The sequence below is a fragment of the Crocodylus siamensis genome, chromosome 8 (assembly GCF_052110815.1).
Source record: "Crocodylus siamensis isolate JL-2025a chromosome 8, ASM5211081v1, whole genome shotgun sequence".
Classification (NCBI taxonomy): Eukaryota; Metazoa; Chordata; order Crocodylia; family Crocodylidae; genus Crocodylus; species Crocodylus siamensis.
This window is the reverse complement of record NC_143402.1, coordinates 18,444,484-18,588,662: the sequence shown is the minus strand read 5'-3', so window position 1 is coordinate 18,588,662 and position 144,179 is coordinate 18,444,484. Positions and strand designations below refer to the sequence as shown.

The 144,179-nt window shown below is 46.5% G+C and overlaps 2 protein-coding genes across 2 annotated transcripts; one reads left to right on the top strand and one right to left on the bottom strand.

The window, feature by feature from the left end:
* Positions 1-52,016: 52,016 nt before the first annotated feature.
* Positions 52,017-53,253, top strand: LOC149858149 (G protein-coupled receptor 12-like). The gene is made up of 2 exons (XM_090059911.1): positions 52,017-52,138; positions 52,231-53,253. The coding sequence occupies exon 2, from the start codon at positions 52,233-52,235 to the stop codon at positions 53,190-53,192; it is 960 nt and encodes a 319-aa protein (XP_089916037.1). The 5' UTR covers positions 52,017-52,138; positions 52,231-52,232; the 3' UTR covers positions 53,193-53,253.
* A 28,081-nt stretch (positions 53,254-81,334) lies between these two features.
* On the bottom strand, positions 81,335-134,510 carry LOC149858148 (actin-binding protein WASF3-like). Its single transcript, XM_090059967.1, has 9 exons — positions 134,339-134,510; positions 103,236-103,395; positions 97,815-97,949; positions 92,580-92,733; positions 90,806-90,923; positions 89,208-89,383; positions 88,090-88,353; positions 84,747-85,138; positions 81,335-83,953 (listed from the first exon to the last, which is right to left on the bottom strand). Exons 2-9 carry the CDS (start codon positions 103,366-103,368, stop codon positions 83,796-83,798), a joined length of 1,530 nt encoding a protein of 509 aa, XP_089916093.1. The 5' UTR covers positions 103,369-103,395; positions 134,339-134,510; the 3' UTR covers positions 81,335-83,795.
* Between the last annotated feature and the right edge of the window lie 9,669 nt (positions 134,511-144,179).

Genomic DNA, 144,179 nt, shown 5'->3' with positions numbered 1-144,179 from the left:
TCAGGAACCAGTTGTGTCGTAAGTCTGAGGACTGCCTGTACATGCATTGCTTTAAATAATTCCTTTTCCCCCAGTGACATGAATCAAGGTAGAAGTGACAGCTTCAGCTCTGAATTTCAAGTAAGTTGTAGCTTTTAAAATGCAATTTTGTTGTCTTTTAATTTCTTACCATTTATTGGTCTTGCTTTGGGATTTAGTTTAGGCACACACCAACTTACATAAGGTATCAATTATTCCCAGAACTAGGCCTGAGACACCATCCCCAACTGAGACTCTGTGGTACAACTCAGAGCATTTATTTCACTATTTATAGTAAGCAGTGACCAATAAAATAGAATCCAATATTAAGAAAAACATTTGGGTGAAATCCTGGCTCCTTTGAAGTCAATGGCAAAACCATCAGTGACTTCAGGAGGACTGGGATTTCTTCTTTGGTGAACTCTGTTATAGCCAAAGATCCAGTAAGGTGATCCCCTACGAATCTGAACATAGAAACATAGAATCATAGAAAATTAGGGTTGGAAGGGACTTCAGGCAGTCATATAGTCCAACCCCCTGCTCAAGGCAGGACCAGCCCCTGCTAGATCATCTCAGCCAAAGCTTTGGCTGGGTTTTAAAACCTCCAAGGAAGGAGCTTCCACCACCTCTCTGGTATCCTGTTCCAGTGTTTTACTACCCTCCTAGTGAGAAAATTCTTCCTAATATCTAACCTAAACTTCCACTGCTGCAACTTGAGACCATTACTCCTGGTTCTCCCATTTGCCACCACTGAGGACAGCCCAGCTCCATCCTCTTTCGAACCTCCCTTCAGGTACTTGAAGGCTGCTATTAAATTCCCTCTCAATCTCCTCTTCTCTAGACTAAATAAGCCCACTTCCCTCAGTCTTTCCTCATAAGTCATGTCCCCCACCCCGCTCACCATTTTTGTTGACCTCTGCTGGACTCTCTGTAGTTTGTCCACATCCTTTCTGTAGTGGGGGCCCAAAACTGAGGTGGCCCCCACTACAAATGTGGCCTCACCAGTGCTGAATAGAGGGGAATAGTCACTTCCTTTGACTATTAGTAGTAGTAGTAGGCAACACTGCTACCAATGCAGCCCAGGATGCTGTTAGCCTTCTTGGCAACAAGAGCACAGTGCTGACTCACATCCAGCTTATTGTCCACTGTAACCCCCAGGTCCTTTCCTGCAGAGCTGCTGCCCAGCCAATCAGGCCCCAGCCTGTACAACTGCATGAACCTCATGAGATTTCTCTTGGCCCAATCCTCCAATTTATCAAAGTCACTCTGAATCCTAGCCCTACCCTCCAATGTATCTACTACTCCCCCCAGCTTGGTGTCATCTGCAAACCTGCAGAGGGTGTGCTGTATGCCATCTTCCAGGTTCTTGATGAAGACAATGAACAAAACCAGCCCCAAGACCAACCCATGGGGCCTTCCACTTCACATTGGCTGCCAACTAGACATCGAGCCATTAATTACTACTTCCTGAGCCCAATGCTCCAGGCAGTTTTCTATCCACCTTACAGTCCATTCATCCAGCCCATACTTCCTTAGCTTGCCTGTGAGAATGTGGTGGGAGACTCTGTCAAAAACCTTGTTTTGTGACTGTACTATGAGAAATACCCTGACACTCATCTTGGAAAGGGACATACTATGATGCACTGGCTGCCACAGTAAGCACCGCTACCGGGCTTCACCCCAGGCGAAGGGAGCCCATAATATCCTGTTTGCATTGCCCATTTATAGCATCTAATAAGCTGTCACTTATGAAAGCTTATGCCTTTCTGAACAAGTTAGCCTCTGCCTGCCTTGCCTTCTGCCTAACTTCAGACTAACATGGCTAAGTACATATCTCTGTTTGTCCTGAGCAAGCTGCTATACAATTATACCTCCACTGGTGTAACTTACACCAATATCTTTCTACCCCTGAGTCTTCCCAGGGCAACTCTACACCAGATGTCTGTGCCATGTGTCTGCTCCCTGTTTAGACCAAGGTAAGGGGCAGTTATGTCACGGCAAATGTGTCATGTGTCCAGGCCTTTAGAAAGGATCAGATTGAATGGGAGGCTGTCTAGTTTTCCACTCTTGAAGAAAGATAAATACTGCAGTGGATACAGACAGATCACACAGGATAGAGCTCTGTACCCTGCTCTTATGATCCAGATCTGTCCCAGCCCTTGAGTGCTGGTATCATCAAGCCAGGGCTGCAAACCTCAGCCAGTCCTGTGTGTATCTGCTGCAGTAGCTGTAATGACAATAATGGCATGTGGTGCAGAGAACACAAATGAAATGTACCTTTCCCTGTAAAGGGTGACGAGCTGTAATAAATGCACTGAAACCCTTCCACATTGCCCTGGGGTTGGGAGTTACATACAGTGGGGCTGTTTTCCTGCCAGCCAGGCTCAAGCTGGCTCTGCATCAAGGGGAATTACGCTGTGCGTTTCTTCCTGGCATGTCTCCCTGCTGTTCTCATGGTGAATCAGGGAGATTTTAAGCTGAGCTGTTTTTATTTGATGATGCTACAGGTTCAACATTGTGGGTTTGCAACAAAAGAGCGGGTTGTATGCAATTAATTTGCATCTGGTCCTCAGACAGCACCATTATAAATAAACCAGCTTAGCTATTAATCAGAGCATCATGGAAACACTCACATCCACCTCCTGCTAGTTCAGGACTGAACCTGAGAATAGGGAAGATACTAATGGGTGGTTGTCAGGAATATTGTGAGTGCTCCCAGGAAGGAGGAGTGGATATAACTACATCTGGGGAAGTTGAACATGCTCAAGGAATGCGGTTCATCACATGGCTCTGCAGTTTATTCTATGGACATAATTACTACATTATTAGCATCATCATTATAATTTATTGAACCTTGTCACTAAACATGACAAGGTTGGAGATACAATCTTTGTGCTGAGGGCCATGCCATAGCAATATGGGTCAGTACAGGTTTCCCTCACTTTATGCGGGTTCTGTATGTGCAAATTTATTCTTTTGCAATGATCCTTTTTATACCAAAATTTCATTATATGTGAGGTAAATTCACTCTTAATGCGATCAGTGTGGTGAAAGCCCACAGCCAGCTGCTTTGCGTGGTGCATTGCACGAGTGACGCGCATCAAAACATAGTCTCCTATGTGGATCTGTGCTCCTCGCTCGTTGTCTGCAACTTGTGTTTCTGTAGTTGCTGTCCCAAATATGACAGTGCCCTGTGCTTGTGTGTACTGTCTACTGTTGGTGAATACCAAAATTGTCTTGTAAAAGTGGTAGAAATGGGTTTGGGGGTCAGTATAGTCGAGGTCTTGGAACGTATCCTTATTTGTTACATTGTAAAGCAGGTTCCCTTTATGCAAATCCAAGTTATGTGCCATTTTTCAGAAACGTGTACAGCATAAAGCGAGGGACCCCTGTACAGAAATGCGCTAGTTGATCTCATAAGGGTATCACATATATGTTGTTGTGGTATTTGACCAAGCTGAGAACCTCCCACTCATCTCGCACATGATTAAGGATTAGCCATCACTCCACAGTTTCCAAATGCTCTGGTTTGTTTGGGCTGAGGCTGTTGGTCTGGGCTTCTTTTCCTTGCTGTCTGCCAGCTTTTGCACTGCTTTCCTGTCTTTGGCCCAGCAGCTGCAGTGTAACCAATACATCCTGCTGTGCTTTGTTGCATCCTGTAGGACTAAATTCAGAAAGTTCCCTTGATACTGCTGGGGAAACAGGTTTGGAGAGGAGGGTCTTGGTCCCTGTGGACTCATTTCATTTGGTGACACAGCAGAGTAGGAAGAGATGTTTTTCTTTTTTTTTTTCTTTTATACAAAATATCTGAAGGGTTGGTCTTTTTTAAAGGGCTTGGCGACTAAAAATAGATGTTTGCTTGTCTGGAATATTAGTGTGAATCTCCAGCAGGCTACTAATTCAGCGCTGACCTTCAATGCCGAAAAGCCAGCTGTGTTGTTTGTTGCTTCCTGCTTTCACCTTTGTGAATTGACTGGTGACTGCCTCCTGCACAGGGCTATTTAAAGGGGATATTTGCCTCTTGTACACTGCAGAAAGAGCCAGCTGATAGAAACTGTGCTTGCTCCTTCAAGTGGCCAGCATTTTTACACAGAAGAACCCAAACTGACAGATCTGGGGCTCAATCCAAATCAGTCCAGGCAGCATTTTCTGAGACAAACTCCTCCATTGAGAAATTATTGCAGCTGCAAAACAGTCTTTAAGGACAAGAACACGTACTGTTTTTTCCCCACTGGGGCCCTGCTTCATTCAACGCATGGGATGACCCTGCTCTGGTCCACAGATCAGAGTTGTGTAGGAAAAGAGACTAGTGTCTGTAAGACCCCTGCTTCATCGGTTCCAGAAGCTGCAAGGTGTGGCATGGCTGGGGTGGGGGGCTGCGGGAAGAGGGGTGCTGGCTTTACGGCTCAGGTAGTGGAAGCCTGCCCTCGAGAAGAAGATTCTTGTCCAGGGTCACACGGGGACGGCGTGGTGGAGGCAAGTCACCTGAACCAAACTTTCCTTGGATGGTCATTTGCTGCATGTTCCCCACGCCTGACCTGAAGGCTCTGATTTGCCATAGTGTTGAGCATCCATAGCTGTGCCTGAAGTCAGTGACAGCTGTGTTAAACAAATAACATCCTAAACTTATAATGCTCAATACTCTCAAAAATCACATCCTGTGTGTCTAGGTTTGGGAAGCCAAATTGACCTCCCTTTCTGTCTGGCTCAGGGTGAGATGTGTAAAAGGACCTGAGCTGTGAGGCTCTCCCACACCCCTACTTACGTTCAAAAGTGCCATCCTCGGAGCCCTCCTCAGCTGCTACCTAACCCTTGTGGCAACTCCAATTCGTCTTACTCAATGGGGCAGGGACTGGAAGCCTAGTTTTCCTCCGCCCTGGGGAGTGTCACCCATCTAATGTGGCTAGGGTAGAGAGCCATCCTCTTCCTTTGGCCAGCGACTCTCTACAGGCAGTGTTTAAAGAGGAACAGCTTCAACAAGACACGCTGAGAAGGAACCACCCCAGACACTCTGCTGAGAGGTACATTTGAATCCCTTCCCTTCCTTTCACCAGGATAGATCTGGTTTCAACTGATGCTGGGATCACTTGTCTTTTGCTTATCCAGATATGTCCTGGGCAGGGGCAACACATCTGCCTTTGGTGCTGTCAATATGGCAGCTCTGGCCAGCGTGGCATTCACTTGGATGGGTCCAGGAAGCTGTGCACTAATTACTTGAGCAGATTTTGTTATCGCCTCCTTAATACCTGCCACACTGTCACTGCAGAAAGTCTTTATGATTCAAATGTTATTAGTGCACTCATGAATCTGCCCCCAGAGACCGATTACATTGAAGCGCTGGCATAGACACCTCATAAATCAGCACGAGGACACCTACAGCTGATCATGCTATTAATGCATTCACTGGTTTTATTTTCATTTTTAAGAACAATAAATCAGGGAAATGAGGCCCCAGGTTTCATTCCTTGTCAGCGGGGAAATCACATGGAGTGTCAGAGATGACAAGGGAATGAGTGAAATGATGACAAGAGAGGGGCAGAGGAGCATGGCTCTTCCTTCCCCCCTACTCCTCCCTCATTCCTGGAATCAACTAAAGAGCAAGCTCCTATCTGCTCCTTCTCCAGCATGCTCAAGCATTCCTCACGCTTCCCTTTGGGATTGAATTTTCCCTTTTCTACGAAGGGGTGAAAGGCAACTCTCATGAGGCTAATAGGACAGAGGCTACAAAACAGGAAAAAGCTAAATTCCTAGATCCAGCGCTCACATAGCCAAACTCGTTTATGACGCATGCATTTCTCTTGGAGAGTCCAAATTCTGCTGGATCCTGCCAAGAGATGGCCATTTTCTCCCCCAGAAGACTCCAATCTGAATTTGACATGACACAACAATTGGGGGCTGTCTATCCACTCTGGTTAGTACTGCTGTCATCCTAATATTGTAGGGTCAGGTTTCTAAAATGTTTGGTGGTACCGAGTAAGATCTTCAGCAGATTCCAGGAGTTTACATCCCGTTACAATTAGTAGAAATTAGGCACCTAGACCCTTGTGAAAATCCCACTTGGCCCCACTCTGCTTGTTTTAGAAATACCTGCAAAACCCAGGCTGTTAGCAAGGTCCATTGCAGTCTTCATGGAGCCTCTGGTTCTTTTCCTTATCCATCAAAAAAAAAAAAAGAGTGGAGTGCAAAGTAAGGATAAGAAGTAAGTAAGGACAATAATTACCATAGTGAGACCATGACTATCAGGAACATGGGAACCCATGAGAGAGACCCAACACATGGCTTACCTAGTGATCCTCAGATACAGGAGCCCATCTCAGGGCTTCCTGGTTCTGGGTGTTACCTCACAACGGGGAGCCAAGAAGCTCTGACCAAAACAGGCTCCCAGCCCTGGGGCAATTTGCAAGAATTCAGGCTGGATCACACCAGAACCAGGCCTTGGGTTGGGCAAGAGTTCATCAGACCAGAAAAGTTTTGAAGTAAACCTTTCAGGTTCAAAGAATGGGCATTTTCTGGTAGAACTTCATCGAAGAATTTCCACCAAGTTCTACTGAAAACAGGCACAGAGGAAATGTGTTGAGGAAATGATTTCCTGTGAAATACCGTATTTTCTTGCATACAACATGCCACCAAATAAAACATGCACCTTGTATTCGGAAGACAGAACATAGGAAAAACACATTTTTTTCCCAGAGTCACACCTGTCTGTGTGCCATTAAGTAAGTCTTCCTGGGAATATAAAGTGTCCAGGAAGGATGACATGCCAGGAGACAGTCTGCATGAGGAAGTTCCTGGTGCCAGCTGCCTCACCCAGACAGTCTCCTGAGAGGCCACATTTGCTGGACACTGTTTCCAGAAAAACTTACTTGATGCCTCACAAGGTTAGGTCCCAGACCCTTGCAATGGCAGTAGCAATAGTGTTGGTTCATATAACTGAAGCGCTGTTTCCACATCACAAGCTTCATCAAGATAACTGCCAGAAGTTCACTTGTTAGTTCAAGCCAAAGCTACCATGCTCAGCCAATAGCTATAACTGTAACAGGGTTAACACAGGACTTCACCCTTTCAGCTTCCCAAGCCAGACAAGTGTCAGACATCTTTGAAGCTGCATGGCATGCACAGTGTCTCTAGGCTTGCTTCCTTTCCAGTGAGGAAAACAGCTTCCCTGCTTAAAACATGCACCCCAGCTTTGGTGGGCTTGATTGGAGGGAAATGGTATATGCTGTATGTGAGAAAATACAGTATTTGGTCAGCTCAGTGTATAACCAATAGGGGTGTGCAAAGTGGGCCCTATTTAATTCAGATTTGGTCTAAATCAGGGACCGTGATTCGATTTGTTGATTCGGATCGCTGTCCCTGATTCAATTTGGCTGAATCTGAATGTGAAGATATGATGCTGATTTGGAGAATCAGCGATTCGGACACAGACACAGCTTTAAAAGTTTTTTCTGCATACCTCGAGGTACCAGCATGGCTCATGATCACTGCAATGCTGGGGCACATGGAGCATCCCACAAGAGTGCGGGGGGCCCTCCACGTGCTTGGCAGTGAACCTGGAAGTGGACCAGAAGTACTTCCAGTCCACTGCTGGGTCTGCTGGGGAGCATGCTGGGTCCCTCCCCCCGTACCCCTTCATGTCAGTGATCAGCTGCAGGGGGACCCCAGGCACCCCCCCCCCAACCCTGGAGGCACCAGTCACCAAGCCAGGAAGGGCGCAAGGCGGGGTGTCCCCTGTGTGCTGCCCAGTGGACCCAGAAGTGGACCGGAAGTGCTTCTGGTCCACTTCCAGGTCTGCTGCTGAGCGCACTGGGGAGCCCCCCATGCTCCCGTGGGATGCTGCATCTGCCCCAGCACCACAGTGTTCAGAGCCCCTGCTACCTAAAGGTACGTAGAAAAAAACATTTAAAGCTGTCTCTATGTCCAAACCTTTTTGAATCTCTCCAAATAGATTTGGAGGGTTCCAACATGATTTGGAGAGATTAGGGTCCTCCGATTTGATTCAGATTCAGAGATTCAGCGACCAAACTGGGCCAAATCTCTGCTGAATCAAATTGGGGTCCGAAGCTTTGCACAGCCCTAATAACCAACAATTACTGTCTGCACAATTACACGTTGCTGAGGGCAGCCCTACTGCTTTGTTACTTGGGTTGGTGCCGGTGGAGCAGGACGGGATAGGTGGGGCTTATTCACTTGGTGGCACAACTGAGCTCTGTTTCTGCAGTACAAACACACCAGGAGGGACCCTCGCTGTGCTGGGAAAGGTTTGAAGCTCTTTGTTTTACTCATTTTTGCAATCTAACCTCAAAGCTATTCTGTTATAAACAGAGAACAAATGATTCAGGCTGTTGGCCATGCAGCGCATCTGGCTATACACCTCAGAGAAAAAGGATCAATGTTTCGTTGTAGCTACATGCATCAATGACCTTTACTCTAAGCATCAGCAACTGAGCACTGACACTGTCATATCTAACCACTGAAATACAACCGCTCATTCCGTTCTTCAACACATTGAAATTAGGCCTGTGCAAAGCAGCTAGTATTCACTTTGGATTTGGCTGATTCAGAGGACAGTGATTCAATTTGGTGATTCGAATTACTGTCCCAAATCGATTCGGCCAAATCTGATTCAGAGGTTCCTGTGCTTCTCTTGGTGTCTATTTGACAGGTGCCAGTTGTCCTCTAGGCTTGCAAAGACAAATGACTTGGTCTCACTGACTTGCCTTATCAACTGTTATTTCAGCTAGATGATATTTTAAAGGTTTTCCCCCTCATGAGTTTTGTGTGTGATTCTAGGATATGGTTTTTGTTTGGTTGTGTTTGGTTTTTTGATTGGGTGGGAGGGAGAATAGAGGGGAGTCTACTTTTACAATACAACCAGACCAGATGTGCTTATTCACAACTGTATATGAACTAGTTTATTTCATTATTCTTATCAGTTTATGTTACTGTGTTGGACTGTAGCTCCCAGCTACAATATTTTTTGTCTAAAAAATTGTCCATGAGAGTAAATGTGAATAGAAAATCAAAATCCATCATCATAAACTCTGAAAAACTAAAGTCCAAGTGACTGTAGGTTAAGGTACCCATCCAGGATTTTGATATAAACATAAACTATTACGTAAATATTACTTTTATTTTTTACAGAGCAGAAATGCTAGTGATGTTGAAAACAGCACAGTAAAGCCCAATGTCCAGAACTGGTATAAGTTTTGACTCGGAAGAAAGTATGCATACTGAATTGTTAAGGTCATTTTTGTGAAAGTTAGACTGTCCTTGAAGGACCTCTGTCTTTGCTCAGTCAACCTGGCTGCTTTCCAGAAGCCCTTCTGGAGGCTAGGCTGGGTCGTGGGAGGTGATAAAAGGTGGGACCTTTCTCTCTGTGTATGCTGGTCTCTGCAGTGGTGAGGCCACCAGACCCCCAGTCGCTCTTAGAGGGCAGGCCTACAGTCAGTGCAACCCCCACGAGCCCTGAAAAGCCACTCGGACCCACTCAGTGCTTACCAAAGCAATGAAGATGCTGTGAAGTGGCCCTGAGCATGTTTGAGGACATACACTTGAGAGAGAGACACAAAGAGCAGTTCAGGGCACTGCCTCAAACCTCCCTTTATCTTTGGGGGCTGGCACACACTGAGCAGGAGCAGGAACAGGTGGGTGGGGAGGTCCAACTGGCATTGCACAGAGAGGGGGTAGACCCTCCTGGAGTGGTTCAAACTCCCTGCAGAAGGAGATGTAATTTTGCAAGAACTTTGTGAACTGTCGTGTTACCCCTTTTTCTCTTCCTACTTCCAATAGAAAAAAGTTTCCATCTTTTTTTTTCTTTTTTTTTAATAGGCTGCTCCTTCTCCAGTTAGTGTTCCTGGGGCTGTCTAGTCCTGTGTTGTCCCAAGCAGAAGCCTCCCTGGTTGGCCTCTTGGGGTTTCTACATTCTTCTGTCTCTGAGCATTCGAGAAACGAGGGCTGAGGGCTCTGCTAGTCATCAGTTGTAGCCCTTTGGTAGAGATCCCTAGATGCTCGGACAAGAAGTGGGGGTTACACCTCTTGGTAGAGATGGAAGGATGACAGAATGAAAAAGGCAGTTCATCCAGGTGACAGCAGTTATCTAAGAAGAAGGAGCAGGAGAATGGGATCTGAGGAACTACAGATGGGTTTAAGGTTAAATAACTGGTTCCCCCTTCTAACTCCTATGAATTCTCTGACATACACTCTGATGTGATCAGAGAGCTTTTACTGTCAAGGAGAGGTGGTATGAAGAAAATGTGTACTGTGTCTGCCTGAGCTGTTCCTGTCTGTAGTTAAAAAGAGGGCTTCATAATCCTGGGTTGTCTATCTGCTATCTTTTGGCAACACCAGGTAAAACAATTTACATGACAGTAAAAGCACTCTGATTGCATCTTAATATACACCAGGGAATCATAAAACAGAGAATTCCCTGGCTTAAGAAGAATGACGTGGGTTCAATAACCACATGACTGAAAGAGCTGAAGGAACTGTCTGGTATGTGGTTTATCCTAGCTCCTTGAGTGAATTTTTATATGTACTGGTTAAGAGCTGACGCAGGAGAGTGTGTAGTGAAATGGTGAATGTAGGTTTGGTAGCGTTGTCAGTAAGATGCACCTTGTTATCTTGCCTCTGGTCAACGGTGTGGAAATCTCACATGGGCTTATTCCTTGATGGAAAGGACTTTATCTGGCTGAACTTGCTCCTGCCTCCTAGATTTCACCTCCTCAGAAGTTAGTAATAAACTTCCCTTAGACTCAGGATCAAGTTACATGTACACAAAGGGTTAGGTTTTATTCTACCAAATAGGCATCTAAATTCATAGTTTCATAGTTGGCAGGGTTGGAAGGGATCATCGAGTCCGACCCCTCTGTTCTGCTGCAGAAACAGAGCTCAGTTGTGCCACCAAGTGAATAAGCCCCACCTATCCAGTCCTGCTCCACCGACACCAACCCAAGTAACAAGGCAGTAGGGCTGCCCTCAGCAGATCATTGAGTCCGACCCCCTGCCATGGGCAGGAAAAATTACTGGGGGTCAAACAAGGAGGGTAGATGTACACCTTGCTCGGGTCATTTGACCCCAGTACTCTTTCCTGCCATGGCAGGGGGTCGGACTTCATGATCTGCTCAGGTCCCTTCCGACCCTAGAAACTATGAAACTATGACCCCAGCAAGGTGTACATCTAACCTCCTCTTAAAGACCCCCAGGGCAGGAGCCAGCACCACTTCGCTTGGAAGTTGGTTCCAGACCCTAGCCGCCCTGACCGTGAAGTAGCGCCTCCTGATATCTAACCTAAATCTACCCTCTGCCAGCTTGTGACCATTATTCCTGGTCACTCCTGGTCATGCTTGGGGGAACAGTGACTCCCCCAATGCCTGCTGATCCCCCCTGACTAGTTTGTAACAGGCCACAAGATCCCCCCTCAGCCTTCTCTTGTGGAGGCTGAACAGGTTCAGGTCCCGTAGCCTTTCCTCGTAGGGTCTGCCCTGCTGCCCCCGATTATGCGAGTGCCCCTCCTCTGGACCCTCTCCATGCTGTCCACATCCCTCCTGAAGTGCGGCGCCCAGAACTGGACACAGTACTCCAGCTGCAGCCTGACCAGTGCCGCATAGAGGGGGAGGATCACCTCCTTGGAGCTGCCTGAGATGCATCTGTGGATGCATGACAAGGTGCAGTTGGCCTTCCTGACTGCATCCCCACACTGCCGGCCCATGTTCATCTTGGCATCAGTGATGACTCCAAGATCCTTTTCCGCCTCTGTACTGACACGAAGGGAGTTCCCCAGCCTGTAGGTATGGTGCCGGTTGTTCCTCCCCAGGTGCATCACCTTGCACTTGTCAGTGTTAAAACCCATCCTGTTCTCATCTGCCCACCCCTGTAACCTGTCTTGGTCCAATTTCAGCCTATTCCTCCCTTCTAGCATGCCCACATCCCCCCACATCTTAGTGTCATCAGCAAATTTGAACAGGATGCTTTTTACCCCGTCGTCCAAGTCGCTGATGAAGATGTTGAACAGTGCGGGCCCGAGGACCGAGCCCTGCAGAACCCCACTGCCCACATCCCTCCAGGTTGAAAATGACCCATCCACCACCACTCTCTGGATGCGGCCCTCCAGCCAGTCGGCGACCCATTTGACTGTGTAGGTGTCAACACCACAGTCCCCCAGTTTCTTAATGAGAATGGGGTGAAAGACAGTGTTGAAGGCCTTCCAAAAGTCCAGAAAGATTACGTCCACCGCAACACCTGCATCCAAGGATTTGGTGACCTGGTCGTAGAAGGCCACCAGGTTGGTCTGACAGGACCTGCCTCTAATGAACCCATGTTGGTTGCCCCTAAGTATAATCTCCCCTGCTGGCCCCTCATGAACATGCACCAGGATAATTCTCTCAAAAAGCTTACCCAGGATCGAGGTAAAACTAACAGGCCTATAGTTTCCTGGGTCCTCCTTCCTCCCTTTTTTGAAAATGGGAACCACATTGGCCCTTAGGTAAGTGTGATTGACTTAGGTAAGTGTGATCCTATTCTATTCCACCTTGTTCAAGTCTTGAAAATCCAGTAGTGCATCTACTTTAAGTAACATGGCATTATCTTACTCTTAGACTGAGTCACAAAAAAACAATGAGGAGGAGGAGGGTCCACCCACCTTTTGCATTAATGGATTTTTAGGGACTTGAGCGAAATGGAATAGAAACACTTAGTTTACTTACACCCCTAATAGGGTGGAATAGGATCTGGTCTATAGTCTCCATTAATGCTTTGAACAAGCATGGACACAGCAACAAAACTTAGACACATGCAGTTACCCTGATGACACTCCAGCAAGCTGCAGCTCTGTTTACTAGCTCCACTCAAGTGCTCCTAATACAGAAACCAGCTTCTAGGTACTGCGGCAAATCTGTGCCACAGTTCCATATCAAACGTACCGCAGCGCCTTGCTATGAACAGGTGCCTGCCTACTTGCTAGTAGGTTTAGTGTTACCTTGTCCTTGCCCCACATTCCCCATAAGCCCCTTAGTGCACTGAGGGTATTTGTTATTCATTAGTACGGTTCAGATCCTTGAGTGATGGCTCTGGGCACTGTTCAGTGCAAACAGTAAATCATTATTTTCACTGAGTCCAAATCACCTTGGTAGACCTCACTGGCGAGCAAGTTTTAACAGCAATGCCCAAAATGGTGCAGAGGACAGCTTGTCTTTCTCTACACTAGCATCTCATGCTTTGCTCTTTCATACCAGTTCAACTGCTCCCATCCCTGATACCCACTCTCAGAGACAGGTAATGTTTGTCGTGTAGATAAGACTGAAGCGTCTTAAGCACTGAGTCATTCAGCAGAGCTTGTGCAGAGATGAAGTCACCTCAAATACATGTTCAGTTAATGAATGTGTTATTTCCATATCTTCCCCACTCTTGTCACAATCATTTCCCTCTCTCTCGTATTCTAGAGACTCTTGAAGGTGTCAGCTGAAAAGTTATCAGGTAAATAAAGTATCTTTCCTCTACTGCAAGTAAGCATGATGCTTCGGGGAGCTTAGCTGTGCTGCCCCCACACCTTTCACAGTACACACTAGTCACTTGGCCATAGCTAAAGGGACTACACAAAGCTAGAGCGCCCTCAGAGGTAGCATTAAAAGAATGGGCCAGTGCAGCAGTGGCTGTAACTACCAGGGTCCGTGCTTTCAGTGGCAGAAAAACAGCAGTGGCAATGGTGGAGGCTGAACTGGCTGCAACAGCAGTGGTGGCTGGGTTGTCAGAAGCAGTGGCTGCCATTCTTGTTCCCCAACTAAGTGGATGCCCAAGTTGCCCCTGCTCCCCACTTCATTATGCTACTAGACTGTGGAAATGGGAGGTTCCAGTATACCGGGATGCCACTGCTACACCTGAACTTACTTAGGAGGACAGGCCGAGTCGGGTGGATTTCACGTGAGATCCTTTCCCTGACATCAGTGAGAGTTGGCTGAGACTGTTACTTGGTGAGAAATGGCTTATGAGTTTAGAGGAACGTACAACACAGGCAAGGCAAAATCATTTCCATGCCATCCACAGACTCTAACTCCCTGTGACTTGTAGGGATCCCTGATCAATCCTCCACAAGGAAAAGCATTCCTTTGGGGCCCTCGGCGGGTTTTGAACAGTTGGTTTAGCCTGTAAATTTATGAAATCAGGGGGGTATTTTCTGTGTTTTTGCGAGAATGGACCCCATAGGTCTCTAGCCAGGTAGAGACATGGAAATATATTGAAAGGTTCTTTCAATTCATTCCATTTACTATGTTGTTGAGATGATTGTTGTGTGAAAGCACTGAAACTGGTGATTCCCTGGCTCAACAACCATGTGACAAGTAGTAAATAAAAACAATGACTAATGTTGTCTTGAAATCAATGCCTGTTTCTTTCTTGTATTCCTTTCGCTGGTTTTATTTTTAGCATTTTAGGGTTTATGAACTAAAAGGATGCTACTTTCAGGCGCACACACCATATGGCACTGTTTAGAGTCAATTAGAGTAGTTATTAAAACCGAGCTAGTACAAGATGAGACCAAACACAAATATTCCCAAATATCAAGACTAAAGATTATAGGCCAGGCTCACTGTAAACATAAAATGAACGTGAGCTGGTAGGACAGCCTCAGTAATGTCCATCCAGAATTATGGAAGGGTGAGCAACATAGCAATGTAAAAGGGTTCAGAAAAGTTAGCCCCCCAGTGACAGACGATGCACTGAATTCTGATCGTAGTAGAAAGAATAATCATTCGAAGCATTTAACTGAATGGAATTAGCTGAAATGAGTGTGTTTATACAAAACAAGGCACTGTGGCTAAAAGGCGTCAATGAGCAATACTATTTCTCTAATGAGGAACTCTAAAGCCAGGGTTTCCCAGAAGGAGGGAGAAGAACTAGAGTCAAAATCACACGCTGATGCTCTGTTCTTCTGGGGTCACCGTGCAGCCACGTGGCGCCATGGAGCCATGACTGAACTGCGCGCAAACTGAAATCCGATTACCAAATAATTCCACAGAGCTCTGGGAAAACAGGAGAGGGCAAAATTAAGTCAATACGATTTTAAAAAAGCAACAAAACAAAAAAAAATGCTGGAAAGCATATTGGTAAAACTGTGGGATTATAACAGATAGTATAAAACAATGGAAAACCCATGGCAGAAAGTAGTCTGGTCTGGTACTAGCAAGGGAGTAGCTACTTCAGGTGTTTTCCAATCCTAACTTCCCTGACACAGTGGGCTAATTTGCAAAGGCGATGAATAACCACAGGACTTTCAGCTCCGGAAGCTTATTGTCTTGACAAGCTAGGCCAGTCAAATACTTTCTCATGAACTAAATTTTTGTCTCATCTGAAAGCAAATCTGATGCTGCAATGCTGAACAAAGACCTGTTCTCCAGCTACTTTACCCCACATGGAATTGGGCCCCGAGCTAAGAGGATACAAAAGACAAACCCACATGCAGTGCTAGTCAGAGCACCTGCACAGGTTACAAGCACCCTGAGCACCCCCATCTGCTGCTGGTAATGGGGGCTGCGTGCCTTGTGGGGGGGAGCGTGTCGGGGGTCCCCCCACCCTCCCTTACACCCGCACCCTGCCCAACCAAGCTCTGTGCTCCTGCCACCCCCCTGGGCATAGGCTCCACACTGCTGCTAGCCCCAGCCCCATGCTCCCTGCCCCCACCCAGCTGCAGTTCCCCCCCACCCCACTCCAGTCCTGCCCCTTCCCTAGCTGCTGCCCTGAGCAAGCAGGACTCCAGGGAAGCCTGCCTGGAAGCTGTGTGCTGGCGCGGCTGTGTCCTTCCACCCATGAGGGCGTGAGGTGCAACAGGGTATGTTGAGGGGGGTGAATATGTGGGTGCCTTGCTCCCACCCTTGTGGGAGTACAATTTGTTGGTGGGTGCCCATGGGCTGGATGAAAGAGCCTGGTGGGCCGTATTTTGCCCGCCCCTCTGCTAATTGTACATCTGCAATCAATTCCCCAAGAATCTCTCCCTCCATATCTCTTCAGCCTCCTGCAGACCCCCTTTGAAAGGCCTAATGTGTAGGTAGAACAGCCCATATTTTTCACCCTTCCCGTCCAAAGAGTTTCCACTGAAGTCAAACAGTGCTGTGAAGAGGGGATTTGCAAGTTTCTGCTTTTTAGTTGGTAGCCACGAAATAAAGCCACATCTGGTAAAGCTGGTTGGGTGTGAAGCGTCTCTTAAAAGTTGTGGTTAACTAGAGTTTAGCTGACAGCTCCTTGGGATTGTAATTGTTTGTGGTTGTGTTTTCTCCATCATAGAAAGCCATTAGTATAATTAAGGTATTTCTCTCTCACTCTCCAAGGAGAACTCACTGAAGAATCGCTATAGCAACGAGCAGTCTGTTCCTGTTAAACAAGTGAGTCATCAAACACAATTACACTGATATCGGTGAGATGATCATGACATGCATCTCTGACGAGAGCAGATCTTCTGGGCAAACAAGCAGCACAAAAATAATGACCAAAAATGTGACTGGAACAGCAGCAGTTGACAGAGGTCTTTTTCATCTGCCCTGGCAGAGTCGCAGCATTTTTTTGGTCGGTGACTCCCAGAAGAGGGCCCTATTTACCAGCAGATTATTTTGGTTCAAGCACAGCTACTCAACAGGTTCTGATATAATCATGTGCCCTCTGTCTCTGCTGCTATCGCTTAAGGCCTGATACACAGACATAAACTTCAACAGTTGCGGGGCTCCAGCCCTGTTTGCAGGTGTCTGAGATCCCATGGTGTTCATGCAGGGTGAAGCCAAGAGGCAGTGACGCAGCTTGTTCCAAATATGAGCCAACATCCTCCTTCTGCCGCTCCACTGAATCATGCCTTTTGTACACGGCGCCACAGGTACGATACTCCCCGCTCACCAATGGTCCCTACTTTAGAGGTGAGCAAGAAAAGAGATTTAAAGATACCCTAAAGGCCAATTTGAAGAAATGCAATATTAATGTAATTACATGGGCAATTCAAGCACTGAATTGTCCCCAAAGGCACCATGAGGTATGATAAGCATTGATTATTTTTCATAAGTCTGCCTCACTGTGGAGGGGGGTAGATAAGAGAGACCAAGAGAAAGAGCCACGGCCTGACATCACCAGGATCCACTCCTGGAACTACAGTATTTGCCACATCTGCAATTCAACATGCAGATCTTGGATCAGCCTCCTCAAATCATTGTTGGATGCACTAACGAATCCCCTATTCACTGGAGGACTGTTCTCTTTGTATCGAGGGACTGCCATTGACTGTGATGACAGTGACAATGCTGAACGTGTATTTTAAAGCAAGATCTCTCGTTATTCTCCAGAAAACACTATGGGCCTCATGTACTGCTATAGACCATATAGCCATATGTTAATATAAGGATTTTGCCTGGTGCTGTATTTCCTTTCTCCTCTCTCAGACTGTCTTTGTTCCACAAATCTTAACTATCCAGACCTAAGAAGGACTAATAAACTTCCCAGGAGACCTGTACTGTTTTTATCCACTGGAAGATCAAGATGCTAAGGTCAGTGATCCCAGACCCCACCAAGGTGAGAAGCAAACGCCTTGCCCCTATTAATAAAGCCCTAAGAAGTCACAGGATGTTGGATTTTATACATGTCACTGGATGAGGCCTGAGTTTGCCCTGGGCCATAGGCCAGGGTAATTTGGAGGACAAATTGCATAGGTGGCAAAGAAGGAAATATTTCCTTGGCAGATTGAGTTTTAAAATGGCAGCTGTTAGGAGCCAGTTAGGGGTGGAGAATATGGACGGTGTTCCTGCTGAGAAGGACCAGTGCCTTGAATGCAGCACAGGTGCACAATATACTCCATGTGTCATGTGGATAAGGTAATATTAAGCAAACAGTTGCAAGCCAGGTTTGTGAGGGCTGGGGGAGGCAGAGACCACTCTGCTGGGAAGCGTTCGGCTCAGACTCAACACTCAGGCTTCCAGAAATGTCTCCTTTTTCACAGAGGGGTGTTGTGTCAGGATTGACAGTAGTCTTATACAGAGTTTAAATTATGGTTTGGATGGGATGGTTTAGATAGGGATGATCCTGCCTCAGGCAGAGGGTTGGAGTAGGTGACCTCTGGAGATCCCTTCCAGCCCTACTTCTCTGTGACTGTATGAGAAAAAGCTACTCCCCGCGGGGAGAGAGCACAGCGCTCGCCGCAGCCTGGCCCTGCCTGTGTGCATGTGTGTGTACATGTATTCTGTTCCACGGGACTCCCTGGCTGAAAGAGAAACTTCCACCCATAGATGTACACTATATGCATGCTTCAGGTTCAAGGCTTTACAGTGTCACCCGGCTGCACTGCCCCCGAAGGGCTCCTACAGTAAATATGGACTGGTATCAGGCACAGCAGTGGGGCTAATGCTCAGAAGAGGTGGGGGATCTCTGCAGTGAAAGATGAGTTTGCTTGTTTGAAAGTCAGGAAGCCTTTGCCATTGCTCTTCAAATATTCATGGCTAGAAAGAGTGCTTCCTGCATAATTGATCAGGACATGAATTCACATATATACACTGAGCTACCAGATGGAATTGTACATTTTTCAGTGTTAAATATGCAGGCCTCACTATCTAAGCTGAATTACTTCTGCCCCTTTTTCCTGCGGTAGCAAACACGTGGTCCTTACTGTGTGGAATTGTTCTGTGGATTTTCATAGGGATTAAATCAAGTGTTTCCCATGGACAGCAATCAGATCTGGTTCTCACCATTTTTCAGATGCAAGGCACCCCTCATTATACTCAAGGCAGACCTCAGAAAATTCCAGCTCTCAGCTTTCACTCATTTTTTGACTATAGAAAAATAACAGAGCAATTATTCTATTGCAAAGGACTCAGAAAGGCTACAACAGGTCACTATGGGTTTATATCTAAGTTGTGAATCATGAGACGCCTCCTACAACACCCTTAAAAGGATCTCACCATGTCCCTGGGTGCCATGGCATCCTGGTTGGGAACCACTGATCTAAACAATTATCTTTGTGCATGATGTCTTGGACATCTGCAGCTCTCACAAGGCTCTTATGGTGTATTTACACATGCTTCAGGGTGGGGGTGGGGGCATTTTAATTAGAGCATCTTTCAGGAACCTTTCTAATTGAAGCTCCTGCAGCATCTCATATTTATCATCCCACACTTCAAAATGGCAGTGGGGGCACTTTAATTAAACCTCATTTGATAGGCTTTAGTTAAAGTGCCCCCGCACCATTCTGAAATGTGGGGATGCTGAATACACATGATGCTGAGGCTGCTGGAGCGCACGAATTAGATTAATTGAGTCTGCTCTGATTAAGAAGTCATCGGAGCAAGTGTCAGGCATGTTTATAGGTGCTGGTCAATGCAGCCTCATGGCGAGCAGTAAAAATTAAACTTATAAAAGCCCTGATCTCCCCAGTCACAGATCAAGTGTCTAAGGGTGTTGTTACATGTTACAAATCGCACACGCTAATTCTAAGTTGGCATGTGTGGTGAACAGTTGCACATTGAGGGTTAATATCTTGTATAATGTGCATAGCTCTGACATGCCACTAGATGGCTGGCGAGCAGGGGCATGCCTAGGAGCTGCCAAGTCTGCTCCACGCTCCCCAGCTGCTCACCTGTCCCCCTGCCCCATGGCTCCTGGAAGCTCCCCATTCGTCCCCACAACTACTCCCTATTCATCCATCCCTGTGTGTCTCTCTCTGGGTCTCTTGTGCGTGTGGGGGTAGGAGGCTGGGACCAGTGTATCTTCAGATACTAGAGGACCACAAATTGGCGGTCTGTCCTGTGGAGCAAACTGACATTATTGCAACATGAGCTGCCTAACACCAGCTGGAGAGACTCCCCACCCAAAGAGGTGCAGCTCTGAGATGCTTCAAACCCGCTTAGCTCATCTTTTTCTGCCATAACATGCAGACACTCCTGTCTTAAGAGCATTTAAGGCATAGGAAAGGTAATGTCTAACAACATCCTCACAAGATCTCAGGCCAGCTCTGGTGTTAAGACATTTATTGCTTTCACGTCTATCCTCCAACCCCAATGCCTCTCCCAGCAGAAAAAGAGCACATTAAACATACCCTTTCAAATTGTGTCCTGTAGGTTTGGCAATCAAGCAAACAGTGGAGCTGTTAAAAATTCATAGAAAAATGTCTATGTCATTTTCAGGACATTCCAAATTTATTAATAATAAATTATAATATATTGCACATGCATGGATCCTTTTCTATACAGACTGCAAAGCAATTTGCAGACTTTAATTACTCAGGCCTCATAACACATCAGTGTGGGAAGTGTTGTTTTTCCTATTCTACTGTATGGAAGATGAAAAGGAGGCAGGGCAAAGTGACAGCAAATCCTTAGAAGACCTGGGAGGTCTCTCATGCCACTAGATTTTGAGAGAGACAAAGGTCCTTGTGGGTATCATCTTGAATTTGCGAAGTTCTTCAAAATAATTATGCTTAGAACCTCAGATTTCAATGAGATCAAGTTGGCCGCACAGCCTAACTGTATAGAAAGGGGAAATTCTGTCATTTTAAATGTCCTATAATGGTTGGTGAAGTGGAAGTAGCCCACAGTGACTAGAGAGTCTTTACCAGCAATTGGTTTCACAGGTGCCTAAAACCAATTTATATCTGTGCTTCTACTGTATTAGTGTTGTCTAATTGTTCACTGCGTGCAGCTCCATTACCACTAGTGGGAACTGGGCATGTGCATTAATTAATTCTTCCTGGCCTAACTGTAGGATCCTTAGATAGAATAGCTAATAAACATGCAATATATTTCTAATAGTGATTTGGTGCAGGCATTGCCCTACTAGGAAATGCACTGAGATGTTCCGAGTTTCACATAGGGCAGCTCTAAAAATAGTCATGCTGAGTGCATTGTACATGGACCTGTGGCCTAGAGTTAAAAGCCTTCAAGACTTCTTACAATGCCCTCAGATATTTATTTCCTGTATCTTTCACTTTTGGGTAGTTGTTTAAACTTTCCCTTATGTTTTTGTCAGATCCCATTTTAGATGATGGAAGCAGAAGGCTTGAATTGGTAGTCCTTATTCTTGGGATAAGTCCATTTGACTTTAGTTGAAATACTTAAATGAGTAAGGTCTACAAAACCCACTCCAAAATCTTGTTAATTCTCTTCCCCTTATTTGTTCAAACATTGGAGGGCCTAAATAAAGAACATCTACAGTTTGGCTTGATTAGGTTTTTTTAATCATCCAGAGATAAAGTAGTGTTGAAATGTCATTACGGCATCAATCCCAATCACATCCTTCCCCCATGGTGTTGTACCTCAAAGTTACAGTCCCGTCCCATGAATTTTCAAGCCAATTCTCACCAAAGGCAGACTAGACACATGGTGATTTCAGTGACCAGGCAGCAGGAGACAAGTGCTGCAGTCTTCACAACCCTAAAAAGACTCGGCTGAAAGGGCAACCTGGGGTATGTTAATTTATGTGCTTGCTGCTATGGAGTGTATTCTTCTCGCTGGGATGACAGCTGTACCATCTTAGCTTCCAGTCCTACTGTGAGCTCTCTGTATGTGAAACCTTTAGGTATGCACGAAGTCCCACTGATTTCAATTCAGGCACTGCCCCACAGGAAGCTCCTTGTAGATCAAGGCCTCAGTACCCAACGATTGCACTGCTTATTATGAAAGTCATCCGACACTTCTCATTGTGATGTCCTGTTTATACCTGCTTCTAAGCTTTGACTGTTAGGGATGACATTTTCATGCTAGGTGTCCATTCCAGACTGGTTTGGGTTTAGGTTGAATACCAGCCAAGATGTTTCTGCCATTTCAGAGGAAGTGATTAAGAAAAAAATCCAGTGTTTTTGCCCCGGTAAATAAAAAATGTTGATGATATCTGCTTCAAAGGCTTTGCAACAGGGAATGAGTGGTGTTACCTGTCAGCTCTGTGTTCCTGAGGAAGCCCTGGCACCCAGCTTGCTGGACTTCAAATGGACTTTTTCTATTCCCCTCCCCGCCCCCCCAACACACACACACATACCTCATCTACCCAGAACTAAGCAGAAGATAAATGTAATAGGCATCTCAGGCCATACACTCCCCAATCCCAGAATGGAAGGCCTATTTAAACTTGATTGACTAAAACTCAGTTGCCAGGTCAGGGAATGCTGAGGCAAGAGATCAAGTCAGAGGGGGTATGGGCAACATTTGAACAATGGTTAAGGGTTCGTCACAGCGTCCAGCCCGTTGGAGCCCTGACCGCAAATGCTGTCATACTTTTCCTGGGATGACTGGTGGAAGTCCTCCTCACAAAGTTTATGAACATTTCAAGTAATCCCCTTAAGTCTGTTAAAAGACTACAGTAAAATCTGAAAGTCATGCTAAGCTTAGGCCTATTCACAACAGGTAAAATACAAAACACTGATGCTGACTTCACAGTGCAAGCATATCTAGGCCATCTGAGAAGAAACAATGTGGTTTCCCTTCCCGTATATCTTCTATATTCATAATAATTTCAAGCTGGCTCCTAGGTGTTTGGTTACTCCTTAAAACTTGATGTTTTTCCTGGTCATTAATCAGTTTCTTGAGATGTTCCAAACCAGATAACCCCTTGTCACTGAAAAAGGTAATTCATTTAAATGTAAACTGTTTATATAACAGGATTTTCCCTGTCAATTATGGCTTGGGACCCTCTTGATTTACACAGTTAAAAGAATGCTTTAAACAGGCTGGACTAAGGGTATAAGAAAGCTGTAAAGCAGCAAACAGTGTGCTTCAAGAGGGAGAAATCTCTCCGACACCATCCGCTGTTGTTCTTGAGAAGCTCAGAGAAACACATCGACTCCCTTCAAGGATCATGCTGGGAACTTTGCTTGTCAACAAATCACCCAAGTGCTTTGAAACGGGGAGATCCCAACTCTCGCTCACTCTCTCTTTCTCTTTCTCTCTCTATTTTTCTTTTTCTCTCTAGGCATAGCTTTCTGAACGTGAATTTTCTTAGTTAAGCTTGAGGTAGGGTTCCCCAAATACTCAATTAAACTAGGGTAATATTGTAATTGTTTCTGTTTGTTTTCCCTTGCATGGCTATTACTACTAGTACCATTATAAATTTCATATACTTAATAAATAACTTTTATAGTCAAACTGGTGGTAACCGGGTGTATTTTTCCTTCTCTACTTCCCCTTTCCCACCTGCTATGCAGCAACGCTTCTTTTACCTAAGCCAAAGATCCCTGTGAAGCCCAGAACTACTGTGGGGTCTGCTCGTCAAGTGGCTACCACTACTAGGACATTTAGGGCAAAAGATTGGGACAAGCTGAATTTGAGACACATAAGGGGATCAGCTTGTATAGGCTGATTGACCCAGTTTGGCTCAGATGTGTCCTAATGAACTGAATGCTGGCCCATGGGGGTGTCTGATGGATACCCAGCCGGGTTCAGAGGTCTTCTGTTCATCTGTGTGCCTGTCTGACTGCATTTTATTGTTACCTTAATGAACTGATTCCTGGCATATGAGGGTGTCAGCCTGTACATGCTGATGAACCCAGCCAGGTCAGGCATGTCCCATTAATCTGTGTGTGTGTATTTGACTGGTTTGGTGGCTGCAGGAACCCAGCCCCACTAAAACTGAGTCCTGCAATATAGCTCCATGGCGGGTGAGGACTTGCAGAAGGGAGATATACAGCTCCGTATAGAAACACAAGTAACACAAGCAGCACTTCGATAGAATTACCAAGTCCTTAGAAACATATCCCTAATAAATGAGCACACCCCAAAGTGATGGGCAAATCTGATAACAGTGGGAATGTCTCAACAAGGGAGCTAGGGCTAGAAACTAGTGTGGGGAGATATACTTGATAAGGATGCAGGGATGTTAGGGAAGAGCTGAGATGGTCTGGGCTAGCAAACTGAGACAAAATGCCAGGGAGGGTAGGAGTGAGGGAGGCTAAGACTACATGAGAAATCAAAGTTGGGGGAAAAGTACATTGCTGAAAAACCTCTCAAAGGCTTATAACTGAGTCAGTTCTGCACAGATTGTCACAGAAAAGGAAAAGGCACATTCCTTACACTTACCTGCCAAATTTCATGTCCCTGCTCCAGACCCTCAGAGCAAAGACCCTTTCCATGAAAAAGTCCTAGAACGTTTTAACATTGACAACAACTTCCCCCTCCCCTGCTGCCACCTTGGCAGAGGGGGGAAATGTAAAAGGGGGATGAATTAAGGTTGCAAAGGAAAACTTAATTCTGGTGCTTCCTAACTTCTGATTCCTGGCTCTACAATTTCAATACTGTTCTTAATGTTTGAATTAGAACAACAAGCTGTTGTAAGAGAAGAGGGGAATGAACTACATTCTTGTAAAAGAAGTGAGAAGCGGAGCTTAGTAACCCCTTCTATGCCAGTCCGTGCACCTGTGTGAATGCAATCAGTCCGTAGTGATGTGTGACATTCTCTGTCCTTATACTCTGCTTTCTGCATGTCCTTTCACAGCATGTTGAAATGACCTCGGGTTCATGAAAGCTTGTGCTCCATATAGACATACCTCTTAGTCTCTAAAGGTGCATATCCATCCTGCCTTCTGGAGAACTGTTTGCCATAGAAGAGCAGAAGAGCAATGCTGTGTCTGGAAAAGGAACCTTGAAACTCAGCTGCATTTCCCAACCAAATAGCTGTTAGGGCTGTGCAAAACAGCACCATTCCCTTTCGACTTGCATTTCGATGGAACAGCATTTTGTTTCGAATTTTGTTTCGATTAGAAACCACTGGTCTGTTTTGTTTCGTCGAAACAGTTTCACTGTTTCCCCCATAAGCTCAGAACAGCCTATACCTTTGTCATTTCTAGCCTACTTTGGATGAAACTCGCAGGAATGGTAGCCCCTTCTGAGGGCATGAAGTCTGCCAAGTTTCAAGGTGATAGGTGCAGGGGTTTCAGAGAAACTGCACCTCAATGTCTTGAAAGCAAAAAGCTCATGTTAAGCCACAGTGGGGTGAAAACTGCAGGCCTGCTAGCCCCTGCTGCAGCCCCGAAGCCTGCCAGCTGTCAAGGAAATAGGTGCCGGGGCTTCTGGGTTCTGGGGCCCTGCACCTCTGGCGACTGACAGGCAAAACTCGTGACATGAGTGGGTGACACTGGGTGTGTGTTAAGGTGTGCCCTCACTCAGCTGACACCAAGGCAGAAAGCAGGGCAGTTCAAACAATGCTGCCTTTTCTGCAGCTTTTCCATCCCTCCCGCAGAGCACTGGGATTGGAAGGGACCTCAGGGAAGGGTGACAGTCAATAATGAGAGCAGCACCCCCCATTCCTACCTCTCCTTACTTTAGTTTCTGTTTCCCTGCAGGCAAGCCCAGCTTCAGCTTCAAAACTCAAAAGGTTTTGAAATTTTTGAAATGTTTCGACTTGCCTCGTTTCGTTTTGAGGCTGTTTCAAAGCTCTCTGTTTCATTTCGATTTTGCTCTTTCGAGCTCAGAATGGATCGAAACAAAACTCCCGGTGAAATTTCTATTAAGCTGTGTCTCGCTGCTGTGCCATTGACTGAACAGCTGATCTGAAAACAAACAGCTCTCCTGCTCCCCAGACAACAGCGTGTCCCTCTCGGCTAGAGTGAAAGCACTAGCTTTGCTCCATAACCTGGCTGTCTTTGATGTACGACCCAAGATGACGACATGGCACTAACACCTCCATCAGCACAGTTTCTGGGTGAATACATGACTTAAGGGGACAAGCAGTGTGAAGATCTGTATTGCCCACTCTGTCCTTGCCTTTCTCTGGGCAGTATGATCCTTGGGGAGCTGCATGTTTGGGGTTACTTCTAATTAGTGTTCCACATTTTCAGTTTTTACTGATTTTCACCAATAAATTCCCTGATTTTTTTATTGATGTTATTTGGGTTTTACTGATTTACACCTATTTTTCAGTTCACTCAATTGTACTGGGTACAGTAAAATCCCTGTTAACTGGCATGAGTGGGGAATGGCTAGGGGTGCCGGTAAGCTAAAAGTGCCGGTTACCTGAGGCACAGGTTTCCAGCCAGACGCGGGGGGCAGGGGGAAGCAACCACACACAGAGAAGGGGGCAGTGGCCGCATGGGGCCCAGGGGAAGATGGCTGGAGCTGCTACCTGGGGGTGTGGGCTCCCGGCCCTGACCCCAGGTGGGGCGGGAGGGGCCACAGGAATTGCTCCCAGGGCAGGTGGGTCCCAGCTGCACCCCGGCAGCTTCAGATCACACCCTGTCCTTAGCACTGGGAGCAATTCCTATGGGGGCAGGCAGGAGAGCCTGCCACTGTGGGGGCAGGCAGGAGAGCCTGGCCCCTTCCTTGCAGCAGGCGCTGCACCCAGCTGCTCTGCATGGGCCCACAGGGCTCCCAGCTCTGACTCTGGGTGAGGTGGGAGGTGCTGGTGCTGGTGTTGGGGTCAGGATCACCCCCTCCCACTGCGTCCGGCCACGTACCACTCCCCCCAGCCCCGGGGCTGTGCCATGCCATGGTGCAGGCGGGTGGTGTCGGCTGCTCGTGGGACCGCTGCAGCAGGGGCTGGGGCGAGTCCAGGGGGCATGGGGTGTGGGAGCTGCCTGCACCACAGCATGGCGCAGCCCAGGGGCTGGGGGGAGTAGGGACAAGTGGAGCCTCGGGGGGGTTCGGGGCACGGTGCAGTCCAGCAGCTGCAGGCAGCTGGCATTGGCAGCTCCTGGAGCCACTGCAGCAGGGGCTGGGGTGAGTGAGGACAAGCTGTGTCATGCCCTGTGCCCCCCAGGGCTCCGCTTGTTCCCACTCACCCCAGGCCCTGCTGCAGCAGCCCCGGGAACAGCTGATGCCAGCTGTGGAGGGAAGTGTAAGTCAGTAGGTGTGGGGCACGGGGTGGGGGCCATGGCTCTTGCTGCTACATGCACCCCAGGAGGGCCACAGGCTGGGGGACTGCACTGGGCTCTTCCTGGGGGGTGCAAGACCCCAGATCTGCAAGACAGATGAGAGCAGGCTACCACCCACCCTGAGTACTGGGAAGACCCCGGTGCTGCTGCCGGCCCCAGCATGTAGCAGCAGCTTGCTCTCGTCCTGAGCACAGATCCCGGGGCATGCACCCCCCAGGAATAGCCTGGCACAGTCCCCAGCCTGAAGCCCTCCCGGGATGCACATAGCAGCAAGAGCCGTGTCCCCCTGCCCCACACCCACTAACAGTTCCCTCTGCTTTGCTCCCAGCTGCAGCCCTGGGAGCCCCTGGTGGGCTGCACTGCCCCCTCCCCCTGCCCCTTCCCTAGTCCCAGCCCCTTCACTGCCATGGGAATGTATTATTATTTTCCCAGATTTAAACCGATTTCTTTTCTTTTCTTCCTCTTATCCCAATTTTAGCTTGGTTTTATGTTTGGAAAATAAACCCTGAAAAATTCCTGGATTTTTTTTTTTTTAATAAAAACTGAAAATGCAGAAAAGTACTTCTAATTCAGGGGTAAGTCCCATTCTCTGACCAGCTAAAAGCATGATTAGGTATTCTAGCAATTGTTCTGCAAACATGTGTTTGCCATGGAAAGACCCATCCCAATTCCCATTGCACTTGCTTTCCTCTAGGAAGATGTATATGGGTTGCTGACACTCCAGTGCTGTGACACAACTTGTGATTAATGGATGAAAGGCCCTGCAGGGTACCTCAGAGTATGTGCTTTCAGTCAAAAGCACACACTCCATTACCAACAGCAGCTCACACTTCCAAGGCTTGAAAAAGATACTGGGATATTTAATTTACAGGCTTTCAAGAGATGCTTAGGAAACCAGCTACCGCTGCCTGGGCATATTTAAAATGCTGACCTGGATTCCAGCCACTTGAGTGTGAAACTACTGAAGAGAAGGTAGGTAGGTGTGAATACCTTCCCTCTAGCCTGTCTGGCTGAGGAAAAACAGCTGAGTTTCATTAAGGGCAGGTGGCCTCTTTACCATTAAGCAACCCAATAAAGGCAGCCTGATAAAGTCACCTAGTCTCCATAGCTGAAAGGGTGTGGAGTGGGAAGGTGTGAGTTCTGGGTCAAAATAGTGAGGACTAGAAGTCTGATCTAAGGGGGGGGGGGGTAAATATATGAGGACAAATAGAGCTAGGTAGTCTGCACTGAACGCTTAATCTCTGTTTTATCTTACCATCCTGTCAAAATTCACTCAGGATAGTGCTCTTATGATAGCATGCTAAATAGCTGCCTTCCTAGGACACTTATGTGAAATACTTGCGCACCAGACAGAGGGCAAGGAGAGCTTGCCTAGGATACATGCACACCAGACAGAAGAGAGGGTGAGGAGGCTTCCTAGGACACTTACTTGAAATACATGTAGACCAGACAGAGGGCAGGAAGAGAACCTAGACCAAGGAAAGAGAGCTTGTGACCAGGTGCAGTTCCTGTTTTAAGGTCAAAGGCCATGATTTGAAATGCACAGAAAGCCCAAGTATTTTTGGGTGAGGTGAGCTCCTGCTGCTCTGTTTTGCTTGACTTCAAAAGCAGGGCGTTTGCTCCTCTGTACGTCTCCCAAATCACCTAGCAGGAAATGAATTGGGAGACTTGAGGTCCTCTTGCTACTGCTTCACACTAACTCTACATGCTCTTGGAGGTGCAGCCTGCAGCTTTCCCCTGTCACAATGCAAAGCTACCCCATGCTGTCTTTCCAACTGAACGTTTTGGAAGGTGACAGTCCTACTCCTGGCTGCTTTCTCTGCATTCCTCTTTTACTTTGGGAAAATGACTGTGCCTGCAAATATTGCTTCTGTTCTTTGCACTGAGCTGTGCACTAAAGATGGCCTTGAAATCTCTGCCCGGCCGGGAATCTAAATTCAGAGTTAGAGCTTGGGAACAGCCCTTCCCGAGATCACCTTATTCCTCTGAATAATAGAGCCCTAGAAAACATTCTCCAAATAATGCAGCTTTCTGTTTGTATATGACCAAATGTGCACTGTTGTGGTCTTCTGCTTCTGAGATCTTGCAGGCTAAGCTAGAGGTAGCCCAGCTCCACCTTGTTGATAAGCACGCAGTATTACTAGCCTCAGTTTTACTGATAGGGATTGCCTCTATCTGTTAAAGGCCAGGCAGATGAGCCCTTTGATCCCATTCCACAGGCTCAGACGTTGCCCAGACCATGTAATCCCACTGCACCGACCAGCTTCTGCCACAGTTCGGAATTCACTGATCGTTCTTTAAGGGATGTTTCTCATTCACTATTAGTACAGAAGATGGAAGTGTCTTTGGCCCATGGGAACTCCCTGGGGGAGTGGAGGCAGCAGTCTATGTTGTTGCTGAAACAGCATGGGCTAATGGCAATGCACGTCCTATCATATTCCAGAGATCATAGTTAATAGTATATGTTAGGATGCCCTATTACAGGCTGGGGAGAAGAAGACAGGCAGGGGGTGCAGTAATCTGAAGGCAAGCGTGGGAGCTGGTTATCAAGATTCGAGTCAAGCTTTCCCCATCTGTAAAATGAAGACTGATTCTTCACTGCTTCACAGCAGGTAGTGAGCTAGCTAATATCTGTCAGTATCCTGATACCTTGGTCACAAGAGCAGGGAGAAACAAATGCAAAGGGGCTTTCTCCTTGCCTGTGAGGTGCAATTTTTGCTTTCAAAGAGATTGAGACAGATCACTTCTCCAGCAGTCACATTCTGGACCCGCACACCCCCTTGCAGTGCCCAAAGCCCTGGGTGGGAAGAGACCTTTTACAGAAAAGTGCTTGAAGAAGAAAGGAAAGGCCATGTAGCTCCTGACTTTGACTCATCTGCTGATATGTGGTGCCCTGCCTTTGAATGGACTAAATACTCCATAGTGTCCACGCAATGTACTTGCATGCAAGTGCTGCCAGGTGTCACTACCCCTTCCTAGCTCTAAATAACACTGTCTATTCCCAGATGAGAGTTGATTGAGAATCTGTGTAGTTGTAAGGCAAAGCTTATCCAGTAATCTTATTCAGACCTACATTCCCTCCTTTTCTTTTTGTTCCTTTTTTTAACCTTTGCTTTATTCTTCATTGTTTCTGCCTTTTCCCAGCCCTACATGTCACCTGTTGATGCCTAACAAAAGTCTGACTTGCCCATCGGTTCAGGTCCACAATCGGTCGTATCTTTTTTTTTAATCTCTAACACCACATGGCTGATTTATTCAACGGTCCCTGGGATTTGGGTACCCAAATTTAGACTTCTTGAAGGAAACTAATTTTTAGAAACACTCAGCGCATAGCCTGTAATCATGAACCCCTTTCATGCCCCAGTGCACAACCCTCCTAGTCACTTTTGACACCATTGGAGGTGCCATGCATTTAGAAATGTGTACTCCATTTGTGCTGTTAGGGGGTGGAAATGTGTTATTATTACCGTATTCTATTTTCAAACATAAAATTGCACAAATTACCATCGATTACTGTTATTATGTCTTTTGCTTACTCTAATGTGTATTTGCATGCAGTGCTTACTGAAAAGTAGTTAAGGCAAAAGCAGCTCATTGCTAGAGAAGAACTGTGCTGAATGGGCTGAATGAGTAGCATGAATAGCTGCTCTCAAGAACACCACCTTTTTTTTCTTTCCTTTTATAACTGTGCTGCCATTGAACCACAGCCATTCAGCTCATGCAGAAGCAGACCTATTTTTTTTTTTAAAGGAAGGTAGTGAACAAAGGGAGATTTTCACTCCCAAGGATGGGCTATTGTTCTGAGAGCCCAGAGAGACTGTGGCATCTGAAGCAGTGACTCAAATGCCTGCTTTGCAGTTGTAGCAGGTTCAGTGAAAGCCTGGCTCTGGAGAGTCCTTCCCCGCAGAGTCTGTAGGTCAGCTTTCTGAGTTTTATGAATCACCCATCTGTAGTACGGCTTGCAGGCAGATTGGATGGCTCTCCAAGAATAAATTCCTTAAAGGCCTCATTCTCTCTGAGATGTCTGACATTATGCCTGACCCTTTATTAGGAAGCAGGATTCCTCTGACAGATTGTTTGTTTTCATGGTATACCTCAAGTCTGTCATCTTACAAGTTAATTGGTAGTGAATTTAGCACTTGTGAAAAAAGGACTGTTAATGTTGATTGACACAGGCACAGCATGGACACATTCCTCCCCACATACTGTAACACTGCCAGATACCTTTCACTCTTGACCTGCAGCATCTCATGCTAATCTGGCTCTGGATTTTGCTGTAGCTTGGCTAATAATGTGTTCATTCCTGACATAGCCCCACACTATTCTTGGGTTCAAATACCATGTTGTTAATATACCCGAGTTCCAACCAGCACTATCCTCTGCTATTCTATAATCTCTGATTCTGGTACAGATTTGCTACTACACTTCGTGCTTCTGTCCCAGCATATGGGAACCCGCTCACAATCACCACCACCGCAAACACAACAAGCCAATACACAGCTCTGCCGTACTGACCTACAGCCTGCCCAGCTATTCTAGTCCTGATCCATCTTTACAAGGCAGCCAGTTATGTCAGGCTGTGCCAAACTGTGCCAGAGCTGAATGACAGGGAAAAACTCCCTACCAAGACCAGACTGTTTCCAAAATAATTGCTCAGTCTGAGTACACACAGAAATCTCTGTATCTGCACCCAGTCACTGGAAAACAAAACCACCTACTATTGTTTGGAGAAGCGTCTGTCAACCATTTATTTCACAATTAGTTTTTATTTTTCAGTTGAGGTTTCAAGAATCTGTATTGCCTAACCACAGAGGGTGTGAACGGGGTGGCGAGGCTCCTCTAGAATCCTAAGTATTCCTAACTAATGTAGCATATGCAGCAACCTCCTCCAGGACTACCCAGGCCAAGTCTGAAACCAGCAATGACCCTGTCTGCTAACAGCAAACATCTCTAGACTGTGCTCACTTAGTTCAGAGCAGTGATTCTCAGCCAGGGTGCCAGAGCACCCTGAGCTGGCACAAGATCTGTCAAAGAGTGCCCAAGGTGTGAAGAGATAAGTGCAGACTCAGGCCCTTCCCTGCCTGGCCGCTGCCCTGTCTCCACTGCCTGCTCCCTCTGCAAGGAAGTAAGCCCTATAACAAATGTGTTAGCTTTTGAAATGGGGTGCTGCTCAATTCAGAAAAGTTATGGAGGGGAAAGCCTCAATTTAAAGAAGTGGCGCATTGAGTTTGAAAAGGTTGGGAACCACTGGGCTAGGAGATAAAAGAACACTGAGTAAACAATATCCTGTATTGATTGTCAAAGACATTTAGGCTCCTAAAGAGGATTCTTTTCTGAGGCTCATTTTCTCCCAGTCTTTCCCATTAGTCCATTATGTTAAAGAACTAATTGTTGGAAATTTGCTTTAAATACCACCCAGCCCCATGAAGGATCCCAAAGCACTTTATACCGATGCATATTAGGGCTGTGCGAGGCTCTGGACAGAGCTTCAGATCCGGAGGAGCTTCAGACGCTTCGGAGTCCGAAGCAGCACTTCCGGGTTGAAGCACTGCCTTGTTCGGCTTCCCGAAGCGGTTCGGAGCTTCCAAAGAGCTTCAGAGCCACCTTGGAGATCTGGCCATAGGGTATAATGGGGACACAATAAAATATCCATAACTTTGTTGTTTTTTTGTCCACTTTGGATGAGATTTTCAGGGGTGGTAGACTCTCCAGAGAGCATGAAGGCTGCCAAGTTTCAAGAAGATCAGTGCAGGGCTTTGGGGGGAACTTCACCCCAAATTCTTGAAAGAAAAACTCTTGTCATGTCTATGTGTTACACCACAGGGGGGTCAAACCTGCAGGGGTGGTAGCTCTTGCTGAGGCCATGAAGCCTGCGAAGTTTCAAGAAGATCAGTGCAGGGGTTTGGGGGGAACTGCCCCTCAAGCTGTGGACAAGCAAAACTCATGACATGGGTGACACTGCATGTGTTAAGGCACAGTGTGGTGACAGCTGCAGGGATGGTGGCCCCTGCTGCAGCCGCGATGCCCGCCAGCTGTCGAGGAGATCGGTGCAGGGGATTCTGGGGCCCTGTGCCCCTAGCAGCTGACAGGCAAAACTCATGCCATGGGTGCTTGTGGGACTGACGGTGTCTGTCTTGGGGCCTGGGAGACACTGCTGCAGGCTTGACTGCTAAGCTGCTGTGTTACCAGTTGCCAGTCAGTCATGATTCACTCAGGGACCAGCTAATGTAATACACAGGACCTAGCTAATGTAGCCAGGTAATTGCCATCAATTACCACCTACAAAACCAGGCTAAGGAGAGGAAAGAATCAATACAGACAATCAACTGCCCCAAGACAGTCAGTCCCACAAGCACCCATGGCACGAGTTTTCCCTGTCAGCTGCAAGGGGTGCAGGGCCCCAGAACCCCCTGCACCGATCTCCTCGACAGCTGGCACGTGTCGTGGCCTCAGCAGGGGCTACCATCCCTGCAGTTTTCACCCTGCTGCACCTTAACACACACAGGGTCACCCATGGCACTTGTTTTGCTTGTCCACAGCTTGAGGGGCAGTTCCCCCCAAACCCCTGCACCGATCTTCTTGAAACTTGGCAGACTTTGTGGCCTCAGTAAGAGCTACCACCCTGCTGTTTTGACCCACCTGTGGTGTAACACATAGATGTGACAGGAGTTTGGCTTTCAAGAATTTGGGGCACAGTTTCCCCAAAATCCCTGCACTGATCTTCTTGAAACTTGGCAAATTTCCTGCTCTCAGCAGAGGTTATCATCTCTGCAAGTTTCATCTGAATCAGACAAAAAACAATGAAGTTATAGATATTTAATTGATTTCCCCCATTATTCCCTATGGGAAGCTTCAGAGCCGCTTCGCCTGGATTGAGGTGGAAACCTGGTTCGGAGGTCTGGATGAGATCCCTGCCATCTGAAGCGGCCGGATCTGAAGCTGGATCAGATCACTACCGACTTGCACAGGCCTAATGCACACCACAACATGACCAACACACAGCTACCTCTGAGTTGGAGTGCTGCAGCCAGCCAGTGCATAGGATACTGTACAGTGACAGGAGAGGGCAAATTTCAGGCCAGGAAAGCAAGCCCCATCTTTTCCAAAACCTCCCCAAAAAAACTCTACATTGGGATCTTTACTATCTGTGCAGAGCAGACAGGACCTCAGCCCTTCAATCTTACACACCAATGGTGCTATCCAAGCTTAAGTTAATGAACCCTAGGGAATAATTGCTCAAAAATAACCAACTCCCTTTAGTTAAAAGGAACCGTGGACCATAATAAATCTCAACCATTTGGAAGGCATCATCCAAATGGTGGAAGGATAAGAATATCAACCTGGAGTTCCTTTGGAAGTGGAGTAAGTGGGTCTCTCCAAGTGCAATCCTAGGAATACAGGGCTAATTCTCACCTTACAAGTGTTGTTTTGCCCCCCTTGGGACTCCATGGACGAAAGGGATCCACCCCACTCTAAAGGAAGTACCAGGTCTGCTTTACTGATTGCTGATCTGTATATAAGCATAGGCATGGGCATTTCAACAGGCAGTGCCAAAGCTGGACTTCACTAAGTGGTATGAACATCCATGTGCCATGCAGGGGAAGTCTTAGAGATGTTGCTCACTGCTAAGCACAGTTGTAACAGGCACCACTGGGACGTTTGGTTGATCAGGAAGCCACTGCCACTCCTCACCTCCTATTACTGTGTCAGTTGCTCAAAAACCACTGGTGTCTTTAGGCAGCTCAGCTGCACATACCAAAGTCCAGATTTTGCTGGTGCCTGGATGTGCAAATACCATGTAATGAGGAACTGGTGTGAATCATTCTGCCCCTTTTCCTGATCACTAATTGTTGTCAGGCAGGTCACAATATGATCTATTATTTACAATGATTTGCCAAACAATGTTCTTGCTCAGTAGATGAAGTGCAAGCTACTTGCTTTGACATGGTGCCTGTAAATAACTGCACGTACAATTAAATGCAAGAGCACTTTACACAAGCTGGCTGTCTAACTGCAACTGTTTGGTGTTATACTGTGCTTCCTCCATCTGCATCTACCTGTAATGTCTCATTTATACTCTTACCCATGGTAAGAAGGGAATATCTTTTATAAGTGCGTCTGTGGTGCCTGGCACTCAGGGGACTTTTATTGCTCTGCTGCAATTCAGGAAAAATAGCAATCAAGTACCTGTTTGTCTGAAGCTATGAAAATGCTCCTCTAGTTATTACTATGATGTTTTGGGTGAAACAGCAAAGGCCAGTCCTGCAAACTGTCACTAATTTTGTCCATAACAAGAAGATTTGCTTTTACTCTAAAGCAGTTGGTGCTGGCTGCTGCCAGGCAGGATGCTCGAGTCACTGAATTTCCACTAGGATCTGGTTTACCGAATTCTCCATTCCTCTGTTACTAGCAGGGCTTTTAGCCTAAGCTCAGCAACATAGATTTTAACAAATGAAGAAAACCCTGTTTCTTCATTATGTCATTAGAGGGGGCTGAAGCATTCAACTTAAACAGATTTGCTAGTGAAAAGGACAGAGCCGGGACAGCCTTCTGCTCCCCAGAGGCAGCTGTGACAGGAACGTGGCCTCATTTTTTTCAGTGCTGTTTCTGTGTAGATTATGCAAAGCTCTTTAATGCAGAACTTCACACAGTTTCCAGCTGAAAACAAACAGACCTGAGAGCTCCCATTTGGGAAGGCTTGCAGGCCCAGCGCTGTTTTTTGCCACCTGATTATTCAGCACTGCTAATTATAGCCATGCTCAACTTATAATTTCAAGCACCAGTGGAGTAATAGAGAATAACAGAGGCAGCCAAAATGAGGCCGCATCCATGTGCCTCATAAAAGGCTCAATCTCTGATATAAGATGTAGGGTAGATATTTGGAATATTTCCCTGACGTTTATTCACTTATATAAGATATTTTAGGGTCCTTTCTACACTGGCTGAAGCAAAATTGGCATCAGGTATTGAGACCACATCATACAAACATTAACCCCCACCCTTCCCTGCCCAGTGGAAAAGCCCATGGAAAAGAGCCAGGGAAGAGGAACACTTTGTGTGATTCCTGTTTAAGGCTAACTACAGACAGACAAAAATCTTGAGGCTGAATCCATTCAATTTTTGCAGGTTAGTCTAAACTGCAGAGATTAAATTGCAACAGAAATGAACAGACATTCAGGAAATATAGCCGCATGCCTACAGTGGATCAGGCCAGAAGCCAGGGAGCATTAGAACATGGCTCTCTGGCATGTCTAGTATGGACTGTGTATTTGCTACTTCTTCCTGCTGCCTCCGAGATCTCTGGGATTTGCAGTCCAAAATCACAGCAGCAAGACTCTGCAGGGTTGCTTATTACTTCCTCTTCCTGCTTCCAGGTACTTCTGGGATTTGTAGTCCACAGTTGCAGCCAGCACTAAGTTTGAGCTGGTGAAGGGGTGTTTAACTCTCTCCCCCCAGCCCAACTGGTCCCAGAGCCAGCCAGGGTTTGCCTGGGGGGCCAATCTATTTCTCTACTTGCAGACTGGTCTGCATCTCCAGCCAGGCTTGCCCCCCTACACCTTGTCAGCCCTCTCTCACTGCTCCAGCTAGGGAGCTGAAGGGCAGAGCCAGCCCTGTTCTCTGGAGCAGACAGCATAGCCCAACCCAGGGGTGCAAAGCATGCTGGGATACTGGGGGACTGTGTTTTAACTTGAACCAGGAAGGGGTCTGGGACAGAAGTTTCATAAACCAGTTTGACCCAAATCAGTTAAGTCTGATATTGCATTCAACCAGATTTATTTTAAACCAATTTCAGCCATTTTGAAACTGGTTTGTGTGCACTGAGCTTCTGTTCTGTTAGAGGTTTAAACCAGTTTCTGATCACTTAAACTGGTTTATATGTAACTTCTGTCCCTAGCCTACGAGTTCCTGGCTCGTTGATCCATATGGGGGAAGTCAGAGGCAAGGCAGGTTTGTGAAGCTGAAAATTTGTGATTTGGCCTTGTTCTAGATGTTATTTTCAGTCCTATTTTTAATGGCAAGAACCACTGAACTTCAGCTGATAGAGGCTGTAAATGTGGTGACACCAAACATGGAAAGAAGGGTTCTGCGGATGTCAGTCTGGAGTCAGAAAAGCTTATATCAAGATGCGTATGTGCCAATTCTGTTCTTTGGCATCCTTTTAATTACCATAAAACATACTATGACCTGTCTACACAGGGTGTGTTCTAGATTCCTCAGTGCTGGTATTCAGTCACATTTACAAATGGGGGGGGAAGCGGGGCTGTAGGTGAGTTGGTTACCCATATTTGTGTTCTCAACCTGCCATGTCTTCATGCTCAAGGCAAACAAATTAGCTTTCAGGTGAGTTGATGCCTGCACAAAAAACCTACTTGTGGGTGTGTATGTACCCAAGTTCCATGCAGTCATAGAAACAGGATGTACATGATGTGTACAATTGTGCCCACAGCTTTGCATGTTTGACCTCTGGGCAATTGTCTCTAGTAATTTGCCCCTATTATCTTCCAGCTGCCACACTGGCAAGTGGTAATGCTAAGGTCTTACTGCATTTCTAGACAATTATGTTTTCAAGCACAAAGGGCAAACAGGGACTCTCTATCTGAAATGACTTTCATATTTAAATCAAGAATCCTCCACCAAGAAAAAAAATGAAATATTCTTTCCATGAGAAAGCCCAGAGTGTTATTTTTTCACAAGCTGCTTTCACTCTGGCACAAGATCTGACTGAAAAACACATTTTGAACTTTACAGGTGCTGCACCTAGCAGACCAAAGGCACCCCGGTTTCATTGCTACATAAACCACATGATGCCCACTCTGTCCAAAGAAGTTTTTACAAACTGCTTTCCAAAAGAATAACCAAATTAGGCAATCCTCACATGAGCAGAAGCTTTATTTCTCTTAGGGTTCAACTCCCACTTCAAAGTTTTTGAGGACCATCAGAGTCTGATATATGAAGAGAAAGTTACATTCCCTAGGTGGGGCATATAAGTTTTTATTAGTCTTTTCACTTTTTCAGTGCCTGTTTCAGTATATGATGAAAAAGCATGGAAGAAACAATTGCATGCTTGGCTGACAGCCAACTTTAATTCAATAACTACTATGGGGAAATGCACAATAGCCCATGTGACCCAGAGAAAGATTATGATGCCTTGCCTTAAAATAATAAATGAAGTCAATGCTTATGCTTTATAGTAAAAAAAATTAATAGAGGATTAAATAAGCTTTTATATTTATTGGAGCAAATGTGTCTGGCCTATGTTTTTATAACCGCACATGGCAAATAGCAATGGTTATATGGGAAAAACTGCAGTACTGTAGGTTTATAGAAGAACCTGTCAAAGGCTTAAAAATAATCATAGTAATTAATAATAATACATAGTACTGAGCTGCCTGAGTCACAGAAACAGCCACTTACAAAATATTTTTCAAGTTTGGTTTGCTTTGATTCACAGGGTCTTAATATTTGGTATTTGTCAGCTGCTGTCCAAATATTGCAGCTCCCCATAGTTTTTCAGTTTATTATTTAGTATTTGTATGTGCAGTATTAGTATTTAGTACTTGTACCATAATGTTGCCAGGCACTCCAAGCAGATGAGGCCTCACTGTGGAGGGTACTAAGCAAACGCAGACTAAAAGATAATGGAATCAAGAAAAACCTGCATGTAACATGACCATTTGTTACAGATAGGAGATGAATACACTATGATTGCTTAGGTCTGAAGGCTGGCCCAAGTCCTCCTTTATTCACAGGGTTCTGTTTTGCTTATTCAGTCAGAGGACAGAAATGATATCAGGAGTGACTTAGGTAACCAGTTACACGCACTGAAATGAACTGTTCATGAACAATCTAGCCGATGAAATTCCTCTGAAACATGGAAACAATGTGGAAGGGACCAGGCGAACCTGTCTATCCCAGCCCTCTGCTCGGGGCAGGATCATCCCTGTCTCAGTTATCCCAATCAAATGGTTATCTTACCTGCACCTAAAAGCTTCCAACAGTGGAGTTACCACTGCCTCGCTAGGTCACCCATTCCAGTGCCTGAATACCCCCACAGGTCTTCCTAATCCCCAGCATCTTACATTTCCCTTTGTTGCAGTCCAAATTCATTATTTCTTGTCCTGCCCTCTGTGGATACAGAAAACAATTGTTTGCCATGGCCTTTTTCACAGCCAGGTTTGTAATGGCAGGCTGATATTAAATCCCACCTTAGTTTTTTCTTATAATCCCAATATTTCCAACCTTCCTACAGCTCTCGTGTTTTCTCAGCCCCTAGTCATTTATGCTGCTCTCCTCTTCACTTTTTCTGATTTATCCATATTTGTGCACCTTGATGCCTATAACATATTTGCTGAATACTCACAAATACTCACTTATGATTAACAAACTGTTGCTGAATGGGGAGACTCATCATGACTTGGTGCTTCCATAGCATGTTTCAGCTGAGGATCTCAAAATGTTATATAAACTGGAATTGTGGTAAGAATCAAAACATATGTATTAGGCAGGCACAATAAATATTCAATAATGAGCAAATGTAGGTACAAAAAGGTTTAGTGACTTGTTCAAGGTTATATAGTAAGTCAAGGTTATATAGAGATGGGATTAGAAAATATTTTTCTTGACTTGCATTCTAACTACCAGACCACCATGCATGCCAAACACTTCTGTGTCTCAGCCAATTTCTGAGCCACACTAAGAAAGACAGATCATTATTGTGTTGTAGACAAGCCCTTAATCATGATCAAATAGCACTGGGCCAACATTTCACTTACATTTTCTAGTGATGTACCCTATTCTGGTCAGTCCCAGAGAGAGGATAATAGACTAGATTAACCCTTTGATCTATGCTTTTGTGGCAAATTTTAAGACCCTATGAAAACGTTAAATTAAATGAAAGGCATAGGAGTTTTAAAAACCTATTCTTGTTCACGAATGATACTGATGGTCTGTCAACACACACTTGTATAGTTAGGCATGCTCTAGTGACACTTACTAGCTTTTACGCTTTGGTATAAATGCTGTAGTTTGATTACACAGGAAGATTCTTCTAATATAATAAAGGGCTTAGTCCATCTGTCTGTCTGTCCATAACACTCCTGGAGCACTCTGATTGGTTACTGAAGTAACCAATCGGAGTGTTCTAAGAGTGCTGCAGACAGGAGGCGGTGGTGGCAGCATGGAGGAGCGCCGCCATGATGGCAGGGATGGAGGGGGCTGGTCTCATCCCCTCACCACCTGCCCTGCTCCCTGGAGGCAGCAGCAATGGAGGGGACAGAGCAGGGGGGCCAAGCCAGCAACACTGGTCTCATCCCCCTCTCTCCTTGGCCCTGCTCTCTGGAGGCAGCGGCGATGCAGGGGATGGAGTGGGGGCAAGGCCAGTGCCACTGGTCTTACCCCCCTTGGCCCTGCTCCCTGGGGGTGGTAGCGGCACGGGGTGCTGGCCGAGGGGGATGGAGGATGGCGGGACAAGCTTCCCTCCCCTGTGCCCCCTGGTCCTGGGAGGCGGCGCAGGGTGGTGGGTGCGGTGCACCATCCCTGCCTCCCCCCACTATCATTCCTGATGGGCGATTGGCTAGTTCAATATATAATATAAAACATTCTTATTAATTTAATTGAAGTGCAGTTCTTAAAAAAGCATCCCTAAGAAACCTGTAGTCACTCCCCCAGAGTACATGGGGGCCCGAGGGCTCTGGCCCCACTCAGGAAGAGGACAGTCATCTGCAATGCATAAAACTTTCCACGTGTCCATCATTTAAGCTCCCCACCCCCGGCAAAAACAAAAGTCAGTGCCTATACCCCAAGAGTGTAGTGTAAATCGCAGTCTGCCCTGAAAGGTGCAGCAACGTTTGAATTATTGGTGGTTATTCCTGTTTTGTTCATGTGCTCTGCTGAAATTGGTTAGAGTCTGATTGTTGCCATCACAGCATTAATTAACCAACCTATCTGATGCTAGATGATCAGCTGCTCCAAGCAAGCTTACAGCTGACTTCTCTTGCTACATTGGAATTCCAGCTGCGCAAGAGGATACGTCACCTGGGCTGGGGCCAGAAGAGCCAGGGCCTGGAGGACTGTCACAGGGAGAGGATGTTTGGAGTGGTCCTCCTTATGTTGTTTGTCCAGTGCCTAGCACTCGCAGGGGCCTCTAGACTCTTCCTGTCACCCCAACATTTAAGAATTGCCTGGGCCACTGATTTAGCTAAGTGCCTGTCCCAAGACGTTAGTTGATCTCGAACTTCCACCTGGGCTTTTAAGCACAGATAAGCAGAATAGACTTTCATTTAGGGTCTCCTCTGGAAGTATGTGAGAGCAATGAAATAATGAACCCTCTGGCATCTATGGGCAACCACATTAGTAAAAACAAGGGTGGGCGATATTTAATAAATCAGTCTGCAGTGTACAGAACCAAAGCAAAGGCATCTTTAACACAGCAACCAGGTCAATGAGACATACGGCAGATGTATCCTGTATGACAAGATCGGAGTCTTTGCTTCCCAGAGATGAGGTGCTCTGACAGAATTGATCACAGAAGAGCTAATAAGATGTGGCCTTTGCGTTCTCAAAAACATCACCTTGGATACACTGGAGCTGCACGGCCAATTTGTGGTCTCTGCCATCACAATAAGAAACATTCTTGAACCAAACAGGTGCTGATGTGATTGACAGCAGGGAGGACGAAGCAAAGGAAGGTTGATTTATTCTCCCAGGAGCCACAGGTGTGTTTGGCATCTTAATGAATCATAAATCTTCTTGATACAATGCAATCTTCCTAGAAGGGAAAAGAGCTGTGACTGCCCAGCAGCTTAATGTAATCACACAGGATATTCCTTAGAAATCGCCAGAGGAACCGTCATAGGGGAAATTGTTATTCTTGCAGAGCTTTTGGCAACAAGAGATGCTGTGCAACAGCAGTTCAGTGATGCCATGTGAACATGTGTGGATGTAAGCGTGTGTGGGGATGGAAGATGAGCCAGGAGCTGCATCAGAACATGGAATGGGCATTTCTTTCTGCAATGGGCCTGGATTTTGGCACGTCCAGATCCAGACTCTGAATCTTGAGTTTATCTTTAGGGGGTGAGGTGACATGTTGGGGCTTGTCTACCCATGCAGTGTAGTGCTGGTAGGCAGAAGAAAAGTGGCACAGCCCATGCACACATAGCAGCAGGGGGAAAAGATGCAGCCTAGGGGCACATAGGTCACACCAGTGTGGTCCATGGGGCTCACAGTTCCTGCTGGTGCAGCCTGTACAGCATCTGGCCCCCTGCCACTTAGAAGCTGGGCATCCCTAAACTAAATCCTACCAATCCCCCACTGACAAATGCTCTTGTCTACGAAGAGTTAAAAAGTAGCATTGATTCTGAAATGTCAGACATGATGATCTAGGGACGGACTCGATGATCTGCTTAGGTCCCTTCTAACTCTAATATCTATGAATCAATGAATCTACAAAAGCAGACAAAACACTACCACATTTGTGGAGAAATATTTTCATAATTCATTCATCTCTGATTTCTGTACAGCTCGAGAAATGGCCAATTAACCTGCTGCAGCTACTACTCAGGATGGTATTTGCCATTAGGCGTCTTGTGAGAAGTGCCACTGCACACACAAAATTACTGTTTCATCATTATCATCAATGGTGTTGATTGACCAGCTTGATTGACCTGTGTTGAGCTACACCACAGCCTGGGCTTTCCAGTTCTTCACCCATTCAACATAAAATGAAAGGAAAAGTCCTGAGGTAGAGACTAGGCTGTAGTCATAATAGTATATCCAGGTCTTCTTTTCCAGCTACCTCCAGTTCATTAGTTCAAATTGAATTAAAGCCTCATGCCAGCCTGTACTCACTAGAGCACAGGCTGTACAGCACACTGAGAGCTCATCTCATAAATCAGTGTGATGCCAGTCTAGATGCCAAGCTGACCACAGCAGTCAAAACACAGAGCGTCCCCCTTCCTCTCACACCACTAGTCAAGCTGGAAAATGGCCAAACCTGGTGGTCAGTATTAGAAGAATGACGGGCTTGCAACTACCAGAATGGGAGGCATTGATTCCAGTGTGAAGACAATCAAAATAATCTCCCATTTATTCACAGGCCCAAGGCAGCGATGAGCAAACTTCATAGCCGTACTGAAAAATTTGCTTCCTTGGGTCTAGCAGGAAAGGGAGTGACAGAAGTAAACACTGGGTGCATCTACACGAGATGCTATGTCACTGTAGCGACAAGCTATGGTGACATAGCTCATTGCTACGGCGATGTAGCATCAGCAGGCATGAACCATGACACCAATGCTACTGTGCAAGTAGCTTGTTGCTACTGTGCAGTAGTGTTGGAAATAACCCGTGCGCTGCCAGGACTGCACAGTAACACCGGTTACTGCATAGTCATTTAGTACTTACTAAAGCAAGTACTAAATGACTGCAGTAACAACTGCGCAGTCGGACACACGTGTAGACGTGCCCACTGGGAAGTGTGATTCTCAGACTGCTTTTCTACATGACGTCAGGACAGTTCTATGTGGGCAGGGTTCGGTAGCCTCAACTAAGGCTGGTAGGGAGGTTCCCTTGGCTGGAAATACTGTCTTAGCACAGGTTTGGAAAAATGTGATAAGCCTCTATTAGGTTTCTTTCTTGTGATAAGCCTCTATTAGCCTCTTTGCTTTCTGCTATTGCTGCTTGAGTCCCCCCCACCTTCTCTCTTCACTGGGCACAGAATGTCAGAAAACCAAGGGGTTTTGTCTTTGCAGCAGGGACGATGGGGCTACTTGGAAACCAGAATCCCAGTGGCTGAGGATGAGGTACCATGAGAAGGACCCACTGGGCTGTTGACTCCTCATCCTTTTTGTAGAAAACAGTTGTCTTTTAGCAAGCTTTGCAATTGGGTGCAGCCATGAGTCTGTAGTTAATTCAGATCATTTGTCTTTCTAGCAGCCTGGGAGCTGAACAGCTCCTGCTCACTGTCTGAATGAGGAGATGGTGCCAGTGACCTCTAAGTCAATTTACTTGAAATGCCTCTGTTGCTGTTAATTGTTGGATCCTGGTAATTTAAAAATAAGGGCTCAATCTGATGCACTTTCCTCCATCACTACTGGTTGAGGAAGCAGACACTGAGACAAGGGACAGTGGCTTGCTGTCCATACTTGCTGAGCTGAGGAATGAGTAAATCAACCTCTTGGCTCCCAGACTGAAAACATGTTTAGTCTTGCCTTTGGGAGAGAATGCAGGAGATGCTGTCTCCTCCAAAGCCAGTCTCACCTCACATGGTTCCTAGTTGGCAAAGATCATTCCCACAACTTCTTGGAAGCCAGAAGTTCCAGCTGTCCCTTATGCAGCTGTCTAACCCTGACAATCTCGATAGCTCAGCTATGGGTTTTCAACACAGAAATCTACAGTGCTTTGAAGACTTTGTGGGTAGCCTGAAATGAATTGATTTGCATAAAAAAATGAACCTGGGATGTGGAATTGACTGTACTCTGTCAAACAGAAAGAGAGGAGCACTTGGACACTGCTGTATTCACATAATTCTGGGGTAACATTTAGCTTGCCCGTAGCCCATAGCATAGAAGATCTTAGCAGTGGGTGTAATATCAGATGCATTAATAAACTATGTGCTATACCTACCCAGCATTTGTGACACTGTTCACTGTCCACTGTATAGAAACTCTCATTGATCACAGTAACATTTTTCCCCACTTATATTCTAATAGTGTCATTAAATGTTTTCATCATGATTATAATTAACCTGGGCAGTATTAACCAGTTTTTGAGGGACTGTGAATTTTAACAAGCCTGATTTGGACATTGGATCTAACTAACAGGGGCATAGGGTTACTGATTAGTTATTTTTCTCAACAGCCAGGGGCAGGGGAAATGGAAAATAAAAATGTATGCTTGTATGCATTTCCCCTGGATGGATTGGCTGCATCTTTTCTCAGCAAAGTCTATGTTTATATATGTGTGTGCATATAATATAAGTCAGGCAGATTTATGGATCTGATAGATAATTTCAAATAAGGGCCAGAAAGTCGCTGTTGTTTCAGGGGATGTTCTAAGCAAATACACAAGTCTTACCAATGACTCAGGGATTGAACGGTATTCACCAATGACCAGCCAAAGCGTCCATCAGTATGTTGCATACACCCCTTACTGATAGTAGTAATAGTACTAGTAACGTACATGGGCAGACCTATGATTTTGAAAAGTGGGGTGCAGATGTTGTGATGCATCTTCATATATAACACAACACTTTTTTTTTCCTCTAGTTAAAAAGCTAAGGGATTTATTCATATGCTAGGAGCCTAGGGCTGTAGTATTCAGCTTAAGATCAAAGCAAACACAAATATAAAGTTGTAGGAATGTGCACTAATTTGTTATGTCATATATTGTGTATAAAACACAACCAACTAGGCAAAAATATAATCAAAAAGATGTTTCATTAGTTCAGTAGTCATTAGAATAAAATGTATATCTGTTATAGATACATAAAACAAAAGCTAGCCTTCTTGACCATATTAGCAGTGTATCCAGTGCCTCATTAAAAGTTATTTGTGCACCTGGGTTATTGTTTTTAGCTAGAGTTAAAAACAGTCCACAGGGCTGTGAATTAGCTGGATTACCAGGAACAGCTAACAGACATCAGAATTGTAGAAGAAAGAATAAATTAATTAGTGGAACATTAAGACCATTAGAAAGGAGAGTGTCATTAACACTTCTGGAATGAAGAGTCTAGAAGGAATCTGGTAGACTGTAATGAGCCGTGAAGTCAGTAGACACCCTCCCCTCCCTACACTGGTGCCTGAATAGAGATGCTGCTGCTGCTGCCAGGCAGTTGGTTTTAAATTTTATGCAGGGTAGGAATCAAAGGTGGGGAGGGGTGTAACTGCACCCCCTGGAATCCACGCTGATAATAGTCAACATTCATTGTGCAGGCCCTCAGGGATAACTCATTTCCCTGCAGCGTATCAGTCATTACTACAAAATGTTGTAGTGAGTCTTATTAAAGGCAGGCAGTAGCCATGCCTTTACCCTGCCTTCATTATGGTGGTATCAAAGTTCCTGGGTGCTCCTGGGTATTATAGAGAATACAGTGGCCTCTGTGTAACCCATTAACATGGGTGCCCCAGATACCACTCTCCCTCCTGTTCTTTGCAGGTACCCTTGCCGGCCACTGCGCCCATTGATATCATGTGACAAAGTGCAATAGCTGGATCTTCAGCCTGACATCTGGGTGAAGTGATTCCTCTTTGTGATCTGCCCCGGCCCTAAGCCAGATTGGTTTGCAAGTTTGCATAGGGAGACCTTCCCCTACCCCCCCAATCTGATCAGCACAGTGACATCTTAATAGGGCAACAGGGATACACTATAAGGGCAAGTTGTACAGGCTGGGGAAATGTCGCATCCATTCCTAACCCCCAAGATGATTGATATACATGCCACAATCTACATCTAGTAGTATCCAGGGCATACCTTGCTGCTGCTTAAAGGAGCAGCTCATGCACTCTCACTGCGCACATGATCCCTATCTGCTGTGGGGACAGGTTCCCTTTTCTGCACAGTATAGAGTCTCCACTCCTCCATGCTTCAAAAGCCAAGGCAGCAGCAGCTTTAGCTGTGTGTCAGCACATAGGACCAGAAGGGGCCTACTGTGCACAATCAAGTCTAATTGCCTGCATTTTCAGTCAAGCTTTAGCTAAAGGATCCCCTGGGCCCTCAAAGCACAGGAAGTTTGCAGAAGACCTAGTCTCAAATGATCCCAAAGAGGAAATTCAGTGTGGGTGCATCTACATGAGATGCTACATGGCCGTAGCAATGAGCTATGGTGACATAGCTCAACACTATGGTGATGTAGTACTGGTGGGCACAAATCATGACGCTGACACTACTGCGCAGTAACAATGAGCTAGTGCACAGTAGCTCGTTGCTACTGTGCAGTAGGGTTGAAAACGACCCATGCACTGCCGAGACTGAGCAATAACGGTTGTTACGGCACAGTCATTTAGTATTTGCCAAAACAAGTACTAAATGACTGTGCTGTAACAACTACACAGTTGGGCACATGTGTAGACATGCCTACAGTGCATAACCAAGAGAGGGAATAATTGCTCAGGTCCCCTGAATAGGGGGAGGCAGAACCAGCAAAGCAAAGATAACTGGTATATATAGAATATGGCCCTGAAATACAGCGAGGTTAGGAATGAGGGGCTCTGGAGAACTCAGGCCTGAATGGCTGATAGTCTTATTTGCCTTGCCGTGATTCCATGGTTGCTGGGAACACAGGGTTTTTGTATCACTTCAGTCAGTTGTATGAGTTGACACTACTTTGGTGCAACTGCTGTATGCATCTAGGTCCATGTGGGTTTTTTTTGTTTTGTCTTTTTTTGGTTTTTTTTACTGCTTCTTTTTTCACTTTTACAGAATTTACAATCAGCCACTTAAAATATGAAAACAAAGCCTCCATTCCCAGGAGAGGAAATGCAGGGAGTTCAGGGTCCTGTACATGAACACCTTAAAGTTATCCAGGAATGCAACCCCCCCACACACACACCCACACACATGCCCACACACACAATCTACAAAAGGGGAACACAACACCGTTGAACAACAGTTTGGTTCCTCTGGCCTCTCTAGGATCTACTTAGTGACACCAGGGAGCAGATTCTAAGGTCCAGTCTTGGTTTCTCCTGACATGGGAAACCCACAGGGGAGTCAAGAGAGGGAAAGTGCCCCTCCTGGAGGTTATCTCTGTGTTTTACCTCTGGGAGGGGGAGAAGGCAGTTTTCTCAGTAGCTCCCTGACAAAAAGAATTGGCCAATAACATAGCAGAACCACTGGCACAACTGTTTGAGCACTCGTGGCACTTGGGACAGGTCCCAGAGGACTGGAAAGGGGCCAACATGGTCCCTATTTTCAAGAAGGGGAAGAAGGACCCAGGTAATTATAGGCCAGTTAGCCTCAACTCTATTCTCAGCAAGACCTTAGAAAAAATCATAAAGGATCACATTTGCAGGGGAGCCAGTGGGTAGCATAATATTAAGGGGCAACCAGCATGGGTTTATAGCAGACAGATCCTGCCTGACCAACCTGGTCTCTTTTTATGACCGGGTCACAAAAAGCTTAGATGCAGGAGCAGAAGTAGATACTGTGTAACTGGATTTTAAAAAGGCTTTTGACACAGTGTCGCACCCAATCCCTATGAGCAAACTGAATAGCTGTGATGTGGATTTTCTCGCAGTAGGGTGGGTGAAAAACTGGCTTATGGGACGCACCCAGAGAGTGGTGTTGGATGGGTCTGTTTCTTCCTGGGAGATGTAGGCAGTGGTGTCCCACAAAGCTCTGTCCTTGGACCAGTACTGTTTGATATCTTAATCAGTGATTTGGATGAAGGTGTTGAAAGCACCTGGTCCAAATTCGCAGATGATACTAAACTATGGGGTATAGTAAACACATTAGAGGGCAGGGAGCGAATTCAGGCAGAATTGGATAGACTGTGGGAGTTGGCAGATCAGAATAGGATGCAGTTTAACAAGGATAAGTGCAAGGTGCTGCACCTGGGGAGAGAGAATCTCCAACGCATCTATAGACTGGGGGTCCCGTTCTGAGCACCACAGCAGTGGAAAGAGATCTTGGAGTCCTGGCTGATGCAAAAATTAACATGTGCTGCCAGTGTGACAAGGCAATAAGCAGGGCTAACCGCACTCTTTCTTGCATCAGCAGGTGCATCATGAGCAGGTCTAGGGAAGTGATAATTCCCCTCTATGCAGCACTGGGGAGGCCAGAAATGGAGTACTGTGTCCAATTTTGAATGCTTCACTTCAAGAGGGATGTGGATAACCTTGAGAGGGTCCAGAGAAGGGCTACTCGTATGGCCTGCAGGTAAGACCCTATGAAGACAGACTGAGGGACCTGAATCTCTTCATCCTCTGCAAAAGAAGGCTGAGAGGCGATCTGGTGGCTGTCTACAGACTCACTGGGGGGGGTCAGCAGGGAATAGGGGACACTCTGTTTACCAGGGCACCCCTCGGGTTACCAGAAATAAAGGCCACAAACTGAAGGAGAATAGATTTAGATTGGACATAAGGAAGAAATTCTTTACGGTAAGGGTTGCCAAAATACGGAATGGGCTTCCAAGAGAGGTGGGGTTTTTTGTTTTTTTTTTCTGTTTTTTTTTGCACCGGTCCTGGAAGCACTGCAATACCAGGTCAATGCATGGAGTGGATGGAGCACGCTCCGGTTCCACCACTCAATACCAAAAAGAATCTGCTCAATATAGACCTCCTATGGAGGACATATCAGAGACAATTACCCTGGGGAGCTCGCCTACGTGGTCACGCTGCTTCGCTTTCCCCTACCTTGGAGGCATTCAAGAGGAGATGAGCTGGGCGTCTGGCTGGGGTTACTTAGCCCCAGCGCTCTTTCCTGCCTGGAGCAGGGGGTCGGACCCGATGATCTACCAGGTCCCTTCCGGCCCTAGAAATCTATGAAATCTATGAAAAATCTCCAAGAGGGAAGACAAGGACTTCATGTCCAGCCCTGTGGGGCCTGCTCAAAAGCTTTGGGGTCTCCTATTTCCCTCTGCTTCCCTGGATAGCCTCTTCACTGCCCCTGATCACCCATTCCCTTCCCGGGTGGAAACATCTGCATACACTCCTCCCTCATTCAAATCCTCCCCTATTTCTTCTTTCCTAAATGTATAGGGTGGGATGAGAATGAAATCATAGAAACTCCTGAGCAGACATTGTCTTTTTGTTATATATTTGTACAGCATCTGACACACAATTTCTGATGGATCAAAGCCTCTAGATGTAGTAGTAGTAGTAATAATTTGGACCTTAATCTTCTATTAAATTGCTGAGGCAAATTCTGTCCAAAATTCTTTTACATCTTATCCTTCTGGAGCTCCAATTACTGTTAGCTTGCATGTGCTCATTCAGCTTGCTCCTTACGACTTCCTCTTTTCTATGCTCCGTGTCATTCCGTCTCTTTTTCACACACCAACTGTGTAACCACATGTCCAAAAACTCCAGGCAAGAGACTATTAAATCCATCTCAGCTACTACAGAGACAGGCCTGACATGAGAACTTAGATATGTAGATGGCTTCTTGTATGTGAAGACAAATTTTACCTACATTTAACTCGCATCTAAATCCTGACATAAACTGAATTATATTTGCAAGCAACTTTCTGTAAATCCAATTTAGCATCATTTTATTGCATTATGTAGCTGTAATCTGTATTTTTGAAAAGGAAGGCACATTAATTAATAGTCATTTAAATTACTAGTTTATTTGGCACATGTGATGTGGTTAGATCCTGTAAAAAGGACTATCAGTGGGATCGCAAGGTTTTTTGTGATACACAAGATAATTAAGAACCTGCATATTTTACCTCACATATTGTTGATTTAGCGTCCTCTTATTCTAAAAATGCTACCTAACGAATGATTAACCCACTGTATCAACTCAAGAAATTACGCCTTTTGGGGGTTTTCTCTCTCAGATCAGTCCCATCCACCTCCACAGAATCCCAAGGCGAGAAATGCATTCATCTGGAGTAGCAAGCAAGCAAAATGGTGTTGGGGGACACTGCAGATGTAGTATGTCACTGTGCACAGTCGCCCACCGCTGGAATACAAAGGAATAAGAGAACTAGAAGAAGCAAATGAAGCGCAAGTGATTCCTCCAGTGTTCCCTTATTACAGCGTGTGCCAATCTGTCTCTGCAATCTACCAACATCATTCACAGCTCACGCCAAGGGGGGCAGGCTGAGACAGGTCAGATTTGAGAGCCTCCTCCTTTTTTTTTTTCAAGCAGGAAAAAGATATTAGACCCCAAATCCTGCTGGTCTTAAAGGGGAGGAGGCTGCAGCTTGCTGAGGTCCAGACCGCAGCTTTGGCTCCCTATGGAACAAAGCAAATGGCATGTTGATCAGGTGTGTCCCGGCACAGAGAAGCATGGCTGGGTGAGCCCTGATTTTCCTGCTTCTTCTAGGCAAGACCCTCCCCACACGCAAGCACACCCCCCAAACACGCATCCCTATGCTTTCTCAGCTGCTCTCAGAGGCTGATTTCAGAAAAAGCACATTTCTAACTGAGCTCCCAGCTCCATTGTTCACATTGCCCTTGAACTGATCTCTGGGGGAAAAGGGTCTGAACTGCACCGCCCCCGGGGTCTTACGGTGCAGCAGACAGGGGTGCTGACAGCCACAGCCCAGCAGCAAGCCCGAGCGTGTGCTGGCTTAGGTGGGGAGAAAGAAATCTTCCGCTTTTATTTCTGTGGCTTGATCTCTGCGCTGCCACCCCGCCGCAAGGTGGAGGTGGCAAAGCTGTCACCTCGTGGGAGGGGTGTCCCTGCGCCTCAGAAATCTTATGAATGAAATTCCTGGGGGGGAGCTTCACGCGTATGTCCGTGCGTGTGTGTGTGTTGGGGGAGTATGTGCCCATGGGAGGGGTTATGTGTGTGCGTGGAGGGAGAGTACATGTATGCAGGAGGGGTTGTGTGTGTGGGCAGGGGGAGCATGTGTGCATAGGAGGGGTTGTGTGTGTGCAGGGGGAGTATGTGTGTGCAGCAGGGGTTGTGTGTGTGCAGGGGGAGTATGTGTGCGTAGGAGGGGTTGTGTGTGTGTGCAGGGGGAGTATGTGTGCGCAGGAGGGGTTGTGTGTGTGCGTAGGAGGGGTTGTGTGTGTGTGCAGGGGGAGTATGTGTGCGTAGGAGGGGTTGTGTGTGTGTGTGCATAGGAGGGGTTGTGTGTGTGTGCAGGGGGAGTATGTGTGCATAGGAGGGGTTGTGTGTGTGTGCAGGGGGAGTATGTGTGTGTAGGAGGGGTTGTGTGTATGTGTGCATAGGAGGGGTTGTGTGTATGTGTGCATAGGAGGGGTTGTGTGTGTGTGTGCAGGGGGAGTATGTGTGCATAGGAGGGGTTGTGTGTGTGTGCAGGGGGAGTATGTGTGTGTAGGAGGGGTTGTGTGTATGTGTGCATAGGAGGGGTTGTGTGTATGTGTGCATAGGAGGGGTTGTGTGTGTAGGAGGGGCCGCGTGTCGTGTCCCCCCCGCGCGTGCGCGTGCCCGCGTGCGGGGCCGGGCGGCCGCCGGAGCTCGTTGCTATTCCGCTCACACGCGTGTGATGCAGCCCGGAGCCCATCATGAGCAGGAGCGAGGACTTTGACGTCAGAGCGGAGATTTATCAGCAGACCCAATGGGGCAGGAATATTAAGCGCGAGCCGCTGCCCGCGAGCCGCCGCCTGCCGAGCGCCGCCGGCCGCGCCATGCAGCTCGGGGGCCGGGGCCGGGGCCGGGGCCGGGGCCGGGACTGAGCGAGGCCAGGTACCTGCTCGCCTGCGGGGGGGCGCGTGCGTGCCGGGGGCGGCGGGGGCGCGGGGCAGGGGCCGAGTCCAACCGCGCCTGTCTCCCTCCAGCCATGCTGCAGCCGGCCGCCGCGGAGCAGCTGAACGGCTCGGCCGGGCCGCCGCTGCCCACGGGCCCGGGCTCGGCCAACGCGTCGTCGCCGTCGCCGTCGCCGTCGCCGGGGGGCGGCGTGAGCCCGTGGGACATCGCGCTGTGCGCCACGGGCGCGGCGGCCGCCGGCGAGAACGGGCTGGTGCTGGGCGTGCTGCTGTCGGCGCCGGGGCCGCGGGCGCCCGCGCTGCTGCTCATCGGCTCGCTGGCGCTGGCCGACCTGCTGGCCGGGCTGGGGCTGGTGCTCAACTTCGCCGTGCGCTACGCGCTGCGGCCGCCCAGCGAGGCGTGGGCGCTGGGCGCCGCGGGGCTGCTGCTCGGCGCCTTCTCGGCCTCGGCCGGCAGCCTGCTGGCCATCACGCTGGACCGCTACCTGTCGCTGCGCCACGCGCTGACCTACCACGCGGAGCGCACGCGGCCGTCCACCTGCGCGCTGCTGCTGCTGCTGTGGCTGGCGTGCGCGGCCGCGGCGCTGCCGCCGGCGCTGGGCTGGCACTGCCTGCGGCGGCCGGCCGGCTGCAGCGTGCTGCGGCCCGTCACGCGGCCCCACGCGGCGGCGCTGGCGGGCGCCGTGCTGCTGCTCTACGCGCTCATGCTGCAGCTGTACGCGCGCATGGTGCGCGTGGCGCGGCGGCACGCGCAGCAGATCGCGGTGCAGCGCCGCTGCCTGCCGCCCGCCCGGCCCCGCGGGCTCTGCGCCGCCGCGCTGGTGCTGGGCGCGCTGGCGCTGTGCTGGCTGCCCTTCGCCGTCTACGCGCTGGTGGCCGACGCCCGCGCGCCCGCCCTCTACACCTACTGCCTGGCGCTGCCCGCCGCCGCGCACTCGCTGCTCAACCCGCTGCTCTACGCCTTCCGCCACCCCGAGGTGCAGCGCGCCCTGGGCCCGGCCTGCTGCGCGCCCGCCGCCGCCAGCGACGTGTGAGCCCGCGGCCGGGGCCCTCCCCTATGCAATACCAGCGCCGCGGAGGCAGGGCGGGATGCGAAGCCAGAAGCACAAGGGGGGTGGGAAGGGGGGCCCAGCAGGCCTGGGGCTCGGTCCCGCCTGCTTGTGAGGCCTGAGGGGGGGGGGGCGGGGGGCGGGGGGGTGCCTGTAGATTTCTACAGGGGTCCGAAGCACTTTGAGAGCCTGCAGGCTGAGGCACTTTAGGGCATCGTCCCCCACCGCGCTGTGATTGAGGGCAGGGACCTCCTTTCCCAGAGCCGGGCTCAGAAGGGAAAGCTCCTTTAGGTGGTTTCATAGCCCCCACCCCACCCCCCTTGCCGGGCCAAGGCAATCCAGGGAAGAGAGGCGCAGCTGGGCTGTGCTCTGCACCCCCCGGAGCCGGGGACCTGCTTTGCTCACTCCGTGGCAGCACTGACACTGCCATCCTGGCAGGGGTGACGTCAGCTTTAACAGTGTTACGTTTCTAGGGCACGCGGATGTGTTACGGGGGGTGGGGGGCTAACCCAAAGACTGGTACCCGGGGCTGGGTTGGGTGCCCCAAGGGGACCTCATGTGATCATGCGGTTGCTGTTCCTACCGCTAGAGCGACTTGCTTCAGCAGAGAAGCTGCAGCAGCTGCCCCCCCGCCCCGCTTTGTGGCGGCAGTGAGAAGGCGATGAAGTGCCCTTTCCCTAGTGCGTTGTTTGGGCCAAGCAGACCAGTCAGTGCATCCTTTTGAAAGCACGCTGCCCTTCAGAGCCGGATCCAGGCCGTGCTGGGGGTTCAGCCCACTGCTTCATCAAGGCACTGCATGGGAATTGCTTTTTGGACCCAAGAGCAAGCAGCTCTCCATGGGAGACGGGTGTTGCAAGGGTGTTGCTCTCCTCTAGAAAAGAAGAGAGCCGGCACACTTGCAAGCAGTAGCTCACCCCTGCAGGACGAGTGGCAAACCTGACCTGGGTTTCTATCAAAAAAAGCAGGGGAAGCCCTAACAAAAACGAAACACAGAAAGAACGTAGCTTGTATATACCATAGTGACATGAAGGACAACATGTTCCTGCTTTATTATACAGTAGTCGATATGAGGTCACTTTGTCCGAATACAGGTGCCACCATAGTCCATCTCTGGAACGTGCAATGAATTTCTCTTTCTAGCTCATCAGAAGCTCAGCGCACAAGGCAAAACTGTGAATCTCAAATGTGTGCGTTGGGCTTGGACTTGTTTTCTAACTCCTGAAGGCGTCCTCTCCTTTTTTTTTTTTTTTTTATGAGCAATCTCCAGCATGCACAGATGTCACTCGATAGTTTTTTTTAAAATTCTTTTGTTTCACATTTTGTCCCTTCATTTATTTATTCTTCTGTTTCTGTGACTACAGACAATCTCTGGCAGTTCATAAATGTGAAGACTCAAGGCAGAGTTAATGGAAAAACATTTTGAATTTGTGTTTTTATACAACCTGACCTAGAGGGGCAGGTATTTATGTTTCTCTGGGCAGCTTATTTTGTATTTTTCAGTAAAATGTAGCATTTCAAAATCAGCTCTGGGCACACATCTAAATTGAACATTCTGCATTTCTCCTTGATTTCCAGTTGATCCCTGTTATCAAAGACTTTTCCTCCTACAAAGTTAAATTGTGCAAATGAAATGTATTCACATGCAGGCAGTCTGTAGATTAGAGCTGACACAGGTGTGTTATGATCAAAGCCAAATAATTTTCCTTTGTGGCCCTCAGTGTTTGGCAACAGAAGGGGGAGTATTATTAGATCTGATTAGCTAAAATTAGCAAGTCGCTGATTATAAACCAGCCAAATCCAAGATGATAGAAGCATCTCAAATGTTCACTACCTGGCCAAATCCGTTCCTTGTGTAGCGTCACTGAAGCCTAGGTTCAGATGCTCATATGAAATAGTAACTTACTGTACTCTATTGATACCAGTCATAGGGGAAAAGGCTATTGGAGTCTGGCCTGGAGAGGTTACACCAGAACTGTATGTGGCCTGTGCTGCAGTGAATACAAACTGTGATCATCTTGTTCTTTCCTTGTGATTGTCAGTGAGGCTTAAAGGGAGCGCTTCATTTGGCAGAGCTTGTGCTGTTTAGAAATGCTTACCAGGCTTGAGGAAGACTTTCTAAAGCTCTTTCTTTAAGAAAACCAGCAGAATACCAATCGTTTTCCTTAAACAATTTTCTTTAAAAAAAGAAAATACAGTTTATTACTTATCATTTTCATTAGCTTGCACCTACCACCTCCTCAGCCTCTTTATTGGTAGAAAATGGACAAGGGACAACAATGAGCAGAAGGAAGGGCCTAGAAATGGGAAGACCATAAAAACGGGGGAACCATGGGGTTTCTTATGCTGTGGAAATATTTCAAAATGTTTTGACTTGAAAAAAACCTTTATTTTTCATGGGATAAATTAAATGAAATTTCAAATGGGATATGTTGACCACATTCCAATACTATACATCAATGTCAGTTTGGAAGAGTTAGGTTAATTATTGGAGATAACTACCGAGTTACTGATGTTCTTTGCCAGATGACCGTTGGCGGCTGTCCTGCTGCCTTTTCAGTCGGAGGGCACTGAATGTCTCACTGGGGCTGGTTCTCTTCACACTCACTCCAGTGTAAATCAGAAGTATCTTCACTGAAGTCAATAGAGTGGAACATGAAGCAAGAGGAGGGTGAGGACCATGGATATTGGCTTACCAGTACAGGGGGCACTTTGCATCATTCGGATTATGCAAAACACCTGCAGACACAGTTTAAGTAGCCAGCACGCCAGGTTTATGGCTGCTTTGCGTCAGAGGAATGACACAAAGCAATTGGAGCACAGCTGTGAATTTGGCCAATGGTTTTCTATTTTCTGTTATAGAATTTATTGGCAAGCATCCTCCTGTCGGGAAGCTTGTGACAGGCTGGTTGGAATCCTGGGCTATAAAGAAGTCATCTTCGATTCAATTGCTGCTGTCTCAAGAAGCAGAGACCGGTGGCTGTAGAGAGCACGTGAGGACAGGTTCTCGGCTGATGCGCATTAGCGCAGACCCTTTGACTTTGACAGAGCTCTGCTGATTCACACCGGCTGCCGATCTGGCTTCCATGGGAAGGCTGGCTCAGTGTTTAGTTGTAAAGGTTATGTATCCATAAAGGCATAGAAGCAGCGATCTTCAGACACTTTGCATATCAGAAGGAATAGAAAACAGAGCTGCAAGTATTACAGTCGAATGATTAAGCTCAGGCTAGGTTTGATCTCTTTACGGACCAAATCTTAAGTTTCCATTCACACCATGTCCAGCAACCCACAGATTCTTGTTTTGCTCTTACTTAAATTGCCACCTTTTCTAGACCAAATGAGTTGAGCCTGGCTCACTGAAAACTACAGATGACAACATCCCTGATATTTCTCCTGTGGGATGGGCAGACAGATCTACCACAGCTCAGTGATGTGTAGGAGCCCACCAAATCAACCACCTGCCTGGTGGACAGAGCAATGCCAGCAAACTTTGCATACAGCTGTGGCTCCCCTATAGTCAAGTGCATCATGGTGCTATTCTCCTTCTCCACCACTCCCAGGGCCACACACTGCCCCCTTCCCTGCATGAGGCTAATATTGCTGTGAGGGGAGCAGAGCTGCTCAGATCAGCATGCACTCCTGTACCACTTTGTCACAGAGGTTTGCTCCCTGCCTGTGGGCAGTGTGGCACGTGGAGCCGCAGCTCTCTGCTTCCTGAGCACATCTCTCACAAGCTGTGGAGTGCCAAACTCTCACTATCTTGGTGTGCTTTTGCCTCTTCCTTCAGTGCCTCAAGATACCGGTTCCACCTACTTCTCCCCTTTGCCAGCAGAGGCAGGAAGGATCTGGGGTTAAAACTTGATCTTTGGTTCTTTCTCCCTCATTGAAAAGCAAGATGCTTACAGGAAGCAAAAGGCTTTCCGCTGACACTGTCAGGCCAGATCCTCATCTTAGTTACTCCAAGGTAATTCCAGCAACTTAGGTGGACTTAGGTTAAGCTTATGGAAGTTTAGTTGCATGGGGAATTGGTCTGAAGCAATGGCACAAAGTATTGAGCCCCACGTAAAGCAAAGCCAGAATTCTTCCAGCACAACCAGAGAAACATGAATCTGCTTTTTACTATTTTTCCACTTCCAGGTGTTTTTGTTTTGGGGTGGTTTTTTTGCCCCTTTCTTGCCCAATGCCCATTGCATGTGTTAGGCAGCAGTGGATTGGTAGGAAATGCTAATTGAGTAGGTATTTCCTGTTTTTGCTGAGGAAAGAGGAAATGAAGGAGAAGAGAAGAGAAGACGTTCCTCAGAAAGCACAGTCTCTGAAAACTTGGGAAGTGGCTCTACTTGAGGAACTGTCAAAAGCCAAATTGAGTTACTCCAAGGCTGGACCTCATTCCATGTATTTAACACTTCATTCTTATCTGTGTCTTTTTGACTATTGAAACAGGAGGTTTTTTAAAAATTGAATTTATTTGCTACCATTAAAGTTCCTTGTTTACAGTTCAGCTCAATGTGGTCAGCATAATGATAACTGTCGGTTTCACTTTCTGTTTCTAGACCGTTTCATTTGACTAGCAGGAAGTTATCCCCTGTGGGTCTGTCAAAATGTCACGTCAGTTTTTCCATCACCAACTGAAAGTTTTCATTGAGTTGCATTTTTATATTAAGTTATAAGCTGGCCCCCCCCTTTTTTTTTTTAACAAAAACCTTATTTTAGGAGAGCTAAATCTGATTGAGAGTGAGTCTTTCATTTCCATAGTTATTTAAATTGTAGCAATACATGTTATTAACAGTATCCACAATATACTGTTAATTGCCAAGAAAAATGGTATGCTACCTATATAGTACTTTTCCTGCAGTTCTTCTCATGAGAGCCAGGCCTTTTCTCTTGGTGAGGTAGCAGTATTTGAGATTTGCTTATATTCATCTATGGCCTCTGGGATATGTAGGTAACAGAACTTGGCTATAAAACCACCACTGGGTTTTGCAAAACAAAATCCTACTGGCAAAACTGTCTGAAAGTGCCCATCTCTGTTCGCAACTATTATAATGCAGAAGAGGGAGGAAATCCAGACAGCAGTCTTGAGATCAAGGGAAGCATACTAGCGTGAAACCACATAGGAAAAATCAGACAGGCAATCAGCTATTTTGCCAACAGGAAAGGTTAAGGAGAGTAACAGTTGTCTTCAGAAATTCTGCTTGATGTCAAGTATAATTGAGTTTGAACAACGGCGCCCCCCTTGCAAGCTATGTGTCCTGCGGCGGTCAGGAAGCTGGGTGTCTGACAGGGCTTTACCACATCGATAGTTTCTGTAGTCCTAGAGCTTTATGATTCTATTGTAGGATCAGGTGATGGAAACACCTGGGTTCCCAGCTCTAATCTCAATGCACAATGTTTCAGGAGTGATCAGCTCTGTACGCAAATGCAGGTAATTCCTGGCAAAATAAACATTATTAGGTTGAAGCTTCTTGTCCAGCGCATAGGGCCTGCTTCTCCTCTCCTTCAGGACAGTTTTACAGTGGCGTCAATCAGTTTGTTTCGATAAGAGTCCCTCCTGATTTATGTTGACATGAGGTCATAATCAGGCTGACAGACTAGAGTGCACTGTGGGTAGAAATCGAGTCTTAAAACTCTGATGGTTGGTTTCTGGCTTTAGCAACAGCCCTGCTATAAGCGGGGGTAGGAGGGAGGGGAGTGGAACAAATACCAATTAAATTTGCTGAAGAACAGAAGGTGCAGCTGGATTTTACAAATGAATTGGGAGAGATGGCCAAATTTCAGATCTCCGGGGCCAGATTCTGCTGGGTTTGTCTGGTGAACGTCTAGAGTAACTCCTCTGAAGCCAATGAATCAACCATGTTGCATAGGTGAAATCAGAATCTGGCCTGTGGTATTTAAAGATGTAGGACAGTTTCTGCCCTCCAGGCCAAGTTTTCTTTTGGAAGCACATGCACAACCCCAACTAAAGGTCAGTGGCTGACAGAGTCTGTTTTCAGATACGCGCAGGCAGGGTCCACTGGAGTTGATGGGAAATGCAGCTATCTGAAGGGAGAATATAGCTGCCAACATCTGGTTGATAGCAAATGTGTTCTCTTTGTTTGTAAGATGATCCTGAACCCATCATGTCTTTTGGATTGTCTTTGCACTCATTGACTAGTCTTCTGCCTGGGTTTGGGTCTTATCCTGCCAAATTCTAAGTGACCTCAGACCCCAGCGGCTTCAGGAGGGTGTTGGAGGCACTCAGCTTCTTACAAGAGCTGACGTGAGGTCATGTGAGCTTGGAACCTCATCTGACTGGGTTCTCTAGTCTTGGTCCTGCACCCACTGGGGTCAACAGGAGTGCTGTGAGCGTGTGCAGGCTCAGGCTCCAGGGGTGGAAATCTCCCCGGGGTGCAGGGCAGACACAAGGCCTATACACCCCTGGAGAGAGGCCCTCAGCCCTCATAAGGGTGAATGCCTGAGTTGGCAGTCTATCCCTGTTCAATAAACCTTCACACACCTGCTTAAAGCTAAGCACAGGTTCAGAGAGCCTGGCTGGGCAGGGATGGACGCAAGTATGTGCCTAAATGCTTGGCTGGGACATAAGTGGTATTGAACCCTTGTGCTGAATCTCTGCTCAGGGCAATGCTTGACTCTCCACAGTGGTGAAAGCAGTGTAAAAGAAGGCAGCCTTGTAAAGAAACCATCCTTTCTTACAGCTCTAAAGCACCGTAAAGCCAGCAGAGGTCTCTCTGCAGTCAAGGGACTTGGAGGAACTTGTGAGCTTGGAGGCATCATAGTTTTTTCTGCCATAAATGCCTCAATTACTCTTCTGGGAAATAATATGAACAATCAGGACAGCAAATTATTTTCACATAACTGTTTTCATTAATCTTTTAACTTGAATGGGTGAGTCAGTCTCAAAGGAAAAATGTATAGTTGTCCTTCAGTTGTGATTAAATCCAGCCCCTGCAACGCACTTTATGAACAAGTGAAAACAAATCAATGCTGTTATTGCACTGTATCTCTATTGTGTATAATACTATACATTCATCTGGTAAGAGTAATTTATTTTTATTACTGTAAATAAAAATGTTAAAGTGATTTGTCAAGAGAATATCAAAACTGAGGAGAAAAAAAATCAAAATTAAAATGTTTTAAATCTGGGCTCTTGTCCCAGGTATGTGCCATATTATTTGTGTCTGTGTTTTTATTCCAGATAAATGAGTCTAGCAAATAGTATATAAAGCCAGGTATTCAAAAGAGCTGTTCACTGACCTCTGTTAATTAAGCAAGTGGCTGTCAGACATACTGGCCTGATTCTACACCCTTTTATTTATGACAATCCCAATGAGGTCTGTTGGGCTACTTGATGAATAAAGATGGCTTGCATAGGTGCTGAACATTCCCAACTCATGTTGACATCATCTGGATCAGACCCTATCTGCTCACTATGACAACTTATTTTTTGTCAGTCTGTCCGTCTCCCTTCTTACCTCCCACCTCCTTTGGCATGATCGCTAAACAGGCAGTGACATACAGCAAACACAACAATATTCCATAATAACAATCCAAGATAATGGCAGTGTATTTGATCTGAACTTGAGGGGCTGGGATCATTAATGAAGTATATTCTTTCCCTTTCTTTTAAATAACTAAAGGGGATGTGGTGATAAAACTATACTTCCCTCTTAGAAGTGATCCAGCTAAGTGAATGATCAGGTAGTAGGAAAGGCTGGGGTCTTGATAGTGGGTCTAATGAAACTGTACTGTTACTGTATGTACTGGATCTATTATGGGATAATAGAGCTTTTCAGCCTCCAGGGCTGTCGAACCACTATTTCATCAGCAGTGAATTCTCATAGGAAAGACAAGACTAAGAGCATGTTAGAGGCCTCTGACAAGGGCTGATGGGTTTAGTGCTGTATGTCAATCCCAACAACCCAAATCTTGGGGGGAAATCCAGGCCCATCTTTGTGGATGGCTCAGGCCTACAAGCATTGTTCAGTACAAAGGATATAAGACTTCTGTAGCTGAGGAGCCTATATTCAGCTCACCACCCTCTCTAGCAGGGAGAGAGATGATATATAACCCATCTACAGATATATATAACAAATCTGGAGATCTGTTGCCCAGGTGTGGTCCCCTCCCTTAGCCTCTAGTCTTTAAGCTAACAAGGACACACAGCTTGGCTTATGCAGGGAGGCTGCCTGTGATAGAATTTTCTCTGCAGCTCCGTGCACAAGCTAACTGCATGTGCCTGAGTTTTATTTGGTATCAAGGTACTCTGTTTCCATTATACTTCTATGGAAATAGGCACTGGCTTTGAATTGTTTCACCCCTTTTCTTGTTAGTAATCTCAACCAGTCACATAAACAAGAGTCACTTTCTCTGAGGATGCATTTGCTTCCCATGGTACTATTAAGGTAGCACATGGACAGAGTGGTTCAGGTGTCTTCTGACAGCCTGCTGTGGGCTTATACCAAAGCCTGTCCCCAGTTGACTCAGCTGTAAATGAGTACTTGGTCATTCAGCTTGGGAAATCAAAGGTGGGTAGACATGAGGCTAGGCACATTGCTCTTGTGTGCCACTAGCTAAGAAACTGGTGTGCCTTACCCACAGTAGCCTTATGGGCTGTTAGGCTCAGGTGAACTACCTACTAGGGCTGTGTGGAATGGCACCATTCTGTTTCGCCTTGTATTTCAGAGTTTCAATGGAACAGCGCTTCATATCACATTTCATGTTGATTTGAAACAGCTGTTCCATTTTGTTTCATTGAAACAGGGAGGCTTTTTTGACTGTTTTGGCATTTCACTAGATTGGCCAGGGACAGGGAGTCAGCCCAGCTGACTGAGGACTCCCTGGCCTTGCCCAATCCAGCACCGGGGATGGGAAGTCAGCCCAGCTGGGCTGACTACCTGGCCTGATCTCATGCTGGGGATGGGAACTCAGCCCAGCTGGACCGACTTCCCATCCCCAGCACTATGGTCAAAACATTTAGACTTTCAAAATGTTTCACCTAGCCTTGTTTTGTTTCAAGGCTATTTCAAAACAGTGTCAAAACAAAATGGCTGGTGAAATTTCACACAGCCCTACTATCTACCATCTAACATGGTTTCATGAGCATGATGGTAAAATGCATGATTTCAGCTGCAGTGTAGCTAGTGGATTGTGGATTTGATGAACAAATGCCATAAGCAAGGCCAATGCAGAGCAGCTACTCCTGCCAGTTCTATTCCTTAGTATTTATAGTATAGTTATTTCCAGTCAGGCCAGGTGCTGGACATACAGGCTCCTATCCATGTGCAGCAAGGCTGTTTCGATGCGTTATAATTACAGCACATCACAGCATGATAATTATTGCGCTCTGGCAAATTCCAGTGTCACATGTATCAGCGTTCCCACACTGAAAAATGGTGGTGTAGGCACTTTAAAGCTCATTGAATGAGTTAAAGCACCCCTGCTGCCATTTTTCAGCACAGCTCTCGGAGCCACTGTAATTAAAATGCCCCCCCCCCAACTCTCAGAGCAGGCGTATAAATGCCCATACAGTGGCAGAAAATAAACCTGCCTCAGGTTTCTTGGGGGACAACAGCTTGCAAAGCGAGAAGGCTTTGTAGACTCTACTCAGCCCATGCTGTAGAAGCAACAAGGTTAAGGGGCAGGGTTTAAATGTTAACATCCACAACCTGTCGTAAGAGCAAGGTGCTGCCAACCTACAGGAGATTCCTAACAAGGACCGTGGAACAAAGAAGAAATTAGCTCTCACCAGAGAATCCTTCCAAGATTTTACATTGAGCACAAGCAAGGTTATAGCAAGTCAGAGACAGCTGGATGGCACAAATATGGTCAATAAAACTCAACCTGACTCCAAGTGTCCCTTTAAGAAGCTCACAACAAATGAGGACACTACTTTCCTGTGCAGAATAATCTTGATGTGACTGGAGGAGATGGCCTGTAGATGCTCCAAGTTTAAAAACTGCTGTAACAAACACTGCCATTCCAGTGCATGTACATCTTGAGGAGTTGGGGGCTGGGAAGGATGATGGTTATATGCAGGCACCTGGAAGAATCGGCCCCCATATGCTATTGCTAGGCAGTCTTGTGTTCCAAGCTGGTGGCTTGGTTAATCCTTCATTCATCATTAACCCTTCATTCAAAGTCATTATATCACTAGAACACCCATCTCCATAGGTCAGGAGGATTGACATGCTTGTGTACATCTGTGCTGTGGACATATGTGTTCTGCTTTTTGGAACCACTTAGGTGCCCATCAGCTTGGTATCTAAGCATCATTTTGCTTGTGTCGAGTTTGCCACTGAAGAGAAGGGAAGGGATGGCATCCAACAAAATGAGAGATCCAGGGAGGTCAATCAAGAGTGATAAAGAGAGGTTGCAATAGCTACATCTGCCTTGTTTAGCTAAGTAACAACTAAGTGGGGAAATGCCACAAAGTGCAGCTCTGGGGCATAGTTGGACAATCTGGGAGGAAAGTTAATATTCTGGTTGATCAGGAGGAAAAGCAGAACGTGCTAATTGAGCTGCTTTTTGACTCCTCCCTGGGGAAAGTGGTGCAATTCCTGGTGCACGGGGAACTTCAGACTGGAATGGGAAAGGCAGTGGGATAATTGTTCCCAGAATCGATGGAACTGGTGGAGCCGTTTCCAACACCAGTTTCTATTGTTCCACTCTATCACAAGAAGCCGGTTGATCTAACTAAGCACTTGAGTCTCTAATAGCATACAAAGCAGCCCGGAAAGAAAAGACACAGAGCTGAATGTGAACATAACTGGACTTTCTTGTCCTGTTACTCAGTTTTTTGCTTCTGGGCCTATAATGAGGGCAACAGACTAATGAGCTGTGCTCATTGCAGGTGCAGTTACAAGGCAGCCTCAACCACTGCTAAATATCTGTGCTTTTCCATTCATTTACTGCTTTCTCACTTTAATGAGCAAAGTAATTCTTAAGTGGGGCTCTGTGTTAGGTGACTCATCACACACACACTATTCAGTCCAGTTGTATTCCTTCAGATGCCACTAATCACCATGTGACCAGATTGGTCAAATTAAGAGGAGCTACAGTTTCCAGCTAGGTCTTTCTCAGAGACTAAGCTGAATTCTGACCTGTTGTAACTCCACTGATGTTGATGGAGTTAATTGGGGTGATTATGGCTCGCTGTGATTTCTACCCTAACTTTGCAGGGAGGAGTCTGACCTAGGGATGATTTTTCAGCCTCACACATTAATCATGTGAATGCTGTAGTTCAGAGGTGTTCAATCTTTTGGCCAAATGGGTCGGATGAGTGGCACGGGGTCAGGCCTTATGTGCCCCAATTAGGCCCCACGCACCCAGATTCAGCCTTATACCCCCAGGTTGGGCCTCATGCCACCCTGATCAGGCCCTGTGCACCTGAATTCCCCCTCACACTACCTGGATCCTATATCAGACTGCCCAGAGAGGGTCCTGCTCTGCCCAGATCAGGTCCTGTGCCATTCCAGCCATGCACACCTGATCTAGCGTTCGCAGCTATGCTCTTTGCCTATACGGCTCCTCACACATGGGTCCAGAAATCTGGCAGCTGGGTAGCAGCAATTTACTCTGCCATGGCTCCCTGGTGCCACATGTTTGGACTTGCAGGGAGCTCCGCAGGCCAGATCTGGACTAGCGGCCAGGGGTTGAGCACCCCTATCGTAGTCTTTATACTGGGGGGGAGCATGTGGACAGCTTGCACTCTTGCTTTGTAGCGAGGAGGGAATTCCACAGAAAAAACACCAGCAGGCAGCCTCTCTTCTATGTTCTTCTGAACACAATTACCAGGTGAACCCAGCAGCCCACTTCCCATACATCAGTGAGACTTGTAATAGACTTACTTCAGTTGCACCTCAGAAGAGAACAGAATCAGTCTAAGCAACGACCTTAGGACAGCTCTGAAAAATATTTTCCTTAAACACAGCCCAATTTAGAAAGCTTCAAGTCTCTCCAGTTACTGGTCAATATATTTATGACAAAAGAGTGTATAAGTAAAAAACAAAAACAAACCCCCCCACCACCTTTTTCTGTATTTTTCCCAAAAGTTTTCAAAATAAAATGCCATGAAAATACTAGTTAAGTATCTTTTGGCCTCCTGAATGGGTGGGGGGATAGAAATTATAACTCTTTTGGGAATACTTTGAAAGAAATAATTTTTAAAATAGTATGAAAAATGATGGAACACCCCCCTCACCCCGCCCCAGAGGTTCCATTTCCAACAGTTCAGAAATAAAAATACATTTCAGTTCTCAAATATACTCAAACTTAATGACTGATTCATGCAATATGATAAAAGCCTCAACAATCTAACTATTTTAATTACTAAAATTAAACTGGTAAGGATATAGAAAACTTCTCTTGCTTTCAGGTTGCTGGTATGCTCCCAGATGAAGTTCAGAGTGACCAAAAGTCATAGAATCATAGGAAAATAGGGCTGGATGGGACCTCAGGAGGTCAGCTAGTCCAACTCTGCTCAAAAAAAGTCCATCCCTCTCTAAACCCACACAGCCAAGTCTACCACCTACAGGTAGGTTAGAGCAGGGCAGGATTCATGCACAGGCAAACTAGGCACATGCCTAGGGCCCAAAATGAAGGGGCCCAGTTGTGCTTATTTTACATATTATAAGTATTGAATTAAAAAAGTAATATATACAGGATTAAGTAGGGCCCCACAAGTTTGTTTGCCTAGGGCCCACTAAAGGGTTAATCTGGCCCTGTGTTAGAGGCTATGTAGACTGAATTGGTGCATCTCCTTATGAATAAGCATCAACAGCACTAAAATGCCTCCAGAACTGGCATTAATTGGTAATTTCATTCTTATTTTCTGCAGATACACTAAAGATTGAAAACAGAAAATAAACTATACATTGAAAATGATTCATCTATCCAAGGGTGATGTGATGTCATTTTGCTGCTCATACCATAGCTTTATTGCAGTTATAAATAGACTCCATTTCTCAACACTGTTAATTCTTCAGATGGTACAGAAGGTAAATGCACATTTCCATATCTATCAAAAAAGAAAGAACTCACCAAGGGGAAACTGATAGCCAGACACAAAAACCAGACAACCCATTAACCTCTTAAAACCTTTATTTTTCTTTTTAGTACCACATGCATAAAGTGTCAGCAGTTTGGGATTATGTTGTTCAACATTTTTTAACAAATGTAGTTACAAGCAGTTTTCAGATCTTTACAGTTTTCCCCTATAGACTGTACAGAAGAAAGTTCATTTTGCAACCAGATAGCTCTTACCTTTCTTTGACAGGGTCAAGGCAGGTAGAACCCACAACACTGGGAAAAATACACTTGTTTACGTTTAGCAACTGTGAACAGTAGATAGATACAAGCAGCAACATACACTGATCTATTGACTAAGTGCACATGGTTAGAAGACCCCATTAGACAGTGGCCATCTTTTTCATGTCAATTATACAGTCATGTCAACTACGAATCAAGTAGTATTTCGAGGTGTGTGCAAACTCACAAGGTGGAGACATCTGTCTGACCGGCCAATCAATTTTACCAAATGGAAATTCACTTTAAATAATAATACTGAAATGTAAGAAAACAAACCTTTATCTGAGTGCAGTGTCATTTTGCTGGCTATTTTTCTGCTCTATATTTTTGGAGTACCCATCACCCAATATCTACAGAACCAGTGTAGGGTCACAGGCTCGCATGCACCCTGTCACGGATTCCCTGCCCCACTGTTCTTTCTCTCACTGATACCATACTAAGAGCCTCTCTTGAGGACACAAGTGAAAAGCCTCATTTGGCAGAAGATCTACTATGACAGGCCCGTGTACAGCAAGTGAGAAGGACACAGGCCTCTCCCCTTCCTTTGCATACACCACAATGGCTAGCCTGGTGCGCCCCTATTTCCTGAACACTGTTAGGCTCCTTACCCCCTCCATGCTGCCAGAGGAGGCAGTCTCTTGCAGGGGATAGGAAAAAGCAGTGCTCCCATTCCCCAGGCAGGCTGAGGTCTTCAGCTCCAGCTAGGGCAGTGCAATGTTGTCTTGACCCTCTCTGTACTGTCCAGCTTCCAGAGACAATTTCCCTTTAAAGGGGAATTCTACTTCAGAGTCCAAAGGCCTGGACATGCCCTCAGTCCTCTTGTCTCAGGACAGGTGGAAGGTGGAGAGGCAGACTGGGTGACAGGATCACAGGTAGCGACCAGTCAGAGCACCAGACTAGTAACTGATGGGGAGATCAGTTCCTGATCTGTAACTAAGGCCCAAATCATTGCTCCATTACTTGCTTGACCCTTTCACAGGTCAAATTCCTTTTGAGAACACAAGAAATTTTGTTCATGTCTAAACTGAATAAGAATCAAGTGAGGAAGACCCCAGGATCAAACACTATCGGGGGATTAAACTCAGTTCTGGGAATGAAACTGTTTCTTAAAGGTGACCTGCAAAGCTTTGGGGAGAAATAGAAAAGATGGAAAATCTCTTAAAATCCACAGCTTATCACCCTAATTTAGATCCCAAACACACGCATTTTAATACAAATACCTGCCCTTCCAGGCCGCTCTCCCTGCCCTGCTGTGAGACAGAGTTCCCCTCTGACCCCTGCCGACATGAGGTCCTCTGCTTGAGGTACCTGAGGTGCCATCAACCCTGAGAGGGGAAGAGCTGGCCACTTGGTGGATAAAGGAAGCAGATGATTTTCACATGGTTTACTGTCACAGATTGAGTTCATGGTTCTATCTGCAACCGCCGGGTCTTTATGAATTATTAACATATATACAGTGCCATGAGAATAAAGAACAGTCCCAGTCCTAAGGAGCTGATTATTCTCATTTAACATTATTGGGTTGGAGCAGTGCTAGCAGCTCTGGCTGTAATTGCAGCTCCATTGTGCGGTGTCACATTGTGAGACTGTCCCTTATAGCAGAGGAACATAAAGATCCCCTCCTGCTTCACCTTACTCACCTGAGTCATGCTTGAGGCCCACTGAAGCCAACAAAATTACTTGTGAATGCAAGAGGAGCAAGATCTGGTCTCATACTACCACCCCCGCTTTGTCATCAGGGCACATGACAGCAGTGTCCTTAAGTGCCATGGAACACACATCCCAGTGGATTATCTGTGCTTGGGAACGATGGGGCCAGCACACAGGCAGCACCAGCCGTGTATTGTGCCCCATGTGCCGTGTGCATCACTAAACAGGCAAGTTGTGGCAATAGGCTGTTCACTTCCTCATTTAACAAAATTTTTGCAGTTCCCTTTTGACACTGACTGTTGCAATGAAGCCCAGTCTGCATAGGAGTAACACTGTGTGTGGAACCGTGCAGGGGGAGTGGCAATTTGGAGTGGATTTGCAGGTTCAGTGTGGGATCTGTGTGTCTTGTGTAGAACTCCAGATTTTCAACTGAATGTCACAGATCAAACTTGGGCTTGTCCAGTGCCTAGAAAACCAGCGCCCGCTTACCACAACAGTCACATGGCGCAAGGTGGCAGCTCCTGTTCTTGCTCTCCTTAAATACTGCCTGGAGAAATACGAAGTCACAAGGCTCAAAGAGAAAAGGTGTCACAGAGGCCCATAATGTGGCCACAGGGGCAGGCAGCATGGGCACTCACAATTGTACACATCTACAGATGTGGCTGATCCAGTGGTTCCAGTGTACCATGCAATTTGTTCTGGTATTGAGAATGTCAAGGGCTTGCCTTGTATTGGCTGCAGCCAGAGTACAGGTCACACTACAAAGTTTTGCCCCTATACTCCGCTGCCAACAGCACTATGCTGACAATGCCCCTGTCTAGACACTTCTAGGCTGACAAGAAGACTTGCACCATCTTGGCTCGTATTTGGGGTGTAACTATGCCAGCAAAAACACCTTCTGCCAGCATCAGCCATCTCTACTACAGGGTTCTGCAGACATAGTTAGGTCAGGGTGGCTATAGAAGCAGCAGCTCTATAATGTAGCCAAGCCCTTATGGGAGTGCTGTTTTGCAAGGCAAAGTTTTCTCCACTAGCTGCAGTGTTGTGTAGACATGCTTCTCCCGGAGACTTCTTTGCTGGACTCTGTACAGAAAAACCACCACTGAAAATAACAACGTCCTCTTTCCTATGCAGGAACAAAGCCTGATATAACCCAAGTGGCAAAATATGGCTTTGTCCTGCTAGTGGCTGAACCATGTACAAAGGCTTGTGAGTCTTGTATTGCCATTGAGCTACTAGATTTGGTCCTGTTGCTCAGGCAGTAAAGACTGAGGCTGTTAGATACAGAGGTCCCCAGGTTCCATCCTTGCAGACAACCCATCTGGGGACATCATTAAACTGGGCTAATTCTGTCTAGGTTAAGGGGCAAAACAGCTCAAGAACCAAATGCAGCTCTCCAACTCTCCTCAGCCACAGAGCACCCTACTCAGAATACAACACACACCTTCATCGCAAGGGATGCTCTTCACAGCCACAGCAGATCCCCAGCTAACAGCTGTTTGCTTCTGTTGTCGCCCATATTCATGGGTCCGGCAGGAGATGGACATGGGGCAAGGCAAAAAGAACGAAATGTCTCCAGCAAGCTGAAATCAAGGTAGGTTAACAAGGGCCCAGAACCTGGGAGCTATACACAATTGCCATGTACCATTTGCCTCAGTAGTAGCAAGAGGGGGCTCTGAAATTGCTCACAGCCAAAAGCAGCTCTGTAGGGAGCTGTAAATCTTCCTCTACACTGACTTTGAGGAGCCCCCTGCTTAGAAGCATCTTCAGGCTACATGAACAGCCCCACTGTCCCAGGCACATGAGCTAAGAAAGCTACAACACCAGGCACGCATGTGCCATGGAAAGGTTTTGCATCTCAAACTCTGTGTCTCTGGGAAATGGAATGGAGATTTTCATAAAAGGCACTTGTATAAAAAGTGAATTTTGATAAAGCAGCACTTCCAGCTTCTTTCTACAAAAATAACATGAAACAAGATTTATAGCAACTATATATATGACATAGTGAAGCCTTTTCATTACTAGGAAAGCTGTAGGAAAATATGTTTCATAAGCAATTCAGACTAGCGCCACGGGAATATTTCATTCTAGAATTTCCCTAAGCACGTCAAACTGCTTAAAATGGAGAAATTTGGGGAACCATCCAACTTGAAAAAAAACAGTCCTAGAAAAGACATTTCAGGAAAGGTAAGAGAACTTCTATTTGGGATGATTTGGCCAGAATGAAATGCTGAACTTAAAAATAACTTGAACAAAAAATCAGTGACTGCAACAACAGTCTCCTCAGAGACACTGAAGCTTTCTGCCAAAGATGGACTCCCCAGCACAACCCACTGGCCTGTTACTAAATTTAACAAGAGAAAGAAATGAGACTAAGGAGGGTGCACCCCCATCCTAGAAGAGCAAACAGGAGAGGCTGGGTTCTGCCTCTGTGCAGAGGGATGACGCATGTCATATTGCATCACCAAAACCCACTGAAACCCTAATCTGAGATCTGAATAGGCCATAAATGGTGCATGGGAGCTTTGTGCTGGGCTTCAGCACAGGAGAGACTTTAACGTGTGGAAGCAGAGCATGGGTCCAAAGAGGGTACTTTCCTTTCCCGCTAGCCGTGAAATTCTCAAAGGGAGGGGAAAAGGCATCAGAATGTAAATGCAATAAGAAAAGAGGTTTCAAAGTTATACTCCTTATCTTCTCTGCTATCCAGGAATTTTGCTTCCTTTTATGAAGGTGTTGAGCACGTGGGCAGCTTGTTGTGGGTTTCACTCTAGGTGGAGAAAGTGTCAGACATCATTTGCAAGTATTGCCTTGAAAATTGCACATTGTTTACTTCTCTAAATTTCACAGGATCCACTCTCACACAAACACGCACACTCTCTCGCTCTCTCTGTTTGTTTTCTACAGTTTATATCAACTCTTGTTTAGTGGAAACCAGGGCCAGAATACTGTTGCCATCTCCCGGTAGGTATTCACATGGCCAGCTCCTGAATCAACAGTGACCAGTGCATAGGAAAGGCTACCAAGACTCCTGTCCTTTTCTAAGGAGCAATAAAAACAGTTCAGGCTGGCTGAGCATACATTGAGTCCCTGGCACTGCAGTAGCACTGCTCTCTCTCACTGATGTGCTGTGATAACAGATGTTTTTGTTTCTTGGATTGTTAACATGCACCAAGGAAAGGACAACAGTCATATGCAGCTCGGATAAAAAAAGGTCTGGCACAAATTACAGGGACCTCTCTGCTGACAGGCACCACAGGTCAGATCCTGTCATTGGACGCTGAATGGACGGAAGCTTTTGATCCCACTATGTCAATAGTCACCTGCTTCCTTCTCTGTGAACAGTTCCTCACAGTGGCTCTGACCCTGCCATACATCCATGTGTACCTGTGAGGAGTTCCACCCGACTCCAGCCTCCAGCAGGGCTTCCCCGGGGCTGGGTTGCATGGATCTCACGGCAGGATGTAGGCAAAATTCCTCTCTCTGCAGAGCTGCCTGTTATGCCTCTGGGAGGGTACAAGGGCTTGAGAGAATACCACCACTTCTCAACCTGTCTCTGGCATTCATTCATCCAGATCCCACCCTCTCTTGAAGCAGCACTAGCACAACACCTCTAAAACTCTTGGTGGTAAGCAAAAATTATGTTTCTACCTTTAAAAGCGCTTTTAAAATATGATTAATTCCCATCTCATTGTTTTAACCAGCAGAAAAATGCTCAGAGCTAAAATGCTCGTGAAATGCTATCACACAGCTGTAAGAACACACCTATAGCATAGGGGATAGAACCAAGAAAAATATGTAGGCCACATAAAGGCTTTGGCCTGCCTCAGTTTGCAAGGGCAAAGAGGAGAGTTTCATACTGCAGTGTTTCTGGCTTCAGAACTTTGGACTTTGTATAGCACCTTTCATCCGAGAATCTCAGAGCACCCTAGAAAGACTGATTATCCCTCAGATCCCCTCTTCCAGGCAGGTAAGCATTATACCCATCTTCCAGATTGGTACACTTAGGCATGCAGAAGTTAAATGAATTGCCTAAGATTATACAGTATTGAATCAGTCAGTGGCAGAGCCACAAATAGAAATCAGGAATAATGATTCCCAGTCATCTATGCTGGAACCATTAGGTCACATTCCACAAAAGAAATTAAAATGCCCTCAGTCTTTCCTCATGGCAACTTCATTAGGCTTAGTCTTGGCCAGCTTTGTTTTCAGTCCAGTTCTCTGATGACCAGTTTTGCATATCAAGTGTCTCCCTTTGTGTCCAGTTTAGCTAGTGCAGTTATCAGGCATCTACAACATGGATTACAAGCTAAAACATCATTGTTAGTAACTTAGGGTCACCCAAAACCAGGCCTTTAGAAATATAACATTTCCTACCATGGCTGTGGACAGATTTCTTTCCTGAATCACAATTTCTTATGATATCTGCTCAACTCCCTCAGTTCTTCTATCCCCATTATCTACAGCTCAGTTGTCAAATGTGGTCACTGATTATGAGTGCTCCTATTTTTGGGTGGTGAACTTCAGAAGAATATTGGCCTTGATTTTCATAAGTGCTGTAGACTTTCGACTTCAGCTGTAAGCAGTGGGAACCCAGCCATCCAAAATTAGTGCCTGTTTTTTTACAAGGTTGGCCTTAAAATAGTGGTTTTCAAACTGTGGTATGATGACCACTGATGGTCAATGATGAATTTCTGAAAGGTCCACAGAAGAGCCTACTGAAACACTTCTAAGGCTTCAAGCAGGAGCATTTATCACTATCTGGAGCCCCATCCAGAACTCTTTTTAAACTTGTTTTGGTGTTATACTGACTTTTCCCTATCAGATCCCCTAACAGAGTGACCACACGGAATGAAAATGCTCAAGAAAAAGGGTTCACTGATAAAATTTTACACACAAATTATACAAACTTCATACATGTCTGCTTAGCAGCCGTTGTTTCATGTCAGCCTGTCTCAGTCTTTACTGTACATTCATTTCTTGTGTGTTTACCACTTGCATCAAAATCAGAAAAGGGGAGCAAACTAAATGAGAACCAGACTGTAGAGCCAGCTGGAAGCAACAAAAGGAGATTTAGACCTAATACACAGAAAGTCACATGCCCAGCAAGGGAAACTAAGCAGAAGAGATGCAAATGGCAGAGACATAACCAAGCACCAGACTAGTTTATTTCAATCTTTCTTCCTTAGTTCTGTCCTTCTGTGCCTTTCTCATACAACTATAATTACTACAAGGAAATCCTAGTTCTGGAGGGCTGGTTGGGAACATTTCCATGAGATTATGTCTATCTGAAAGAAATATTCACAGGATGGGAAAGTAAATCTCTGATCAATTAACAATTAGCAACTTCCATAGCAGTTAGCACCTTCATAGCTTTGTATTAGCTGATAACAGTTTGTTCCTCTTGCCTTCTGGGGATATTTTAGTCCAGTGCATGCCATTTGCCTGGGCAGGTTTTATCCATGCATTCCATGGAGTGATAGGTCACCCTCCCACCCATCCCATAAAACATCTGCCTCTTATCCCGGTCTCACGGAGATGAAGCCAGAGCTTCCCACACCACAGCAAGACCTGATTTAGGAAGATCAAATTGTATCTCAGCTTATTTAGCTTGTAAGTACCACTAAAAGTTTAAGGAGTCTCCAAGGATTTACTCCAGCAAAATACCCATTGAAATGAATAAATATTTTGTTTGACTAAAAGAAAGCTGGAACAATGACCCTGGCAATGCTCATGCTGGATAAGCATCTTAGAAAACCGAGGTTCGCTGAACAAAAATCAGATTTGGCAAAAGATCTCCAAAAAAGAAGTTTTAAGGGTCAGCTATGTAAGAGTTCTATACAGCTCACAGACAATCATTCCTTACAGGCTTACTGGACACCAGAGGCATGTCTCCATGAGTGGGAACATGCGTTTCCCAGGGACAAACAGCAGCAACACAATATGTGCCACTGCTACTTGTCTCTGGGGAATGCCTGTGCACACGCACTCTGGCATGCAGCATGTGGCCCTGGGTGGGATAGGAAAGGCTGGGGCCAGCACCTGGGCTGGCCCCAGCAGCCTTACCTGGGGTCCTGGAGACCTCCTGAGGCTGCAACCACAGTGACCCAGCAACAGGGAGCCTGACTGGCAGCTGGAGCATGGCTCCAGCCACCCAGTCTCCAGTTTCAGGCACTGCATGCTGTCATCATGTGTGCCACCCCACTTTTTTTAGGCACAGGTTTTTTTACATCAGGATCTCCCAGTGTCAACCCCCTCTTCCCTCCCCCAACCCATGTTGCAAATTAGCAGGGAGCCTAGCTGGCAGCCAGAGCATGACTCTGGACACGTCCCAGGTAAAAATACAGGGAATATCTTAATGAGAATCAAACACATTTCACTATGCTACAGAGACAGTATTCTCACTGTACAATTCATGTTTCATGATTATTACCTAACAGGCATAGAAGTTATGGAGTGAAATCATACAGATAGTTAGGTCAGTCTCCCAAAGCTAGAATATATGGCCAGGCATATCTAGCCATGACAACCATATAATTTTCTTAGATTGTTGATTAAAATGTAATTGAAGATGTCATTGTCTGGTTGGATGCATAAATACTAACGCCACCAACCCTCCAAAATATATGGATAATAAGCTTAGTTATATGTTGTGTACATTACATTAATAGAAGTCAAGTATAAAGCACTAGCTAAACACAGTCAGAACACACCTAGCACCATTTCTTCTCTGGTGGATTGCTCTGTATTTTGTGCTCTGGATAGAACAAGACACTACAGGAAGGGGTTCCCAGAACTAATGAAATCCATGCACTGAGTGTGGCATAAGAGTTGTGAGCACATGCAACTCAAATTGCTGGTCAGGCATTTCTAAACACTCCTTAGGGAAACCAGTCTTCAGGCTCTTCCTGTTGAGTACAGCAAACCTGGTGGTACGCCCCTCTGTAGGCTAACTAGAAAGGATTTAGCATACCGAGCCACATATTCAAGGCTATTCAGGTGACTAAAGACATAGACAAGCACCCAGTGATACTTTCAAAAGTGACTAAGGAGTTTAGATATCTAACCCTGCTAAGAGCCTACGTGTATCTTTAGACACATAAACACCCCTGAAATATCTGGACCTGGCTTCTTTCTTACCAGATATTTTGAAATCACTATACTTTGTCCACTCATGCTATTTGTAAGAAAAAACATCCGTCTACGAGCCTAGGCTAGCATGTTTTACCTAATCTGTTATTTCTAGCAGAGAATATGATGATAGGAAGGAAATAATGCACCATCTGTTAGCCTATGCTATAAACCTTTTACTTCTTCCATAACTTTAATCTTAGCTATCAACACTACCATTAAAAAATGCATGCATTATTTACTATGTCACTGTGCTCTACACCCCATATTATACATACGGCAGAACAGAGACCAAATTTAAATGTTACCACCACTAAGTAAGGTGCTTCTCACTCAGTCAGAATCCCTTTATGAACTGATACCAAAAAACAAAGAAGTTAGGGATATCCACTTTTTATTTTGGAGGGCCTCTTTAGTGCTACTGTAAAGTGCTGAATTGACAACTCTGGAAACAAAGTACACAAAGTAGGGATAACATAATCTCCTCCCCAACCTTACTAGCCATGGGCTGCAACACTCATTTGGATAGACCCCTCTGAGGGATGGCAGGTCTGTTCATCTCCACAGATAAATGCTTTCTTGTTGCACAGTTGAGCCTCCATCAATGCATGTAGCAAGCAGTGTCATTTGTGACCATGCTTGTGAAATGGACATCTGCCCACTAGGATTTGGAAGAAAACCCTGCCAGCCACTAAAGAGCTATCAATCACTCCACCTCTCTACCTTTACACATCATCACGTAGCAATCCATTGAGAATTATGACATCATTGGTATCAAGCCAGTTCTACCACAGAAAACTCATGAGCAAAACACTGACCTGTTTCCTTCATGCTAGGTCAGAAGCATGGCTGTCTCACTCAGTCCACAGTAAGAAGGACAAATAAAATGAAAGAACATCTGGAAGAATGGATGTCAATTTTAAGAAGGCCAGTATTTCACTTCCTGGTAACAACCCTATCACTTTGTGAGATGATGATCAGTTTAACCTGCCAATCTCACTTTAAACCCTTCAGTCAGTCACTAGTAGCATGTATCATTTGTGCTCTGTCTTTACTCAGACACTACAGAGAAATCACAATGTAGTGGCGAGATAATTAATGACACCACAGATAGCACCTCATCCGAGGGCAAATTCATGAGTATGGAAATGATTGACAACGGATGTCTTCTAAAGTGCAGTGCAGGTTATATGCTCTTTGCTGTAAACTGCAAGCTCCTCAGGATAGAGGCCTTGCCTTTTAATTTTTGTCTGTAAAGTGCCATGCCGACCTACAATGCTGTATACCTAAACAAGAATAAACAGGATTACTGTTTGGATCCAATTACACAGCTTGTGACATGGGACAAAATCCCATTCCATGCACAGAGGCTGACAACTTTGCATAGGCGAGTTCCAGGCAGGTTGGACTGCCTCTTCCAGGACTCGAGTGCCAGTGGTCGCCACTGCCACTCACAGGGCAGCCTCCGTGGTTACTCTAGCACCCACACAAAGGCACTGTTTGGTCTATGAATCTACTGGCTATGCCTAAAAGTGCCCCTTCATGGGCCTTTTGCTGCAGACAGCTTTGCTCTGTCAGACATGTGCACTCATTGCTCTCAGATGAGCTGCCTACATACCCTCCTGCACACTCGGCTCAGTCCCATCCCACTGTATTCAGAATATTAGAATCATAGAATAGCAGTGCTGGGAGGGACGTCCAGAAGCCATCTAGTCCACCCCCCTGCTCCAGGTAGGATCATCCCTGACTGAACGATCCCAGTCAAGTGTTTGTCTAACCTGCTCTTGAGAACATCCATGATAGCGATTCCACAAGCTCTCGGAGTGGCCTCTACCAATGCTTAGCCACCCTCCTACTGAGAGGGTCCTGTCTTGGATCAGAAGATTTGGTCACATCAGGTCACAGGATAAATGGAGAACAGGACACCAATGATGGACAAATAACCAGGGAATAGTCCCATGAGTCCTTCCCCTTGAAAATCTATGATTCTGTTCTCCTTGTATTGTTATAGGACATTCATCACTAAAACCTAAATTAAGATAGGCCTGTTTCTGAAGCCCAGATTCAGACACAGGGCTTCGTGGCTTCAGTGGAAGCACAGCCTGAGTAAGGACTGCCATGACTGTACCACATGTGGCCCCCATAACATGAAGTACTACCTGAGGAATTGCTAGCACATTGTGCCCACATGGAAACACTCCTAGGCCTGACCTATGGGGAGGTGTTTCTCAACTAGAACAAGTCTGTCAGGCATCTTAAAAGTGATCTAAAGGTAAAAAGTTTTCTGGAGGGCTCTTGGGAGAATCCAAAGTATATATTGTGGATAATCACCAGAATGTCACCTTCACAGGATGGGACATCGTCAGAAGCAGGAGAACCTGTATGATGCAATGCTTCCTCCTCCCCAGTTCACTGCATCACAGCAGAGTTTCGAAAGTCTTCAGCAATAGGTTTGAAAATAAACAATCCCTTTTCTTTCAGGTCACCAATCCAGTGAGGAGATCCAGTTGTCACAAGTATCACAAGCCTGATTCAGTTGCCACTAAAAAAAGGAGAAAGATTGGGTACAATCCCTGTACCCAACCTCCACTGCACTTTCACTGACTTCAGCAGGACCTGTCCCAGACTACAATATCATGACGAGCCACAGGCACCAGACCTCCTGTATGGTAGCTGCACAGTATGGAATCACTTCCCATGCAACTCAGATCTGCAGAGAGAAGTCCTCAGTGAGCTTCATGGAGCAGAAACTACAAATAATGCCCCGTAAGCAGGTTTCAAAGAGTGTGTTTAACTGACTTCAGTACATCTCACGTGGTAAATATACCACATACAGCTTCTCCTGCTAGGAATCTTTTATTTTGAATTTTTAATCTATGTTCATAGATTGGCAGGCATGATGGGACTGATAAAATGGAAACAAGAGCTCTCAATAGATAGATCTGGTTTTTAAATGTTTGGCACTGTGCGACATGTGTTGGCACTAAATTATCTGGCTATATTTTAACATGAAACATTATACCTCAATGTACGGTAGGTTTTCCTCAGCTTGCTTCTGATGTACTTGACAGAGAGTAGAAATTTAATCAGCTGTGACCTGGATTGTACCTTTAATGGCTACCAAACTAGATTAAATATTTAAATATTCACTTTTATATTGTGCCACATTGGGATTTAGATGTTTCAGGTTGTATAATATAGCCTGGCCTACTTGTGGTAGTGTGTATGGAAATAAGCACATATACACACAATATTTAACACTAAGCTTATGAACTAGGTTTTCAGCTGAATTACCATAGGACCATGGACTTCATTGGAGCTACACTGATACATCCTAATGAAGGATCTGGTCTTCTGCCTATTTAATACCTAACAGAATTTGGAACAAAAATGTATTAATACTGCCTAAAAATACACAATGTTCTTGATCATGTAAGGTGCTGAGTCCCGCAAGTCAATGGCAAATGATCCCCCTTCCCTTCATAGGATTTGGCCCACAGAAAATGTACTCTAGGTGGCTAGATTTTTACATGACACGAAGCAGTGTAGCTTTATAGAACTAAGCCAATTCCCATCAGCTGGGGATCTGGCCCATCATGTCTTCTACACGGATGGATGAGACGCCTGAGTCATGATTCCTCCTGCTTTGCCTTTGGAATGTTTTTGTATGAAATAAGCTTATTTATAAGGGGGAGGAACTGTTCTAAACAGAGCTGCAGGAAAAGGCCATCAGCAAGTGCTAAGAATCAGGTGGAATTTATGAGAGAGAAGAGGGGAACGTATGGTACCAGAACGGAAATAAATATAGAAGCAAAAGCTAGTCCACTGGGCTCCTGTGGCTCTCATGAACAGAGAGGGTTTGAGGTTGCACTGTATCTCTGCAAACACCACACACACACACACACTTCCTATATATTTTTTTAAAATATCTCAGATGAGCACCTTGCCCTAATTGCTCCTGAAGATATTGCATAACAACCAAGAGGCAATTTCAGGAAGATGGCTAACGCCTCCCTGCAGAAAATAAAATCACTACACATCTCTGTGCTAGGATATATACTACGGGGAACAATCCTGCTCTGGTCTGGCTGGGCTAGCTTGGGCCTAATAAGTTCTAGTAAGGCAACTTCCATGACCTTCACTAGTATTAGCCTGAATAAAACAGGCAGGATCTGTCACTGTGAGTGGCCAATGTCTGGGCGAGTCTGTGGGCCTGATTATGGTTGTCAGAAAAACGAGTGTAATTTGGGGGCATGAAGGTAATGGCATTAGCCAGGTACAAAACCAGTGTAAGAGGAGCATAATCAGGTTCTGCAGTGTTAAGCCCCTGGCCCAGTATGTGGCACTGGCTTCTGTAGGCCATTCTCTAAGGCAGTGGTTCTCAACCTTTTTAGACTCAAGGCACTCTACACTAGACTCAAGGCCCCTCCATAACTTTTGTGAATTGACTGACACCCATTTAAAAAGCTAACTGATTTACTGCAGTGCTTACCTTCTTGCAGACAGGCCTAGCAGTGGGGGTCGGGAGCAACCAGGCAGGGAGAGCCAGACCCTGCCCTTATCTACTGATCTCCCCATAGTTTCTGCAGCACCCTTCAAGGATCTTGCAGCACCCCAGGGTGCCCCAGCAGCCTGGCTGAGAATCACTGCTCTGAGGCATCGTGCCTACAGCTCTGCACCACACACCTTGCAAAGTCCAGCTGGCCACTCTTCATAAGACTCCTCCAATCTTAGAAACCCACTATGGTAGGGCAGGCATCATGCCCAGCCATTGCAAAGAGCCAGAAAGGGAAGTCCTTCATCAGTCCGTCCCATTCTTACTGGCCAGTCAAACATAGCAAGAAGCAATTTAGCCCTTCTGCACAAATGCCTGTCTGTCTCCTTGCCTCTACCCATACTGACAGGGGGAAATGCTCAGGGTTTGTTTCCCTACCTCATCACTGCTTAATCACAGCCCTATGGCCCAAATGAAATAAATACAGAATGAATATAAAAGATAAAGGCAATTAATGTCTTCATTATTCCCCTTTCTATCTCTCTCTATCTCTCTATATTACATACATATATATTTTCATTTTGCAAATAAAAACCTTTTATCTGGTATTTCTTTTCATGTATGTATCATATCAAAACCACACATATATTAACAACACTGTACAATAAATACTTATATGTGATTGTTTAAACGTTACTTTCAACCAACAAGGCCTTTTCTTATCTTGTCATAAGGTCAAGTCCTGTCCACCTCACTGAGGAAAATATCTCCATCACTTCAGCATTCCTCTGCTTGAGCAAAGACATCAGGTTTTGACTACTAGTTTATTCAGCGGTTTGCTGTCTCTGTTTCTTCCACTGCTCAGGGGGACAGTGGCAGAGTGAGGGTGGCATCCAGAGCAAATGCCTCTAGTAACCACTGCAAACCATGAATTCCCAGTTCAGCTCTGCTGCTCCTTCCAAATCAGCTAAACATTCCCTCCTCCAGAGGCTTTGCATGTGAGCTGTGCTCTTCTAGGTCAATGTTGTTGGGAGGCTGTGCTGTATTTTACTGGGTCCTTGTCTTGTTTTCCTTGTCCTTCCCTTTGGCTGGGACGTCATCTGTATCAGGAACTATTGCTATTCAGTTCATATAGGGAATTTTCATATTCCTCTCCCTTGTTTCTGTAAAAACCAGCTGAATGCATTATGGGGATTTTCTATCACATACAGCTATCACTATTTTCTGTTCTGGCTGCTGCTGAAGACCAGATATTGCACTTGAAGGACCTGGGATCCTACCTAATGTGGCTCATCCTATGTTCCTGGGTCCCTCACATAAGAACGTAAGCGGTGACCACACTTCAGCCATAACATGTTTTGTTAGTAGCAGTCCATTCTCACTGGACTTTAGACCAGGTCTTAATGAGCAAAGCAGGAGCAGGTGTTTGAGGAATAGTCATATCAGTAACACTATCATGACATGAGGTTCAAAGATAAAATACAAGCTTATGATGTACAACTCTGACTCAGACACACAGTCTGATGAAAGTCAGTGATTTGCTTAAGAGAAGAGGAAACCCCACCCCCCACCCTCAAAGCCTTTTGGATTTAGTTTAAGATACATGGTTAGAACTGGAGAGTCATTCACATAGTAGCTTGCTGTGCCTCAAGAGGTCATTCACATAGTAGCTTCCTGTGCTTCAACCCATCAGGACCCCCTTCAAAGGTACCATTTGCCACTCCCAGAAATGGATGTGTCAACCCACAAACTTCTGTACAATATATTACAAGCAGTCCTGTGCACTAGCACTATTTCTTGAGCTCTTCTCCCCAACATAGTCACATGAGAAAATTCATTTAGACCACACAGCACTACCCACAGACTGATCCACATATTTGCTGAAGAAGGAAGAGAACGTGGCATGCCTAGACCTCACAGAGCCACAAACCAATCCGTAATGGTCTAAAGGAGTTACTGGGATGGAAGCAGTTGAATATGGTTAAACTCATGGGACAGGTTATAATTTCATTAGACAAAGCAAGTAATGGCCTCCTTGAAAATAGCTGTTAGTGCTCATGAGCAAATAGCAGGAGAATCAAGGTCCTGAAGAACACATAACCTTTTAGTAAAGGAGCTGTTAGTTATCAGGACTACCAATTACCAGAGGATGGCTGTGATTACAGACTGTATCCATTATGTCTCAACAAGAACAAGTTCCTCTCTGGGAGGAAAACAGCTGAATACCTAGAGTACAGCTCAGCGCTGACATTACCAAGTTACTGAGGGTGAGTTTTTGCACCAGCTATATGGTGCTCTGTATGCAATGACACTTGTGGACTCCAACTAGCACCCTCTCTGTCCCTCACCTAGTCTCTCTACCTTCGAGAATGGAGCACTAACACTGCGGCTGACTCTTACCTGTCTGTATCCTTCATTTGTCATGGCCTAAAAGCCAGGAGGTGGACCCAAGTGCAAGATTCCCATCAGAAAGAGAGTTCAACTTCCTCCACCATCCAGGACTCTAAAGTCAGATGGGAGATGGGACTGCAGTCAAGGGAAGTGAGAATGGAGATCTCACTGATGAGCTAGAAGCACGTGCGTGTTTAGGTCCCTTACAGTACACGCGCCTTATATGGCCACATACTGCAATCAGAATCAAGATGGCCACTAGCTTGTTTTCTATGCAGCAGAACCCATTTCACATTCTCCTAGAGCTGTGACTGGCTGCAATTTTCAGTATTTCATGCAGGATCCTGTTGGCTTCCAGTGTCTTCTCCCTTAATATCTGCATGCAAATACTTCTTTAAGCTGCTTTCTATTTTAATTAAACCAAAGTGCTATTTTCGGCATTATAACCCAGGGCCCTATTTTGCCAAGTTTTACTTGTCATCATGAGGTTAGCTGTACTCCATCACTGGAGTGGAAGAACTGGGCCCTCATTAACCTTTTCCTTCTGTAACTCAATAAGCCTGAGTTAACCTCACATCATGCAGGCATATCCTCTAGTGCTAGAGAGTGAAAAACAAAATCAGCCCAAAAGGACAAATATTGCTCACTGTGTATTTCAAACAGGTGACTTAAGAGCACCATTTCACTCAGTGAGTTTCCTTGCAAATAACAAATTAAGACAGTTCAAACAGCCATTAATTTTGGGGCCATAAGAATCTTCTGTAGACAGCTTAAATTAAATTGCTCACTCTTTTGCACGTGCAATATGCCTTACAGCATTCAAAGCAGTAACAAGGGTATTGTTTCTTTATTGGCTGCAAAAGGACAGCTGGTTCTATGGTTTATACTGAACTTCCCCTTCACACTTTTCTCCAGGGAACCTCAGTGTCAAGATGGAAATTTAAGCACACCATAAACATCTCAGCCTACTCATGAAGTGCTTTTAAAAGTGACAGTGGGATATGGCACTGAACTCTCCTTTGTGACTGTTGCAAAGCAAAGTGAACGACAAAAACAAACGCTTCTTGTCTGTAATTGGCAGAGCAATGAACACAGATTGTCCCTGGTCATGAGGCCCATAGTCCCAGAATTTCAAAGCTCTGAGCAAAACACAAACAAGAACAGTGGTCTCTAGACATCTATAACCATGCGGTTGGGTTTTCTAAGGGAACATGATTCTTTTCCAGGAGTTTTTCATTACACAGTTAACATCTAGCTGAATAAGCAGTGCTGCCTATGCAATTTCCTTTCTAAAAATTCACACCTGTATAAATCTAGAGTAACTCCATTGATCCCGACCCAGTGGTGTTTTTCAGCATTATTAAAGACTGAAGTATTGTGTTTACTCCTGGTGCTATTATGGGCAAATTTTGGTTATCCTGCTTCTAAAGTGCATTCCCCCAATGCACTCACCAATGGTGATGATACTGTAATTTTTTTAAACAATGCAACAGAGCATAAAAGCAAGTCACACTACCATAACTGCTAATGGCTTTCAGTATTTACTTTTGGGGAAGCCCACTAATACACACCTGTGGCACATAGGAAGTGGGAGAAAGACAGTCCAACACTGCATTTCAGCTTTCTCAATCTGACCACTCGTTATCGTCCAATTCCGAGTCATCGTCGGATTCACTGTACTCCACTGCGATCCTGCGGGACAGGATGGTAGCCACATCATTGCCGACTGGTTCCTTCTTTGCCTCCTGCTCCCACTGTTCCTGGACTTTTCGGAGTTGAATTCCTGCATTAAAGAAAGGTGGAAAACCATTAAGGTCAGCAAGACCAGCTTGCTACCAGTTGACCTATGAGTGTGCTTGATGGCTGCCATATTGGCTGAAACAGTGGACTGAACCAGAGACCTCCAGAGATGAAAACACAGTGCCTTCAGTGAAGGACACCTCATAGCACAAGCACACACAAACACGCACCAAGGCACTACCAGGACTCCAAAGCCACTGCCTGTCTCTCCCTTACTATTATTCAGCCTGTGGCTCTTTGTAGAAAATGGAGATGGAAAAGACCTTTTAGAGTATGTGTGCCCCTACTATCAACTAGGATCCTCAAGGTAGCTAATATAAATTTGATCCTGACTAGATATTTTCAAGTTCTCTATAGGGTCCAATGTCAAGTACCCCATGTGATGGGACTTCTACCAGTTATTCTGAAAGGTTAAAACTTCAGTATGAGGAGTAAATATTTTTTTCAGAAATACAAATTAAATAGTCTTTTTGCTCTTTTTCACCCTGTCTTCTACTCCTGCTACCCTAAATAATTCCTCTATCCCTTTTGAAGCCATGTATTGGATTTTGTTTTTCTTAACCAGCCCTGTCACCAACAAAATCTGCTTCACCTCTGTCCAGTAGAGGACCTTCCCTGGACTTAAATGGTCTTTGGACTGGGCCTCTGGAGTGCAGGTCTCTCTCTGCAGCTGCCCCCCATTCTTCTGCACTTCTCTTGCAGTCTCAGCAGAACTTGCTGCCCCACTCACCCTCTCTCCTGTAAGGCCAGTGCTGATGTCCAGGGACATAACTCACCCCTACGAATCGCAGCAAGCAGGTCGCTCCTGGCATCGCTCATTGGTATCAGAGGGATCTGAGGTTTCCGAGGCTCAACCGTAACGGTGGGGGGTGATGCTGAGTGAGCTGGCGAAGCAGTGACTGTTGGAGGGCCAGGTGGAGGAGGGGGAGGGGCAACAGGGGGGCCCATGGGGCCAGTCTGAGGAGGAGAAGCAGAATATGGGCAGGGCGGAGCTGGAGGTGGGGAAGGTGCATAGGACGTGTGAGCCATGGATGCTGTGGCACTGGTAGCCAGAGCAGGGGGTGCTGAGATGGGGCTGTCGAAGGCAGTTTGAGCAGAAGGTATCACAGGGGGTGGGGGCGGAGGAGCAGGAGGCACAAAGTATTCTGCCATGGGCATCTGCTGTTGGCTGCAACAATTAAAGAACAGAAAGCAAATCAATAGCAATAGTGGAATCACGCTCACTGAAACAGCTCCTATGCGTCAATAACCTTTCAGAGGAGAGAGAAAACCAAGGACACTACTCACTGCCACCTACCTTAATACCATCCCAGCAAGATCCCAACTCAGTTTGGGCTGCAGCCAACTTAGGCATTTGTCTCTGCTTTCTGACCTAAACTATTGTGTGGTGCAGCTATGAACCGGCTGCCCTGTTTATTCCAGAGGTGGCTGCCTTTAAACTGATTTGCATCTATTTATCTTATCTGTGTCCTGAAAGACGAACACACGTACAAACTACACGGAAGGTGGCCTTCACAGGTGGATATACTGGGCCGAAATCCAGACCTGGGTCAAGCAAGTGTAACTGCTAAGGAAGTGTCAAGGCCATGAAGATAGGTCAGAAAAGGGAGGTGTAAGCAGTACAAAAGCATCTTGCACTGATGTGTCATTCACTGAGTATTTAAAATGTGTGTGGAATATATGTAGGGAGTGAAGAGGAAGAGTAGACAGAGAAGCAAAAACAGCATAATACAAACTAACAGAACCTGATGCAAACTGAGACTCTAATCAAAGCAGATTTAATATTCTTGGAAGGTTTCATTTCTTTTGGTCAAGGGACACCTGATTTTCATATTTCCCTTTGAAAAGCTATGCTGGAAACACATTGGATGTCTAATGATTTAAACATAGAAAAAGTCAAGAGAACACAGAGTTCTGGCTGAATCCATCATGTTCCTAGGAAGCAATTGTTGTGACAAGGGCTCACAGCCTGACACACTGAATGCTGCACCAAAAAGAAAAAATGTCACCTAGCTGTTATTTGAAAAATGTCTTTTGGCCTGTGCAGTTTCAAAGGGCTGGGTAATAGTGTTGCAATGAGGCCTTATACATTCATTCAAAAAGCAAGTTATCTCACTGCAACTTGCCAGAAACAGCATTTGCTATTATACCAGCAAGGTGAGAGTTACAACAGCCACCAGTCCTCACACTTCAGGGTTTGTTTGGCATCTCAAGGGAGGAATAAATTTCCTTCCCATTGTATAGGATTGTGCCATTAGATTAATTTTTTAGATCAGATGAGTTTATACCTGTCCATAAAGCATCTGGCATCAAGCCTCCTTGATGTCCAAAGTGATGCTGGACTAGGAGAAGCACTGTGTCAATGCACAGAAAACTTTGCATATAGAGCTCTGAAGGCTGAAATAGTTTTACTTGAAGGGGAAACTGGCCAGATACACACACACAATGGTACCTGAAGCCCAAATGGGCCATTTGGAAGACTATGGCCATATTTCAAATGAATATGATGAATTATTTTTAATCCTGTGCTTTGCTCTATATTTTGCCTCTGGGGTAAGATCTCCCATAGGAGGCTGACGTGCACAGAGATACAGGAAGACAAAGGCTTGCAGAACAGGCCACGTGTCTCCTACGCAAATGTCAACAGAAAGCTGCCCAAGGTTCTGGACAGTTTTCAGGCCACGCTCCCATCTCCTAGTGGGCAACAACCATCTTGATCTGAATTCTGCTCTCAGACATATCTTTGCACTCAGTTGTATGGTTGTAATAGGGAGCTCCTGTTACTTTAAGAGGAGAAAGGCTGCAGACAGGGCTCAGGTGGCACTCAAGGGAAGAGGAATGGAAGGGGGCCAGGTTTAGAGAATATATAAGCCCAGGGCCTGAGCTGCAGCAGGTCATGAGAGGAATTCCAGAAGGCCAGCAGAGGAGCCCCTAACTTACACCAGGGATACCTTGAGCCCAGAAGCAGGACAGGTAAGTACAATAGTGTACACTTGCCTGGAGAGCACCGGTGGTTTGGGGGTTGGTTCTAGTGGGGGAGATCGGAGGGCCCAGCAGGCCCAGGAGCAGGGCCAGAGTCTGGGAGCAGGGCTGAGCAGGTAACATGCCTGGAATCAAGGCCAAAGCCTGGGAGTAGGGCATAGAATGAAATGGATATGTTGCTAGAGAGAGCCCAATGTGCAGAGAGGGGCAGAGATGGGGCTAGAGAGCACCCAGCATCCAGAGGGTGGCAAAGATAGGGCTAGAGAAGCCACTGAATTGATTGATTGGTAATATATGCAAGGCTTGGGCATGGCTAGAAGGGGAGATGATGGGGCCACAAAATTAGCCCTTAAGGGATGAGCAATTAGACCATAGCTTGTGAATGGATGAGTTCTTGCTCATGGATCCCTGGGCCCGTTTCGAAATATATATTCACATTAGGGCATGGCAGATGAGCAAAAGGGGAGGGGGCCTGAAGAACAAGGTGGAACAGAGGCTAAGCAGCCACTGGGGGGCTTCATGGTTGCCCCTGGGGCAGGCCCTTGTTACAACAATATTACAGAGAAGTGACTGAGATTGGAATTTGAACCTGTGCACGACTGTTTTAGCATCAGTTTCTGTTTGGGTAATGATAAAGGCTATCCTCTATTTGGATGATGCTAACTGCTGGGAGAGGGCTGGATGGGTCAAGGGACTGGGAATAAGGCAGAGAACTTCTCAGGTGTGGACTACTAATCAGAATTCAAACCAGTCTTGAACCAGTCCCAAACTCTCACTAACTGAGCACTGTGGTGAAAGGAGATGGTATTTCTTCCAGTGCTGTTCTTTTTAGACATGTGTTGACTTCACATAAACCACCCTCGCAGACAGCCATAACTGGTGTTCTTCAACCTTCTGAGAAGAAGACTAAAGGAATGAATGGGCACTGGAGGCTGAATTACTGTGTCTCCCCTCAGGAAGGCTGAGGGGACTGCCAGAGGGCTAGCCTGTGTGACAACTGCTGCCTAGCTTATGCTTGTCATGGATAGAGGGCTTCCCTTTCCAGGGCAATTGATGTCACCTTTTCAAAGCACTACACTCATTTTAAAAGGGGAAAAACAGGTCTTATAATAAAGGAAAGAAGGTTGAATTCCATACCCATACTCTTTGACTATCTGAGGTCTTGGTCCATTCAGTATAGTCTCTGGAGGTTGTGGTACATGGGGCTGCTGGACACGGTTGAGACTGTTCTGTCGACTTCCTGCTGCTGAAGGTCTGTATACATGTTCCTGGGCCTGGCTGGTCACTAGAATGACCTCTTTGTTGTCTGTTGACAGATGTGATGCTGGAGCTAGTATCTGTTGTGCAGGGTGGTTAGGGCTGGCAGGGTATGAGTGATCAGCTACATCTGATGCATAAGATCTGTTGCACACAAAAATATCAAAGGTTGTATTCCTGGATGGAGGGCAGGAATGGAAAGTGAAGTTGGGAGAGGTCAAGGGGATTACGATGGTACCTATTGACATTTGGGGTCAAGGCATCAACATAGGGAGATGGGAGGTGTTGCCACAAAGTACAGCAAAAGTTGTGTTATCCAGCACTTTATCAACCAGAAAGCTCCACTAACCAGCATCCGAGGGACACGGTAAAAGCGAAACTGGAAGTCCCACTTCTGGTTTCAGCCATGAGCCGAGTTCTTCTCCTTCACTTCTTCGGCCCACGGCCAGGAGCAAAGCAGCCTGTGCAGGGGCCCCCTCCCTGTCCCCTGGCACACTGACACCAGGGAGTACACCAGACAGTGCACATTTGATTTTTTAACTGGCATATTTATTCCCAGGGGATGCCGGATAACAGAGCTTTTGCTATACAAACTTACAAGAGGCAGTATTGGGGCAGTACAAGCAGAGTAGGGAGACAGGAAGAGTTCTGCAGGGTAATGAACCAGCCTGACACCTCTGCAGATCTAGTTTATAAATGGAAACATCCCATATTATCTATCGCCTGTCCACAAGGAGGTCACAAAACCCATGTCACATGAGACATGGTTTGTCAGGCTCAGGTCCAAACCAGCAGGTGGCACTGTACATTAGGGTAGAGGTGCAGTGGGCTGGGGGCATTGTTGGCACAATGCCTGTCTTCCCTAAACTGCTTCCTAGCCAGCACTAAGAGTCCTTCACTGTCATGAGCAATCAATATACCCAGAAAACTGAAAAGAAAAAGTGAAGAAAAGCAAAGAAAAAAAACAATGGGCTAAATGTGTAATACATAAAACCTGCCTATTATCTGGGGACAGTGATCCTTCCGATGAGGCCATGTGATATGGGGATGGTGAGAACCTGTTATCGGGTCGGAATTCTTTATCATATGCCATCATGTTCCACTCCAGACGCCGGTTTCGGGCTTTTCTCACTTTCTTGACCTCCCGAGTGGAATCTTCTACTAACCGCTGCTCCTAGAAGCAAATAAACACCTTTCTTTTAACAGGTTTGTTGGGTGACCACATAACAGCTGTAGATAGTGCTATGTCTGCCAGAGCTGGATGACACACTAGGAGTTTAGACTATGTGGATGATGGTAAACATGCCATCGAACAATGCTGACATTCATATTATTCTAGATCAAGGTTCCCCATCACCATCACGTAGTCCTTCAGTAGCTTTTGCTATTTTTTCTAAGCTCCTGATCCTTTCCTGATCCACGAGTCCTGCTGTCTATTCATGTATCCATATCCCAGCCCTTCCAAAGCTGAGCTGACCTAGCTGCCACAAGGCTAAGCTTGGCACCAGCCCAGTGCACATATAGTTGAAAGGAAAACTGTGAGCAATATTTAGTATAGCAGACATGTAATCTACTGGTACCATCACCTGTGAGAGCTTTGGTCCTCATAAATCCTAGAGATCTTCTGTGGGATAACAGGTCCAACCTACCCACAGATTTGGAAGCCTGAACCACAGTACTGACAAGCCAGAAAAGTGAACCTAGAAATTCAGGTCTACTCAGACTTGCTGCAGACAACAGCTTTAGGGTGGATAAGAAACTCTTATGAGTAAACCTCTACTGCTTGAACTAGCCAAGCCTTTAGACTTAGTGAATCCAGCCCTACTTAAAGTGCTCTTATACCTGCCATTAGAGGTATACATTAACCAAAACGAATGGAACAAGAGAGGAGGCAGCAACATCCAATTGGAGTGAAGAAGTAGAGAAACAGGCTTTATACCTATTCTCTTACTGTGAAGAGTACTTGTCCACATCATAAGGGCAATGGTGTAAGTGGAAAGGGATCTATTCACTACACCTGGAACCCTGATTTCCTTTGTGTCTCTGCTCTCAGGGGCCAACTAAAGAGAAGCAAAGCATTCAGCAAGCTCTGACTAAGGTTGAATGATTTTTAAACCATAAAAAGTTAGACTGAGATCACAGTGTGATATAAATCACCAAAGAGGCACATCTTCAAAAATGGCCCTCATGAGGTTCATGTATTACAGTCTAGGGGGTAGGAGACCTATATGTTTCCTGAATGTAAAAGCCTTGCAGTTGTTGACTGGCACATAGAAAGAGATAGGCAAGCCTCAAGCCTCTTGGCCTGGCAGGGGCTGTGAATGCCACAGAAGCCACTGGTTGAGACAATAGTACGTCTCCCCGACAAGAGTCCCCTTTCTAAGCAGCACTGTCAAGACATGAGATTATGACTAGAGAAGATAATAAGTAAGAGGCACCTTGCAAATGACAAAAAGAGATACTGTCCCTGCACGAGAGACAGAAAGGGGGACAAAGAAACAAACTAGAACCACATAGTGTCAGAATTTGAACTAATTCCAGACTTGGTCCCAGGCCTCATTACAGCCTGACTGGGAGCTTTCTCTGTTGCTTTTACCTTTTGCCTGCGTTTCTCCTTTCTCTTATCTTCAGTTGCCTGCAGCATCTTCTCCTTCCATAAGTTGAAGAAATATGAAGGGTCAGTATAGAATTTGAGGCCGTCCTTCTTGTCATCTCTGAAATTATGAGAGAGAGAGAGAGGGGAATTTCTTAGCAATGGGATCAACCATTCTCACTAATTTAATGGTATAACTAATGATATATGAATGTGCTCAGTGCTTGGGAAAATAACCCCAATGGGTATGAGTGAATGGAGACTAGACCCCTCTGCATTGGCCTGAAGCTCACTATTCCCTTCTCTCTTCCTATCCCCTTCACCTTCCTCCTTCCCACTCACTTCTTCCTTCAATCCCCTTCCACTACAATGAAGATTTTCCTTATGGGATGCAGTCACAAATCCGTAGGCTTTAAAGTTAGTGGTTTATTAAGGCATGGCTGATACACAGGCTGATGAAGACCCCAAGAGGAAACCCTTTAGCTTTTCGGAGAAGGCCTCAGATATTACTGCTGCTCCCCAGAGACACAAGGGAAGTTTAGGGTTTCTGTTCTAACTTAGATCAATGATGCTATCTCATGTCTACCCCTGGATAAATCACATTCTGCAAATACAGACTATTATTTGAATTAAGCAAATTTGTGAGGCTGAACCCTATTCCAGGGGCAGGCAAAGTCTGGCCTGCAGGGTGGACTGGGAACAAGGAAGCTGCTTCATGGCTGGGATCTTGCAGCAGTGACAGCATGGTCCGGAGCTGGGGCAGAACTGAGATCTGCTGCCCACGCTGCACAGTCACCACTGCAAGGTCCCAGCCCTGGCCCTGGAGTAGCTCCCCACCCAGCTGTGTGCCCTGGCAGCACTGCTGAAGCCAGTCTCCTCGGAAACGCTGGGCCCGCACTGTCACGACCCTGCCACTGCTGGGATCTCCTTGGAAACTGGCTGCAATGACAGAGGCAGGGGCTGCTGGGAAATGAAGTCCGGCCACCAGCCAGATCCACCATTTTGCCTACCCCTGTTCTGTTCCATGTGTTAGGTGCCTCAGTGGACTTAGGCACCACAAAGGGCATCATTTCTTGTGCACCCACCAAACAACAAATTGATATTTACTTGTAACCACCCAATAACTCTCACTGGTGACTGTGACCTCAGGATTTCTCCATCACAGTGGCTCAGAACAAGATCACCAGTGGGCTGCCTCCAGAAGAAACCCAGTAGAGTAGCAGAAATCATGAACAATTGGTGGCTCCCAAGACTGGGCAGGCACCATTTGTAGGCAGCATCATCGGTGGTGAGTGAGGACTGCCTGCAGATGCTGACAGTGGTGTTGGCGGTGGCAGTGGGGGCGGGGGGAAGGCAAGTAGGAACCACCTGCAGACACCAGCAGTGGTGTCTGCAGCAGTGAGCCGGGGGGGGGGGAGGGGGTAGCAAGCGGTGACTGCCCACAGAAGCTGGTGGTGGCTTTGACAGCAGCCAATCTCAGGGAGGGGCATGTGCCCCCCCCCACACTCCCTCCTACATGTCACCTACGGCAAGAATAGAGTATCTGGCTTGGTTCTGATCTCACTTATGCTGGTGTAAATCAAAATAAACACCAGTGAAGGCAATGAAGCAATACACGGGTATAACCAGTATGGGGTAAATCAAACCTGGGTCCTTCACATTTTAAAGGAGAACCTCTTCCAAAGGAGGATGGCAATTGTCTGGTCTACAATGAACAGCTTGTCACATGAGCCAGTCATGGTGTACATGAAGAGCCTTGCTTGGGCCCATGCTGTACCTGTATGGGGTGAGGATATTCAGTGGTGGAGGCTTGTCACAGCGCTGGTACATTTCCATCACTGGGTTGGGGATGGAGTTCCGAGAGACCACCTGCTGGTTCTGCACAGTCGAGCTCTTGAATGCCTTCCGCATGTTGATGTCCTGCAGTGAAACTGTAAGTGCAAGAAGGAAACTTTAAGGAACCAAGGAACAGAGTTAGGGACTACTGCCCTTTATGTTCTCACCATGAAGCTTACAGCATTTGCTCAGCATCCATGCCCTGAGGCTGGCCTTTGCTCCTGGCACCCAGCCATTGCAATGCATCCTATCCTTTACACTCAACCTTTGGCATTTGGGCACTGCTCTGTGGTCTGTGCTCAGCACCTACATTGCCCAGCTGATGTTCTCAGCCTGTGCCCAGTACTCATGTTACACCCCTATCTTAAATCAAAGCCATTCAAAATGTTAACCAAATTAAATGGTATTAGCTCATGTATAGAAGAAACATGCCAGCTTACTGGATGCTAATGGTGCCCAGAGCATCACCATTTCCACCTCTTTACTGCTTCACTCTGAAAACCAAGCCCTTGGGAAGAATTCCTGAAATTCCCCACAGTTGCTCACAGTCTCTTTCACCCTTTCTCATCAGCCTTTGCCTATGCCTCTCCTATGTGTAGGGTAGGGAGAGGGAAATCAAGCCTTCAGCACAGCAGCTTGAGACATCAAAAGCTTTGCCTCTGCCAGGCTGACATGCCAGCTCGCCTGCAAGTTGTGCTGAGGGAGCTCCCACCGAGTGGAAAATAGCAGTGGACAAAGGGAACAGATCAGAGCTCATACTTAGTCACATATGGTGACAGCCCTGCTAGGAGGTTTCACTGTCTTCCCTCTTTTGAAGGTAAGTGGATGTCTTAATCCTTGAGTTTTGGGTCACAGTAGGCACATGAAATTAATGTGGCTGAATAAACTCTGGCACAGTTCACACCAGAGTTTAGTGCTCATAAGCACAGTGTTTACACACACACCCAGGACCGCAGCATGTTAAGCCAAAGCTGCATAGCCCCAGCTGGCAGGGGACCCTGGGGGTCAGCCTGTCAGCCTGGGGCTGCTCTGACCTGGAGGGGCTGGTTAAGGCATGAGGAGCTCCAGTGCAGGGCTAGCCAGTTAGCAGCCTTGCACTGTAGCATCTGTGTGCCAGTCCCGTCAGCGTCTACCCTTGCACTGCCATAAAACAGTACTTGTGTCTGGCAGTACTATCCTATGGTGGAGTCAATCAGCCTACTCCATTCTAACAGCACCACATGCATAGACAGTGATGTTTTCCTGTGGGGCTAATTAATCAACTCTGCAATAAATGCCTCATGTAGATGCGTCCAGTGAGAGCTATGGAATTGCTTCAGGCAAGCACAAAAAGAAATTCCCTGTTAGCATAAGCTGTCTGGACCCACTGCACATTACAAAGGCTAAATGGCCAAGGAAAGACAGACTATATCCCTCTGCAGCAGTGTGCTGTACTCCCTTAACCACACACGCCATGTACATAGGCAGCTCCCAGCTCCTAGGTAAGTCCTCTTTGCACACAGCAGTGGAACTTAGAAAATGCCCCTCCTGGTGACTGGGGGTCCTCACATCTCTCACCTCCATAAGTACTTTTGAAGTGTGGTCTACTATATTTGTGTGCCCATCTCCCCGATTTATCCATAAAAAGTTTCCAGCACACCCCGTCCTATGCTTTTCTCCCAGGCCAATCTTATGCAACAAGCTGACCAAGCCACTGCATGTGTTCTCTTTAATCCCAGACAAGACAACTGTTCACACATTTGCCTGCAGTATTTTCTCATCACGTATTCAGCAAGGGAAGCTACAGAAGCAACCACTAAGGCCACAGGAGGTGGAGATGTAGCCTGAAAGGAAGGGGTGGGGACTGTTTTGATCTTCTCTTCAGTTATCATTCAGGGGTACTGACAGACTGTCCAGTTCTCCTTGTCCAGGTGAGTATTTTCTGTGATCCCAAGTGAAAAGTGACTCACTGCACTCTCGGCTAAAAGACAGGACCTGTGAAGAGTGCTGACAAGTTACTTGCATTTCAGAAATTTAGTGAAATAAATAACCATAGCAACTGTGACATCCCAAGGTGCTGCCTCTGAAGCAGTACAGCACAGGAATGATCAGCTTAAAGAACACACCACAAAGAGAAAAACACAGGCCATAAGAATGGCTTCTAGCAAGCTGAATTCAGCGTTCGCCATTTAGGATGTGGTGTTAGTCTTGAGTTATTGTTTTCTGCAGTTCAGGCAGCAAAATGCTTGGGAGTTATTCTTTGCACCCAAGTAATTTCAGCAGGCTAGAGAATATACCACCTCCTTTCCCCGCTCTGCCCTGCCATGATCTTGATCACTTTTGCAATCAACCTCTTATTGTCAGGGCTGTTCTAATTTCTGCTTGGCTACAATAGCCCCAAGAGGCTGTTCCATCAGCTAAGAATAGCTCCTGTGGCTGTGACTTATATTACTCAGGGTTAAAAGAGCAGGGGCTTAAAACAACAGAGTTTTGGAAAGGATATAAAAGCTTTAGGGACAACTTTTAACTAAGAAGATGGTAGGAGAGGTGGGAGATAGATTTTCCCTGTGAGCTAATTACCACATAACTGAGTTGCACAGAAACTTTTGCACCTTCCTCTGTAGCAGCTGGTCCCGTCTACTGCTGGTGACAGGATGCTGGGCTAAGTGGACTAGGGCAGGGGGTGTCAACTGGGGATACATGTACCCCAGGGGTACTTAGAAATGTTGTATGGGGTACACAAGGACAGGCAGGCAGGCAGGCAGGGATGGACCATGCCCCGGCGCATTTGCCTCTTATCCGGGGCAGGGATGCACTGGGTGCTGCTGGCCCCACACAGCACACCACAGCACCTCCCTGCCCCCCACCTCAGCTCACTGTCCTGACTGGCCACTACCCCGCACAGCTGAGCTATGAGGCTCTGAATGGAGGGGGGGACACGGAGAGGGAGTATGTTTTGTGCCCGCCCCTGGCTGCGCACAATTGGTCGGGCACAAGGCCCGTCAGCAGCCCTTGGAGCCGCAACCAGCCAGGAGAAAGTGGCATGGCATGTGGCCAAACAGGGCAGTGGCAGCCAAGTGCAAGCCCCACCCCGGTTCGCCGTCCCGTCCCAGCACCATTGCTCTGCATGCCCCCAGGAGGGCATGGGGAGCATATGCTCCAGATCAGCACCCAGTGCAGGGCAGGCTGTGGGCCGCTGCAGGCTGGGGTGTTCTTGGTGGAGGTGTTGGGCCAGGCTGCACTAGGAGGTTGGGGAACTCCAGCACCAATGCTGGCTCGTCCAGGGATATGGACGGGTGGCTCCCACCACTGTGTGCACCACAGGGGAGCCCAGGGGGGGCATGTGCCCCCTCCCTGGGCTCCTCCACACCATGCCTCGGGCCCCAACTGTCCCATGACCTGGCCTGTCTGGGGCACCATTCCTGGTGAATGGGGCCCCGGCCAGTCCAGGTTGTGGGACAACCCCCACATTGCAGAAGGGAGTGGGGCACGGGTGAATGGTTTGCCCCTGCCCCACTCCCTCCTGCACTGTGGGAGTCTTGAGCTCCAGCCCCACTCCCTCCCTCACCACCATGTGGGGAGGGGCAGATTGAGGCCTCTGTGGTGAGGGAGGGAACAGGGAAGGAGGAGGGGCTGGGGTAAACAGGGCTCCAGGGGCTAGGGTGAGCAAAACACCCCTGGGTCTCCACTTGTCCTACCACCCAGCCCAGCCACGGCCCCACTCCTGCACGTGCCCTGCTCCCTCCCTCACTGTGGAGGTTTCAATCTGCCCTCCCCACCCCAACCCCAACCCCACCCCTTCCCGCACAGACTTACCTGCTGGGGGGTGGGGGCCCCCCCAGATGTTTTCTCCCTCTGCCTATGCAGTGCCTGCCCCAGCCCCACTACCTCCCTCAAGACAGGGCCTTGATCTTCCCCCCACTCTTTAAAAGCAATAAAAAATATAAAGGGCTACATGAGCTGAAACTCTGAGACAGAAGAGGTATGTGGCAGGCCAGTAGGGGGCGCTCCTGCGTTGAGCCGCCCACCTCCCTGCGCCCGCCCACCTTCCAGGCTCCCAATGCCTCCCTAGGGGCGCCTTATGCTTGGCCGACCCCTCTCCCAGAGCACACTCGCTAGTCTGGGGGTAACATAGCCGCCACCACCCCGAGAAGGGACTGTCTCAGCCCTGTGTCCTCGGGGAAACACAGGCCTAATAGTCTGACTGGTACTCGACCCAGTACAGGCACTTGGGGCACTTCCCCAAGTCAGGGGGCAAAAAGTAAAGTCTCCCTTAGTCTGCAGACCTAAGGGGTCTCTTAGGCATAATTCAGACCCACCCCTCAATAAGTCTCAATAAGTTAGCCCATGCTAACTTATATAAACCCTGTGACCTCATTCACCTAGCCCAGTGGAGGCCAGCTCTGGTTGGCTCTCCGCCAACCAATTTGAAAACATCACCAGTTGCTGGGCAGATTCCAGCCCTCCAGGTAGAAACCCCTTACCCAGGTAATTAATGCAAGTCACGGAGGAAGAGGGAGCAGGTTTCCCCCCTCCCTCAGGAATGCAGCCAGCTCAGGTTACCTAAAGAGACAGGCTGAGGTGTGAACCCTCTGTGCTGGCCCATCTTGATCACATTGTCGCAGGGCAGAGATTTTGGGGAGAAACCAAGGTGGCTTTCTGCCACAAGGTACACTTGTTAAAAAAGGTTGAAAACCCCTCAACTAGGGGAATTCAATAGCTGTTCCAAACCGCCTCCATGTTGGTGGCTGAATACCTGTCAGAGAAGACTTTTCTCCTGTGCTTTCATCTAGCTCCTTCACATGTCCAGAGCAGAATCAGGAGTCAAGCCTGTATATTTTGCTCTTAAAATGCCCTTTTAAAATTTCCACACACACTGTGTTCCTTACAGAATGGCATGTTTTGCTCAGTGTTGAAATTATGAACTTCCTTACTTACTGCCTCCCTAGCTATAAACTGATTGGCTGTGGCCATCACAGCCTTAGCAGCAATAAGAATACATTTTTGTTTAAACGGCCACTATGGCAAGAGTTTAATAACCTCTCTTTCTTTGGATTGACTCTCCATGAGCTGGACTCCTACCAGAAGTAGAGAGGAAGGACAGGGCGAAGTTTGAAATTTCTACCAACTACCAGATCCCACAGCCAGACTAAAAGAGATGAACAGAGGCAGCTCCTACCGACCAGCTCCATCTTACCTTCCTCCACAGTGGAGTCCAACTGAGTGACCTTGATCACCAGCAGATCCACCCTCTCCTGCAGGGAGTTCATCCGCATGTAGAAACTATTGGCTTCATTGAACAGTTCTCCAAATATGTCTTCAGCATGTCTGCCTTAGAGAACAAAAGAGAATAGGAGTGTCCACATAGCTCAACAGAGAAATAACTGATTTAGTTGTAAAGGAAAACAGAGATAAATGTAAGGACTTTCCTAAATGAACACCTAGACAGAAGACAAGCTTGGCCCAATATAAGCCTGGCCTTCCCATTTGTTTTCTATGATATTGTCTGCATCCCCAGCTATTCTTTTCCAAGAACCTCCAATTTGCACCCCTCAGTATGTGCAGTGCATTCCTGCCAAGAACCTGGGAGACATTGAACAGAGGCAATGAAGACACTCACATGGCCTTCCCGCTTGCAAGAATCTTTCTGTATTTTGAGTGTGCCCCAAAGTGATCTCTTTCAATGGCCAAAACAAGTGCTAATGAAAGAGGGGAATATGTGCAATGGAAAAGATTTCCTCTTATTTACTCAACACTGTCCCTGTCATTTTCACATATAACTTGTAGAAGTTACATAGAGCATACATGGAGTGTTTCTTTTGTTATAAGCTGACTGTTGTGTGAATGTAGGTATGTGCATGTGTGTATACCAGTACCCTCACCTGAACAGAAGCAGAATATCCGCCTTATGCTGAGTACTGCTGCCTGCTAATGACATGTTCTCATCGAGCTCAAAGGAGAACTCTTCTTTTCAAGCCCAAAGAAACTGATTCTCTTGTCTAATACTGCCATGAAGTTCTCAGGGGCCAGGATGACTGCCACCAAAACCAACCCATCCTGTGTGCCCATGAACTGGTTGCAATATAATCAAAATCAACAGCAAGTTGTTGTGTACAATCCAGAGTGAATCAGGTGGCCATGGCCAAAACAAGAAGGAAGTGGCACAGGATGTGATTGACCAAGGTCACAGCAGATCAATGGGAGAGCTGGGAATAAGAATAAAACCAAGGCATGTGTAGTCCCAGTCCCACTGGAGAACACTGCCTGTGTCCAACAGGGGATATAAATTGAACTGGTGTAGCCAATCCAAGTGTTAATCTATGTATATGTGTGTGTGTGCATGTGTGTGTTCAGTTTAATTGCTTTGCTAGGGATCTCTTGTGCTGCTGAGAGCTGTATTGTTCTCTGTAATATCATCCATCTCAACTCAAGTGCCCTGAAAGAATTCAGCCTTGAACATACAAAAAATTACACTAAGCTTGAGTCAACTGCATAGAGGAAAATGCCCACTACACATTTAAGCTGAAAGACCCTAAATTAAGGCTGCTTATCTTATTTCACAGTTCATCTTCCACTGTGGGAAAGGTCTGAGTCACTCACATAATGCTTTTCAGAGCACTACTGACACCTGCAGGTGAGACTCATATTGAGCATGATGCACTTAATTAGATCTCCCTCTCTCACTGTTTTCTTCAGCTTTAAACACAGTGCCTTTAAAATGACAGTCATGAGCTGTTTGCTTCAATTTCGAGGAGCAAAAGCTCCTTGTGGTTTTACATCAAGGAACTTAAAACGTAAATGGACACTGTTCATTAACAGCAGATCCTGTGCTCTGTTGCTTTCTATCTGATACAATCAATTCAACCAAGCTTAATGTAGCTTTGGGATTATTTTTTATTTCCATTCTTTCTGATGAGCCGAGTGTGTGTGTGCGTGTGTGTGTGTGCACGTGTGCACACAATGCCAGGTCATATTTGCATAGAGAACTGGATGCTTTGCTGGTCACATGTTGCCTACAGCAGCTACAATACACTAATCTCAAAATAAAACACTAGCAAAAAGACCCTGTAGCTAAGGAACATACGGTGTTGGCTTTTGACCCCATTCCCCCCATGTGGTTCATTACTATCAACTGTTGGGCTCTGAAAAGCTCAGAAAACATGCATTGCATTTTTTTATATACAAGTGAATTTAATGCTAATGAAAGATATGAGGTTGACAGCTCAGGAGAACTCATGGGTTGTGTATATGGACTAACTGCATGTACAATAAGCCTAGGTAGCCACAGTGTAGGCTTGCCCCAGAGAAAGTAGATGAGAAGCAAATTCATTGTCCATATCCTATTTTCTCCTTGGCCTCTGTGCTGAACTTAAAGGGATTGAGGATGTGGGAGGAGTTAGTAAGCTAGATCCCTACCAAGAACTGGAAAGTCTCCTCAAAATTAATTTTGCAGAGGGTAGTGATTAACTACCAGAGAATAACAACATGAGAGCCCATCTGGGCCAAATTCACATTGTGATTCTGGAAATAATTGGTTCCAGAAGTCCATCACTGATCCCCTAAATTGTTTAGCGTCTTGTAATGGGCTCTACAGTAAGGCAGCAAAATCTAGCATTCAGGTCGTTAGACTGGAAGTCCAGAGACCTAGATTTTATTCCCAGCTCTAAGAAATCTTGGGCAGGTCACCACATCTCTCTAGATCTCTCTTCACCCATTTTTTACTTTCTTATATATTTAGAAAGTCTAAGCTTTTTGGGGAACAGACTGATTCTTGGTACTTGTATGTACAGTGCCTGGCACATCAGAGTCCTGATCTTGGCTGTGGCGTCTGGCACTACTGGACCAGACATAATCAGAATAACTGTGAAAAAATATTATAAGTCTGAGCAGTGAGAAAATGGTAATCATGTAAATAAACAATGCATTATTCATTTACAGTCATTACTGAAGCAAAAATACACCTAGTGCTTTAGTCAATATTTTCAAGTCCTGCCTTGTAGATAAAACAGGGGCCCTTCCTACTTGGTGTAGATCCCATAATTTAAGTTTTACTAGTAGAAAAAAATAAATCCTGGCAACATTGCTATTCACGGCAAGCGCTATGTGCCAATGAAATTACTACACTCAGCTATTCTGTGGTACTGGACACTCCACAGAGAAGTGCATTTCCCTACATCTGAAACCCAGGACAGGAAGCTGACAAGAAGCCAGGGTGAATGTGACTAAGTAAGCTGGTTTCTCTATCGAATCATAGCAAAGTACAAAGGAAAGGAAAGAGTCTCCAGGGTGCATAGCACATGTAAATGTCTGGATTTGGGTCAGTCACAAAAGGTGCTGCTGCACATAAGGATTTGTAAATTTTTTTCTTGAATCTCAGCAGCAAACACTTCTGTAAGGTGGGTGAGGGGAAGCTGACACACACTGCTTGGCCATAGGAAAATTGTTTGGTTCAAGACTGCCCGATAACTTCCAGAGGGACTGCTTTTCTGTCACTGAAAGGCTACCAAAAATGGAAGCATAACTAGGAATGGGTGAATGGAGCACCAGCCCTCGGCATCAGTTCAGAGGGGGGGACCAGAACGGCAGCCCCCGAGGGAGTCTGCACCACTGCAGTAACGGCAGCCAGGTACAAGGACACCATATGGCTGCTGTAGCAGCAGCAGCAGCAACTTGGCACAAGCAGCCTGAGTCCCCAGGGCAGGTAAAACTCGCCCCCACACATCCACCCACATCACTCTCAGGCACTTGGCACCCTTCTCCAGCAGAGTTAAGCTCAGGACACAAAGCTTCACAGTTACACATCTGATGAGAGCTAAGGAAGGATTAGGTAAAGAAAGAGGGCGTTAGCAGCACTGTGTTTGTTGAGCCTTAGCCCTACCAGATTCAAGCATGCATGGAGAACTGACCAAGCAGTCAAATTCAGTGTTTGCCAGCATAAAAACTCCTCAGGATTGGATACTTATCTTGCTGGGATCCTATGACCCCAGCTGACTTCCTGCCCTTTGGGCAGGGGGCTGGACTCGATGATCTTCCGAGGTCCCTTCCATCCCTGATGTCTATGAAATCTATTAAATCTATAATAAGCATCCTGCTCTGAACTGTCCCCATACACTGAATATTGGAGATGCATCTAAACAAAACTCACAGATGTGGCACAGATCTGTAAGATTTCAAATATTTTTCATTTTCTTTGTTTATACAATACTTGTGCCATGAAAACCTCTTCTCCCAGTTCCACCAGCCCAAAGCCAAGCTGACACCATTGATTTCAGAAGCAGAACTGAAGCCAAATTTAGCCTGTAGTCTTTTGCTTTAGGTTAGTGCTATTCATTGGTCCTGCTCTGGCCCTCATTAAAGTCAATGGAAGCTTTATGGCCAACTGTAACAGGGTTGTGGTCAGGGCTGCCCAGTATCAGTTGCACTGCCTATGCCATTTTCTTGAGCTCTTTGTGTCGTTTCATCCTTTGGCTGAAAGAAAAATGTAAGATTATGAATGGCACTAGAAATAGAGGGGAACTTCCCCAGGAATTCAAAAAGGAAGAAGTCTGGTTAAAAGGCTCTGAGGAAAAGAACTGTGCTCATTACCTATTAAGTATTTTCATTTTGTAACATGATCTGGACCACTACAGATCTGACCTTTCACAAATGAGAAAAAAGCATCATTTTTAAAGAAGGAGCTCAGCGACATCACACATAACAGTATCTACATTGCTCAGACAGGCTGTAGCTTGTCCCAATCAAAAGGTTTTTAAATATCACACACACACTTCACCAAGGCTGTTCATTTTGGGTTTGCACTTCACCCAGCTTGCCCAATGAAACAAACCCACTCAGTTCCCTCATCTCTAGATTGGAGCTTTGTTTTTATATAGCCAAATGTATGTCCATGGCTCAATAGCAGAAAAAGGTACCCTTCTTCCTGCTGTTATGTTTCTTTTAAGCATGATTTCCTTAATTACAAAAATTGTTCTGCTTTTATTAGTTGTTATCTAAAAAGTTCAAGTTAAGCACTGATTGAGGGGGGAGGCAGTTGTTTCTAGGACTGTTCTATAAGGCCCTTTAGAAAAGGAGCAACACTTTATCCTACTAAAATTGATTATTTCCTGATTCTGGACCAGGGAATACCTCAAACATTTAAGCTACGAGATCTAAAATTTCCTGTCCTTATGGGCCAGGCAGCCATGAAAGGAAGCAGTGCCAGAGTATCTTAAAACAGTGCTGCCTGGGCCTTCAAATGGATAGAGCTCTTTTTTTCCTTGTTATTGTTTTAGCCAAATTATTGGTGGCATTTCAATGTACAGCTCTTTACACAGCCTGCGATTCTTCATAATCCTCAAAATATTGGTAATGAAAATAAAATACAATGATCACTTTGCCCCTCAGGGCTGTATCCAACTCCCGCTGAAGTGGACCAAAGCCTTTCCACTGCCTTCCACAGGAATTGAAAGTCAGTGGGCCAGATTCCCAGCTGGCACAAGTCCGGGCAGCTCCACTGAGGCCAGCTGACATCCTGCCCTGTGAAGTCCAGAACTGATGATCTGGAGGACAATGAACAAACCCTGGCTCTGACTAGGTCTCCCTCGGAGGAAGCAGACATGCTCTACCATCTGCAACTTACTGAGGCTTCCCAGCTGCTTGATGATGGCAGCCAGGGTGCTGTTGGTTACACATTCCAGCTCACTGGTCACCCCATCGGGAAGCGCCCCACGGCACAGGTGACGAGGCTCGATGTTTCTCTTCACCAGCGGCATGTTTCCGGGGAATTGTCACAGCTTTCCCTGCAAAGAAGCAGAAAGAGGGGAGAAGTCAGCCCATCGGGAACCGTCTGCCCATCGAAGGAATCCTCCTAGCAGCTGCCCTTTTATCACAGGGAACAGATGTCTCCGTTTGACCTGCCTCCAGCACAGCTCTCAAAATAGGCCTCTGCCATTTGGCTGCTGAAGCAGCAGTTGAGCCTGGCCGGTTGAGCTCTGCTTCCCTTCCTCCTGTGGATCTGTCATGCCCTCACTTCACGCGCTGCAATATTCTGAAGGCCGCGGGCATGTAAATGAACGGCAGCTGACGCGCAGGAGCCGCCAGCCTCTGGGAACTGCCCAGACAATGCGGTTTTGCAGCTCAGGGGACTAAGCATGTGTGCAAGATGAGAGCACGCGAACACACAACTCTCTGACTAGACCCCATTTCCACAGCGTCGGCCCATACAAGTCCACGCACTCAGAGAGGAGGGTGGGTGGCTGGACCACCTTCCCACAGAAGAAGCCCACGCTCAACTGAGGGGGAAGGTTTCTTTCTAGCTGCTTATGACGTTGAATGTTTAAAGTCACAAGCTTTAACAATAGAAGCATAATTCATTTTGAGTGAATTTAGCACTAACGAAAGACACCGGACTGACAGCCCTAGAAACCACACTTCACTCTCCAAGAATAGGTTCAGTAGCAACAGCCACAGGGCAAACCCTTCTCCACCCAGTCCTCCCAGCAGGCTCAGGACATCGCCAGAGGGCAGAGACTCCTCGTGAGGCTGTGGACCATTCAGTATTCAGCCTGCCTGGTGAGACACTACCGAGAAGCCCATTCAGTCTCGCTGAGGAAGTCACCCGTATCAAGACCAAACCATCATCAAACGGTAAGTGCGCCCTGACACTTACCTTACCCGATCTGGATTCTAAGCAGAGCCATGGGACTGTAAAGCTCCACATGCCCTCACCCAAGCCCAGCTCGTATCCTCGTCTCTTGAAAAGCCTTATTTGACCCAAACTGAAACCAACCATCGGGCATAATTCTGTTATTTCCAGCTGGGTGGAAATCTCTTTGGTTTTCACTTTTAACAAGCGTGCCACAATCCACCAATGTGAGTTGTCTGCGTCCACCCTGCCCTCCGCCAGCACATCAAGCCTTCAAACGCATTTTTGTGCGTTGGCTATTTCCAATTGTTTTGTATGTGTTTCGGATCCAAATGCTCCCCCCTTAGCTTTTTCCTCATCTGAACTGAGTTATTGTCCATCCATTACAAGAGCCCAGCTGCTTAGAATGGAAAGCAGCACATAAATCCTGCTCACACAGTCTGCCAGTTCAGAGATAGCCCGGAGCAATGAGCACACTCTATTAACTGTTATCATCACACGCTGGCAGGGAACCAAGGGACTGCAGAAGAATCAAGGGGCGTTTAATTTTCTGATGGGTTCAGTGAAATGCTGGGAGATCCCAATGTTAAGTAAACCTTAATGAGTTCATTTCCCATGGCCTCATACCTCCCCTTCCTGACTGTACCATACAAAGTTCCTGTCCTGAGAATCTGCTAATGTAGACGGGACCCAGTTACGATGAACAAGCTGAAACAGTGCAGGACAGATTTGTAGATGGAAGGGCTGGAGAAGCCAATACCTTAATAAGGGCAAGGCTACATCATTAGCATAAAGAACAAATGAGCTAGTGATTGTGGCAAAAAATTAGCAAAGTGTCTAGGCAGATATGCATGTGAATATTTAAGCTGAAGGAAAGGACATTTATCATAAGCTAAAAAGTATATTACTGTATATTATTTAACTAGCATGCCAGCACATTAATTACTTCACAGTCAGTGACAGGGCCCTGTGTTCAGCAGCTTACAGCCTCAGGGCCCAATCCTGAGCTCATTCACAACAGTGTACAACAGGTTTTACTACACTATAGCCCATGGATTTACACTGCTGTAAACCTACTAGGAGACGAGAATCAGTCCCTGAAGGGACAGTATGGAGGCAAACGAACAGCTCACAAAAAGCAAAGTACTGGAAAAGTGGCATTTAGTTTTCTTTAGTTTCATGATTTTTTGGGAGAGAGGTTTTTTTTTTTAAAGTAAGCTTTCTGTTGACTGTTTCATCACTCTTTCTTCAGAAAAAGGGAGACTGAGAGCCCAGCATTTACAGACATCCCAGAGAAAGTCAGTGGGGCAGGGAGTTTGTAGGCATGCCGTTTGCAGCACAGTCCAGAACTCAGAGGATGCGGCATTAGCAGCAACTCACAGACCTGCAGTCATTCCAACATAAAAGTTCTTCTTTTCTTGACTTGTGCACAGCTATGGGTTACCTTCCATGCAAGGTCAGGGACAACATGGAAATCAGCATTTATTAAATAAGGTGAGCTCAAGGGACTGGTGCTGTGCTATGGTGACTCTCACCTTGAGGTCACTGGGTCAAATCCAGCTTAAAATTGGTGATGATCTGACACACTGACACGAGTCCTGTGGCATATAAAAGCAGCTATAGCTGCTGACAAAACCTGAATCCCTTGCTGGGTAGACTCAGTCAAGAACTGAGAGTTGAATAAGCTATCAAAATCAACTCCCCTTTCACCTCCAAAAGTCACCCTTTTGTTACTCCAGGGCACAGGTAAGGATTCTTGCTTCCACCATTTTTCAATGATCTCCCAAATCTTGGCTGATACAGGCTTGAGTACAAATACATCATTCAAGTGATTTCAACCAAGCTTACTGAAGAGCTAGCCATCCCCTGTGCTTTGAGAGCAAGAAAGAATCCCAGCAATCAAAAGATCATCTTTTTGCTTTATATTGGTAAGCATGTTCAAGATGTGCTCCAAAGCATCATCATAAAGAAATCTCTTCTGTTTTTGCATGACTTGCACTGCACAAGAGATTAAAGGTGGAAGGAAAGAGCTTACATCTACAAATGTTCTCTTTCTGTGTGGGTGTGGGTGTGTGCATGTGTGTGTTAAACTCCATTTTAAAATAATTTATTGTTTTGTACATGAAGATATATAATTGGCCCAGCTGAGCTTAAGATTTGTGGAGCCTGAAGTTGCCAGACAGGCAGATTCAGTTATGAGTTAATTCTCTCTCTGAACCCAAGCCAAAAGGAGCTGAACAATGAATTATCTCTCCTTGCCATGGAGGGTTGTGAGCTGAGGGGAAAAGCGATTTCCTCCAACCCCACTGGTAGGATCCAGCCAGCCTGTGAAGTGGGAGCCTGTGCACAGCTCCAAACAATTGTTTACATTGTTTGCAATTAAAGCTGGTCCTGACAATAAGATAATAAAGGGCTCGGTCCTTAGGCCTGCACTGTTCAATTTCTTTACCAGTGATTTGGACGACGGGGTGAAAAGCACCCTGTTTAAATTTGCTGATGATACCAAAATTTGGGGTGAAGTGAGCACGCTAGTAGGGGGGGAAAGACTGCAACAAGACCTGGATAGGTTACAGGGGTGGGCTAACAAAAACAGGATGCGCTTCAACACTGACAAGTGCAGGGTGCCGCACTTGGGCAGTAGTAACCAGCAGCACACTTATAAGATGGGAAATGCCCTTCTTGAGAGCATGGAGGCAGAAAGGGATCTTGGGGTCATTATTGACTCCAAGATGAACATGGGCCGACAACGCGAGGTCACGGTTGGCAGGGCTAACCGGACCTTGTCGTGCATCCACAGGTGCATCTCAAGTAGGACCAAGGAGGTGATCCTCCCCCACTATGCGGCACTAGTCAGGCCACAGCTGGAGTACTGCGTCCAGTTCTGGGCACCGCACTTCAGGAGGGATGTGGATAGCATTGAGAGGGTCCAGAGGAGGGCCACCCGCATGATCCGGGGACAACAGGGCAGACACTACAATAAGAGACTGCGGGACCTGAACCTGTTCAGCCTTCACAAGAGAAGGCTGAGGGGGGACCTGGTGACCATCTATAAACTCACTAGGGGGGACCAGAAGGGTTTGGGAGACACTTAGTTTCCCCGAGCGCCCCCTGAAATAACAAGAAATAACGGCCACAAGTTGTTGGAGAGGAGGTTTAGATCAGACATCCGCAAGAACTACTTCACGGTCAGGGCGGCTAGGATCTGGAACCAACTTCCAAGAGAAGTGGTGCTGGCTTCTACCCTAGGGGTTTTTAAGAGGAGGCTTGATGCCTACCTGGCTGGAGTCATTTGAACCCAGTTTTTCTCCTGCCCAGGCAGGGGGGCAGACTTGAAGATCTACAAGGTCCCTTCCAACCCAACTTCTATGATACGATATGACAGGTACCAAGTAATCTGAGCTAGCTTGCAACATATGATCCAAATTCTCCCCTCAGCTACACCACTGTTGTCAATGAAGCTAAGTCTTCTGGTTTTGCATCCCAAGAATTCTCATGGGGACGCCCATGTTGTTAACAAAATCCAGTTATATTTTTGCAGTCAAGGAAAAACAGCTTACAGATTCAACTGTTAATATGTCAGGGCGAGAAGCGCAACACTACCGGTGAGTACCAGGAATTCTGACCAAGTCAGAAGCCAGAAAACTGCAAAGTTCAAGTGTTTTTGGTCCTTCAGTGTTAAGAGGAAAACAGTATCCTATTAATACCACATAGTCAATTTTTCTGCCAGTTCCAGAGTCACACTTTACAACTCACCCTTTGTGCAAACAGTGCCAACTGTTACATAGTTTTCAAATGCAAACCAATTTCAGTGGATGCTGCTACACTGCACCACAAAGCTGTTCCTAAATAATTAATACTGTACTTTATTAAGGGCCAAATAGGGATCTTTGGTCTGAAAACAGAAAAAAAATCCTGGGGTGGTAAACCACCCTGCAGATCTGACAGTGCAAACTGTCAGACTTTAGGATTTTGTGAGAGCTACACAGCTATTCTGCTGATTCACTGTGAAGGCCAGAATAGGTGAGTCTCATCACTTTCTACTCAGGCATGTAAACAGTTGAGCCTCTCTCTTGCTCTCAGAGATACTGAGGAGCTGGACAGACTGCAAGGAGAAACACTGAAGAAACCCAGCTCAGAAAAAGACATTAGTATCTAGATTTATACGTGTATAAATATAGTTCCGCCTTAAAGCTGTGTTACTCAGAATAAAAATAAAAGCAAACCCCAGAAAAGGAGATGATTGGGATAACAGCCTCTGCAAATGTGCATTCACACAATGTGTTAAGAGCAGGGCGAGAAGTCTCCCCAGACACAACCCTTTGGAAACCTAGCATATCTGTAGCTTGGTTGCAGTAATAAACCAGGCATGAGCTCCTTATGCTAAGTCACACAGCCACATTCCCAGAGCCTCTATCTTGCATTTGTATTAAGCATTAGCACAGCTCTACCTCCTCACTGGCTGTGCTGGAAAAGGAAATCTTCAGACTCGCTCTGCAATAAAATATTCACTTGAATATTTGTGCATGTAACAGATTATGTAGACAAATGTAGCCAGAAGTCACTACCGTGACTGAAATACCAGTCCAGACTTGGCTGTATATTCTCTAATTCATGGAAAATGAACATAGCTTCACAAAGAGAAGGTTGATGCCAGATTTATTTAACCTCTTCTATACTTTGTTAATGAGTTTGTGTGTAGTATTGTGATGATGTTATCATTAGGCCAAATCCTAACAGTTTTATCAAGCTTTTTCTAGACACTCAAGTCAATGGGAATTTTGCCTGAGTCGGGACTCAGGTCTGAACAAAAGACCTCTAGCATTAGCCATTATTGGGTTTTTTTCAGATGTAGTGAAAATGTACAGTATCGGAGTGGTCACTTAGTATGACGTTGGTGGGACAGCCCTGTGCAATAGGACGTGAAGCACACGTGAATAGGGAAAAGAGAAGTGCCCTTTAAGACTAGGACAATGGGGAGTAGAAACCCTGCCTTGGGTAGAAAGCCTTCCCCCAGAAGAAGGGGGAATAAACCCTGCAGAAAGCAAGAGAAGACAGAAGGGATTGGGAAGCAGCAGTGGAAGGAGCCTTCTTGAGAGAGTGAGGAGGAGGCAGCTCCAAATGGAAGAAGCAGGGACTCTCCCTGTAGGAAAGCTTTATCAGCAGGGATCCTGGTTTTCTCTGTTTAAAAGTTGCAACTTCTCTGATAAAACACCACAAATTCTCTGATTAAAAACCCCAGAATCCACAATTAAAATGAAATGCCACTAATATATATATAGGTATCAGTTGAGCACAATGTTTTATTGACATATTTACAATTTTAAAGAAATTTGGAAGCCTATCAGTGCCTCAATCATTATAGTAAAATTAATTTTTAAGTACCTATACGTTTTGGCATTTGATTTTGGATTTTTGATCACAGAAAATCAGAGCTCTCCCTGCCCCCTTTGCTCACCAGGATGTGGGTCCACCTGCAGCTGTTCCCTCCCCCCCACTGGGTGCTGAGTTGTGGTGCTGAGAAGCTATGACATGCCAGTGCCATGCCCCTGCCATTGCCCCTCATTCCTAAAACACAGCCCCCTGGACCCTGCTGGTGCCCCTCACTCCCCACAAACAGCCCCCCACGCTCCCCAGCCCTGCCAGAGGGGGCCCCCAGCTGCCAGAGCTACATGGCCAGGGACCCGTGTCTGCAGACCCCTGCCCCCCCGGCCCCAGCAGCACCCAAGCCCCAACTGCTGCTTGCTGGAGGCAGAAGCTGCTGCAGCAGAGCAGAGCATGGATCCCAGCTCCCTCTCCCCCATGGGAGGCATGGCCAAAGCAGAGCCCATGGCAGTGGGGAGGGTGGGCTGCCCTCCCCTGGGGCCTCCACGGCCCAGTGGACAGGACCCAGCACAACAGGGCAGAGTGGGACTGGGCAGAGAGTCTTGTGCCAGCACTGGGAGCTCTGTGCAGAGCACCCCCTGCCCACCCAGCAGCAGGGGGCACAACTCTGCGCCTCTGCTCCCACTGCTGCCAGGTGGGCAAGGGATGCCTCACCTAGGCAGCATAGGGTTTGCAGTGGAGGCACTGAACTTCCCTGCCTTGCTCTGCTGTGCCGGGTCCTGAGCCTGCACAGGGCAGCCTGCCCCTTTCCCCGCCCCGTGCACAAATCTGGGGGGTGCATGCACCCCACACCCCCCCTGAATTCACCTGATCAGGGAGGTGAATCCAAGAGTCTGAGGATGCGTGGGCACTGTTCAAGAGGGACCAGAGGCTTCCTAAAGACTGGGAAAGCCCTGGAAGGGTCTTGAGAAAGCTCTGGAAAGACCCTAAGACACTCCCATAAGGATTAGGGGGTGGCAAATCAAGAAGCCTCCTACACAGAGTGCTTCTGAGCTTCTCTGAGTAGCACTTAACTGAGACCCCAAAACAAGAAATTACATATGGATGATGAAGTCACTGCATTGTGCCTCCACTTCTATCCCTTCCCCAGTATGTCTGGCTCTGAAAGTTTCTATAGGTACTTCTGCAACGGTAAAGTTTCTGACTCCCAATCAGAAGCCAGGCTTGAGAAAGCCTCAGGCCTAGAGAGGGCTATACAGTATTGTATTCCACCACAGAGGTGGCTGAATTTCACAGGGCTATGGACTGATTCCTGGGCAGGCCACACAGTTTTCCAAAGTGCATTTGGAGTTCTCCAAGACGGATGGTGATATAAAAATATGCACCTTTATGTTCTCATCCCCTATCTTGGAAGACTTCAGCTTTACCAAGGGATTGCCCCCAGTAGGTGACACCCCCCGCTATTCCCACTGAAATTTCACTTGGCAACAGTATCAAACCACTTTCCAAGATTATGTCAATGGGACAAGTTCACCCTGGAAGTTAATGTAGTTATATCAAGGATTAATTTGACCCAAGGGGTTGAATAATTCAGACACTTAAGGAGAAACCAACTTGTTCATATCAACTAAGAACTTACCTAAACTTTCACCAAAAACTTCAATTCACATCAAGCCTCACTAGGACTTCCAAAAATCTGTGCTGAGATGATCTCACAAGAAAGTATGAACAAGAACCACTAATTTACATCACAGTCAGCAGCTGCAACACAGCCTTCTTCCTCCCTCCTCCTCTCCTTCAGATCAATGCATCATAACCTGTGGCTCCAAGTATCTTCAAAAGGTTTCCCTCGAAGAGTTACATTTTAAAAGGAATGTTTTTCCATCACACACCATTTTTATGGGGGCCTTTTGCTGCACGCTGATGTGCGAGTGAGGCTTTGTCAGAACACAACCCACTTCCAAGCATCCATCTGGTTTAGATGCTTGTAGTCCTTTCCCTTTGGGTAGCGCACACACACTAATACAGGGGCTGTGGTAAACTATAAATGGAGACTATAAAGCAGGAATGTGAGCAGAAAGTCCTAAGCATGAATGTCACAATACTGGATCTCAGACTGGATGGTGAGAAGGATTAGGACCCTAAACCACGAGGGCCACTTTCCTGTGCAAGAGATTTTGTAGTACTGAGGCTGAGGGCAGGGATCCCCAGTACAAACTAATCACTCAGTCATCCCCTTCTGCTGCTCTTAGCTGCATCTCCACCAGGAAGCCCCGACAACTCTGCTAGTAAAGCTTTTATAGCACCAGCCCCATGCTATAGACTAGCCTGAGAAAAAGATGCATTTCTTCCATTTCAAGTATTTAACCCCTTGTGCAAACACATGGTAGCTGGTTGTGGTCTAGCCTAGAAGGAATCCTCTAGGAGATGAACTGAGCCCTGATGTTTCATCTCACATAAGCCACCAAAGTCCGCTTAGATAGCAACAGCTTAGTGTCAGCTTTGACCGGATTCAAAATGCTCCGTGTGCTGTATAGCTCCCCAGGGTTCACACAGTCCCACAATCCAGTTTGCTCTGAAATTCAGCAGGACCAGTGGCCAGCACAGGACAGGAAAGCAGGGGGCTGCTGAGAGGGGGCTGAGCATTTAATGAGGTACTTGAGCTGAACAATTAAAAGATGGAAACAAAGAACCATTCTTAGCATCTGCAAACTAGCTGTGATCCTGTGCCATTGGCCAGGGCTTCTGTCCTGCTGACACAGGCTGTGCGTGCTGTAAGAGAATGAATGAAAAGGAATGCAGGCTTTATAAAAAGATGACTGCTGATAAAAGGCCCACTGGGCTTCATCCAAAACAAATACAAGTCAGTGGAAAGATTCACATTGTCGTCAATAGCCTGTGGATCATGGCCATTTGGTAGGTCATCATCTTGCCAAAATGGGTCACCCCAAAGCACAGCTTTCCCTTGTTACAAAAACAAGAGAAAGAAAACATTAGTGAGGCTGGCACTGGGCAACTCTCATGGCAGACGGTGAAGCCCAGCCATGTGCCACTTATATGGAGCCTCCTAACTTAATGATTTTGCCATGAATAGCAACCCGTGGCCCACAGCTAATCAGCAGGGATCTGGGTTTTCTATTTCCCACGGGAAAACAGAAAATAAATGGATTTTCCCTTTTAACTGAGAAAAACGTGGACTTTTCATTTTAACAGAGAGACGTGGATTTTCCACTTTGTCAAAGAGCTGTCTGCAGGCTGACAGAGTTGCAGCCTGGAAGGGGCTGGGGGGAGCAGGAGACAGGCGGCACCATATGCATGTACAGTGGCATGGCACATGGCCACCAGGCAGCCTGGAGACAGGTAAGTCAGGGGGAGGGGGGAGACATACACTGAGGTCCTCATGGGGACAGAGGGAAGGAGTAAGTTGGCCGGGGCTGCTGTGGGGCTTGGGTCCCAGGGCCATGCACTCCCAAAAGGCCCGAGCAGGGAGCAGAACAAAGCCGCAGGCAGCTTGTCTGGGGGGCAGAAGGGTGGGTCCAGCTCCCTGCTGCTGTGTGCACTCCTGCGGGTAGGGCATAGGGGGCACGTGCCGCCCAGATCTGTGCAGGGGTGGGCTGCCTAGGACAAGCCTGGGCTCCCTGCCCTGATGCCTCCCCCCCGTGGGCTTATGCAGCCCAGTGGGCAGCACCCAGTGTAGCACGGCAGTGGGGCAGAGAAGTTCCTTGCCCCGCACTGCCCTGGTGAAGCAGCCCCTGCTTGCCCAGCAGAAGCAGCGGTGGTGGCACAGTTATGCCCCTTGCTTCTGCCAGGGGGGCAGGGGGCGCTTTGTCAGGGCAGTGCAGAGCTTCCAGCAACAGCAACAAGCTTCCCCGCCCAGCATTGCTCTGCCCTGCCAAACCGGGTCCCACCCGCTGGGCCGCAGAGGCCCCAGGAGGAGAGCAGCAGGACAGGAAGCCTGCAGCAGGCAGCCTGCCCCCGCTCCCAAGGGCTCCACTCTGACTGTGCTGCCCCCCAGGGAGGGGAGCCGGGCCCTGCACTCCGCTCTGTTGCAGCAGTCTCTGCCTCCCGTGGGTGACAGCCAGGGCTTGGGCACTGCTGCAAGGGGCTGCGGACTTGGGTCCCTGGCCCCATACTCCTGGCAGCTGGGGGACCCCTCCAGCAGGGCTGGGGAAGTGGGGGGGGGGTCTGTGGGTGGGAAGTGAGGGGCACCAGCAGGGCCAGGGGGCTGTGGGTGGAGAGTAAAGGGCACCAGCAGGGCTGGGGGGCTGTGACTTGGGAGAGGCCTGGACCTGGTGAGCAAAGGGAGCATGGGGAGCTCTGATTTTCCATGATAAAAAATCCAAAATCAAATACCAAAATTTATAGGTATTTAGAATTTATTTTATTGTAGTGATTGAGGCACTGGTAGGCTTCCAAATTGCTTTAAAATTGTAAAATGTGTTCACTTGGTACCTATATATAGTGGCGTTTCATTTTAAACATGGATGTTGGGACTTTTCATCAAAGAAATTGCATTTTTAATTAGAGAATTTGTGATTTTTAAACAGGAAAACTAGGATCCCTGATAATCAGTTCAGGGTCAGAGGGAACAACTGGTAAACAGTGACGAGTTCAGGCACAGGAGAAGCAGCAGCAAGTGGAATGGGTGACTGTGTAGTCTGGGATGGTTCGAACAAAAATGTGTTTTTACATCTAGGAAGCTGTACATCTAGGAATAAGGGAGCAGGCTGCAACTACTGAATAGGGACGGTATTCAGGGTGATGACTGGAACATCAGAACGGACAAGTGGCGTAAGTCATTGCATGTGTTCTCTCTGCTCCCACATAAGGCAGCTGTCCACTTGTTTCCTCTTCCCCTGTTTTTCGATGGAGTGCTTCAAAGGCAGGTGCTAAAGCCACAGGAAGTGGAAGCACAGCTTGGAAAAGAGGAGAAAGTACTATCCTCCATTTCAGGCCTCATTTGGGAGGTGTAAGGTCTAGCACTAATTACTGGATTCTCCAGGTCCAGATGGGAACAAACAGTGAAGCTGAATAACCACTGGAACAAGCTACCTGCACAGGTGGTTCCCCCTTATCTCTTGGCATCTTCCAGTGAAGACCAGACATTTTTATGGAAGACATATTTAATCAAATATGAGTTATTTGGCTCAGTACAAGGGTGACTGTAAAATCCAGGGCCTGTCATACACATTCCTCTCTGAAACTACAAATCTATTGTCTCAAGGAACCACTTTTTCTTTGCAAGCTATACAAAGGCTGACTTTCAGCTTGCAACAGCTCGGGATCGTTTGAGATGCAGGGATAAGCAGTGGCCAGCCACTAATGCAGGGCTCACTTCTGTATTCAAATCTACCAGTCTCCCTCCAGCAGGGTGTTCCTTATGCCCATTGCTGGAAGCAGTGGAATCTCTAGTAGAAAAACAGCTACACAGTAGAAACCCAATACCCTCTTTCTACAGGAAGGTTCTTTGTGTCCATTTTATAGGAACCTCACAAAGTTAGATACGCTTCTGCCCATTTAAAAATAAGCATTTGGCCAGTGTGCTTTCCTCACATTGAAAAGTAAGCTGGGCACTATCAGTAAGGACTGGAATAGATTTCCATAACCGTGCACTCAGGTACCAGGAGTAGACAACTGGTACAGTGATGGATCATCTGCTCTGGTAAACCATCTCTAGTAGTGACCAGTACCAGATGCTTCACACAATACCATGAAAGGTCAAAAATTCCCATAATATATAAATCATGAACTAATCCCCAAAGGGAAGTCACTTTCTAATCCCCATCAAATCAGGTCTAGCTTATATGCAGCATTAATATCCCTTGCATGTCATACCATACCAATGAACATAAATGCATTGGTAACACAACAGCCCTGGATACATAACTGGCAGCAGAGATCAAACCCTGGAATTTCTGGATCCAAAGCCTTTAGTGTCTACTGTCTATGTGTGCTAAAAGACCCGCTTCCACTAGTTAAGGGACTGTAGGAGTGATGTGACCCAGCCACTAAGACAGGACAGAGGGCTAAATTGGTTAGGGGTAGGTTACACATAATTACACAGATGCACCTCACATTTGTGCATGCCATTACTGCAAGTGTGTGCACAACTTAGCAGCAGCTGTAAGGATTTTGCAGGTAGAATTCTTCCTTATAAACAGCAGTCCCATAGTCTTTAGTAGCATTCTCTGTGTGAGAGCAGACCTAACAGCACACCCATTCAGTAAAGCCAGGGGTGGATCCAGGATTTCCCACCTGCACCCCACTACTCCAAGCCCACTCTCCCCACAACCAGTGCCAGTACTGTGGGAGTCTCTGGGGACTTTAAAAGGGTGAAAATGCTTTTCCTTTCCCCTTTCATGCTGAGAGGCATATCCCTTCTCCTCCCTTTCCTCCCCTCCAACCTGCTACTCCTGCTTTCTCACTCCTGGGGGAGGAAGAAATGATACTCACACCTACAGCTGTTGTCTCTATCCCCAGCAGAGCTCAGCCCCCATGCAGCCTGGCTGGGGTGAGCAGAAGCAACTCTGGAGCTTCTCCCACCCCCCAGGACAGCAGGGGAAACAGCAGCAGCCGGGGAGAGGAGGGGGAAAAGAAGGGACATGAGCACAGAGGGGTAGGGACAGGGGATGTTCACCAGCTTTAGGGACTTAAAAATATACCCCAGGGCTCCCATAATGAAATCCAGAAAAAGATGTGGTCATGCCACTGCACCCCCTCTGGAGCCACCACTAAGTAAGACAGTCCTATTTCATGCAGTCCCTCTTCAGAAATGCACTAAATTGGCCTCAGACATCAGCTCTGTCTTTGTACATGGTATAATTTCATTAATTCCTAACAACCTGCTAGGCCAGTCTAGGCTGGTTGTTGGAATATATGTATAATGCCTTCCTGCTATTGATCATCTCTAACCATCCTTACAAATCACTTGTTTTTTGGCAGTCTGCCTTCTGATGAGGCCCTCCCCTTTTAGCAAGCATTTTTCATACACAAGAATCCCTATCAGAAGTGCACTCGAATTAGAGGGGAAACTCCCTCAGGAACCGATCTTGGAGCCTGGACTTTTCAACAGTAGGTGGGTTTTTTTCCCCTATGTTTTTAAATATATCAGATGAAGATGAAGTGACAGTAAGCCTGCTACTACTACCATGTGAAGCTGATGAGGATTTTACTGGGCTAGCAGCAGTGCTCCAGGGCCATCCTCTGGGAATACAATATTGATCAGAGAACAGGGAGAGTCCAGTTGAAGGCTGTTTTGAAATCATCAGGTCTCATCAAGTTTGAGAAGTTAGATATAGAGGAAAACATGTCCCAAGGCACTGTGAATCAGGACTTCTGGGTTCGCTCACCAATTTCGCTGCTCCAGACCACCATGCAGCCTGGAGCTAGCCAGCAACCCTTCTGTACCTGTTTGTATATCTGTAAATGAATGAAATAAGACCCATCTCATGACCAGTTAATCGATACAAAGTGCATAGAGCAACTTATGTGAGACACTACTGAAAAAAAATCTGTATTTAATCCCCTAATGTTATAACCAGCTGGAATCACCCTCTTTAAAATATCACAAGATACAAGCACCACTGACCTTAGCCCTGGTGTGGGCACTACAGACACCAGAACAGGTCTCCCTTTGCTCAATATGTGGAGGCCCGTGCAGGCCTATGCCAAGTCTCCCAGCTGATGGGAACATATTTCTCTCCCTCTGCTTCTCACAACCAGAGGAGACCTTGTTGACCTACTCTTCCCATTTGTCCAAGTCCTGGCATGGCAGGAACAAATAGTTGAACACCAGCCAGGGAACAGCCCTTGTTCTGTTGGGCAAGTCCTCATTCACTTCACTGCTGCCCTGCTTTATCTGAAGCAGAATGGGGACCACTGCCTGGGTGGATGACTGAGGAAGAAGAACAGGGGCCATGTGGAAAGGAAGGATGGGGGAAAAGGGGAGGCTGGAAAGGGAATAGTGAGTAAAGGAACTGACGTGTGAGATAGCAAACGGGAAGAAACGACGCACAACTGCCTCGGGGACTGAACACGCTCTCCTCATTACTGAGCAAATGTTCCTCAGGCCCCAAGCCTGGATAACACTGCATGGAGGCTGAAACTGAGAAAACCATCTAACCTCATTTCTGTAAACCAAATCCTTACCTGCCCCACTCCCCTAGCACCCCACTTCATTTACACCTGGGCCAGTCAGATGCAAACCCTCTCCTGATGCCAATCAATGCAATTCTGCGTCAGTCAGCAGAGCTGCATCGCTCTGCCTCTACAGAGGATCTGCCCCAGTATGCAACTGCTCCATGGGCCTCGACCTCTGCCGGAGATCTGCGTATGGCTGTCAGCCAGAGGTGGCTGCAGGGTGGATTCCAGCTCTGCAGGGTGGGCTCACCTGCCTTTCCAGCAACTGCCTGTTCCTGTACACTTTTTTCCCCTGCAAATTAACCTAATAGCCTGTTTACCTTCAGAATCTCATTAGCAGGTCTGCAATTGTATTACACATTATGCAAGAGCAATTAATCAACACCAGAAGCTGCTACACTAAACTCCAGGCATTTAAGGCAATTTCCCAGAGTACTCCTTATTCCAGGTTCATCCTAAAACAGCCAGAATAGGGCGTGGCAGATGGAGGGTTGGGTGAAAGGGGTTGTAATCAGAGTACTTTGCACTCTGGTTATTCTGGCCTGCAGGGCATCTCCTGGGCTACTATATGAGGTGAAGGTAATTTAGAGCAGCCACCAGGGGTGTCCTAATTTGCTGGATGCTACCACTGCATACTGAGCCCCCTGTTTTGTTTGCACCTTCGGTGCTGGGCACCACCTGTAGTATTCTAAGCAATGACCTGTTGCTGCGTAGACAGGGACTAATCAGACAGGATGAATAGCAGACCTCCAGTGGGATCTACTGCTGATCTACAGCTGACTGTGTTTGGTGCTACAGCATCCACCCTTTTAAAATGTGTGTCCTGCTGCAGAGATTCAGGCAGCAGCAGATGGGAAGGCTGCTCAGCTGGCATACCTTTTCCCTTTGAAAGGAGAAAGATATGCAGTGAGAAAAGGAGCCCCTGATAACCTCTCCCCAGTAGCAGGCAGCAGTATATTACCAGTCACAACCATTTAGCTTCCCACTCCATCGGAAGGAAGAAAAGGATGGCACAGTCCTCCCTTCAGGCTCCTTTCAGACTAATTTGTGATTTAAGATTAGGAAACATGCCAGCACTCGAGGGTCTGGGGCTTTATTTCTGCTCCATCTGAGAGCACATTAGGAGATGCAGGCAACTGTAGCAAGTTGCCTCCAGAATCCAGTTCTCGCAGGCAGCTCCCCATTTTCCTGTTAGAGCCCAGCACTGCAGTAAACCCACACACTGATTTCTCAAGGATACTCAGTGACTTCTCTGGATGCTGCAATGCTGTATGTGCCTCCTCTGAAGCATTGGACTGGCTGCCAGTGTGGAAAGCAAGCATTTCTAAGGGTTGCAACTCAACGCGTGTCCTGAACACAGGTCCACACTTATGAGAAAATAATGGTAGAAATGCAAGCTGAGAAAGGAATTCATTTATTCTCTGGACCTATTAAATTATTTTTCTTTATATTATCCATCATTGCAGCTCCACCATAATTAGCATCAGTGGGAGTTAGCACAGACAAGGCTCTAACCCTTCTGCCACTATCTAACCCTACTCTGACCAGGATCAAGACAATATCATGCATCAAATACTACTTGTTTCAGTAGTGGCAGCAGTGGTGGAAAAGTAGAAGGACAAATACTTAGCAAAGACTCAATGCATCAACAGATCAGTATTTAAAAAGATAAGAGTGGCAACTTCCCAGAGATTAGAGGTTCTGGCTTCCCTGCCCACTTCAAATTTACTTGACCCAGTCTTGGGTCCAGACCATCACGTGTCCTCAGTGGCTCTCTTATGTTTTGCTGCCTTTATGTGCTGCACATTTCACATAAGAAGAGTACCTTGGATGGCAGGATTTTGTGCCTGGGTAGAAGAGCACATCTCAAGCTCTGATTTTGCACCTCTGCATTCACAGATGGAGGCTGCAGATTATGCATAGCACTTCTGACCTCGGGCTGCCTGGTACTGTAAGACGATGTTCTTTATAAAGCGTTTCATCCCAAGAAGAAATTTTATCTCTACAAGCCTATTAAGTTATTAATGAGTTTTTACCTGGGCTTCCCTCTACTGACCTGTTTATTGACACTGACATGTTCAAACTTTAGGATGCTTGGCTCATGGGATAGTTTTTATCTGAGCCCGTTGAATTTCCTTTGGACAGTGGGCATCACCAGAATCATACTTCGTTTACCTTGCTTTTAATTCTTGTCTCCGCCATGCTTTCACGGGCAGTCTTGGAAGCACATTCCTAAGCTGACCTCACTTCGGGTCTAAAATGTCTCTGTGGTCCATTCAGTCCTTCCTCTTCATATGAAGGCATTGTCAATAAGGGGGCCAGGTAGAGGGAATTACTATCATGGTTTCTTGTGATTTGGACTTCTTTCTGCTAGGAACTGTTAGTAACCCATTTACTCCTTTCACATAAGTCAATAAGTAGAAAACAGATGAGTACAACATTTAGTTGCTGCTGATTCTGGGACTGGGTTTAGGTAATGAGTCAGAGGTCAAAACCTCTTTATCCCATTACTAGTGCCCTAAGCTTCCCAGTACCTGGAGCTAAAATGACAGGGGGTAACTTCTAAACTAATTCTGCACATGGGCCTGCCTATGCTGTCTCTGTTCTGCACTGGGGAACACCATGGGTAAGCAGGCCTCCCCCACTTGATCCTACTGTGCGCGTTAAATCCTGAAAATGAGGAAATTAGCTGCCTCAGAGCATTCTCCAGGACCTGCTCACGCACGGCTCATAGGCTCTGTCTCTGACATCCTCATTAACATACAGGCAGAGCCATTTTCAGGTGGCTACACTAACTCAGTCCTGGGATTCTGTGTATGTGGAGCAGGAGTGAGTAGGTGGCATGTGTGTCATGTCAGTGCCCATGGGCTGGAAATGATGGAGATAAGCCCTCTGCCAGACTCTGAGGGACATGTTGTGCCAGTTTCCAATTTCATTTATATGGGTTAAAAGCCACTGGCTTTTAAATTCTACTGTTCCTCTCACTCACATCAGGACAGATCAGGAATAACGCCAAGGAAACTAGTGAAGCAGCCCTGGTATAGAACGAGTGTGCAAAGAGAATTACATCTCCTGAATTCAGTGGATGTTTGTCTGAGTGAATACTGAATTACTAGGTCAGCCCCTTTTCACACAAGTGCAGCGCCCAATATTCTACCTCACCAGCAGTCTCTGTCCTTTCCGATCATTTGAATTAATCAATAACTCTGAAAACTGACTATGCTGGAAAAATCTTTGAATAAATACAACCTTGACAGCCCTCACTGAGCCATTACAGCACCAAGAAAGTCTTCAGTCTCAATGCTGACTGGAAACCGACTGCTTCACAGCAGCACATAGCCGCTTTCGCCTGTAGCCCATTTCAGCTTCCGTAACACAGTGGTCCAGCATCCTTGGCATCTACACTGACATCCCCAAGCTGCTTCTGTTCCAGGAGATGAGTTGGTTTGCTCAGTCCAATTCACTGCACTTGCTAAATCTAGCAGAGGGCCTGACATTTGCATAGGAGAGTGCACTATATTTCAGCCATGCTTTCTCATGTAGTTGCCCAGGGTTACATGAACTTCAATGTTTTCCTGGGCAAAATCCTGTGAACTGCTGTGTACTGTTGAGGCCTGGATGAGCTCAGATTCAGCCTCGAGTCAATGGTGAAGAAGAAAGAGCACCTCATGCCTCACTTGGAAGACCCTACCAAGCCTTCCCAACCAGCCAGCATTGTGAGCAGCACAGAGAACTCAAGGGAGACTTGCATCCACTTCTACAGAGCCAGAGTGAAGGTCACCATGATTCAGATTTTAAATGAAAGGAAGGAGTGAGGTAGAAAAGAGCAATGAACTTCACACTACTCTGGAGATGATCACCTTAGAGGAAGCTAGCTACTCCTCCCTCGGGAAGGATCATAGTAGCTACATGACACTGGCATGCAGTGGGTGTAGGCTGCTGGAGGACCAACAACCACCTTCTCTCCTCCTACCTGCTAAAACTGTGCAGAGCAAGTTGCAGGGTTTAGAAAACGAGTATGTGCAGCAACACGACAGAAGAGGGCTTAGCAGTGTGGTGGGTAACTGGGGGAGCACTGATTTCCAGGTGTTGTCACTGTTGCTGGTGTAATTATGCACCTGCAGCCATTTTTTTTGCCCACCCCCCAAGTCAGCACCCAGAACAACTGACCTGGTCACCCCACTCTAGTACAACACTGAAAGAGGGATCACTGTCCTGGCTACCACTGTGGGCTAGATTCAACTTGGGAACAGAGCGAGTGCGAGTAGCATGGCTGCTTCTGGGACATTGGCTCACAAAGTTCATCAAAGAGACTCCCTCAGGGTCTCTTTCATTCAGGATGGTTGTGAAGGGCCACTGAAATGCTGAGTGCCATTCCTTGACCCTATTCACTTCTGGCAGCCTTAAGCATCAGGAATCCCACTGAGCCCTGGAGCAGAAGCCCAGAGCATCGTGCTAGCCACACTGCCATCCGACTGGGCTGTGGCACAAAGTCTATTTGCCCCATTTCCTTGCTCCTGGACAACTGTGTTTCAAACTCACTGCCTGGGGGGTCCAGGAGCCTCACAAACTAGAGAGAAAGGGTCACAGAGGCAGGCAGAGGCTCAAGCATGCAGGGGCATAGGATAGATGTTACAGGAAGGAGTTGCTCACACACACACACGACTTGGACAGAGCCCTGCACTTACTAATTTACAAAGGGCCGCTGTATCTGCTCTCAAACTTCCTCCATTTTACCTCATACATGCTGCACCCAGGGACATATGCAGATGGCCGTTTTAAAGGTTGCTTCTTGGTACATTGAGAGAGGACTGATAAAAAGAGCTTTGTGTTCAGCCATCACGGCTAATTATTCTCTGAAATATCTGTTCATGTACACAGACGCACCAGCCCCCTCATTCAGGGCTTCTGAAAGCCGCTCTCCATCCCCCCCGCCGAACATGGCAATGTTTACAAAGGAAAGCTAATTCCTTGCAGGTTGTTTTGGCCTGGAATGATGGTTGCTGCTGCCTCCCGCCTCTACCCTGCAGGCACGTGGCTTGCCGGTGATTGAGCACACCTGTGCCCTGGGCCTGGGCCCCTGGAGCTGCGGTGGAGGCGTGTACACTAAATGACTTCACCCTGCGCCAGCAGCTCTCAGGGAGGTCACTCAGAGGCCTGCAGGCAGAGGCTGACTGAGCACAGCGCCTCAGCTGAACCAGCTCACAGTAGCTCCTCCACTTCTCCACTGTCACAGTCTCAGCTCCTGTCATACTCCCACCAGAGAGATCTGCATCTGGGCTTACACTGGTACTGGGCCCTACTCTGTGACAACCCCTCATTTGAGGTCCCCAAGACCAAGAGCCTCAGAGAGAGAAGTTCAGCTAACTCAGGGGTGTCCAACCTTTTTGAATGTGGGGCCAGATCACGAACTTTGTATCACCCAGAGGGCCGGCGAGCCATATTCAAAGACCTCACAGGAAGCAGTATCACATCATCCCCCCCAAAACCAAAGAACTGTGTTTACTTTCATTTCCCATCGCAGCACCTCAGGCCTCAGAAAACAGCTTGGAGGGCTGCATGGTGGCCCGTGGGCCGCACGTTAGACAAGCCTGAGCTAAACACAGGCATGAACCCTCATCCAAAGCTCATCTGAGCCATTTCAGGTTTCCCAAATTGGCCTGGGGATCTCAAGGGTACAGGCTTTCTTGTGAAGGTCAAGACAGAGGTACCTCGAGGGAAGCCAGTCTCTGCATTTCTGCCCCTATGTTTCAAAGCTTGACCAGAGCAAAAAAAAAAAAAGTGATAAGCAAACATATTGAATACAAGGGGGGAAAGTTAACTGGACTTTTTTCAGTTCTAAAACTTTGAGAAGTGATTTGGCAAGTCCTTATTCATGCAAGTTCAAAGGAATAATGAAAACAACCCAGGGGCAACTATGCAGCAAGTATGTAATAGAAGCTAAAGCTAACAGGAACCCATGATTCAGTCCACCTCTATGATCCCCGTGAAAGACGAGACATTTTAGGCTTTGGCTTTCAGAGGTGCTAAATTCTCCAAAAGGCCCTTAGACTTTCATGGCAGTTGTGGGGGGTCAGGACTGCTTAAGTCCAAGATGTCTTATATTGAGTACCAAGAAACTGAGGCATCCAAAATCAGAGGCCACTTGTGAAAATTGGAGCCACGGGCACCTCTGCTTGAAGGCCAACAGGAGATATTTCCGATTAATGGCAGATACAGAACCTGCTCCTTTTCAGATACCAGCTTGCATGCATGTCCTTTCACCTTAGTGTGCCATGACAAGCCCATTTTCACTGTAGCTACATGCTCCTTCCCCCTGCTCAGCTACATCTTTGTCACCCATGGGATTAAGTCTTCTCCACTGACTTCAGAGGAGTGATAACAGTTTACACCAGCTAAGGATCTGCCCCCTGTGCTAAATTTTCTCTCCTACCTTCTCGCCTCTGTTTCTGTGCTCCCCTGTCAGAGCTTTGTTGGAGTCTTCCCACAAATATCAAAGTGGAAATCATGTTCATCTAAACCAGGGGTAGCCAAAGTGTAACCAAAGGATGCAGAGTGGGCCACATTCCTGGGACTCCTGTGGAGGTCCCTATGGGCTGTGCTCCACCTTTAACAAAAAAGCTACATAAAAGCATTGCATGCCAGGAATTTCATCCTACAAGGGCTCCACACCTGCCTTCTCATCCAACATCCCCATTCAAGACAGGCCATAGCAACTCAAGCCATTTTACTTAGGTACAGCCCAGAGGCTGCTGGCAAGTTAGCACTGAAGCCATCAAATTAAACAAAGATTTAATGCCTCTCTGTGATAGTCTGGCTGTATTTATTATGACCGACTCATCTGCCCTTGAAGAGAAGTGCTGGCTGTGGAGTTGAACCACTGTGGACTTGTGTGGAGACGTTTTGGGAAGGCAGTTAGTAACATGCCTCCAAAGGAAATGAGAAAGAATCTACTATCCAAGAGAGGCACTAGATAATATATATAGCATGAGATAATGTAAAATTTCTTAGTCCATAATACCCCTCAGTCCTGACCATCAGAACCTCCTACTGAATTCACATGGGCTTAAGCCGGTGGACACATGCAACGCATGCTGCTGAACTGCATAATGGTAGTGAAATGCTCAGAAAAAAAACTGAGCTGTATCCTATACTGAGTTTGAACCCAGGTCTCCAGAAGTAAATGACTAATGTGCTAATGCACTACAGCCAAGTGTGGGAGTCTAAATGACTGCATTTATAAACCCAGCTTAAGAGGTAGCCAAAGTGCAAGTAAAGGAAAATGTTAATGGAGTTACATTAAACAGAGCAAACCAGATGGGCAGGGTAAGCGTGGACCTGCTACGCAGTTGCTTTCTAATTCAGTAAAAGCATTAAGCTAGAAAGGGAAATGCCGAACTTGGGGTAAAGCCATACATGGAATATAAGCACAGGTGCTCTATTTTGGGACTAATCTGGTAACCAGGCATCAATCACAACAGCTCTGGCAGGAAACCTCAGAAAGATTCAGAAGTTCATGACAACCCCCCAAAGCTATCTTACCCAAACCTATGCAACATGGGGCTGCACATATTGCAAGGAGAGGCATGCAAGGTTTGTACCAAGGCTTGAGGTCAGTCCTCATTTTATTCCCATCAATTTGCCCACACTTAGCTATTATTGTAGCAGCCCTGGATAATTAGCCACTTAGAGTTTCAGAGATGCTACCAGAAGCTAGACCATCAAAGTACTTCCAAACCCAGGATATCAGACATGCTGCCAGGAATGAGAGTACTGCTAAAAGGAAGAGTCCTGGACTCCTGCCAGAAGCTAGAGCAGTTCAAGAAAATTAAAGCAAGGTATTGAATATCTATAATCCAGGGAAGGAGAAGGATGGAAGGATTTGCAAATAAGGGGTAAAAAACAAATACGGGGCTGAGGGCCTGGTTTTACAGCCCATATCCAGAGAAGCAGCCCCCTTCATATGTGCTGTCTCCTGATGTCAAAAGGAGTACTGGGGTGAGAAAGGGTTATAGGATTAGGCTCTTAAGCTGTACATGAAAGCAAAACACAAGAAAGGCTTTAAATATTTAAAGGAGCATAAAGGCAGGAGCAGGAATCAGGAAGAGGACAAGAGATGGAGATGAAAATCAAAGGAGAATTCTACAAGCTGGAAGGGGGTGAGTCTCCAGACATTCACAAGGGAAGGAGATGTGCTAGAGAGTGGGATACAAAAGGGCAAGTGAAACATTAAAGATTCTGCTGTCACAGGAGGAGCAGCTGAGAAACTAAACCCAGGTGCAGGCTGCTGGACCCAGATAAATGACCCCTCTGCATTAAGGAGAGATGAGACACTACTTAAAATACCTGATGCAAAGAGTAACCACATATGGACTGATGTCAGGCAGAATGTTTCAAGCAGGGTTCCACAGGGATCTGTTCTGGGCCCAGTGATGTTTAACATTGCTACTAATGATTTGGATTCAGGAAGAGAGAGCTTCCTGCACAAGCTTGCTGATGACACAAAGCTGAGAGGGGTTGCGAGCACTGGCAGAAACTAGGAGTAGAATTCAAAACGATCTAGACAGATTGGGGAACTGGGCCCTGGACAAACAGAAAGGAATTCAACAAAGATAAATGTAAGGTGCTACATGTGGGGAAGAAACCCCAAATGCACTGACAGTGGGAGATAACTGGCTGGACTTCAGTATTGTTGAAAACAATCTGGGGCATCGGTAGATCCCAGATTCAGAATGAGTCAGCAGTGTGGTGCAGTGAGAAAAAGAAAAAAAATAAAAAGTTGGGCTGCATCCACAGAAGTATTGGGTGGAAATGCGGTATAAAGCATTTGTCTGAGGTGGTTTAGGAATTAATAGCATCGGGGTGTCTGGTGCCTCCTGAATCTGGGGGGGGCAAAAACTCTGTATCTACTCCTATACTTCTGTGCTATGGCTTAGTGCCCCCCGCCCCCCCCCAGCTCGCTGCCAGCCCACACTGCAAAAAACTACCCCATCCTGAGCAGTGCTGAGTTGGAAGCCAATCTCGGGGGGCGGGGGTTATTCATCAGTCACCTGTGAATAACAAGTCCTGATTTTGGGGTGGGGGTTGGACTACATGACCCTGGAGGTCTTTTTCAACACTGTGATTCTAAGAACCCAAAGCTGCCTGCACTCTGCACTGTTTAAAACAAACAAAATCTTGTAATTCCCCCCTCAGTCTCTTCCCTCATTGCCCTGCACTGGCTGTCTGGTTTAGCACTGAACATACAGAAATACAGCCACTCTTTCCATCCAGGACTATTCCACCACCATTTTTAATAAAAGAGCTACCATTAATCTATCCAGCCTTTCTTGAGACCCTAAACTGTGCTGTACAGAGCTGAGGAAGAGACTACTGGAAAGAAGACAAGACCCATGTGTGGCAGGACATGCCACTTGAAGAGGTTAGGCAGCCTACTGAGCCACCAGCAGGTGAGGGTCAGGGCAAATTGCAGAGTCAGCTGACTCAAGAGGCCAGCAGGTGAGCCTACACCTGAGCAATGGAGTCACCTGATTGGAGGAGGGCTGGGTATAGACAGGGTATAAGCCCAGGCTGAGAGAGAGAATGCGAAAGCACAGGGACATATTTAGAGGCCACATGAGCCACAGGAGGGTCTGGGTGAACCCAGGGAGTGGGCCACAGTGTGGGGGCCTACTGGGGGGTCTGAGCCCCAGAGAATGAAGGGGCTGCATTAAGAAAGACCTGTGGAGGGGCTTGAGAGGGCTGACAGCCAGAGGACTGACCCTGAGAATCTCAAGTGGTCTGTGCAGGGCCAGGACCCAGGAGGGACTGAAGGATGAAAGACCACAGGAGAGATGCCCAGAGCCTGGAGTTCTCAACTGGCCTGAGGCAGGGCCAGGGCCTAGGAGAGGCCAATGGTCCTTGTGTGGCCATAAATGAGAGAAATGTGTCAAGGGACATACAGCCTTGCATGATGATGGCTGGTGCTAGGCCTTCTGATAAAGAGGGATCAATGAAAGGGGTCCACGAGTGACCTGGGAGCCAGAGATTGGATCCAGGGGGCAGGGAATAGAGTGCAAGACCAGATGGGTCCAAGGATCTGGAGAGTGGCTGGGAACGTGGAGAACTAAAAGGGTCCAGGACAAGGGACCAGAAGAGGCTGGCAGCCTGGAGAGGGGCCAGGAGGGGCCTGATAGCTCAGGGAGTGGTTGTGCAAGACCGAGAGGTCTGAGAGCCCAGAGGAGCTGGAGGAGAGACCGAGGGGTCTGGCAACCAGAGTAGGGCTGAGAGGAAGACCAAGGGGTCTGGTAGCCCAGGAAGGGGCTGTACAGAGAGACTGAGAGGTCTAAGGCCAGGGGCTGAGAAGGGCCTTCCAACCTTTCGGCCTACAGAAGGGCTGCATCTACAAGTGGTAACATATCTCTAAGGATGCCATGTGTGAGCCATGCAGCATGGTGTAGGGTTGGTATGGAGCCATGCAATTGGCCCATAAGGCCAGGACCACAATCTGGGTGGTCATTACAATAAGACCAGGACAGCCTCCTGCACTCTGCACACAGATTAGGGTGTCTGCCCAGCTCTTTCCTGTCATACCTTGACATTAGTTGTTATACAATCTCAAAAAAAAGTTTGGGGTACCCTGTGACACTATGAACTGCTATTTCACAAGTGGTACAAGAAAGCAGACAAAACCAGTAAGGGGACTATCCAGCAAGGACTTCATGCAATTTTAACCAACTACTAACTGTGGAGAATTCTAGCTCACCGAATCAGTCCTGTCAGGAAACCAAGCACATCCTTATTTTCAACCAATATGTCATGCACCCAAAAGATTTTTAATTTTAAAATGCATACCCAGGATTTACAGCTTCACTGGTGAATGGTAATGGGTCAATATACCCTAGACATAAGTCCTCCAAGGAATATGGTTATGGCAGGATCAGGCAACGTGAGTTTTCCTCACCAAAGTTCCTTCCTCAGAGCTCCAGACTCAGCATCCTATCTTGGGTTTTAGTCATTGATGAGGCTGCAAAAGAAAAGATAATCTAGCCAAGATGACTTGAGTGATGGTGTCCTCTCAATCAGTGGGGGGATAAAGAGCATAAAAACTGCAGGACTGAACACCCAGGAAACAATGCAGGCAGATGTTGAGTTAGACCCATTGGTCTCTCTCGGTCTCATTATTGCTTTTGATCACCATCCAACTAAGTTGCTAGTTTACTTTTGTCTGCTAGTTCTCTCAGAATTGGACTCAAGGAGAAAGCCCTGTGGATGGATTATGTCTAAACCAGTGGTTCTCATTTTTTTTTTAGACTCAAGGCACCCCTTAGAAAATGCCAGCTCTTCGTTTTCACTCTTTGTTTACCTACAGAAAAATAAGTTTTCTGTTGCAAAGAACTCAGAAAGACCACAACTATGGATTCTACTTGAAATCCATGGGTCTATGTCATGAATCATATTTGCACCTAACAGTGCTAATGTTGTATGGCACCCTTGTAAAGATACCAAGGCACCCAGTGCTGTGGCATCCTGGTTGAGAATCATTGCTCTAAATGCATTAGTTGGTCAGAGAATGTTAAACCAAGTTTGCATAATAAACCACATGCTTCACTTGTATGAGTAAGAACACAAATGCCCTCATTAAGCTGAGATGCCACTTTTTTAGCCTGATGCCACCAGGATTATAGCAATGAAGACTGAAGTACTTTTTTTTTTTTTTTAATCTGTCAATGTAAGATGTCATTTCCTCCCAAGTCCTGACAAAATGACCCGTCCAATGCAGGCAGCTTCTCTGTGCTCCAGCTCTGCTCTAAACGGAGCACTTCTGTGGAGGAAGGGGAGGAATCACTGGTTAAATGATTAGCCCAGACCCATGTTCCAATCCTTGTTCCACCACAAACTTCCTTCGTGATCTTGGGCAAATCTCTTTTGCTGATCTATCTTTAACATAAGGGTGACAGGATTTTCCTGCCTCACAGGAGTATTGTGAGTATGCAGTGGAATGGGATTGGGACTACAGGACAAAGAGCAGTAGTGAGGGAAGCTGTACATGCATTAATGATTGTGAGATGCTCAGATTCTGGGGCCATATCTCTATCTTGCCTAGATAGGAAGTGAAAAGGCTTCCGCTCCCATGACCTGGTTAGTCTTTGGTCTCTCATCTAAGGATACCAGCTGGTGTAAGTGGTGATGGCAGCTATGTGTGAAGTGGAGACACCTGCCCTGCAAGAACTAGACTGAGGTTCACCAGCTCATGTCATGTACAGTTTCCTGAAACGAGGGCCGTTTACACATGAAAGGAAAGCCAAACACTCAAGTCCGACTGTTGAACCAGACTTACAATGACTGGTTTTCATTTATGATTGAAATACACGGATGAAATACATAATAACGATCATTCTGACAACTATTTTTGTTCACGCAAAAAATGCTGAGTCTTCAAGTAAAACTTCTATCACAACAGAAATGGCAATGGTCAGAAGTTAAATCCATTGCCAAAAACATTACTGATCTTCAAGAGTCACCACTATTTAAAGGAAGACAGAGATGGATTCTCAATAGTCATGAATCATCCTAGCTTTGCAGCCCTGCATGGAGTTGTGATAATTTGTCAGCTTAAGGTTTGCCTTACAGCCTCAGCTCTAAAAAGGCTCCATACCTGGAAACAATCACTGTTAGTTTCACTTCAGAAAAAGCCAACAGAAGCCATAAGGACCTCACAAAAATTAGCACATTTCATGAACAGGTGTCAGACAATAAAAGGCTGCACTACATGCCGTGTAATGCGGGTGTACTGAGGCTATAAAATAAATGTCAACATTTCTCAGGCAAACACAAGTGTGAAAGGAAGTGGGGCGGGAAGCAAAGGTAATTAGGAACACAAAGCAGAGCCTTTTACTTTACTGAATCCAAGGAGACCAAAAGTCACAGCCATGAACTAGCTGCATGGCGGCCTATATGAAAGGACTTGATAGGTCTCGTTCACAAGGCTCTACAGGAGCTTCACAGAAATGCTGCTGGCAGAGAGGTCAAGAGCTGAATGAGCCAGAGCCTGAGCTGTGGTTTGGGTCTCTAAGAGCGTGTATGAGGTCCACTACAGGGCAAGTGTGAAGGAAGTTTATATTGCCACTGTCTATGTGGCTGTAGCCTATTGAAAGAGAAAAGACTTCTGTCTCAGGGGAACTGGAACAGGCTAATCTGCCACTTTAAGGGCCTGCAGCCAGCCAGCCCATTCAATTATCAGAGCTAACTGAAAAGGTGTTAGGCTATAAAAAAGGCTGAGAGCTGCATTGTTGGAGTGACAGGAGGGAAATGGACTCCTGTGGCTATCCCTAAAGCAGAAAGGGGGTTACTCTGGGAGCTTGTACCTGAATTAATGCACTGTTCTTGAGGAAAGACCCTGAAAGTGATCTAGGTTTGATGTTTTACCTACCTTGAGCTAGGGAAATTGGTCAGCAGCCCCAAGAATGATCCATCTAAAACCTTCTACTAGTACTGCATTTATGTATTAAACAAAATCTCAAAATCCTGAGTTCTAATAACAGTTGAGGGTTTCACCAAATTAAAATATTCCTGTGAAATGTGATGCAACATTTAATCACAGCTAAATATATTCCTGTTACTCTACTGAAGGGCTTGATTAATAATCCACATCACATTATGCCTCTCATTCTTGCACTCTAAAATGCTCTAGATCTAGGAATGGCAGTTGACTAAATTGCCTTTAAATCACAAATTTGTTTGAAAACTAGGTTTTGCCATAGAAACTATTAGCTCAAAGTCTATTTCTTATAGGGATGTCAAATGCAAATGCTTGTTAACCTCTTGGTCATTGTAAAAGCCCAGCTCTCCTGTGAATCAAAACTCCCAAGGATTCTTCTGTTATAAAGTACAACATTAAATGCTCTTTTACAGATAAAAAGCATCAGAGCTTACTTCATAATCAATGACTGAATTTTCACTGTTATTTTCTTTGTGCTTTCAAAATTGTGGCATTCTTTTTCCTACGTTAGATTTTTTAAAAAAAAATATCTAGTCTTCATGATGCAACAGTGCTACTAAAACCACAGTTCAGCTGCTCAGCACTATCATCTTCATCTGCATTGTGCTAGAGCCGGAGGCTCAACTCATGGCTCGGGGCCCACTGAGCCAGGCAAGGTGTAAACACACTGCCACAAGATGGTGCCCTCCTTCAACACGCTTATAATCCAAATGTTAAATGACAGATAAAGCGATGGATGAAACAAACAAATTGGGGGAGTGCCAGGAAACAGAGAGATGATTAGAAACAGGATATTTAGTCATGCTCACAGCACATAAAGCTACCTAATCCAGACGGTTTTCCCTCTTCCTACATTTTGCCTCCTGCCAAGCCACTACTTTCCTTGACTCCTCCTACACTGGATATTCCCCATGTTACCCACACTATCTAGAATCTCCTTCCAGTTCCAACCCATATCATTCTCTTCCTTCAGACCCCTTAAGTCACATGCCGTTTTTGTTTCCTTCCCACCTCACTCCTGATGTGATTTTACACCTTCCCCTAGGAGCAGAATACACTGACATTTTAACATTGAATACAGCATTGAATCAAAAGATGTAGAAAAAACCAACATCTTGTGACCGTTTCACAGACCCCTCCTGCAGCAGACATGTAGATGGTTCCGAAGAAATGCTTAATAACAGACAGGCAAGTCCTGGAGACCAATTATACTCTAATTTGTTCTTTTTTATAAACCTTTCAAGCTTTTTTGTCTGGAATAGCACCACAGTAATGGTTTTTCCCCCTTTTTCTGATTTAAAAATAAGATTCTTTTTCCTTCTATAAAGGCATGCATCAGTCAGATGTAGTCGCTGCACCAAGTCTATTCTTCCACAATATGAAAGTACTTTGATAACCCCAGGAACAACGTTTGAACAGTAACGGGTTTTTTTCTGACCAGGTAAAATATTTGTCAGTGTGGGTACCATGCTCTTCTGTGACACCAGATGCTCTAAAAACTTCCTTGCTGTTAGCTTCCCAAAGGGAAACATCATCATGTTCCCCGGAAGTATTCAACAGTAGGGACTGCTACATTTCTTTGGATAAAATGATTCCAGTTGAGAGACATGCCCTAGGACACCCACCTCCCATTGACTAAAGCAGCGTTTCTCAACTGATCGGTCGCGACCCAAAAGTGGGTCACAAGAATATATGAAAGGATCGCAAACAAACTTAAAAAATGGATTCTCCTTTAAAGGAGAAAAGCGTGGGAAACCGTGGCTTTTCCCTTGCAGGCTGGCAGCGTTTCAGCCTGAGGGGCTGCTGGGAGCTCCCCATGCCCGACACCCCTTCCTCCCTGCCCCACATACCTCCCTGCCTCGCACATGGAGGGGCTGGGGCGGGAGTGAGGGGCACTGGGTCAAGCCTGGCCATCTACAAATGGGTCCTGGTACAAAAAAGGTTGGGAGCCACTGGACTAAAGGAATGGAGGGCACCCAGGACTAGGTCTTCTCAAGGCTTGGGTCCAAAGCTGTCTATGGAAAGCAAATACATGGTTGTCGAATTGGCGAGGCACGCATACTTTGCCCAGCTGTGACCATTTTTTCAGTCTGCCTAGATCTCAGGATGCTCAGGTCATTTTAATGCTCTCCTAAACTGCAGCTGTGGCTGGTGACCATCATCTTCAGTGTCGATCTGCAGCCCGTGGCTCCAAGAAAAAGCTGCTTCACCTGGAGAGGAGCTCACATGCTGCGCTCTGTCCGCAGGCTCCACCTCTTCATTCAAGGGGCAAGCAACCAAGGACCAAACTCTCCCGTTAGTGCTCTCACTACATCTCAGATAACAGAAATCCACGGTACCAACCGACCTTCCTTACAGAGATGTCATCTTGACGGGCGTTTCTACAGGACTTTTCTGTGCTACTGTTGTCTGCAGGGGAATACTTCTCTGATAAAGCAATATATGGAGACAGATCTTCAGAGGGAAAGGAAACACACTGCTGTTGTGGCTGACGGAGACTAACATCCCCCATGCAACACATGGAGCATAGGTAGCCTGAGCCAGCAAGTAATGAACACACTCGGCATTTCGACCAGCACAAATCTGGTTCAGGAGATGAATTAATTCCAGAGTTGCAGTTCTATTTATAGCTCTAACGAGGTTCTTAGCTGTCCCCATTGGACTGCATCTGACCAGGGATACAAAGCCACCCCAGACAAGCCAACTAGAGGCAAGGCAGCTAGGAATTTGACTGGAAATCTCGGAAATCGCAGAAGCTGCCGGGAAGCGGGGATGACAAGGGGGGAACGATCCCCACGGAAAAGAGAAATCCCCGAATGCTGGCGCTCCTGGGGCAAGCGGCACGTTGGCCACCCCCGGGGAGAGCCGCAGGGCCAAGGGAGATGCCCTCGGGGAAGCCAAGGCGTCTTTCAGCCGCGGCCAGGCCCGGGCACCTCGGGGAGGGCAGGGGCAGGGGCAGGGGCAGCTCCTACAGGTGGGAGACCGCGGGCCTGCGGGAGCGCCTGCGGCGCCGGCGGGCGGGATGCGGATGCCGGTGCCAGCCCGACCTCCCCTCCCTTGCAAAGTTACGGCCGCTAGCTCGGGGCCGCCCGCGCCCGGGGGCCGCACACGCCGGGGGCAGCCCCGCGCCGCCCCGCGCCGCGCCGCGCCGCCTTACTGCTGCCTTCAGAGCCGGCCGGCTGCGGGGACGCGGCTGCCGCCGCCCGGAGCGCTCATGCCGGCCGCGGCGCGGGCGCGGGGCTGCAGAGGCGGCCTCTGCCGCTGCCGCTGCCGCCGCCGCTGCGCCTCTGGCTGGGAGCTTCGCCTCGCCTCGCCTCGCCTCGCCTCCGCTCCGCAGTGCTCGCACGGCGCATGTGCCCGCGCCCGCCCCCTTCTCCCGGCGGGGCCCTGCGGGGCTGCCGCCTCCGGCGCCCGCCGCACCCCCGCGGGCTGGGGCAGAAGGCGAAGGCGAAGGCGAAGAGCAAGGGCGAGCCTGCCTCCCGCCTGCCTCGTGCGAGAGCCGGCCCTCCTCCTCCTCCTTGCACTGCCCCTCGCCCCCGCTTTGCCTGGGCCTTCCTGCCCCCCGGGGGCCGCCTCTCAGGCCACGCTCCTGGCTGCCGGGTGACACTTCAGAGGAGTCTGTGAAGCGCACAGGTGCCCTGGGCTGGAGGAGGCAATGGGGCACTCGCCCCCACTTTGACTCCTGCTCCGCCCAAAGTTTGAAGCCAGGGGCCTCGGGGCTCCTTAAAATCCACCGGACCCCTTCTGCACTCTTCGTGCCACCAGTGGTACCCACCCTCCTTCCTGTTTAAGGGTCCGATCTTCCACCCATCAAGCTAGCCTTTCTTCTGTGATTCTGTGGTCTGCTCCTGATCACCCAGCTCCTATTTCACAGTCTTGCTGACTGTTATTAAATCGTTCCACTGAAGTTATAGTTGATGTTGCTTCTGTCTTAAACCCTAGGCCCCTAGCATATTAGGATTAGTACAACTTCAGGTTTCTTTTCACCTGGAAAAATACATATATTGTGTTATCATGGATAATGCATCATACCCTCTACACCCCTTTTTTTCAGACTCCTAGATCTGCCCGTGGAAAACCGGATGGACGGACAGACAGCTCCATTCATGGGCGATAGGAAAATGCTACCTTGGCCAGCTCCATACCTCACAGTGCTATGTGGGTTAGGAGGATTGAAAATACTATATCCAGAACCTTTGTAGAGTCACAGGCTCAGGGTTGGAAAGGACCTTTAAAAGTAACCTAGTCCAACCCCCACATGGGTTCAGGATGCACTGTTTTTATACCACTCCACAGAAATGCATATGCAGCCTTTTCTTGAAACCTCCAGTGAAGGGGTTTCTACAGCTTCCCTGGGGCAGCTTTTTCCACTGCCCTGTTGTTCAGACGGTCCTTTTGCTGTTACAGCATTTAAGGAGGTGATTTTAACTAGAGCAGCAGAAGAATTCCTTTTGCAGGTACAAGCTGTGTTTCCACTCCAGGGATTTATCAATGCTACGCGATAAACACTTCTGTAGTATAGACTTGCCCTTACAAGAGATAATCACACAGCCCACTGCTTGATGGTACCATTTAACAATGTAATGAAGGCTCAAGTAGCGAGACTTTATCAGCAGAATCACTACTGCTTCTCTCAGCCCCACCTTTGGCATCAAATCCATCCATTCATTAGGTTAATCTGTGTTCCCATCACAGTTCAAGCAGTCCTGAATGTAGCTCTCAACAGGCATTTTTTTTCCATTTCTGCATCTGTGTAGAGAAATGATGAGGTCAATAAAGCAAAGGCTTTAGGAAAAAAATATTGATCCTATGTTTATAAAACTGAATGTGCAGTTTCCAGCAGCAGGAAACAATGTTCACTATGGTGTCATTCCCCCTAAGCCACCAAAGCATGAAGTAACAGCCTTATGGCTTAAATGACACCAATGAAAATACCAGCTCATCATTATCTGCTCGTATTGATGGAATCTATTCTGTCCTGTCCAGCTGAAGGTAACTCACCAGTGATGTGCTTCTGTGAGCTTTTCCCCTGGATGGTATCAGACTCACCCCCTGACTGTCTCAAGGCATCATAGAAAGCTAATGGCTGGATCTCTCACACTAGCATAACTCATTGCTGTCCCTCCCTTCCTCCCTATGTCCTGCAGTCTAATGACCCAAAGGAGTCAGACAGGCTTTGTATTCTTGACTCTCCATCATGGTCTGTCTTGCAATTCAGCACATCACATCTTTAGATTTTTATCTAACTATTTTTTGCGCAACATGCCTCTTGATTTACTCACTGCCCTTTGCCAGGCTGGAGTGCATGGTTGTCCTTCATCTGGCAGATGTGTCATACAGCTGGAATCTCTTCCTAATTACCACATGGACAACTGGCTCTTTTAGCCCAGTCCTTTTCTGATTATATGTTCTAGCCAGCTGACCTCAAGCAGGTTGAGTGACCACCTGGAACTTTTAATTTCAAAGGCCAGGACTCTTTATGTAGCATCCTGCTAGAAGATCCAGATCTTCATCACACAGAGCACATCAAAAACATGCACATCTGGGGCATCCCAGTCTTTTGTGACTAGAGTGGTTCCTCTGTCTCCACATAGCCTGCAAATCACCCAGAGCCACTTGCACCAATCTTATTCTTATTATGATCTACTTATTGTCTTTGTCCCATGTGAAGAAGTTTTCTACACAGATGCATCTGTTCACATGGTTCACCTTGCTGCCACCTTTTTAATATCTGCTTATTGCCAGACCCAGACCTGGACAAAGTAGGAAGAAAAAAAAGGGGGGAGATAAGCACCATCCTAGCTAAATAAGCTGAGGAACCTAGTCAGGAAAAGTACTCAGAGAAAAGTCTTTACTATATTTTAATTGTGGTGTTATTTTCACAGTGTACACACCTTATCCTGCTTCCATGTTTTTCCTGGGGAATTTTCTGTGAACTGTAAATGTAGCAAGATTAGGATTTAGGGAAGCTAGAATCAGCTGCCCTGCCTTAAAATTGTGTTCTTTTGTCTTGTGTGTACACTTAATTCCCATTAACATTACAGGAAGTTGCCAAAGTTCCTGCTGGGGGAATCAGACACTTAATTTTGTTGCTAATACGTAGGAATACAATTATTATTACCTCTGACTTGCATTTGAAGTTGTATTTTAACACTGATCATGTGTTCAGAGCTGTATAAGACACAGAAGACAACATGGTACTCCCTGAAGATGCTCACAATCTAGGATCCAGAGCCTGACAAGAGTTTAGCCTAGTCATCTATGCCTTTCTCTTGCAAAAGAATCCACACGCACAAATTCTTCTGTTCCTATGGTGATCCATTGACTTACATTCCAAATAGGCATATGTGGCAGCCCAGATGGGTGAGCAAATCCTTTTGAAGATGAAGACCATCACTTACTTTCACACAGGATCCTTCTGATGGTAGCTGTGGCAATATGTGCTGGCATAGGCTTTGTGGGATTAGACCTCAGTAATGTAATTCCTTGATAATTATAGTCTTATGCACAATGCATATAGCACACAATTGATCATATACGATTTATAGGTATAATATACAATAGATGAGTTTACAGAAACCTAGTGATTTGTGGGCACTTATGCCTTCTGAATCCAAACTGCAAAATGAAGGCCAATGGCAGATGCAGGAAATTATTTTAGATCTTCTCTTGGCAGATGGGGTCAGGGATTGCAGAGTTATTTTCACTTTATTCAAATCATTTAACCACACATGCAAGTAACACTTACAAAATGTTAAATAAATCCTATGTCCTGCCATGCTGGGAGATTCAAGGGAGTAGGGTTTTGCTCTAAATGCTGGTATGGTGAACAGTGGAGTTTTCTTGATTATTTTTATGAAGCATTATGTATGATTCTGTTTATCTTGTGCTACTTCTTACCTTAGCTCAAGGGATTACCTTCTTTCCAGAAGCACTTGTTGCTTGTGAAGACCAGGCAATCAATGGACAATTATGTGTGTCCTGTAGCCACGAGCGGACCATGATTTGAATACATCTAAATGGGCAAGGCAATGGTTACGCTAAAGGAAATGGCCGAACCACAAAAGCTGATCTTACCAAGCACCTTGGTTACCAAGCAACCAAACAGGTAAGGCTGCTCAGGAGTCATTTGGCACAGTATTACTTTAGGGATCTCCCCAGCTGTGTTAGAAGGTATTTGGGTAGGAGGGTAGAAGGATTTTGACTTCCAGAGGGAGTGGCTTTAATTCTTTGAGGATTACTGAAGCCCAGAAATGCTAAAGAGTGAGAAGGTAACTATGACTTAGAAATGCATGCAAATGCTCTCATTGCTTTGTCTAGGTCTGTATGTTTCTTGTGTTAGCAAGAGCGAAGGGTGATTAGTTTGATGAACTCTTGAGAAAGTCTGTAGATTTGTTTACTTCAAGTAGCCTTTACCCCTGCAGGTGTAAGCAACAAGCCCTCAGTGCCCACAAGTCTGAGTTCTGGAAAAGGGTATGCTGAAGACACTGGGGTGCTGAGAGGCTAATGCTTGTCCCAGGAGCATGGGGTATCTGAGCTTCAAGGTCATGTTTCCATAAAGGGGTAACAAACAGAAAATGTGCACCAGCAAGATAGACCAGGCCTGGGCTGGAGCCTGCTGAGGTGCTGGGATGCTTAGAGCACATAGGTGTTGAGGCCCGTATGCAGTGGCCTAATGAGTGTCCAGAAAAAGGAGTTCTACCAGGATTGAGTGACAGTTGTACAAATTTCCTTCTATCTCTTATCCAGCAAGAAATTACAGTCTCCGTGGTGGTGCCATACTTCGAGCCAAGCTCTTGGCTCTCTTTACTAGTGCTGGACAGTTGATGTTGCAAAGCACTGCTGCTCTGCAAGAGTTTCCTCTGAGAACAAATGGGAAGAGGATGACTGCAAAGCAAGAGAAGGAACAAAACTGAAAGGGAAAAAACTTCCCAGAAAAGAGAAATGAAACATTGGATGTGGATTTATCCTCTTCCCCAGAAAGAAATAATGCAAGTTTCACAATTAAATGTCCCACCAGCCTTTCTGCCCATGACATGCTCCCAAAGAAATTATCCAGCCGTAGAGCTGCTCAACAACAGTTAGAGACCCTGTAGATCATTATTATGCCCTATGTGGGATGATGCTTCTAGAGAAGAAAAGAGATGTGGGGTGATTTGGGGCAAAACAGGATGCTCTCCACTGCTTCATGCTCCCTTCTTCAATAGTAATGACAGCTGTATCATTCAACAATTCATCTCATCTATGGTATCACCTTCTAGCCATGGTATTTTAAATGGCCTCTACTGCTATAGTATTTGAGCAGCTGCCAGTGTATTTGTCTCCAAGAAGTCTGTGGTGGGGTAGGGAATCGTACATGGACTCAAGAGATCCAAGTTTAACACCCTAAATGCTGGATTGTCCTTTCACTAGTATCTGGTTGGTTGCTATGTTTTGTTATTTAAAAGGTTTGTCTTGGCCTTTGCTGCATGTGCTTTGAGCAATTCAGAAGCCTTTGCAACAGTTGCAGCAGATCTTCATAAGAGGTGTGGTAGCTTTCATTACAAAGCACTGTGTTGTCCATCTGATATCCCAACCACATGGCTGAGCAGAGAAAAGGAACAGACTTATGTATGGGAAGATGGAGCTGAAATAGCACAGTCAGATGAGAATGGTAATGAACTAAATTCTCTAAATTCTCCACCTGTAGCAGCCCTTTATGCTTGCTATAAGGTATCCTCTATCAAGAATGCCTAAAACCATCCCTACACAGACCTCCAAGTCAAGAGAAACTAATTGCTAATCCATCTCTGAGAATGACACTATTCTATGGAATATATATATGTACAATAATAGGATGTTTTTTATGTGAAAAGTTCAAAGTGCTGACAAATTTTAATTATCAAAACGTCATCACTTCTCTGTGAAGTAGCCTAAGATGGAGAAATGAGATACAGACCAGTGAAATCCCATCCCATCCTCATTAAAAAATTGGGTGTCTGTGGCATTGATGCCTACACAGTCAGATGGATTGCAGATTGGCTGAAGGGTCGTACTCAGAGGTGGCGGTGGACGGGTCATATTCAACCTGGGGAGAAGTGGGCAGCAGAGTCTCCCAGGGCTCGGTCCTTGGGCCCACGCTGTTCAATCTCTTTATCAGCGATTTGGACGATGGGGTGAAAAGCACCCTGTTTAAATTCGCTGATGATACCAAAATTTGGGGTGAGGTGAGCACACTAGTAGGGAGGGAAAGACTGCAGCAAGACTTGGATAGGTTACAGGGGTGGGCTAACAAGAACAGGATGCGCTTCAACACTGACAAGTGCAGGGTGCTGCATTTGGGCAGTAGTAACCAGCAGCACACTTATAAGATGGGAAATGCCCTTCTTGAGAGCACGGAGACAGAAAGGGATCTTGGAGTCATTATTGACTCTAAGATGAACATGGGCCAACAATGCGAGGTCACGGTTGGCAGGGCTAACCGGACCTTGTCATGCATCCACAGGTGCATCTCAAGTACGGCCAAGGAGGTGATCCTCCCCCTCTATGTGACACTAGTCAGGCCGCAGCTGGAGTACTGTGTCCAGTTCTGTGCGCCGCACTTCAGGAGGGATGTGGACAGCATGGAGAGGGTCCAGAGGAGGGCCACCCGCATGATCCGGGGACAACAGGGCAGACCCTACAGTGATAGACTGTGGGACCTGAACCTATTCAGCCTTCACAAGCGAAGGCTGAGGGGGAACCTGGTGACTGCCTATAAACTCACTAGGGGGGACCAGAAGGGTTTGGGAGAGACCTTGTTTCCCCGAGCGCCCCCTGGCATAACGGGGAATAACGGCCACAAGTTGTTGTAGAGGAGGTTTAGATTAGACATGCGTAAGAACTACTTCACTGTCAGGGCGGCGAGGATCTGGAACCAACTTCCAAGAGAAGTGGTGCTGGCTCCTACCCTGGGGGTCTTTAAGAGGAGGCTTGATGCCTACCTAGCTGGGATCATTTGAGCCCAATTTTTCTCCTGCTCTGGCAGGGGGTCGGACTTGTAGATCTACAAGGTCCCTTCCAACCCGACTTCTATGATTCTATGATTCTATGAAATGACCTACTACTTCCTGCTCTAGCTACTAGACAACAGTGATTCCAGTTGGGGTCATGTATTTATTATCTATTGACTTTTTTCTATGTCCAGTGGTAACCCCTAATATTGAAATGTTGGCCAAGAGGTCCTGTGTTGGCCAAAGAAATAGACTAGATAACTTGATAGAGCTTTGTAGTCTTGATCTTCAAATCTATGATCTTTAAAAACTTTAAAAACTGCTGAGTTACAACCCAACTATTTTGCATAGGGTTTGTAAACTAAAGGTGATTTCCTTTCAGTTCAGTCAATAAACTGAAAATTGGCTGTAAACAAGACACTAGTCTAAAACAGGATATTTGCTTTCTAGATGTACAGGCCACGGATGAAATGACTGATGACAGTGAAGGTGAAGAGAATACAAATGTTTGCAGTCTTGATTACAATCAGAAGCAGACACAATGATTGTCAGAGTCATTGTCAGTTCTGTATTCTGAAATACCTCCACCAAGTGTTGATTAGCTCCTCCACTATAAACAAACTCCAGGTAACTTGTGCTTGGAACTGGTGGGAGAGTGGTTTTTGTCACATTAGATTCAAAGATAAAATCACCTGAAAAAATTAAAGAGCAGTCAATATAGAAACAATCAAAGGAAATAACATTTCATGTGGAGAACACTCAACCTGTGCTGATCACATCCAGCAGAGGTCCTATAAGAATTAGGTTTATCTTTTATAAAAGGGATGTGATAATCATTAATGCTTTTGGCTACATTAGGTTTGATCTAATCATGACCATTTTTCTGACTTAGCTACACCTTTGCTGTACCCCTTGCTGTACCCCGGTGTTTGATAATGATAGATGCTTGAGATTTTTCCCCTTCTTGATGAAAGGAAAACCACCCTTTATCCTGGCCATGTGGAATTTTGTGCTGCTGCATGATTAGCATTTATAGTTATTCAGACAAGAAAATGGAAGAACAATTACAAGCTGATTGCCACAGAGGCAAGTAACAAGTTTCTCTGTTATGCACAGAATTATACATTTAGCTAAATACATTGTGCAGGGTTTTTTATACCTTCATGTGAAGCATAAGGATTAATGACTGCCAGAGGTAGGATGGTGGACTGGAAGGATTAATGCCTGACCTTTGTCCGTAAGAAATATTTTAGGACAAAACTGGTCTTGCTATATGAAGTAATGCTTTGTGGATATTTATTTTATAAAAACCCCTTTCACTTGAATTACGAAGATGGTCATATGTCCATTCAGGGCTGTTCTTTATTTCAAGACTCTTCCACTGGCCTCTGCCCTATGCCTCTAACATAGAAGCAACAGTGGATGTCTTGTTTTTTACTTCCATGGAAAATACAGACATAATGGTGCTGCAGATGGACAGAGCAGAATGCATTAAGAGGCACTGGACATCTGAGGAAATTCCAATAGTGGGATGCACTTGGGGAACTAGTGGAATTTATAAAACAATATTTTTGACCTTTGCTTTATTCTGGCTGCATTCATCCATGTGAATTTTCCACCTGAAATGGTGGAAACCTCATGAAATGAGCTGCTTTTTGCAAGTTCTGCTACCGAGGGCCAAAATTCTCACTCAGGTGGCTATGCTTATTGACTGTGCTGCATGTAGCAATATGTCTTTCCTGCTTTCTGAGATTCTACTACAGACAGTTCCTTTAATTTGTGAATGCGGATGCAGACATATGAGGAAAAACACAGTCATATGGTCCTTGAAGGCTTTACTTTCGTTCCATTTTGTTTGGCAAATCTGAAGTAAAAGCCATTTAGCATAAAAGCATGGCTCCTAACTTGATCCGATAAAGACGTGTCTCCAGGTTTGGGATTGAAAAATAAGGTAAACTAACATGAGAGTTGGGTTTAGATCCAGAGCCCCAAGTATAGCCATTCTCCATGTACCCCAGAACTAGTATAGTTTATGTAACAGCTTCCAATTTGAGTCTGCCATGAATTATAATAAGGACTTTATTAAGGAATCTCATAATAAAAAAGCTACCCCCTAACATGTACAGTGACCTGTACATGGATATATGATCAGCATATTCAGAAAATGGATAGAGTGCTATGAAGTTACTTTGACAAGTGAGATTTCACAGGCTTTCTTTGTATTCTAAATGATGTAGAGACCCCATCAACCCCCTGAGTGTTTTCGGAAGGAGACTGACTCCTTTTCTTTCTTTTTTATTCTGCTGTAGATCAACAGATGTTCTTCCATAGGTAATGTTGTATATGTACATATGCATACGAGCTCGATGCCAAATTCATCCCAGATGTAACACTATGCACAGGATATAAATATGGCCCAGTGGTTTGATCCTGACCTCACTGATTCTGTCTTGCACCAGGACTCTCCTATTGACCTCAGTGATGTCCTGTCCTGTAATCTATTGACATGAATAAGAAGAGAACTCTAGCCTTAAAGAGGCTGGCATGCTGTGGCCTTCTGTGAAGTGGGACAGTGGACTTGAGCCTTCTGTAAACCAGCACGGTCTGGGAGACGCACTAAAATAGGTGACTGTACTTGGATAGCCATCACTGAGAGGCTGTTGTATTGTATTTGAGCAGTAGTAATGCCCCCTAGCAAGGGGTGCTGCTGCACACATGGGAGCATGCATCTCTTCTTTCATTACAATCTACCAAGCTTTCATCAATCTCTGCACATAACAGCACTTTGGCAATGTCACCATCAGTAACAGTGAAATGAATTGCTAAGCCATACCACTGACTGACTTTGCCACACACCTTCTCTGCTTCACCTGCATTCTACCTACTCATTCCTCTTCCCTGGATTTTTTCCAAGACTACGGAGCAGCTTGAAAATAAAACCAGTGGGTGTTTGATCAACCTGTCAGCAGAAAAATATTTTCTTGTTTTCCTGGATTTGCTTTGACAGAATTCACACTTTGTACATGT

Bases quoted from the DNA above. Each gene is read 5' to 3' on its own strand.
- LOC149858149 (XM_090059911.1), top strand. From the start codon at position 52,233: ATGCTGCAGCCGGCCGCCGCGGAGCAGCTGAACGGCTCGGCCGGGCCG.
- LOC149858148 (XM_090059967.1), bottom strand. From the start codon at position 103,368: ATGCCGCTGGTGAAGAGAAACATCGAGCCTCGTCACCTGTGCCGTGGG. The intron at 97,950-103,235 runs GTAAGTTGCAGA...TTGTTCTCTAAG, and splicing joins CAAGCAGCTGGGAAGCCTCA to GCAGACATGCTGAAGACATA. The intron at 88,354-89,207 runs GCAGGTTTTATG...TGTGTGCAACAG, and splicing joins TCACTGTCCCCAGATAATAG to ATCTTATGCATCAGATGTAG.